The sequence below is a fragment of the Equus caballus genome, chromosome 11, assembly GCF_041296265.1.
Source record: "Equus caballus isolate H_3958 breed thoroughbred chromosome 11, TB-T2T, whole genome shotgun sequence".
In the NCBI taxonomy this organism is placed as follows: Eukaryota; Metazoa; Chordata; class Mammalia; order Perissodactyla; family Equidae; genus Equus; species Equus caballus.
The window spans coordinates 51,763,810-51,869,716 of NC_091694.1; the positions used below are offsets into that span (position 1 = coordinate 51,763,810).

General features: G+C 47.7%; 3 protein-coding genes across 25 annotated transcripts in view; all 3 read right to left on the reverse strand.

Annotated features, from left to right (window-relative positions):
• CCDC42 (coiled-coil domain containing 42) overlaps positions 1–18,208 on the reverse strand; it is a 19,637-nt gene extending 1,429 nt beyond the window's left edge. Inside the window, exons 1-7 of one of the 3 annotated variants that reach the window (XM_001504830.6) lie at positions 17,908–18,208; positions 16,964–17,297; positions 16,569–16,674; positions 16,165–16,269; positions 14,376–14,573; positions 9,883–10,104; positions 9,581–9,739 (exon numbers count right to left, since the gene is read on the reverse strand). In XM_001504830.6, the coding sequence (XP_001504880.2) occupies positions 9,581–9,739; positions 9,883–10,104; positions 14,376–14,573; positions 16,165–16,269; positions 16,569–16,674; positions 16,964–17,046 (873 nt within the window). In that variant the 5' untranslated portion in view covers positions 17,047–17,297; positions 17,908–18,208. Of the gene's footprint in view, positions 1–9,580; positions 9,740–9,882; positions 10,105–14,375; positions 14,574–16,164; positions 16,270–16,568; positions 16,675–16,963; positions 17,298–17,895 lie in introns of all 3 variants that reach the window. The other 2 variants (XM_070226528.1, XM_023653479.2) reach the window with 2 other exon arrangements.
• A 25,331-nt stretch (positions 18,209–43,539) lies between these two features.
• MFSD6L (major facilitator superfamily domain containing 6 like) lies at positions 43,540–45,877 on the reverse strand. The gene has a single exon (XM_005597985.4). It carries the CDS (start codon positions 45,592–45,594, stop codon positions 43,798–43,800), a length of 1,797 nt encoding a protein of 598 aa, XP_005598042.3. The 5' UTR covers positions 45,595–45,877; the 3' UTR covers positions 43,540–43,797.
• A 2,729-nt stretch (positions 45,878–48,606) lies between these two features.
• PIK3R6 (phosphoinositide-3-kinase regulatory subunit 6) lies at positions 48,607–101,906 on the reverse strand. Of its 21 annotated transcripts, none has more exons than XM_070228193.1 (22): positions 101,739–101,903; positions 99,942–100,051; positions 89,123–89,224; positions 88,981–89,055; positions 81,818–81,901; positions 81,115–81,206; positions 80,323–80,391; positions 79,310–79,442; positions 79,070–79,139; positions 77,851–78,034; positions 72,804–72,969; positions 70,555–70,644; positions 68,971–69,394; positions 68,534–68,612; positions 67,669–67,788; positions 64,925–65,035; positions 59,797–59,887; positions 59,440–59,510; positions 58,883–58,973; positions 58,212–58,327; positions 49,904–50,016; positions 48,607–49,312 (listed from the first exon to the last, which is right to left on the reverse strand). In XM_070228193.1, the coding sequence occupies exons 3-22, from the start codon at positions 89,133–89,135 to the stop codon at positions 49,156–49,158; spliced, it is 2,349 nt and encodes a 782-aa protein (XP_070084294.1). In that variant the 5' UTR covers positions 89,136–89,224; positions 99,942–100,051; positions 101,739–101,903; the 3' UTR covers positions 48,607–49,155. The 21 variants fall into 21 exon arrangements, with proteins under 21 accessions (XP_070084294.1, XP_023509249.1, XP_023509250.1 ...); XM_023653481.2 differs by having other exon boundaries at positions 67,669–67,791; XM_023653482.2 differs by having other exon boundaries at positions 67,669–67,791; positions 99,942–100,115; positions 101,739–101,898.
• Between the last annotated feature and the right edge of the window lie 4,001 nt (positions 101,907–105,907).

Here is a 105,907-nt window from a genome sequence, read left to right on the forward strand (position 1 = left end):
CAGTTTTTTTACTCCCCTTCTACCTAGCTGGCCGAGCCCTGGCAGGTGCCATTACTGACACTCTCTAACTTACTGGCACCATTCACCCTGCTCTGGCATTCCCCTGCAGACTCACCCCACACAACCTGCCTGCCTCAGCTGATGTCCCTCCAAAGTGGCTGCCGCCTTGGGGGGCCAGCCCCATTCACCAGCAGGCTTGCAGCAATCATGGCACAAGCACAAGGGGAGGATGCATGCAGCCTACACAGGACACACATCTGGAGCACCTCTGGTGACCAGGGCGAATTGTGCTCTGGGACTTACAGGACACCTTCTACATAAGGCCACCCCTTCAGGACCAGGAGATATAGCTTATCTACCTAATACATAGAAACAAACACAGAGATTTAGGCAAAATGAGGAGATAGAAGAATATGTTCTAAAAGAAGGAAGAAGACAAAAAAAAAAAACCCTCAGAAAAAGAACTAAACAAAATGGAGATAAGCAAGCTACAGATCTCTACCAAACTCAGGAGAAGAATGGATGAACAAAGTGAAAACTTCAACAAAGAGATAGAAAATATGAAAAGGAACCAATCACAGCTGAAGAATAGAATAACTGAAATGAAAAAGTATATTAGAGGGAATCAAAAGCAAATTAGATGATGCAGAAAAACAGATCAGCTATCTGGAAGGGTAGTGGAAATCACTCAATCAGAACAGCAAAAAGAAAAAGGAATAATAATAATAATAATAATAATAAAGGATAGCTTAAAGGACCTCTGGGACATCAGGTGCACTAACATTCACATTATAGGGACATTCACATGGCATTCACATCATAGAAGCAGAAGAGAGAGAGAAAGGGACAGAAGACCTATTTGAAGGAATAATGGCTGAAAACTTCCCCAAAATTGCAAAGGGAACAGATATACAAGTCTAGGAAGCACAAAGTCCCAAATAAGATGAATCCAAAGAGACCCACACCAAGATACATTATAATTAAAATGTCAAAAGTTAAAGATAAAGAAAGAATCTTAAAATCAGCAAGAGAAAAACAACCAGTTATGTACAAGAGAACTCCCATAAAACTACCAGCTGATCTTTCAGCAGAAACTTTACAGGCCAGAGGGAGTGGCACAATATATTCAAAGTGCTGAAAGGAAAAAAACTTACAACCAAGAATAGTCTACCTGGCAAAGTTATCATTCAGAATTGAAGGAAAGATCAAGAGTTTCCCAGACAGGCAAAAGCTAAAGGAGTTCATCACCACTAAACTGGCCCTACAAGAAATATTAAAGGGACTTCTTTAAGTGGAAAAGAAAAGGCCATAACTAGAAATAGGAAAATTATGAAAGAAAAAATCTCACTGGTAATGGCAAACGTACAGTAAAAGAAATGAATTAACCATCTATATAGCTAGTATTAAGGTTAAAAGACAAATGTAGTAAAATCATCTATATCTCAATAATTAGTTAAGGAATACACAAAATAAAAAAATGTAAAACATGTCGAAAACGTAAAACATGGAGGGAGGTAAAAATGTAGTGCTTTTAGAACACTCTCAAACTTAAGCAACCATCAACTTAAAATAGACTGCTATATACATAGGTTGTTATATGCAAACCTCATGGTAATCACAAACCAGAAACCTGTAATAGAGGCACAAAAAATAAAGAGAAAGGAATACAAACATAACACTAAAGAAAGTAATCAAATCACTTTGAGGGAAGAGAGCAAGAGAAGAAGAAAGGAACAGAGAAGAACTGCAAAACCAACGAGAAAACAATGAACAAAATGACAATAAGTATGTACCTATCAATCATTCTAAATGTAAATGGTCCAATCAAAAGACATAGAGCAACTGAATGGATTAAAGAACAAGACCCATATATATGCTGCCTACAAGAGACTCACTTCAGATCTAAACACACACACAGACTGAAGTGAAGGGATGGAAAAAAATATTCCCTGCAAATAGAAATGAAAAGAATACTGGGGTAGCAATACTTAGACAAAAAAAAAAGGGCTTTAAAACAAAGACTGTAACAAGAGACAAAGAAGGGCACTACATAATGATAAATAGGTCAATCCAACAAGAGGATATAATGCTTGTAAATATCTATGCATCCAACATAGGAGCACTTAAATACATAAAGCAAATATTAACAGACATAAAAGGAGAAATTGACAGTAATACAATAATAGTAGGGGACTTTAACACCCCACTTACATCAATGGATAGATCATCCAGACAGAAAATAAACAAGGAAAGATTCGTCTTAAATGACACATTAGATCAGAGAGACTTAAAAGATATATAAAGAACATTCCATCCAAAAACAGCAGACTATACATTCTTTTCATGTGCACATGGAACATTCTCCAGGATAGATCACATGTTAGGCCACAAAACAAGTCTCAATAAATTAAAGAAGACTGAAATCATATCAAACATCTTTTCTGACCACAATGGTACCAAACTGGAAATTAATTATAAGAAGAAAACTGGAAAACACACAAACATGTGTGGGGCTAAACACCATGCTACTAAACAACCAATGAGTCAGTGAAGAAATCAAGAGAAAATAAAAAAAAAATACCTTGAGACAAATGAAAATGGAAATACAATGTTCCAAAATCTATGGAACATAGCAAAAGCATTTCTAAGACGGAAGTTCATATTGATACAGGCCTACCTCAAGAAACAACAACAAAAAATCACAGCTAAACAATCTAACCTTACACCTAAAGGAACTAGAAAAGGAACAAAGTCTAAAGTTAGTAGAAGGAAGAAAATAATAAAAATCAGAGCAGAAATAAATAAAATGGAGACTAAAAAAACAGTAAAAGATCAAGGAAACTAAAAGCTGATTCTTTGAAAAGATAAACAAAATTGATAAACCTTTAGTCAGATTCATCAAGAACAGGGAGCCGGCCCCGTGGCCGAGTGGTTGCTCCACTTTGGCAGCCCAGGGTTTCGCTGGTTCGGATCCTGGGCGTGGACATGGCACTGCTCATCAAGCCACGCTGAGGCAGCGTCCCACATGCCACAACTAGAAGGACTCACAACTAAAAAAATACACAACTATGTACCAGGGGGCTTTGGGGAGAGAAAGGAAAAATAAAATCTTTAAAAAAAAAAAAGAGAGAGAGGGCTCAAACAAATAAAATAAAAAATGAAGAGGAGAAATTACAACTGACACCACAGAAACTTAAAAGATCATAAGAGATTACTATGAAGAATTATACATCAACAAACTGGACAATCTAGAAGAAACAGACAAATTCCTAGAACATAAAAATCTTCCAAGACTGAATCAAGAAGAAATAGAAAATCTGAACAGTCCAATTACTAGTAATGAAATTGAATTAGTAATCAAAAAACACCCAACAAACAAAAGTCCAAGATTAGATGGCTTCACAGGTGAATTCTACCAAACATATAAAGAGTAGTTAATACCTATCCTTCTCAAACTATTTGCCAAAAGTTCAATAGAAAGGAGTGCTTTCAAACTCATTCTATGAGACCAGCACTACCCTGATATCAAAAGCAGACAAAGACACTACAAAGAAAGAAAATTATAGGTCAATATCCCTGATGAACATAGATGCAAAAATCCTCAACAAAATATTAGCAAACTGAATTCAACAATACATTAAAAGGATCATACACCATGATCAAGTGGGGTTTATCCCAGGGATGCAAGGACGGTTCAATATCTGCAAATCAATCACTGTGATATACCACAATAACAAAATGAAGGATAAAAATCATATGATCATCTCAATACATGCTAGAAAAAAGCATTTGACAAAATTCAACATCATTTATGATAAAAACTCTCAAAGAAGTGAGTACAGAGGGAACACATCTCAACATAAAAAAGGCCATATATGACAAACCCACAGCTGATATCATACTCAATGATGAAAAGCTGAAAGCACTTCCTCCAAGATCAGGAACAAGACAATGATGCCCACTCTCACCACTTTTATTCAACACAGTATTGGAAGTCGTAGCCACAGCAATCAGATAAGAAAAAGAAAGGAAAGTCATCCAAATTGGAAAGGAAGAAGTAAAACTGTCACTATTTGCAGATGATGTGATATTATATATAGAAAACCCTAAAGACTCCACCCAAAAAATATCAGAATAGATGAATTCAGCAAAGTTGCAGGATACCAAATCAATATATAGAAATCTGTTGCATTTCTATACACTAATAATGACCAATCAGAAAGAGAAATTAAGAAAACAATCCTATTTACAACGGCATCAAAAAGAATAAAATACCTAGGAATAAATTTAACCAAAGAGGTGAAAGACGTACTCTGAAAACTATAAGACACTGATGAAAAAAACTGAAGACAACACAAATAAATGGAAAGATATAACGTGTTCATGGATTGGAAGAACTAATATCGTCAAAATGTCCATACTACCCAGGGCCATCTACAGATTTAATGTAATCTCTATCAAGATACCAATGGCATTTTTAATAGTACTAGAACAAAGAATCCTAACATTTGTGTGGAACCACAAAAAAAACCCTGAATAGCGAAAGCAATCTTGAGAAAGAAGAGCAAAGCTGGAGATATTACAGTCCCTGATTTCAAACTACACTACAAAGTGATAGTAATCAAAACTATATGGTACTGGTGCAAAAACAGACACATAGATCAATGGAACAGAATAGAGAGCCCAGGAAAAAAGCTATGTTTATATGGTCAATTAAACCACAACAAAGGAGGCAAGAATACACAATGAGGAAAAGACAGTCTCTTTAATAAATGATGTTGGGAAACAAGACAGCTACATGCAAAAGAATGAAACTGGTCCACTGTCTTACACCATATACAAACACAAACTCTAACGGATTAAAGACTTAAATGTAAGACCTGAAACCCTAAAACTCCTAGAAGAAAGCATAGCCAGTAAGCTCTTTGACGTGGGTCTTAGCAATATTTTTTTGGATCTGTCCCCTTAAGGCAAGGGCAACAAAAGTGAAAATAAGCAAATGGGACTACATCAAACTAAAAAGCTTTCGCATAGCTAAGGAAACCATCAACAAAATTAAAAGGCAACCTACTGAACTGGGAGAGGATATTTGCAAACAATATATCTGATAAGGGGTTAATATCCAAAATAAATAAAGAGCTTATACAACTCAAGATCAAAAAAATCCCAAACAATCTGATTAAAAAATGGGCAGAGGACCTGAATAGACATTTTTCCAAAGAAGACATACAGATGGCCAACAGACACACGAAAAGATGCTCAACATCACTAATCATCAGGGAAATGCAAATCAAAACTACAATGAGATATCACCTCACACACATTAGTCAGAATGGCTAACATCAAAAAGACAACAAATAACAAGTGTTGGCGAGGATGTGGAGAAAAGGGAACCCTTACGCATTGTTGGTGGAAATGTAAATCGGTGCAGCCAATATGGAAAACAGCATAGAAGTTCCTCAAAAAATTAAAGATAGAACTACCATATGATCCAGCAATTCCATTCTGGGTATTTATCTGAAGAAAACAAAAACACTTAATTCGAAAATATATATGCACCCCTATGTTCACTGCAGCGTTATTCAAGATAGCCAAGATATGGAAGCAACCTAAGTGCCCATGAATAGATAAATGGATAAAGAAGATGTGGTATATGTATACAATGGAGTACTACTCAACCATAAAAAAGAATGAAATCTTGCCATTTGCGACAACATGGATTGACCTAGAGGGTATTATGCTAAGTGAAATAAGTCAGAGAGAGAAAGACAAATAACATATTACCTCCCTCTTAGTGGAATCTAAAAAAACCCACGAACAAACAAAACAAAACAGAAACAAACTCATAGATACGAAGAACAAATTGTTGGTCACCAGAGGAGAGGGAAGTAGGAGGATGGGCAAAACAGGTGAAGGATATTAAGAGGTACACACTTCCAGTTATGAAATAAATAAGTCATGGGGATAGCAATGTACAGCATAGGGAATATAGTCAATAATACTGCAATAACTTTGTATGGTAACAGATGGTTTCTAGAGTTATTGTGGTAATAATTTCATAATGTATATGGATGTTGAATAACTTGGTTGTGCCCTGAAACTAATATAATATTGTATGTCTACAACACTTCAATTAAAAAAAAAAAGAAAGGATGGAAAAGTTTAATTAAACAAGGAGATCATTAGACTGATGTGGCTCTAATGTCACAGAGGCCTGTGTACACAAACCGAAACCTAAGCCTGTAAATGCCTCAAGGTTACGAAATCAAAAGGCTAAGGACAACCAATCACAGCCAGCTAGGCTCCAGGCTCCAGCCAATCAGATCATCTCCTTTCTTGGCTTCGTGCTTTCTCTGCGCAAGTCCACGCTGACTCCTGGCAGGGAGCACCCCTAATCGCTTCTGGTTTGGCGCTGTCCAATTCCAATCGATTTGTGCTCAAATAAACTCTTAAAATAAAAAAAAAAATTAAAAATAAAAAAATAAAAAGAGGAGAGGGAGAAAAGGCTGACCTAGATGGCTTCTAAGATCTCAGTTCTAAAATTTCTCCTTTTCAAGAATATTCTTAGAAATGGGGCTACATAGACTGTCCCAAACTGTCATCAACCCTCCCAGTTGCTAATATTGTTACTATTACTGATATGATCCCCATTTTTCAAAAGAGGAAACAAAGAATCAATGAATTAAAGCAACTTTCCCAAGGTTACGGAGAAGACAAGCTTCACATTTCCCAAACTACGTTCTTAGGATAAGCGATCACATACCCCTAAACAGGATTTTTGGTCAAGTTAAGTTTTAGAAACGCTATCTGCTTAGAGAGTCTCAGGGCAGGACCACAGCAAAGACTCTGCAAAGTGCTGTTTTTAAAAACAATCTAACTTTGTTTAACTTGGCGTTTTCTAAATTTATTAGTCCATGGAGTCCTCTTATTCTCCCACAGGAAACTTACTGACATCTTGGGATTCTAGGATTTGCCAAGCACAGTTTGGAAAATGCTGCTCCAGGCGGTGTGGGTTTTACTCAGGGATCAGGCTGGACCTTTCATGACACAGTATGTTGAATTCAAAGTGTCTCGGCCTTTTGCAGAATCATTTTTCCTAAGCCGTACAATAGCACCAGGCTCCTAGCTCTAGATGAGCGGCTGCCTTATGAAGGCCATGCTTGGACCTGTTGTAGGGATGCTGTTGAGAACACTACTCACTGGGTGTCTCCGGAGCCTCCTTGAGCAATTTCTGTTAGAGCTAAGTGCTTGGAAAAGGTTTGCTCTCTCTGAGGAAACCTTATGTTTTCTGATTTTGGTACAAGAACCATGTGTTGCTTTCCATCCGGTTACCAGGAAGTTCAGAGCCAACTACGGTCCCTCTTGGAGGCCCTTATAATCCAAGAATCCACAGTCTGTATTTCTCTCTCTTGCCTTGACCTCGGATTTTAACTCATATTTTCCCAGGTCCTTATTTTTAATTTTTCAGGCTACCTGATCATGTGTGTTTCTGTCAGTAGGCTCACATCCTATGGGAATGAAGTGGGATATTTAAAAATAACATTTGGGCAATATGCTGTATTCCTGTAGAGGCAAATCAAGTTGAGAGGGAGTCAGAAAGCTCAAAATTTGGAGTGGACCGACTGGAAGCTACGGTCTGAGCAGGGAATGCTCGGGCAGGGGCAAGGAGCCGGAGCTCACCACCTCCTGCCGCACCTTTCTTTATAACAGCTGAAGGAAAGGGGTCTGAGGACCTCTGGGAGTTCCTGAGACCCTACTGCTGGGGAGAGGGGTCTGCAAGGCCAAAACTCATTTTACAATAATACTAAGAGGTTCTTCATCTTTTTTGTTCTTATTCTCTCATGAATGTACAGTGGCTATTACAAGAGTGGGACGTTTCCACAACATAGGCTGACAACAGAATGAGTGCATAAGCAGATATGAGAATCCACCTGTCCTCTCTGAAGCCAGACTTTAAAGGGATTTGCAGGGCTGGTCCTGTGGCTGAGTGGTTAAGTTTGTGCGCTCTGCTTCAGCAGTCTGGGGTTTCGCTGGTTCGGATCCTGGGCACAGACCCAGCACCGCTCATCAAGCCGTGCTGAGGCGGCGTCCCACACAGCACAGCCAGAAAGACCTGCAGCTGGAATTTACAACTATGTACTGGGGGGCTTTGGGGAAAAGGAGAAAAAAAAAAAAAAGATTGGCAACAGATGTTGGCTCAGGGCCAATCTTTAAGAAAAAAAAGTCCACAAGTAACTGTAAAAAAAAAAAAGGTTTGCAAAAGTGTCAAATAACGCCACTTGTCCCACAAACACTTTTTGAAAATGTTTTCTCATTAAAAATGCCATTTTTGTTGACATACTTCTTATTGTCATTTTAAAATGAATGAAGTCTTTTTAATTTTCCTGTTTGAGTTTCTAATATGGTAAATATCAGTGGATATAACCCATATAAATGAAAGCTCTTTGGGGGGGTCTTCAATAAATTTTAAGAGTCTAAAGCTTTCCCAACACCCGCAAGTTTGAGAATTGCTGCTTCAGAACAAACTTTCTTACAAATTCCCTTATGGTTTTTGGACTGTCAATAATTCTGCTCTAACCAGCCTTAGTACACAGGCTGATCTCTGCTTTGGGGAAATCCTTCTTGCTGCCTTGTCAGTGGGGGAAATCCTTTACATTTCATGAGTTTGACTTTTTTTTTGTTCAATAGGGGAAGCGCCTCTCATGCAGTTGCTTTTATTGGCTTGTGTTTTATATTAATTCACCAAACACTTAATTGAGGGCCTACTATGTGCCGGGCATTGTTCTATTCGCTGCGGGTACAGCAGGGAACAGAACTAACAAAACTCCCAGCCTTCAGAGGCGGACTTCCTCCCATTTCACAGCAGAGCTAAAGGCTTTTGCCAAAGGAATCAATAATGAGCGGAGGTCCTCTGCATGTCACCAGAAGCAGGGCTAAGGCACCTGCTGGTGCCAAGTTTCCCAAATTGTGGGATGTGTGTGCCTTTGGTCAGAAGTGAGGTGATTTTAGATGGCACATGGACATGGCATCAGATAGCTTTGAATCATACAGAGAAAAAAGTTATTTCCTTTTCAGTTACCTTTCAATTACTTTGGAGAAAAAATACTAAGATGACTCTAACACTTCCCTAACCTTGCTGATCCCCCTGCCCCCAACCCCCGGCCCCAAATTTTCTCTTTTCCCAAACAGTGGGCCTTGGGCACAAGCGTTTAGGATCTCACTAGAATTTAATGACTGTTTTGCACAACTAATGAATTCAGCAGTGGGTTGCTGCTACTGCCCATGATCACTGGGGGCCAATCAAGTGGTAGCTGTAACGCAGTGGTTCTCAAAGTGTGGAACCCAGACCAGCACCATCACCTGGGAGTTTGTTGAAAATGGAAATCCATGGGTTCTCATCTCAGACCTACTGATTCAGACTCTGGGGGTGAGGTCCAGCAATACTCCCCTGCCCCCAGGTGATTCTGATCCTGTTAATATTCGAGAACCACTGCTCCATCGGGGTTATTCCTCCACGCAACCAATCAGAGCGATCTTGACTCTGCAGACCCAGCCAGCCGGCCCTGGCGCCTCATCTCACCATGTCCAGCTGTTTATGAGTGTCCTCCAGGGACACGTAGGTCGACTCCTTCAGCTGCTTGCTCACGATCTGGAAGAGGTTCAGCGTTGCCATCTTAATGGTGCCTAGCAAGAGGGTCTTCTTGGCGGCAGTGTTCTGGATGTGCGCCCAGCGAGATTCCTGGGAGAGGATGAAGGCGGGGCGTGAGCATAAAGGGAGAGTGTGTGTGTGTGTGTGTGTGTGTGTGTGTGTGTGTGTGCGCGCGCGCGCGTCCCTCACTCATCCAGCGCCCAGAAGCCCCTGCGCCGCCCTGGGCCGCTCACCCAGACGATGACATCGCTGCGGGCGCGGTCGAAGCGCATCTGCAGGCGCGCCAACTCGTTGTTGTGCTGCAGGATCTCGTCGTCCTTCTCCTCCATGTAGCGCGCCAGCCGTGCCTTGGCGCGCTCGATCTTCTCCTGGCCCTCCTGCGCCGACTGCATGAGGTCGTGGTGCATGCTTACCAGCGTCTTGTAGCGTGCGATCACCTCGTGGATCTCTTCGAACTGCAGGGGGGGCTCAGGTCACTGCACCGCGGCCCCCGGGGGCCTGACGCAGCCACCCTGCTAACCAGCCAACTCCCGGCCTTGACGCCTTGGCCTAGCATGGAGGCCCTGGGCCAAGGTCAAGACGCAGAGGATGTGAGGACATTGGAGTCCCGCTGCTTGCTCCTCCTGGATTGGTATGAGCCATGGGCCATGTGTTGGGGGCATGTGCAACTGGACCTGGGCTTCTCAATCTTGACTGCCTGTTAGAATTACCCTGGGAGCTTTAAAAAGGACACCTGCCAGGCTCCACCCCCAGGTATTCACATTAATAAACAGGACTGAGGGGTCCCTGACATCTGATCTTTGCAAAAGGTCCCCCAGCTGATTCTAAGGTTGAGAAATGCTGGCGTGGGTGGGGTGGGGGGATGAGGGGTGCATTTTGCAATGTCTCCCAAGGCAGTAATTATCCTATTCAACAAGAATGTACCAAGAACCGCTTATGAGCCAGGAACTGTGCTAAATACTTGAGACAGAGCAGGAGATAAGAAAGCCAGACCCTGCTCTCATGAAGCCTACAACTTGGGATGGTGTGGAGGGAGGACAGACAGAGGAGTAAATAGTCAGTTACAACACAGAGTGATAATCCCTATCTCTGACTGGGGGCTGGGGCTGGGGCTGGGCAGAGCCTGGGGGTAAGATCTTCAACACAGTGCTCTCTGGTGTTTGTCCACCATTTGCTGAGTTCTCCCTCCAGCAGGGACTGGAGAGGGTCCTGTGGGGCAGGTGGCCTGCCAGGCTCAGCCGACTCCTCCAGCATGGTGTGGAGCCATGCCACTGGCCCTCACTCACAGGCCCCACTCAGCAGAACAGAAGCCCTGCAACCCTCCCTCTTTAGAAGGCAGTGTGGGCTCCTGTTCCAGGATGTCAACTCACTTCTCCAGGGGTTTATCAAAGTGTGCCTGCCAGCCACCCAGGGGACACTCCCTGAGCACTATCTCCATCTCATGACATTTCCAGTGATAGACTGGTGTTCTGGGAACTGCCCTGCTGTCTTTTCCCCAAATATTCCTTTGTGGGGAAGGGCCACCCAACCCAGCATTAGGGGAGGTGGGAACAGCCAGAAAAGGTTTCCTGGAGGAAAGGATGGATGAAATGAGGCCAGCGGTATGAGTAGAAGACAGCCAGGCTAAGGCACATGGGGGAAGGTGAGGAAATATTACAGGTAGAGGGAGCAGCCTGGGTAAAGATGATGGGTGTGTGGCATGTTCAGGATGCTCAAGAGAGTTCAGCATGAATGGCCTGAGTTCAGTGTGGAGGCAGAGATCAACCTGGAGAAGTAAAAAAAGTGCCCAGTAAACCCTGAGAAGGAGTGTGGACTCCATCCACTTGAAGGATTTTAAGAAGCAGAGAGAGAACTCCGTAAGAAGTGTTTCTGAAAGTTCACTTGGCACGTGATGCAATGACATACAACAGTTAAAATGAATGGACTACATCAGAGCTACCAGGAGCACCTCCCCAAAACTTAATGCTGATGTCAAAAGGACTCAGGTGACAATTTGAAGAGAGTCTCACTGTCCAAAGATGGGACACGTTGCACATTAGTAAGAATAAGTGCAAAGAATTGAAACATATCAACTATGTTAAAACCCATGAGTTCGTAATGATACAACATTACAGGCCACTTTTGGAGGTTGCTGGAGAACCAACTCGTTATTCTGAAAACTGTAATAAGGAATCAAGCATTTAACAAGCTTTTTCTTTAAGATCCACATAGTAATCAAACAGTTGAGGAAGGGAAGATTCTCTTTATGGAGTCCTTTTCTTTATGGTAGTATTCTAGCCAACATGTGAGAAGGGAGGACTGAACATTTCCAGCACCCTAGAAAGGCCTTGTACCCCTGTTCAGTCCATGTCTGCCCCCCACTACCAAGGAAACCAGAATCGTGACTTCTGCCACCAAAGATTCATTTTGTCTGTTTTAAAACACATCAATAGAATTGTACAGTATGCCCTCTTCTATGTCTGGCTCCTTTTGTTCAGCATAACAATGTCTATGACACTCGAGAAACATATCAACCAAATGCAGTGTGGAGCCCTTGTTCAGATCCTGCTTAGAAGGAACCAACTGTACAAACAGCATTCGTGCAATAATTGGGGAAATTTTAATATTGACTGGACATTTGACATGAAGGAATTACTGTCAAATTTTTACTAGGTGTGACAATGGTATTTTGGCTAAGATAAGAGCTCTTATCTTTTAGAGTTATATACTGAAATACTTATGGACAAAAGAATGTCATTTGCTTCAAAATGGCGGAGGTAGGGAAGTATAGAGAATATGACCATGAGTTGATAATTGTTGGAATTAGGTGATGAGTAATGGCCACTCAATAGACTATTCTCTCTACTTTTGTATATGTTGGAAATTTTCCATGGTAAGTTTTTTTTTCTTTAAAGTCACTGATTGGGAAAAGCAAGTCACAAAAGGACATGTGCGATACTATCCATAGTTTGTGGATATGTAATATGTTGCCAAAATAATAAAAACAAGCATGAGAATGAAAACTTAAAAATCAGGATGCCGGTTACCTCTGAGGAGAGAGGAAGAAGAACGAGGTTTCGAAGGGGACACACAAGGGGTGTCAGTTACCAGCAGTGTTTTATTTAAGAAAAAAGAATCGGGGCCAAATAGGGAGAAATATTAAGACTTCACAAAGCTGTGATGAGTATTTGGGTGCTAATATATATTTCTCTATACTTTTCAGTATGCTTAAAATATTCTGAAAGAAATAAAAGAAGGAGGAAAGAGAGAGAAAGAAAGAGAGAGAGGGTGGGATCACACTGGCTGTAGAATGGCAGACAGGCTGGTGGCCAGGAATAACGCAAAGTTGAACTCCAGAAGAGGTACACTGGTGGTCTGGATGAGGAAGGGGCAGCAGCTGGATTCCAGAAATACTTAGGAGGCAGAATAGACCAGATCTGCTGATTGATGGCTGTGGGAGGTGAGGGAGGAGGAGGGGTCAAAGATGAGGCCCAAGTTCTGGAGAGCTGTGGGTGGGTGGCCATGCCATTTACCAGCACCAGACACAGCAGCAGCAGGGCTGGCCTAGGGATGGCAGAGGCAGATGAGATACAATTCAGTGAGATACAATCTCTTCAGTTCGAAGACACAGTTCTATATGGAAATTGCCAGCACTTTAAAAAACTGTGCATCCTTTGTCTCCCTGGGGCACCTCACAGGACATTGATCCACAAGCTGAGAGGGCATACTTCATACCTTACTCCACCCTGGGGAGGGGCTGTACCTGCTGCTGTCACATGGGGTGTGGGGGAAACAGGGTAGATAGCCACTGACATTGGCGGCATCCGTGAGAGGTCCAGGAAATTGCTCAGGGAGAGAAGTGGAGGGTCTGCGACAAAGACCCGAGGAACACTTAAGGAGATAGGAAGAGGAGGCCCCAGAGGAGCCTGAGGAGGAAGAACCAGAGGTAGGAAGAAAGCAGCTGAGAGAGGGAGGAGTCCCAGAGGAAAGGGCAAGGGTGTGTTTCAAGGAGGAGCATCAACCGTGTCCAATCCTGCAGGAGGCGTGCCTGGGAAGAGGGCCGAGAAGTTCCCTTAGCTCCGTCATCAAGGCGACTTTAGGAAGAGCAGCTGTCCATGGCACTGTGGGGCCCACAGAGGAGTGGTCAGAAGCAAGAGCAGTGCCACTTACAAGCTGTGAGACCCTGAGCAGACTCCCTAACCTCTCTGAGCCTCCATATCCTCCTCTGTCCAGGGTGATGTGATGGCTTTCCTCCAGGCGCTAGTGAGAGGACTGCTCACTCCCCGTGTGCCGCACCTAGCCCAGTGCCTAGCGCAGACGAAGCTCGCCAGCTCTGGGATGGGTGGGGTGTTCTTCCACTTCCTCTCCCTTCCTCTCCCCACTTACTCTCAAGTAAACAAGAGCCATCAGGGAGGTGGGGAAGCAGGGATCCATGTGGGCCACGTCCGGATGCGGGCAGCACTTACCGTTGGTGCTCCCAAACCAAACCTTGCCCCCCGCCCCCCAAATACACACACGTGGACATAAACACACCACCCATACCGAGACATTTTCACAGGTGTCACTCACACACACACACAAAGATCACCAGCAGGCCCCCAACCCTTGAGTCCAGCCTCAAAGGAGCCTTTTCCAGCTGCTCTCAGAGCAGGTGACCATCCTTGCAGATGGTCCCCAATCCTCCCATAGCCCCAGGCCCTGGGGAAGAGGAGGTGGGGCTGAGGAAGGCACGCCCCCCTCCACTCACCTCCGAGTTCTCCACCACCTTCTCCAGGAACTTGTTGAAGATGGAGTAGTTCTGTAGCTTGGCGCTCAGCCGCTGGTGCTCCAGCCGCAGGGCTGCCATCTCCTGCTTGGCCTTGGTCAGCTCGCGCAGGCGCTGCCTCTTGAGTTCTCGCTCCTTGTTGGCTTTCTTCAGGGCGCGGATCCGTTTCTGGTCGTTCTCCTGGGCCGGGGAGGTGGCGCCCATCAGGCACTCACCCTGCCCTCCCTGGAGCCCAGGCTGGTGGTGCCCCCACAAGGCCTCTGTCTGCTGAGCTTGGGCCATCCTGAGGATGGGATCCCTGGGCCACCCATCTGGGCCAGCAGGCCCGGATTTTCTCAACTTGGTAGTTGGTGCCTCAGTTTCTCCTCTCTTCCTTCCCAAACCTGGGGCAACAGTGCTCGAGCTACAGGGAGATGAGATAGGAGATGGACCTGGTCCAGAAGGCCAAGCGGGGCAAGGCCATTCTCCAGAGCATGTTCCTAGTAGCTCAGGCTGGAGCAGGAGGAGATGGTGCAGGCAATCAGATGTCCAGAGAGAAAGACACGAGGCTCAGCTGCTGCGATCTGCCTGACCCTTCTTCTCCTTCCTTCTGCAAAGCCCTCCTCCAAGATTAGGGGGCAAACCCACCCCTCGCAATGCATGTGTGTGGCTCCTTTTCCTCTTCAGGGCGCCTGTGATTCTCCACGGACAGGTGTGTGTGGTGGTGGCATTTGGAGGAGATTTTGAGGCCCCTGGGGAGGGCACACGGAAGCTTCGCACAGTGCCCCAGCCCAGGAGAGGAATGAGGGACCCTAAACCAGTGGTTTTCAAGTCCAACTGTGCATCACAATCCCCTGGGAAGCTTTTTAAAAATACAGTTGCCTGGGCCTGACCTCAGGCCTGCTGAAAGCAAGCAGAGAGGAGAGAGCCCGGGGGTCTGTATCTGTAACCAGCGCTCCAGGATTTCGATGCTGCTGCTCCTCTAGGAGCCATTCGTAGAACCCCTCACCCCCAAATCTCCTGCCACCCCAACCACTCCACAAGCTTTTCTCTGGCCAGGAAGGACTGGACCTCTGGAGAATATGCCCGATCCCTCAGCTTCCTTTCCCACCTGGCTTAGGCCCAGAGAGAGAGAGAAGAGACTTGAGAGCGGGACGCCCCTGTGGCAGAGGCCAGCAATTACCGCTGGAGCTGGGCCAGGCCCTCAGGGCTCCATCAGTGCTGTCCGGAGTGGGTCTGAGACGTCTGGATTTTAAAATGGTTAAATCACTCCCCTAAGGACCAGTTGAGAGGAGTTGTCTCAGAATGGACTCTGGTGCCTCGTCCTTCAGCCACTCGCTACCTGGACCCTCAGCGTGAGGATGGAAGAGTGGTGAGAGTTGGGGGGGACTTAAACCCTATTTAATTCGTCTCTGTATGCCCAAGTGCCTAGCCCTGAGTGTGGCAATTCATTCATTCATCATCATCATCCATCCATTCATTCATTCACTGGATAAACTGTATGTACCAGGTGTGGGCAAGGAAATGGTAAACAGCAGTGGAGAAGGGGCAGAGACTGACAGGTAAACAGGAAATTCAAACAGCAGTAAGTGGGGCATAAAGGGAGAAGCTCCAGGCATTGTTGAGCACTGAAGAGACTTCTAACCCAGGGGGAAGAGTCAGCCAAAGCAAGGAGGAGGAAGAGGAGGGGGAGGAACAAGAGGGAGAAGAGAAGGAGGAGGGGCAATTTGCCCAACCAAAGAGTGTGGGTGCTCCTGGCCTGCTCACATACCTGGATGTGACCCCCTCATACCTGGATGAATTGCTCAAACTTCTGGATGTGGGCCTTCAGCTGGGCCTCCTTGACGCCCAGTTCCTCCCAGCGCAGGTTCAAGGTTTCCATTCTGCGCTGAAATGTCTTGAGGTGGGGGGAGCAGAGAGGTCAGAAGAGCCCCTGACATGGGTATGGAGGGAGGCCCCGGTATCTCCCGCCCCAGTGCTTCTAGCCCCAGGCCTCCCACTCTCCACCCCATGCCTAGTTCCGAGCAGAGCATCCCAGGACACGGGTACCCCCATGACTCATCTCCGCAGAGGGAACACAAAATCACCACCCAGGACTCCTGGCCCTAGCCACTGCCACCGAGAAAATGGAAGGCTGCCTTCAGGCTCTCCCTGAGCCCTGTGGCCCTTCCTGCACCAACGCCCCGAGTCCCCCACCTTCTTCTTCTGCTCCATAGCCTGGTGCATGATCTTGGCCTCCTTCTTCTTCTCCAGTAGCTGGATGGATGGAGACTCCAACTGCTCCTCGATGTTGGGGAACTTCCTGCCCAAGACATGGGCAAGAGAGGCCCGTGGGTTCTGAGCACCCGGGGCAGGCTGAGACTGGGAGCCACCCACGGAGACAGATACCCATGGTGGGGAAGGGGGCTTATCCCCCGCCAGAGTGAAAGGACTGGTGTGGGGAGAGGGAAAGAGGGCAGTGCTGGCATCCGAGGAGCAAGCCAGGGTGATGGGACAGGGTGTTGGGGTGCTGGGTTATAGGAGTAGGAGGGGACAGGTTGAAAGGTGGGGCGTGGGTGGGTGTGGGAGGCCCCAGACCCTCAGACACTCACTGCAGCAGTTGCAGCAGCCGCTCCCCATACTGCAGCCGGAAGTACTCGGCCAGGTCTTCCTCCTCCATGATGCCCAGACTCATGGTGGTGGCGACCTGACGGCTGAGGCAGCCAAATCTTCACAGTGAAACCAGTGGGTGGTGGAGCCACAGGGGGTTCAGGGGTGGTGGCTGAGCTCTTGCTTCTCCCTTCCTCCTGCTCTTCAAAGTCCCACAGAGGGTGGGTGTCTGAGAGACTCAGGGGAAGATGGCTGCAGGCTGACGATCAGCAGCTCAGGATGAGGTGTTCAGGAGGTAACGGGAGATCTAGTTACCTAGCAACAGGTCGCCTGGTTCTGTGGACCACACATAGAACCCTGGCTTTGTCCGCTGACCTCTGTCCTCACTGATCCCATTTTTGCTGGGGTTCCACTCTCTGCACCTGCATTTACCCCCCAGGAACTCTGGGAAGAGGTTGAGCCTAATGAGATGTTGGGGTTCAGGGCTGGAAGGCAGGGGCTGGGTGTCCGCGGCTGAGAAGGGGGTTTTGGTAGAGGAGTGTCCTTGCGAGGGAGCCCTGCCCATGAGGGCCTCCTCCTGGGTTCAGGTGTGTGTGTCAGGGTGAGGGACAAGGCTGGGGCTGCGACAGATGGCCCAGAAGTAAAGGAGCCAAGGAAGGGGGGTGCCAAGCGGAGGAGGGGTGAGGGCGGGCAGGGAAGTGGAGCCTGAGGGAGGATGGGAAGAGGCCTGGAGTTGAGAACCGAGTGGTGGGTGAGGGATGTGTAGGGGTATGTGTGTGTGAAGACAGACAGGCCTGGGGACTCAGGAGGGCGCCCCTGGGATATGGAGGAGGGCCCAGGGCAAGGCCCAGCAGAGGGTAACAGACTGAGGGCCAGTGCCATCTTTTGAGGTTTTCAGAACATTAAAATATGGAGAAAAGCCAAAACCTGGTACCATAAATGTCACCTATTTTACACGATCACTTTATGATGCTGCCTCCTTTGATCCGTCAGAGCACTGGGCATAAGCTCACGTGGCCCGAGGTCCAGCGTCTAAACTCGAGACCGTGTGTGAGGCGGGCTCCCTGGTCCTGGCGGGAGGTAACGGCCGTGACGTCGAGCGCGCGGCTGCCGGGCACAGTCCCGGGCTCCCTCCGTCCTCCCTGTCCCCGGCCCACCGGCCCACGGCGCGCGCGGCCCCTCTCGCGGGGGAGGGCTGCCGGCGGGGTCTCTCGCCGGGGCGGTGTCCCGAGCCCGCACCCCACTCCCGAGACACTGCCGGTCCTCTGGCGCCCCCTGCTGGCCGCCCGCCCTCGCCCCCGGAGGAGGAGGAAGGGGGGATGGCTCTGCCGTTCTCACCCTGCTGCCTCCCCTCAGCGCCCGCCGTTTCCAGCCAGCCCAGTGGGCTCCGCACAGGCAGGATAGCCCCCACCCCACCCAGAACACAGCCACTCACCTACCCCCTCACCGTCCCCACCCGACCCTGAGCCCCTCAACCAAAGATGGCTCTCCCCTGGGAGCGCCCCAAAGAAGCACACCCAGCAGAGTGACAACAAGAACACCAAGAATGATTGCAAGCTCCTCAAAGGAGTGTGTTTCTCTGCTTGTTTATCTCTAGAATCTGATGCAGTCCCTTTGGGGTTTCCCTCCTTTTCCCCTGAGGGGGCTGTGTAATGCCAGCCCTCAGGGAAGAGGCTCTCTGTTTCTGGAATCACCTGTTTGCCCTGGTATACGGACACATCCTCGGTTGTATCTATGGAATCAAGTGGTCCAGGGCCAGGTTGGTGCACGTGGGTAGCTGCTAAGACATACTCTTCTCCTGCCCATGTACCCCTCCCGTCTGGGAACTCTTTCGGCTGCTTCCTTTGCGCCTTGCATGAGAGTCACGAGAATCTTTATCCCCATCACTCACCACCATCCCTCTCTCGGGTCTCACTGCCTTCCCAGAGGCTCTGAGGTGAGGTGCAGGGCTGTCTGGGATTCACAGAAGTCTGTGCTCTCCCCAACTCCCCTCCTCTTCCCTCCCTGGGTGAGCCCAGCTTTCTCCCCCCACACCCCTTTCCCATCTTAATATTTACCTCTGAGCCATATAGTAAAAGCTCCCGATGGATTTAGGTTGTTAGAAACCAATAGACATAATATTTTCTGTTTTCTGTCCTGTCCCATCCTCCCTCTGAGACAATTATTTGCTTAAAAAGGAGGAGGGGGTAAATATTAGCAGAAAAAAAGATGTAGGTTAATATCTCAAAAGTATTATCCTGCCATACATACACAGTAGAGACCAGTTTGCTGAATACTGCCTGAGTATTGGGTGTGAGGACACCACTTTTTGTCCATGTTGTATTCCATTCCATATATGTCTTATATTCCACTTCGATGGAATCAGGTAGATAAATTATATTAAGTATGTTTCAAAATGGATGCTGTGGAAAACTCTTTGTACTGGTCAAGCATGTTGATGTTAGTTGGTGTAACAAACAACCTCAAGTCCCAAGGGCTTCACAAGGTCCCATGTGGATTTTTGTAGCAGGGTGGCTCTCCTGGGAGATTCTCTTCCAAGCAGGGAGCAATGGTCTCAGCCCCTTCCATCTTGCAGCTCCCTGACCTCCAAGGTCACTGTGGAAGGGGAATGAGAGGAAGCACAGAAAAGGCTCTTCTGCTCTTAAGTTCATCACCAGTTCCATTCACTGACCTTTGGTGGGTCACATGGCCAGTTAGATTGCAAGGGGCTAATGACGTAGTTTAGCTGTGTTCCCAGGAAGAGGAAACTAATTTGATGAACATCAAACCCGTTTGTGCTGCACTCCTTTTGAGAATTAAAAGGATGTTTGGAAGTGAGCTGAAGGCAGAGCTTTATAAAGAAATCAATTGCAGACAAAGAGAGGGAAAAAAAAAGCAAAAAAAACCCCCCAGGCTGATCATAATCTCGTGTATGAAAATCTTAACGGAAACATCAAATTTAATTTAGTGCAATGTTAAGAGACTAATTCACCAGGACCATGAATACGACAATGGTTTAATATTAGGAAATCTGTTAATAAAATTAGTTCTATCACTATGTCTCAAGAGAAAAGACTTAAGATCATTGTGACAGATGCCAACATAGCACTGAAAAATCCAGCATCATCCTGATTTTAAAAAAACTATTAGTATACAAAGGCACTTTACTAACATGATAAAAATTATCTGAACCCAACAGATAACATTAAAACTTACACTAGAGATGTTCTTGTTAAAGTTAGGGACATGAAGGACTTTCTTCTGGCACTACAATCATTTAACATTGTTTTGGATGTTCTAGCAATTGCAAAAAACCAACAAAATTTTTCTTTCTTTCTTTTTTTTAACATCATGGCAAATGCTGTGATCCTGTACTGTGAAAATCCAAGAGAATGGTTAATTAATGAAAAATGATTCGAATTTAATGTAACACAGTGCAATTTATGAGGAGAGTGAAGTTGATTTATAGGTGTGGACGTGGAGAGGTATCTATGATAAATTGCCATGTGACAAAAGCAAGATGCAGAACAGTGTGTATAGTGTGATCTAGTTAGTGTCTGTGCACACATGTGTGTATTGTAAGTATAGAAAAAGCTCTAGAAGGATATTACCATATCTCTGGGGACAGAAATGGCATGGGGGAGTATTTTGAATGGTTCTTTCCTTTCACTTTTTATTCTTTACATTCCTGTATCGTTTATTTTTTTTTTTGCCAATGACTATATGTTACTTTCGTCATCTTGAAAAAATAATAGAAAAAGATATCCATTTGTATTGGCAGCATCAAAAGAAAATTCTTAGAAGTAAATTTAACAAGAAATATGTAGGACCTTTAAAAAGAAAACAAAATTTTTACTGAGGGATATAAGAGAAGAATAGAGACAAAATTTCTGAATGATGAGTCAATGTTGTCAAGATGCAAATTCCATCCAAATGAATTTAGGAATTTAATGTGATTGTAGTCAAAAATCCCAGAGAGGATTTTGTCTCCAGAAGCTGACAAAATAATGTAAAAGTTCATTTGGAGAATTAGAGTGCTTAAGGAAATATTGAAAAGGAAGAATAATGAGAGAAAATGTCCACTGCTCCATACTAAAAGGTGTTACAAAGATACAAATATTAAAACAACATGTTGCTAGTTTCTCTCCAGGCAGAAAAACCTCAGATGCCCTCAGGGCTCTGGCTAGTAACTTGGCCTAAGACACGGTTGACTCTGTGAACTGCCTGAAGTCATTAAAACTCACAGTTTAAAAATCACCTCTGGCCAAAAACAAAGCAAGTCAAAGCACACATCTGGAAGTCTGATTGGGCTCACATGGCTCCAGTTTGTGATCCTTGATACAATGTAACAGAATAGAAAAGCCCAGAAATAGACACATGTTTATGTAAGTAATATGCATTATATTGGGGCATTCAACCAGTAGAGAAAGTGTAGATTATTCAACAAATGGTGCTAGGGTAACTAGCTAATTATTTGGAAAAAAGAAAAATATGTACCAATTTATTCATTTTATTTTAAAAATAACTGTATATATTTAAGGAGTACAACATGATGACTTGGTATACATAGACATAGTGAAATGATCAAGCTAATCAACATATCATCACCTCACACAGTTACTATTTTTGTGTGTGGTGAGAGCACCTGAAATCTACTAGCAGCAAATTTCCAGCATTCAATACAGTATTATTAGCTATAGTCACCATGCTATACATTACATCTCTAGACTTATTCATCCTACATAATTGCAACTTTGTTTAGACCAATATTTCCCTATTTGCCCCACATCCGGCCTCTGGTACCACAGTTCTACTCTCTGCTTCTACATATTTGACTTTTTTAGGTTCCACATGTCAGTGAGATTATGCAGTTTGTGTCTGTCTGTGTCTGGCTTATTTCACATGGCATAATGTCCTCCAGGTTCATCCATGTTGTTGCAAATGGTAAGATCTCCTTTTTTAAGGCTGAGTAATATTCCATTGTCCGTATACATACCGCAATTTCTTTATCCATTCATCGGTTGATGGATACTTAGGTTGATTCCATATCTTGGCTACTGTGAATAATGCTGCAATGAGCATAGGAGAATAGATATCTCTTTGAGGTACTAATTTCATTTCCTTTGGATTGATTTCCAGGAGAGGGATTGCTGGATGGTATGGTAGTTCTATCTTCAATTTTTTGAGGAACTTCCATACCGTTTTCTGTAATGGCTGTACCAATTTACATTATCACCAACAGTGTACTAGGATTCTCTTTTCTCCACATCCTTGCCAACACTTATTTTTTATTTTTTTGATAATAACCATCTTAGCAGGTGTGAGGTGATAGCTCATGGTTTTGATTTGCATTTCCCTGATGATTAGAGATACCGAGCATCTTTTCATATACCTGTTGGCCATTTGTATGTCTTCTTTGGAAAAATGTTCAAGTCCTTTGCTCATTTTTTAATTGGGTTGTTTATGGTGTAAAGTAAGGATCCAATCTCCTTCTTTTGCATGTGGATATCCAGTTTTCTTAGCACCTTCTATTGAAGAGACTATCCTTTTCCCATTGTGTATCCTTGACACCCTTGCTGAAAATTAGTTGACCATATTATGCTTGGGTTTATGTCTGGACTTTCTATTCTGTTCCATTGGTGTATGTGTCTGCTTTTATGCTAGTATCATACTGTTTTGATGACTATAGTTTGTAATATAATTTGAAATCAGGAAGTGTAATACCTCCAACTCTGTTCTTCTTTCTCATGATTGCTTTGGCTATTCAGGATCTTTTGTGGTTCCATACGAATTTTAGAAATGTTTTTTCTATTTCTGTGAAAAATACCATTGGAATTTTGGTGAGGATTGTGTTGAATTTGTATATGGCTTTGGGTAGAATGGATATTTTACCGGTATTAATTCTTCCAATCCATGAACATGGAATTCCATTTATTTGTGTCTTCTACAATTTATTTCATTAACGTTGTATAGTTTTCAGTGTATAGATCTTTCACCTTCTTGGTTAAATTTATTCTCAAGTATTTTATTCTTTTTGATGCTATTGTAAATAGGATTTTTTTTTTTTTGAATTTCCTTTTCGGAGAGATCATTGTTGGTGTAAAGAAAATAAACCAATTTTTGTACCCTGCAACTTTACTGAATTCATCTATTAGTTCTAACATTTTTTTTTAATAGAGTCTTTAGGATTTTCTACATATAAGATCATGTCATCTGTAAACAGACAATTTTACTTCTTTTCTGATTTGGATGCCTTTTATTTCTTTTTATTGTCTGATTGCTCTCACTAGGACTTCCACTATGTCAAATAAAAGTGGTGAGAGTGGGCATCCTTGCCTTGTAATGGATTTACAAGAAAAGCTTTCAGTTTTCCCCTATTGATTATGACATTAGTTGGGGGCTTTTCATGAATTGCCTTCATTGTGTTGAGGAAATTTCCTTTTATACCTATTTTTTTGAGGGTTTTTATCATGCATGCATGTTAAACTTTGTTAAATGCTTTTTCTGCATTTATTGAGATGATCATGTCTTTATCTTTCATTCTGCACATAAGGTGTGTCACATTGATTGACTTTTGTATGTTAAACCAGGCTTGCTTCCCAGGGATCAATCCCAATTGGTCATAGTGTATAATCTTTCTGATGAGTTGTTGAATTCGGTTTGCTAGTGTTTTATTGAGGATTTTTGCATCTATGTTCATCAGAGATGTTGGCCTGTAGTTTGCTTTTCTTGTGGTGTCTTTGTCTGACTTTGGTATCAGGGTGATGCTGGCCTCATGAAATGAGTTGAAAGCATTCCCTCTTTTATTTTTGGAAGAGTTTAAGAAGGATTGGTGTTAACTCTTTGAATGTTTGGTAGAATTCAGCCATGGAGTCATCTGGTCCGGGGCTTTTCTGTGTTGGGAGCTTTTATTTTATTTTTTATTTTTTTTTTATTTTTTGAGGAAGATTAGCCCTGAGCTAACTACTGCCAATCCTCCTCTTCTCGCTGAGGAAGACTGGCCCTGAGCTAACATCCACACCCATCTTCCTCCACTTTTTTTAAATATGTGGGACGCCTACCACAGCATGGCTTGCTGAGCGGTGCGATGTCCTCACCTGGGATCCGAACCTGTGAACCCTGGGCTGCCAAAGTGGAATGTGTGCACTTACCTGCTGAGCCACCGGGCCGGCCTGTTGGGAGCTTTTAAATTACCACTTCAATTTCCTTATTTGTTATTGGTCTCTTCAGACTTTCTATTTCTTCTTAATTCAATCTTGGTAGGTTGTATGTTTCTGGGAAAGTATCCATTTCTTCAAGGTTATCCAATTTGTTTGCATATTATTGTTCGTAACAGTCCCTTATGATCTTTTTTATTTCCAAGATGTCTGTTTTAATGTCTCCCCTTTCATTTCTGATTTTATTTATTTGAGTCTTCTCTCTTTTTTTCTTAGTTAGTCTAGCTAAGGATTTGTTGATTTTATTTTTTCAAAAAATCAACTCAGTTTTATGATTTTTTTCTATTGTTCTCCTGTTCTCTATTAGATTTATTTCTGCTCAATCTTTATTATTTCCTTTCTTCTGCTAACTTTGGGTTTAGTTTGCTCTTCTTTTTCTAATTCCTTGAGGTGTAAAGTTAAGTTGCTTATTTGAGATCTTTCTTGTTTTTTAATGTAGGCATTTATTACTATAAACTTCCCTCTTAGTATTGTTTTTGCTACATTCCGTAAGTTTTGTTCTTGTTTTCATTTGTCTCGAGATATTTTTTAAGTTGCCTTTTGATTTTCCTCTTTGACCCAGTGGTTGTTTGAGAGTATACAAATTTAAATTACAGATTAGAGTTAAATGTAAAAATAAATTATGTAGCGGGATATCCAATGAAAATGACACTATTCTCTTTTCTGCCCTGGTGAGAGCTGCCGGAATATGACCTTGATGCAATGAGGTGCATAAGTCATATCTGAGTCTCTGAAGACTTTGCAAGTTTAAGTTCTGACCAAAAGCATATGGAATCTTTATTTCCCTGCATCCTCACCAACACTGTTTGTTACCAATCTTTAATTTCTTTTGCCAGTCTGATAGGTGAAAATGATACTTCATTGTTGTTTTAAATTAATTTCCCTAATTATTAGTGAAGCTATGAATCTTTTCATATACATAGCCATTTCTTCTGTGTTTCTTGTTCATATCCGATGCACATTAAAAATTGAGTTGTTTTGTATTTTTATTGATTTATAGGAGATCTTTATGTATTCTGGATAGTAATCCTACAATTTTGATGCTCTCTTCTATGCACCCTAATATTTTTGAGTGGATTGCCCTGCATTAGATGCAACAAGAGGCAGGGAAGCCAACCAAGGGCAAGGTGACCAATTCCTAGTACCCTAAGCCGACTCAGCACGTCACTAGGAGAATGAGCTTTACCTTCTTGAGAGCAGAGATAGCACCAAGCAGAAGAGGGGAGGCAACTTTGGTCTTTTTACCCTGTAGCCACATCACAGGAGATACAGCAGACCTGCAGTCCCCGAGAATGTTTTGAGCTCTCAGACTCAGTGCAGACTCTTATTAACAACCGAAGTCCACTTGTTTGTGGGCTCATTCTTTGACACTGCACGAACTCTTCCCAGACTCCTCTCAGACTTTACTTGCCTTATTTGCATGTGGTTTATGACATCAGTGACATAGGCGAGGTCCTGTGATGGAGCCAGCCTGGAGTGGTGCCTGCACAGTTCCATTTGCTTGAATAATTGTGTTCTCAGCTCAGTGACTTTTGTGATCACAAACACATCAACACTATGCAACCGCCTCCTCCTTGTCTTATTTGTTTCTCCTGGTGTCTCCTCTGAATTCATTGACTTTAGTAATTTGATTTCTACTAACTAAATCCAAGTCACTTCCCTCCTCCCATACAATAGTTTTCTCTTATGATCAATACTGCCCAATGTATATATGCAAATATTTTCTCCCAGCCTATTGTTTGTCTTTTATTTTGTTTATGATTTCTTTTATCATGGAAATTTGAAATATTTATCTAGCCAAATGTGTTGATCATTTGTTTATTTTGAGGGGACTTTTTTTGTTTTGTTTAAAAAAGTATTCTAAACTTAAAATTATAAGTGTATTCCGACCCATTTACTTTTAGAATTATGTTATTTTAAAATTTTGTTTATTTTTAATTGTGGTAAAATACACATATAAAATGTACCATCTTAACCATTTTTAAGTGTACTGTTCAGTTTTGTTAGATATATTCATATTGTCATACAACCAATCTCTGGAACATTTTCATCTTGCAAACCTGAAACTCTATACCTGTCAATCAACAACTCCCCATCCCCACCTCCCCCCAGCCCCTTGCAGCCACTATTCTATTTTCTGGTTCTATGATTCTGACTACTCTCAGTATCTCATTTAAGTGGAATCATACAGTATTTGTCCTTTTGTGACTGCCTCATTTCACTAAGGATGATGTCCTCAAGGTTCATCCATGTTGGAGAATGTGACAAGATTGCCTTCCTTTTTAAAGCAGAATAATATTTCGTTGCATATATGTACACCACATTTTGCTTATCTATTCATCTGTCTTTGGACATTTGAGTTGCATCCACCTTTTGCCTATTGTGAATGATGCTATAAACATGTAGGCCAAATATTTCTTCAGTTCTTTTGGGTATATAGCCAAAAGTGGGATTGCTGGATCATGTGGTAGTTCTATTTCAAGTTGAGGAAACTCCATACTGTTTTCCATAGCAGCCGCACCATTTTACATTCCCACCAGCAATGTGCAAGGGTTCCAATTTCTCCACATCCTCATCAACACCTGTTATTCCCGTTTTTTGATAGTTGCCATCCTGATGGGTGAGAGTTGATACCTCATTGTGCAATTATGTTATTTTTGAATTAGACGGATAATAAGTGAATGCATTCTCGTTATACATCATTCAAACAATCTAGACACAGCTGGAGCCTTATTTATCTACCATTCGATCCCATTTCCCAGAGGTAACTATGCGTGCAACAAATACTTACGTTGAGTACCTGCGATGTGCCTGGCGCTCTTCTAGACTGGAGGTGCAGCAGGGAACAAAACAAGGTCCCCACTGTTCCCTTGGTTGAGGGAGGAAGCAGGGAATCAACAAACTCTGGTGATCTGGGGATGTTGTCTTCAGGATACTGCCCTCACTACCACCTCAAGTGACCATGAGCGGGAAGGGGTGGGGAGTTGGGACAAAGGAGCCAGTCAGTGCCCACAGACCCAGGCACTTCTCATAACATCTCCTCAACTGGGTTGTTTATTCTCCAGGCTTTGTGGGCCCAGGGCCCAGGGCCTAGGGTCTATGAGCTTTTCAAGAACCTGCAACAATGTTTGAAGCCTGGAAATGATTACTGGTTCTAAAATACAGAATGGAAACCATAAAATAGAGAATGAATGTTTAATTAAATGCATACAAATGTAATATTCCAGCTTCATGAGTTGTTAACTTTAGCATTCAGACAGCATTTCACACATTTGAAAGTAATCTGTGGATTTGATTTCCTCACTTCTCAAGAATTCCCAGTTATGCACAGATTTTGGGGAAAAAATAAAAGCAAATTGAGAATTAAATGAGTTATTCATAGACAATTTCAAGAGCAAAATTGTAAAAATTCTCTTGCTTTTTCTCCCCAAATTACATTTAGTGCGGATGGGAGTGCATTTTAATCTGTTTGCTAACACTGATCCAGGGCTTAGTCATGTTCCCTGCAGATCAGACTTCTAAAGATGGCCCAGGTGGGTTTTCACTAATAGAATTGTGCAAGGCAGTGGCCTTGCTGAACCCGGTCATCTTTTCATGGAATGATTCTGTTATTTCATTTTGGTGGTTTGCTGAGGCTGAGGATGACAGGCCCCTCCAGAGGCAGTTTTAAGAGCCTCTTACAGGGAAAGGAAGAGGCAGAACTTTGTCTGTATTCATCTCACTGGCTCGTCATGGGCCAACTCTGATCTTGGAGCGTGGCCCCAAGCCTCAGCCTGCTCTGCGGCTTGTCCCTGAACTGGTAAATGACTCCCTGCTGTGTTTTGATGCCTGGTTTCCCAATGCTGGTGTTTCTGGGAAGAGAATTCCCACTGGTCCAAACGAACACTCTGCTGAACAGCACTGAAATGGTCTCTTTCCTTCTGACCTCGATGCTCCAGGAGCGTGGCCCTTTCCCACGTGGGTGGGAGCTTCTGCCAGTGACCTCGTCACCTATGAGAGACTCCAATGAGTAGGAAGATGCTTCTCATGCTCTGATCTGAGTTATTCCATCCATTTTATTGTTTTCCTAGCCTGGGACCCCTTCAGTAAGGACGCTTTGCTTTACCTCAAACAATAATCATACTATTTCAATAGTCATACTTTTCGGTCTTCAAACATCCTTAAAACCGCCTCAGAAGGGGCCTGTTGTCCTCAGCCTCAGCAAACTGCCAAAATAAAACAACAGAATCACTCTGTGAAAAGATGGCTGGGTTCAGTGAGGCCACTGCCTTGCACAAACATCAAAGCTGATTCTTTAAAGAAAAAATATTGCCTTTGCATTCATGCACATGTAGTAAAAGTGTGAATGACTACTGAGAATGATCAACAACAAATTCAGCATAATGGTTACTGCCTGTTGGTTGTGATGGAGGGAAAGTTTCTATAAATTGGTAATGAGTAATAATTTAGATCAGGCACTGGGGACACAAGTGTTCATTATATTATTCTGTGTATTTTTGTTATGTCAGAAATATTTATTAATAAGTTAAAAAGAGAATATTGCCTCTGCTCCCATGGTGGTTAATCATGTTAGTCATTCTCAACACTTACCGCTTCTCCTCCAAACCCCCCTTCAATCAGCGGTTTTCCCTTTCTCTTGTGAACCTCTGCCAACATCCTCCCTCTTCTCTGTGTTCCTTGAGACTTGATTGACATTCCATCCTCCAAAATTGACATCTATTCTTGCTAATAACTCTCTCTTGTTGGGTGTTCCCCATTATGTCTCTTTGTCTCCTTGGAAACTGTATGGTCTCAAAATATCTCAGCGTCTTTTACCTGCCGCCTCTTCATTCACCACATGGAATCACAGAATTTCAGAGCTAGAACAACTTGAGATCATCTTCTCCCAACTTCACATTATGTAAAAGAAAAAAAAAATAGAGACTTAGAGATGTAACTTCATTTTTAGCAACGGCAAAGCCAGGATTCCAAATGAGGCTAACTTCAGGTTTCCTGCAAGATTGCAAACCAGGAGAGGCTCTTTGCTCCTGTTCCTGGAGACGCTACAGAGGCGGGAGGAAGCTTGATGGATCCCTGAGCCAGACACAAAAGCTAGGAGGAAAGCCCTAGCGAGGCAGCAAGTGGTGGCATGCATCTCTCTGTCTTTCTCAAATGGCAGTCTAGAGCAGAAGAGGGCCAGATACCAAGATCAGGGTCCAGACCATGCCATTTCTCTCCTTCACGAGACAAGAAGTTTTCAAATTCTAGAAGTTTTTTAATGCATTTTAGCTATTATTAAATAGGACCATGAATTAAAAATATTGTCAGGCACATAAATCCTCAAAAAGTTTACCACATCAAAACCGTCTTTGAAACCATTTAACAAATTATTTTCTTAGTGGCTGCCCTTGGGATTACAATTAGCATTTTATTTTCAAACAATCTAGTTTGGATTGATACTAACTTAATTTCAATAGTCTACAAAACTTTTGCCCCAGTATACCTCCATTCCCTAACTCCTTCTTTGTGCTATTATTGTCATACAAATGACATCTTTATACATTATAAGCCCACCAATACAGGTTTATAATTATTGCTTTATGCAGTTGTTTTTAGATCAGATAGAAGAAAAGAGATATAACAAAAATATGTTTATACTGTCTTTTATATTTATCTATATAGTTATCTTTACTAGTGCTCTTTATTTCTTCGTGTGGGTTCAACTTGCTGTCTAATGTCCTTTCATCTCAGCTGGAAGGACTCCCTTTAGTATTTCTAGGAAGGCCTGCTAGTGATGAGTTCTCTGTTTTTGTTTACCTGTAAATATCTTAATTTCTCCTTCCTTTTTGAAGGAGACTTTTGCTGGGTATAGAATTCTTGATTGATGGTCTTTTTCTTTCAGCACTTTGAAGATGTCATTCCACTGTCTTCTGCCTCCATGGTTTCTGACCAGAAGTCATCTGTTAATCTTATTGAGGCTCCCTTGTACATGGTAAATGGCTTTTCTTTTACTGCTTTCAAGATTTTCTCTTTGTCTTTGACTTTCACTAGTTGGACTATGATGTGTCTAGATGTGGATCTCTTTAAATTATTCTACTTGGAGTTATTTCTATTTTTTTGTTGATATTCTCTATTTGGTGAGGCATTGTTGTTATACCTGCCTTTAATTCTTTAGACATGATATCCTTAAGTTCTTTAAATATATTTATTTATTTGAGGAAGATTAGCCCTGAGCTAACATCCATGCCCATCTTCCTCTACTTTATACATGGGACGCCTACCACAGCATGGCTTTTGCCACGCTGTGCCATGTCCACACCCAGGATCAAACCAGTGAACCCCAGGCTGCAGAGAAGTGGCATGTGTGAACTTAACCGCTGTGCCACCAGGCTGGCCCCTAAGCATATTTATAATAGCTGATGTAAAGTCTTTATCTACTAAATTAAGAATCTGTGCCCCCATGTTCTGTTGGCTGTTTATTTTACTGTGTATGTGACATGCTTTTCTATTTCTTCACATATTTTGTAAATTTTTGTCAAAAACTAGACATTTAAAATAATATGTTGTTAACAACTTGAAACCAGATTCCCTCTCCCCAAGTTTGTTGTTGTTGCTGGGTTTTTGTTATTGTTTTTCTTGTGGCTGCTTCTTTGTTTGGTGAATTTCCTGAGTTAATTTTGCAGACTCTATATTCCCTGCAGTGTGCGGCCCTTGAGTTCTCTGCTAGCCTTTTTAATTTTTTAAAAGTTTTTATTTTTAAGTCTGGTTTCCTAGGGCTCACTCCCAGTTCAGTATAATTTAGCAGTGAGCCAACGATTGGTCTGCAGATTTCCTTAACTGCCTTGTCTATATGTCTTCCACCCTTTGACAAGGGGATCTGTGTCTGAAGGCACACATTCAAACTTCAGGAAGTTTACAAAGCTACCTCAGCTTTCATGTCCTGAGTGCACAGGGCCTGAAGGTCAGCATGAGGTGAGCGACTGGGCTTTCTTCTTTCCAAGGTGTTTCCCAAGCATGTACATGTGCACATACCTCTAGATCCCCAGGAATACTTGGAGCTTTTCAAAGTTCCCTGTGGTTTTCTAGCTCTCCAGGGCTCACTTTTAAACGTTTGTTGTTGTTGGCTAGGCTCTTGTTGGCTCCAACCAAAATCACAGCCTTAGGCAGCTGAGATGTTGCCAGCAGATCGCGATTGTTTTTGATGCTGCCCTAGGGAGAGTTTTTATTTCCCCCTTGAGCTAAGCTGTGCGTCAAGTCAAATTGCCCCAACACCTTGGGAATGGAGATTTTCCAGGTACCTAGTGTGGACAAAATGTTGACTGTGACTAGAGACAGGGCTTTTAACAGAGATCTGAACGAAGTCAGTCTTCTCCATTAGCTCTGAGACGGCCGACTTTTCATGGCTTCTGGGCCACCAAACTGGGGAGAGAAAGAGGACGGGAAAAGCTCCAAGTTAAAGAGTGACAGACACCAGTGTCTTATTGAAGTTCAGTAGTTTCTCTTGGATAGGTGATTTTCAGTTCATCTGGTGGCTTTGGTACATTTCCAGAATTCTTAAATCATTGATTTTGCTAGTATTTTGGGTTTTTTTTGTGGGAGAGTGGTTCACCAAGGTCCTCACTTCACCATTCCAGAACTCTATCTCCCTTGAAAGCATTTTTAAGAGAAGTACCTCAGTAGGATGAGAAATGAGTCTGGGATGAAGCATTGAGGTATGCAAAGTCAAAGGGAGAATGTATTTTAGAAAAGTGTAATGTTACTTAAATTAGCAATGTTTCTTCCCTGAAAAAAAAAAATATCAGATAATTAAAAAATAAAGCCCCAGACTAGGAATATGGCTGAGGAAGGAATGTGGGGAACTTGCACAAGGAGGAAAGACTGGAGGTGATGGAAGTTTGCTAAGGTACTTGTCTTGCCTAAGGAAACATATAGATTTTTTTAAGCTTAAGAAATTGACGTGGGCAAGAATAAACATAAGTAAGGATCATAATAAGTCAGGGTTAACAATGAGAAGGGTATAAATGGAATGTATTATTTTTCTAAAGAATAATTTGATCCCACCAATGAAAAGTAGAAAATCCAAACTTTTCAATTGAAGGAAGAAAATTTTGAACAATTCCAAAGATGGAAAGAAGTAGAAAGAAAGTACAGTAAATAGAAAATACAAAATGAGGTAGCAGAAACACATCCTAAAATAGCTTTAATAAATATATATAAGTGTGAATTAAACTCACAAATCAAAATACAGAGACTCTGGTTGGATATAAAAAACAGGATGCAATAATATATTGATTGTTATCAAGAGATCACTTAAGCAAAATTGGAAAATAAAAGGTTAAAAAATCCTGGGACATTAAAAAAAGAAAGAACTCCAGGGTGGAAAAAACATTAGAAGAAAGAACGAATTTAGGGTGAAAAATTACATAAGAGTCAAATAGAGATGTTGTATACTAGTAAAGAATAATAAATCAAGGGGAAATAATAATCAGAAACATATATGCACCCAGCAAGGTAGCCTCAAAAATATATAAAGCAACAAATAGCTAAAATGGGGAAATAGATATGTCAACAATTATATTTGGAGATTTTAGCACAAGTCTTTCAGAATAAGCTACATAAAGCAGACCAAAACGAAGCAGGATAGAATATCTGACTAATACAATTAATAATCTTGAGCTAAAATATATGTACACACACACACACACACACACACACAACTCTATGCATAAGAAACAAAGTAAATATCCACAAATTGCAAATAATGATATTGGTTACATTTTCTAACCATAATGAAACAAAGTTAGAATTTAATAAAAAGAGAACATTTAAAAATCTCACATTTCTAGGAAAAAATCAAAATTACCCTTGGGTTAAAGAGGAAATGACAAGGGAAATTATGAAATACTTAGAACTAAATTACAATGCCAAAGTTTGTTCTGAATAGCACTGTCAAAAATTTTACTAAAGCAATACATAAGGGAAATTAAAATCTTTGACTATGTTTATTGGAAAACAAGAAATACTGAGAACAAAAGAGGTAATTGTGCAACTCGAGAAGAAAAAAAAAGCAACAGAGTGAACCCACAGAAATAAGAAGGAAGGAAACACAAAGATAATGGCAGAAATGAAAAGACAGAACAAAAACAGTGGATAAAATTAAGAAAACCAAAAACAGTTCCTTTGAAAACACTAAACACAAACCTTTGATAAGAGTAACTCAGCAAAAAGGACTGTGTTTCAGTTGAATATGACACTTTTTTCTCATGCTTGTCAGCTTATGGACAAGAAATGGTTGCAAGACAGCCGTTTCTCCTCTAAGGAGAGAGGAAGAGGAGGAGATGGAGCCTATATGGGAGGTGGAATCTATGTCTGGGAATGCAAAAGCTTGTCCAGACATCCCTCCCAGATTTCCACCTGCAAGGGAATCTGGAAAGGTAACCATTTTCCTTGAACACTATTGCTGCTAGGAACACAACTTGAGTAAAGAAGATAGAAGAATGGATATTAGGTAGGAAAGCAGCCATTTCTGCCTCAACAACTATACACCAATGCATTTGAAAATTTGGCTAAAAAGGATAAATCTCCAGAAATGTCATATGAATAAACAGAAACTGAGTAATACTATATAAACATTTGTATATAAAGTTTTCTTGTATACAAGAACACTTGTTCTACTGATCTCCAGTCTCAAACAGTTTTACCATTTGTTGAACAGATAAGCCTTATCTTATGCAAGTTGTTCCACAAAGTAGAAAATATAAAAGGGAGGGAAAGCTGCTTTACTTAGTTTATGAGGCTAGTATAACCGCAATGAAAAAGTGGTTAAGGGAAGTGAAAGGAAAGAAAACAAAGTGAACATTAATGCAAAAATTTCAAGTAAGATATTGGCCAGCCAAATCCAGTGTATTTTTGAAAACATAATTTATCAGGATCAAATAGAGGTTATCTAAGAATTCATGCTAGTTAAAAATCAAAAGCATATTAATGTAAAATTCACCACACAAATGGACGAGAGAAGAAAAATCACATGATCTGCTCAGTAGATGCAGGAAATTCCTGATAAAGTTTATGATGAAAAACTATGAAACCTGTGAAGAAAAGGGAACCTCTTTAACTTAATAAAACCTTCAGCAAATGTCATACTTAAAACTTAGATGCATTCTTTTTAAGGCCTGGAACAAAGCAAAAATGGTTACTTTACCATTACCATTTAATATGGTATTAGCAGTCCTTGTTAACACACCAAGACTGTGAACATTACCACCACCAATAACAACAAAAGGTTCAAGTGCCAACAGGATGAAGACAAAACTTTATTATTTGCAGATGATATGTTCATTTACATAGTAAATCCAACTGACTCAAGAGGCAGAACTAAAAAGAGGGTTCAGCAAGACAGCTGGAGATTGTGCTCAGCATCCAAAAACCAATAGGGCTTGTTTTGAATAGCAATAGTCAGTAACCAATTAGAAAAAATAAGAGAAAGTAAAATCAAAAGACATAAAATATTTAGGACCTTAAGTAATGAAAACTGTATAAGATCTTTTGGAGTAAAATTTAAAACTCTATTAAAGAACATAAAGAAGACCTGGATAAATGAATAGACAGGAAGACCTGGATAAATGGAGAGATATACCATATTCATGGATAAGGTGACAACATTGTAAAGATGCCAAATTTCTCCAAATGAATGTCCAAATTCAATGCCATTCCAAAAAAATTCCCAACTTTTTGGGGGGATACTGACAGACTTATTCTAAAATGTATAAGGGAAAATTTAGCTTGAAAAAGAAAAGCAAGGAGGAAGGACTCACCTTACCAAATACTGAGGCATATTACAAAGCCAAGTGCTAAAAACAGTGTGATATTAGGGCAGGAACAAATAGATTAATGAAACTAAAGAGAGAACTGAAAAGCAGGTCCAGGTATACAGGGGTAGGACCATAAATCAGTGGAGGAAAGAGTGGATTATTTAGTCTACGGTATTTTAAAAATTGGCTAAATGGAGACATATAAAGGTGGATCCCCGTCTTAGGCATATATGAAAGAAACCCCAAATGGATTGAAGACCCAAGTGTGAGAGATTAAAATTATTAAATATTGAAAAACGTAGGACATTACTCTTTATCCTTTTCTGAACAGGAATTCTTGATTTTGATATAATCAAACTTTTAAATTTTTCCTCTAACAATTTGTTTTGAGGATCTTATTTAAGCTTCTCACTGTTCTCCAACAGAAACCTAGAAAGGCAGCCAGTACGACCTCCAAGAAAAGAGGCTTTAAGCAAAAGCACGTGTTAGGTTCTCTTCTTCCTGGAAGTAGAGTCTCTTCTCTGGGAAAAGGGCACACAGAATTTTGATGCACCTTGCCTGGAACAATAGAAAGAGACACTGTTTGTTGATGTCGTCTGCTTCCAGGCAGAAAGGAAGACATTGCATCACGGTGATGTCAGAGGGTCTCCCATAACAAATCCTCTCATCTTTTTCCATTGGTAATGGGGGCCCAGTGAACACTCGGTGATATCAGACTTATTTGTAAAAGCTCGTGAGGCCCTCCCTGCAGGCCCCCAGATATAAATTGGTGAGACTCGTGCAGCTGGGGTTGGAAGGGGATGGGGGCTGAGGAGCAGGAGGTGAGGATCTGTGAAATGATGTTATCCTGTGGCCCTGACCCCATGTGGCCCCTTTTCAGCCCTAGGATACTCAAGTGGAACATGGTCATTTCTCCTTTCTTTCACACTTACACTGACTCCCACCCAACCCGATTAAGACTAAAGCAGCCTTACAGTAAGTAGCCTGTCTCCTCATGGAGAAATACGTGGGGTGCTCTGGGCTGGCGGGGCTGGTGGTACTTGTGTTTCCTACTGGTCGAGTCCCATGCTAACCCTGCAGCCGCCCCATTTCCCAGGCCCCTCTCCTGGAGGTGTCCTATCTTTCACTCAAAACCAGAACAGCAATGGCACTTGATCCTCGGGTTTTTCTGTAGTTCCAAGCTCCAAGAGCTCAAGGGTCTTCAGGGAGCTGGCCTCACCCTCAACTGGAGCTTTGGGAAGGGCACAGGACCAGGTTTGCCCAAGGAAGTCAGAAGGCAGTTTTCCCAGAGTGTTTGGTGCCCCCTGGTGGAAGGCTTCTGAACCGCTGGTTGAATCCCCTCCTCCCTCCCTTTCTGTCTTGGTTTGCTCTCAGGAGCCTTCTTCAGCCCCAGCTTATTGCTCTCCACCCCATGTGGAGGTAAAACATGGCTTCTCAAGCCTGAGCAATGCCCTCACCCCTTGCAAAGGTCAGAGAGGATGCAGGATCCTGTAATGGCTGACATGAGCAGAGCCACGTGGAAGGAGTGGAAAATTGGATGGCGTTCCTCATCTAGAAAGCAGTTCTCCTTCAGGAGCCTCCCCACGTGCTGCCCCAGGCCTCCCCTTCCATAACAGACCTCTGCACTGGAGCCCCCCCTCACCCCCCCCCACCACAGGCATCAATTCCATCCCCCACAGATTGTCCCTCTGGTTCATCCCACCACCCCGTGGGCCCTGGCTTTGAGGGCAGGCGGGTTAGCCCAGGGCTGGGACTTGGGGCTCAATGTGGCTACACTGCTCACCAGACCAGGAACTCAGTGCCAGGTTCAGGGAAGGAAATGAGCTGGCATCCCTTGGGTTCCAGAGCACCATGCTATTCTGCCAGGTAACATGGGCCAAGGCAGAGTGACCATGGCTCGAAGGAGAGAATCGTGTCACAGTCCAGTGCACACATTTGGAAGATCATGGGGGCCAAGGCCCTTGCTTTTCAGACTTGGAAGCTGAGACCCGGTGGGGTAAGTGATTTGCCCAAGGGGTCGTATCTTAAGCTTCGTTTCTGCGGCAGAAGACACCTCAGCACGTCACGTTCCCATCGCAGACACAGGCTCTCAGGATTGAAAAGAACTTCAGTTCAGTCCAATGGCAGTTCTCCAAGCTATTTCCCAACCAGACTTAAAAAGAGAGTACAGTTTCATAAACATGGCTGTGGAAAAGCCTCTGGCTATTGGGAATGTCTTCTGCTCTGCCCCACATCAAAAGTATCACCAACAGCGATGTCCCTGGGCCCAGTGACAGTCAGCAATTGTAGCAGGAAGCCAGCAGGATTAGCACTAATGTTTCTGCTGTATTGTCTTTAATTTTTTTAACCTATGCATTGTCTTCCTGTCACTCTGTCATTTCTACAGACTTTCTCCCTCAGCATATGGATTCAAAATTGCAAAGTCATCCGTGATCCTTGCTACCTCCTTCTTCCTTAACCCCCACCCCACCTCATTATCCAATCAATAACTGAGGGCTATATTACTCATTCCACTTCTGAAACTCTTTTGCATACTGTATTAGTCTTCTCTGGCTTCCATAACAAAATACCTCCACAAGCTGGGTTGTTTAAACACAGACATTTATTTTCTCACAGTTCTGGAGGCTAGAAGTTCATGATCAAGGTACCAGCAAGTTCGATTTCTGGTAAGACCTCTCTTCTGGCTTGTAGACAGCTGTCTTCTCACCGTGTCCTCACAGGGCCTTTCTTCTGTGCACTTGTTGGGGAAAGGGAGAGAGAAAGAGAGAGAGAAAGAGAGAGAGAGAGACCCCTCTCCAAGTCCCATCACACTGCGTGTTAGGGCTTCAATATATGAATTTGGAGGTAACGTGTTTCAGTCCATAGCACATACATTATCCGGTCATTAGACCTCTTTTGAGATGCAGCCCTTTCCTGCCTGGACAATTGCAATGGTCTCTCCAAAACAGACATCTCAGTCCCCAGAAGCTCCCCCAACTCAGACCCATTGTTCACAATGCAGCCATCAAGAGAGAATTGAAACCTTTCAGAGCCACTCCACTGACTGGTAAAATCTTCACGTCCTGGAAGCCGCATGCTATTCAGAGGAAGGACCGTGGGATTTGCAGTGGTCAGATCTGGGTTCAAGCCATGTTCCACCATCTAATAGTTGTGACCCTGGGCAACTAAATTAATCTTTCTGAGCCTCAGTTTCCCCTGCTGTAAATTGAGCATTGGTGGTGTTTTGAGAATTACGAGCGTTACCATATGCAGGTGTTAGGCCCAGAGAGGGCAGGCACTGTTCAACCAGTGTTTCCTTTCCCTCAGGCTGACATTTCGGGTGTCCACAAGCTGGTTCCAATCCACGTCTCCAACCTTATTTTCCATCACTCCTCATACAAAATCCCTATGCAAACTTATGTCTCACCCCGGCCATGCCCTCGCTCCCCTGCTAGGAATAATCTCTTAGGTTATCTGAATCAGTTTTAACACAGAGGTTGAGAGGATGGGCTCAAACAGGACTGGTTTTGAATTTCCACCTTTCTGAACCTTGCTTGGTTCACCTAACAAGTGAGTTGATGCTCTGACTTTAATGAGATAAGCTTTGTCAAGTTCTTAGCACAAACACCCAGGATGCTTGCCAGTCTGGGTGTAGGAGCCCAGATTAGTCACTGAGTGCTGACTGCTGAGTTGAAAAGGTGACACAGAAAACTACCAACATCGGTGTTTTCCAGACTATCCTCCAGGGAATACTAGTTCTGCAAGACAGGGGTTGGTGTTACCTAGAAGGAGGTTGTGATACCAGATGTATAAGGGGAACGACAGGTCCAACAGGGCCACACAAGTTTGTTGACTAAATGGCTTTCCAGAGTTTTTAATTACAATGTATATTGTAAGTTTCTAAGAGGTGACGATAATTTACATCATTTTCCAAATTGGTTAGCCACAGAATGCTTTTTTAATGTACCCCACCCCACCCCACCAGGATTAAGTGTTCTACAGACTCACTCGGGAAATAATGGCTTAAGGAAGACTGGGCATAAAGGTTAATGGCTCATTCAATATTTACTTTCCTCTTAGCTGGAACCAAGATATGTTAGAACTCACTATCTCTGATAGCCGTAAGGCTGAGAGCTAAGAATTTCATTGACATTTGATTTTATGAAGCTTACCTGACTTACTGGCTAATTAATAGAGTAGAAGTCACTACTTCAAGTCTAATCTTCAGGACCGGTCCTTCCTTCCGTTTGCTGGCCTGCTTCCGTCTCCAAGAGGGTTTCTTCTGAATGTTCCAGCACTCACCCATCACACCTGCCCCAGATTTCCTGAAATACTCACTGTTTGAACTTGTCACTTGACATTTCTTGTTCTGTTTGTTTCCACGTTTTCGGTTAGACCTTCTGGCTAGCTTTTGTTTCTGGTTCATGGGAGACAGCCTCTAAATCCTCAGAATTTTCTGAATTATGAGTGTCTTTGCTATTCATGGTGGGTTTCCCAGACCACACGTGTGTTTATGCTAATGAGGTGATTCAGGATGGGGGCTGGCTGGGCCAGAAAGACCAACCACTAAGTTAGAAGTTTGGGGCTTTGCGCCACGTGCTATCAGCCTGACGTCTGGGGAGGAGAAGGGGACTGAAGAGTGAGTCACAGGCCAGTGAGCCAATGAATCATACCTACATAATGAAGCCCCAGTAAAAAACACGGACACTGAAGCTTGGCGTGTCTCCCAGGTTGGCTTCACATATTGTCACACATCAATGTGCTGAGAGTGTGATGCGTGCTGACTCCACCGGGAGAGGAGGCGACACTTCACGTTTGTGGCCCTCCAGGACCTTGCCCTGTACATCTCTTGGCTGGTTCTGATTCGTATCCTTCGGCGCTAATAACACTGTAGTCATCAGTACAGCACTTCCCTGAGTTCTGCGAATCATTCTAGTGAATTATTGAACCTGAGGGGGGAGTAGGAACCTCCAAATTTGTAGCCAGTTGGTTAGAAGTGAGGGTGGCCTTGGGGGTCCGAAGTGAGGGGCTCTGAGTTGAGGGCAGTCAAGTGACCTTAATCCAGAGAATTTAGCCTAACTCTGGGTAGTTGGTGTCAGAAGTCATTGTGAAAGAAGTGGGACATAAAAGGGTACACACTATAGTCTTTAAAAATGCAAACTACTATATAGCTGCGGAAAGCAGGTCAGTGGCTGTCTGGGACCAGGGTTGGGCGGGGGGGGAGCAGAGATTACAAAGGGGCAGAAGAAAATTTGGGGGGTGATGGATATGTTCACCATCTTGATTGTGGTAATGGTTTCATAGGTGTATGTAATATATGTGTCAAAGCTTATCAAATTGTACCATTTAAACATGTGCAGTTTATTGTATGTCAATAATACTTCAATAAAGCTAATTACATTCTTAGAAAGTTCAGTGCAGTCCTCGCCTGACATGACCCTGTCCAGGACCTTCCATGGTTCACCCAGTCTGCAGAATCCAGGCCTTCAGTAATGTGGTCCTAAGCTATCTCTCCAGCCTTGCTTTTCAGCACTGTCCTACACAAATCCTTTGCTCCAGCCAAACTATATTTCTCGCTATTCTCCAAGTAGACTCCACGTTTCTCCCATTTCTGTAATTTTGCTCATGCTCTTCCCTTTGCCTAGAATGCCCTTCCCCGAGTTACCACCCTCTCTCTACCTGTTAGGTCTAGCTATCCTTCAAGCTTAGCTCAAATGTAATCTCTCTGAGACCTTCCCTGAGTTCTCGAGTCAGAAATGACCTGTCCCTTTCCTAAACTCCGGAAATGCTTTTCGTGTGGCATTTTTCACAGTGTCCCATGATTCCTTATGTGTGTATGTCTGTTTGTAAGTCCATGTCCCACGTGGACTATTAACTTCTTGAGGGTAGGGGCTGTGCATCTTATTCATCCTTGTATTCCTCATGACAAGCAGCATAATCCCTTACAAATAGAGGAGACTCAAATATTAACTAAATAGCCAAAACACAAACTCAGCATCCTGCCCATAAAACCTTTTAGATCCTTAAACCATTACATCGTGTGGTCCCCTCCGCTTGCTTCCACCTCTGCCTCCTCCTCCTCCTCCTCCTGCTCCTCGTTCTTCCTCTTCTTCAGGCCAAACCACAGGGACTAACTTAACTCTGTTTTAAGTTTTAACTAACAAAACTCTTCCTTTTGTTTATGTTGGGGGACACACACTTGTTTGTATTTTGGTATTATTTTGTATGCTCTGTCTACATAGTAAGTACTATTGACTATCTAGTAAATTTCAAGTGATAGCCTCCTTAATACTTAATATTTATTTTTTCCCCTCTTTTGTCCAATCTTTTAGCCATAGAGCGTAGTGATCAAAGTCTCAGGCTCCAGTGTCACTGGGCTGGATCTGAATCCCAACTCTGCCACCTACTGGCTGTGTGACCTCAGGCAATTTGCTCAGCTGTCAGGTTTGCCATCTGTAAGGTGGATGGGGTGGTCATGACTACATCCTAAGATTGCTATGAGGGTTAAGTGAGCTGGTCATGCAAAGTGTTTAGAACACTGCCTGGCATGTGGTAGCCACTCAATAGCTGTTTTCACCGTGTGCCAGAAGCATTCGGCAAAGATGTTGTGAGATGGGTAGGGCTGGAAAGGGTAACCAAGCGGACTAGTGCCCTATTAGCCCTATCGGAATCTCTTGGAGATTCTATTAAAAATACCGATTTCTGGGGGCTCACTCGGTGGCGTAGTGGTTAAGTTCGTGAGATCTGCTTCGGCAGCTCAGGGTTTGTGGGTTCAGATCCCAGGCGCAGAACTGGCACCACCTGTCAAGCCACACTGTGGCAGCATCCCACATAAAGTAGAGGAAGATTGACACAGATGTCAGCTCAGGGCCAATCTTCCTCACAAAACAAACAAACAAAAAAATGATTTCTGGGCCCCACCTGAGAGATTCTGATGGAACCTAGGAAGCTGTATTTTTGGGTATGCTCTCCAGGTGACTCGGATGGCCAGGCAGGTTTGGGAACTGCTGGCACAGCAGAAAATGCACGAAATTTGGGGTAAGGAGATCAGGGCTCTGGTGACGTTTCTGCCAGGGATCCAGTGAATGACTTTTCCAAGACTCTGTTTTCTCACTTGTAAAATGCAGTCAACAAATCAGACATATTCATAGGGTTGTTGTGGGGTCCAATGGCTAAGGTCATTTCTGTGGGGGAGCTGGCTCACTGTGCAGAAAGGAACACAGCCTTTGGAATCACACTGGCTGGATGTACATTCCACTTCTGATACTGTGCTGGACATTGCTAGGTGATGATCCAGCTTCCAGCCCCCTCTTCTTCCTAACAGACCCCTGATTTTGCTTGGGGTCTAAGTGTGCCCAGTGCAAAATATTCGACCCCCCAGACTCCTTTGCAGTTCAGGGTGGCCATGTGATGTGGTTCACTCAGAAGTCTGCTGAGGATTTCCTGGAAAGCTTTTGTTTTCCTGATATAGGCACTTATTCTTGTTTCTCCTTTTCCCCTCTTCTTCCTGCCTGGAACATGGCTGAGAGGCCTGGAGGTGCAGCAGCCACCTTGTTATTATGAGTGGACAAATATGGGAAGCAGGCCAACAAGCTGAGGATGATGGGGCAAAGAGATGAAAACATTTAGGTTCCCAGTGGCATCACTGAGCAGGTGTAACAGCTCTGGAGTGCCTACCCCTAGACTTCTTACATGAGACAAACGAATCTCTAATTATTTAAGGCAGAGGTATTTTTGTTGGTTATTTGTAACCCAAAGCTTCTCAGGGAGAATTAAAAAAGACTAAAGTTCCTAGAACCATGTCGGATCCAGTGGACATGCACGTGTGTGTTTCCTTCCTCCAGCTCTGAGACATCTTCTGCATTTGTAAAATGAGATACCCTTTAAATCCACTATCCTATACTTACCTGACTATAAAGTAGAAGAATTGGGCTCTGGGAGCTGGGCTCTGGAATAAAGGGCCCTTCCCAGGGGCAAAGGGAGGGTTCCAGAAGGCACCCCAGCAAGTGGCTAGGCACAGGTACAGGGTGGACTATCTATAGCATCCTAACCCTATGGGACTGCTCATCCTAATCAAGGCAGATGCAAAAAGTCTGCATGTCTGCTTGCTAGGTGGAGCATGCAAAGTGGGAGGGAGTCCAAAGGGCACGAAATTGCCCTTGCTCTGGCGTAAATATGGAAGAGGAGCCTAAAGATCCTTTCCCTGGCGACACACACAGTGGGGAGTAAGAATGAAAACCTACTAACCTCTGCCTCCTCTCCCCGCAACACAGATAACATTTCCCATAATTTTCTCTTGTTGGAAACTTAAGTCCCAGGTTGTGAGTGTGGGCCTGTGCAGCAGTGGGGGGACAGAAGAGTTTCGGTTTTCACTACCATCTTACCAGCCCACAGCACGGCTTTTATAGATCAGGCTCATGCCCCTAGGACCCATGGGAATGGACATGACTCATTGAAGCCAGCTGCCCCCTCCAGCGGCTGAATCCTGCCAGTCCCCACTGCCTTGCCGGCACTGCCACTCCAGCCAGGGCTGAAATCAACAGCACCAGAGTCAGTACAAGGAAAGCTATTGCAAACCTCATACACCAAAATATAGTGAAGACATAGGGAACGTTTTGTTGTTTTTTGGCAAATGTATTCTTCCTCCATTATTTAAAAAGGATTGAAGAGCAAAAAGTTAAGTCTCCTCTTACTATAAAAGTAAAGAAAATCATGCAATGAGATGATCCTGTGGGGCTTTGGCACAGACATGCTTTCTCTCTCCCGAGGCGCCTTGCAGCCCCAGGCAGGCCTCGAGAACTTCGTCCTCAGCGGGCTGAGCTCTGTCCAGTCCTTTGGCTCCTTCCCAGATCAGTGCATCTTGAGTTCCTCTCAGCCTTTCCAGTCTGAGTGTTCCTCCCTCATGGCCTTCACAAGCCAGTCCCGTTCAGTCTCCTGCTCAGAGTCACTCGTGTCACTCGCCTCCACGGCCAGCAGCTTCGAGTAGTTGATTTTCCGCTCTTGGGGCAGTCTCGGCTGGATGGACAGGAACAAGGCCAGCCAGAGCAGCAGGACCACGCAGCAGGCCTGGTAGAGCACAGCCAGGCTGAAGCGCATCACCACGAAGCCCCCCACAAAGCTGCCCAGGCTGGCCCCACCCCCATAAAAGTGGCCTCGGAACATGGCACTCAGAGGTCTCTCTGTTCTGGGAGTGGCCAGGTCCTCTACTGAGGCCCTGACTGCCCACCACAGAGCCCCGTTGCTGATGACACTCAAGACCTGAGCCGGGAGGACGGACCACCAGCTCCAGAGGAAAGAGTAGTAAAGCAGCTGCCCCGCGAGGCAGCCCAGCCCCAGCCCCACCGTGCCCACCCTGGACAGTTTCCGTAGCAACGCAGCTTCGAACGGATGAAGTAGAATTTCCCCCAGCCAGCCCAAGGCGACTGAGAGCCCCATGACCAGCTCACTGCTACCAAGGTCTTCCATGTGCCAGAACAGAAAGTTCTGCACCGTGCTGGTGGCGGCTCCTATCAGAAAGACAGTGAAGGCTAGGAGAACGAGCCGGGGGTCGCCCCCTACCAGAGACAGTGCTTTGACAGTTTTGTAGTCGGGCTCCTGCTGCCTGCAGACAGGGATGGGAAAGGCAGTGCTCACCAGTAAAGCCAGGATGCTGACCAGCGAGTAGCCGTAGAAGTGCACCACACCCTGGGCGCCATTTGTCATCAGGAGGCAGTCCAGCTGCCCCACCAAGGCTGTGATGCCACACACGCCTGCTGACATGCCCAGCAGCTTCCAGATCCACAGGCTTCTGTAACGGTCAGTGGCGTCCACAAAATCCAGGTATTCATAAAGGCTGTCGTCCGCCACCTGCTCCAGAGGGGCTGTCAGCAGCTCCCAGAACACCATGGACCCCAAGGAGAGGATGAAAGTCCACTGCAACCCTTGCAAGGAGAGGTCAAGGGCCCTGGCGTTCCCCTTGGCTGCCGACAAGTTGGCTGGACTTCCTAGCGCTGTGCTCCCAGCAAGCAAAGGGAGGGCAGCACTGACCGCCTTAAAAGAACCTTCCCAGGCAGTACTGTTCGCCCCTGACGTGACAGGATGGAGGAGAACTCCGGATGTGATCCTGGCTCCATCAACGGGGCCCACAGAGTAGCCAGGAAGATGACTGAGAGGTTCTTGGACACTTTCTCCAGGTCCTTTTCCGAAGCCAGAGGCTCCCACGATCCTGGTAGTACTCCTCTTGGCTGGGAGGCTGGGCGCTCCCGCTGGGTGGTTTGAGGCTGGCTCTTGGGCCGAGGTGATGGTCACAGTTAACGCGACCCCCGTCGGTGGGACTGTGGTGGTCACGCTGTGGCTTCCATTACAGGAGCGGCGCATCAGATCTTTGTCCAACGGCGGCACCAGGACCATCAACAGGCTGGCTCCCGCCGAGCCAAGCAGCGAGCCTATCAGAAGTGCCCTCCGTCTCTGGTAGCTTTTGGCCAGGAAGGCACAGAAGGGAGCCCAGACGGCTGCGATCAGGTGCTTGGCTCCCATTAGGAGGCCCACCCAGGGCGCGGTCAAGCCCAGCTGCCTCAGGTAGAGGGTCAGGAATGGGGTCACGCAGCCATCCCGGACCCCACACACCAGGTGGAAGAGCCTGGCCAGCCCTAGCGCCCTGCTGACGTCCCACTGGGGGTTGGCGCTCATGGCTGCCTCGCTCCGTCAGACTCGGGCCGGCGGAGGGCGGGGCTGCGCGCGCGGCGGGCGCGGCGGCGACGGCGGCGCGGGAGGGCGCGGGGCCATGTCCCCGGAGGGAGGCTCCGGGCGAGGAGCGAGTGGGACCGCGCCTCCAGCCTCGGACAGCGCCGCGGTCACCGGCTCAACGGCCGCCCCGCCCCCTCGTCCCCACGTCCGGCCGCCGGCCCGGAAGTGGCCCCGCCCGGAAGACCGGCGCACCTGCGCGGCGCACCTGCCACGTCCCTCGACCTCCTCCGCCCGGGGGCGGGGCGCGCTCGCAGCCGCACCGGCCGATGCGCGCAGGTGCGCGAGGGCCGCGGCTGCCTGTGGCCCGCAGGGCGCGCTCCAAGCTAGGCGCCTGGGGCCCTGCCGCCCATGCACCTGAATTATATCCCTGAACTGCTTCAGGCTCGTAAAACACTTGGGGGATGGGAGGAGCGAGACTGGAATGCCTAACATCCGCCAGGCTCCCTCCCTCATCTTCTTAAGGTTCTTACTCAAATGCCCCCTGATCAAGGACCACCCCGTTAACCTCAGGGACCGTTCCTGTCCACCCTAACTGAAATAGCAAACCCTACCCCCTCCCCAGACTCACACACTCCCTACCCTGCTTTATTTTTCTCCACAGCACGCATCGCCATTTCTAGTTCGCCTGTTTATCTTGTTCATGGTCTGTCTCCATCAGGATCAAAGCGCCAGGAAGGCAGCTATTTTTGTCCCCAGGGCCTAGAACTGTTTCATCGGAGGCGAGCTGCCCCTGGAAGAGGCATGACTTTGGGTGACAGAGTTTTCTTCAGCGGAGACGATCCCAGAGAGGGTCCAACAGCTGAGCGCTGTCTTGCAGCCACACTCCAGCAGCCATCCCGGCAGCCGCCCCAGCCCGGTAACAGTACGTATATATTGGATGGTTTTAATCCACACCTAAGAGTGCTCAGCTGTCCCACTGAGAACACACACTGCCGAGGTGGTTAGCCAACCTTTAATCAAAAGCCACACTCCAGGGGCAGCGAATAGGAGCATATCGACAATCTTAGATCAACTCAAGTGGTTTCGTTGATTAGCCTGATAGGTACTGGTGAAATTTCACTCGTGAAATTAGTGGTGTCCAAGTCACATGGGTTGGTTATAATTCTTTTGGACACATTTCTTCCCTTGGTGAGCAGGGTATAAGGATCTAGAGATTCCAGTAGTCCAAAGCCTTTGGAATGGTGCCGTAGGCTTTACTCCAAGATGGTCCAGTGTCCAGGCACTGATTCAGTGAACTTCATTGCAAGGTTTGTTCACAGCACCTAATTTGGCTGGAGGTGGGGGGTGAGGGAGGCCACTTGCCAACACGTGTCTGAATGTTGATGAAAGTAATAATGAGTTTTCATATATTGAGGCATATGGGGAAGCCATTCTGGTTTAAATCTGACTCGGCCTACAACTTGTTTTTCCCAGGGCAGCCTGACTTATGGCCCACCGAACATGCATTGTACATCAGCTTCAAACATTTTCCCAAAGCAAAGAATGCCCTCTTGAAAGATAGGGGTGCATGTTTCCCTTACTCTGACGCCAGTCCCAGTACTTCTTTGAAGATAAGCTTCTCTTCCCAGAGAACCAAGGTCAAGGTGACCTGCTGTGTATATGCTAAACTGTGGCAAAACATCTTGTGACTTTGGGAGAAAAAAATTGTATTCCTGTTATGCTTGATGTATGTTCTTTGTTCTAAAACGGTATATAGCCATGCTGTGAACTATGCTTCTCCGGAGTGCTTTCTTCCCTGGGGGAGAGAACACTTCCGGGCTAGTTCTCACATTTGCTCATTAAATATGCCTCTTATCTACAGATTGGTTATTGACTATTTGTGTCAACAGTGTGGAGCAAAATTTGGTCTATGACTTCCTTTCTTTGTAAGCTGGTAGGGAGACTGTTGGGGGAGGAGGCCCGGGGCCCTCACCTAACCCTAACAACTGGTAAACTCTGCAAATGTTTACTTAAAGACTCTAGTAATTGTGAATGCCCACCTTGTTATGAATCAGTTTACATCACCCTGACAGCAGAAAAAAAAATCTAGCCACGTTCAGGTAAACTCACTCAAATTCAGTGATATCAGTCATTTCTGGTTTAAAACCACCTCAGCCGCATTGGGTTCTGCAGGGGGCGACTTCAGTGGAGGATTTCACATCCATCCACCCCTTAGTCTTCACCAGTCCAGGGCTGCTCTCCACTGAGGAGCAGGCACTCTGCCATGCTGGTGTCGGTTGAAGTGTCCATGGTCCACATCTGGGCTTCAGGTCCTGTGATCCCAAAGCACCACACACAGCTGCACGTCTTCCCTTTTCTGTGAGACCCCTTGGGCTTGTTTGCTTTCAACTACCTGAGAAAACCCTACCTGCTTCCCATGGCCCATGGGGGCACAGGGACTCTCTCTCAGGCTGACCTTGGGCCCATGTGCCTAGACGCCCTGAGCAGCCCCTCTTACGTCATTCCCCAGGCATCGAGAATGTGCTCTGGGACTTGCAGGCCAAAAGTGAAGTGTCTGCCTCTCTACTTGGGATCCCCAAGTGTAGAAGGGATTCTTCCCCCACCGCACCCCATCACCCAGGACCTGGCCCAGATGACAGGGCTGGACTCAAGTCCAAGCCTTTGTGTTCTCTCTGTTGCTTTCCCCCCACCCCACCCCCAGTCCTGGGAGTCAGGGAACTGGTTCTGTGACACTAATCTTCCCTGTTTTACATCTGGATATAAACTTTTGAACTCTAAAGCCAAGACTTTTGAAGGCTTTAATCTCTGGTCCTCTGAAACTGCCTTGCATTCCCACTTCTGTCTGGGGACAGTGCTGGTCGGGAGCCCTGAGTCACTGTGAATGAGGAGGGGAGTGGCAGGTGGACAGAACCCCCCAGTCAATACTTCACAAAATGCTTGTGTGGCCTGAGCGGATTCATTAGGTTCGATTAAGTACTGCCCCGATCTCTATTAAAACGCAAATATTGCTGGGTATTAGAGGAAAGCAGAAACACTTTAGTGTGTATTTATTGAACTTGACATTTTCCTCTCCACTGGGAGAGATGCCTGCCTGGGAGTGGGGAGGAGGGCCGTGGCCCGAGAGAGGGAAGGGGACAGATTCGGGAGGGAAGAGCTGTAGTCCCCTTTGCCTTCCTCCCACCTTCCCCCAGGCCACAGAGCCCTGGCCAAAACAGCAGCTCTCACGTTGGTTTAAGGGCTGGGTGGGGAGCTTGAGTGGGAGAAGACGGTAGAAGAGGTGGGAATTGAAAATCAACGAAGGAGTGGTCACTGGTGCAGGGAGCTGGCCTTTGTGTGTGCACAGCTCTGCCCGCCCAGCCAGCCTTGGGCTTCATGTGGGCCCTGCTGCATCCCCTGCCCACAGCCAGTCTCCCTGTGTTTCGGCCACTCACCGGCTCCTAGACATGGCCAGAAGCTGCCCATGGGAGCCGCGCCTTGCTCCGGTCATTGGGGGCAGGTGGGGTAGTGTATCTTCCTCTTGGGCCCGCCATGCTCAGACTCAGTGCTTCCTCTGCCCCTTTGGGCTCACTGGACGATGCCCGAGAACGTGTTGATGGGCATTAGAAGGGGCTTGGGCATGGCCCTGGTCCTTTCCATCTCCTTCTGCTGGTGCGAACTGAGCCACAGTGCCTTGGATTTCTGAGTCCCAGAACATGGCTCAGGGCAAGGAGCAACCTCGAATCTGTGGGTGGAGAGAGGTGAGCTCAGGAGGCCCAGGTCAGGGGTCAAATCTGCTCGGGTGTTTTAAAGGTAGCCCTTTATCCTTGGGCACAGAGGAGGAGGCCTTGCAGAGGGAAGAGGATGGGTCAGGACAAGAAAGAGCACTCTGGATCTGGGGCGAACACGGGAGAGGAGGCCGTGCCTGGCTGGGTCACTCTGTATGCCTGGCTTACCCGACCACATCTCCCCGGGGGGACCAGTAAGAGTTGCATGAACTGGGGCACAGCTGGCACACAGCTGGGTCAGCCTGTGTTGGAGGGGCCAGTGGCAGCACAGGGGACTGGATCAGGAGTGCTGTCGGCTGAATGTATGTGGAGGAATCTCAGGAAACTGTACTATCGGCTGCTGCCCAGGGCCAGCCATTCATTTGCTCTTCTTCCTGGATTCAACTGCTTAAAGGACCTAAGTCCCCACCCACTAGGAACACTGCCTGGCCTCAGGATCTGCCTCTGAGAAGGTGTCCTGGGCAAGAGGCAGCAGATGGTAGGGACTGGCTGCTGCTTAGCTTGCCCCATGGGACGTGGAGCCCTAGAGGTGGCAGGCCTGGCCTCACCTGACGACGTCCCTGAAAGTGCGCCGACTGTCCTTGTCTAGCAACAGCGTCAGCAGTCTCTGGTCCTGGCTCTGGATCCGGATGTTGGCGGTTCGGAAGGTGTTTGTCACCACCTGCAACAGAGACAGCTTGTGTGAGTGTTGCCTTCATGACAGATGGCCCTGCCAGCATCTCCTACCCTGGACTCTGGTGTATTTCTTCAGTCCAGCACACGGGGTCCCCAGCTCTCTTCCTGCAAGTGACTCTGAGCAGTGACAACTCTGCAGAAACTGCTTCTAGGCTGCCCTTGCCCTTGGGTCTCTCATTGTTTCTGCAGTTCATTTCCTAGTCTGTTGTCCTCAGTTCCGAACACCACCTGGAATGCTGTGGCTAGGCCTTGCCAGGTTATCAAGTTACCCGAGCGCCTCCTACATGACAGGCATGTTGTTATGTGTGCAATTTGGGGATATGTCAGGGGTTTTATAAGTCCTGACCCCAGTTCTCGGTGTTGAATTACATACACATTACATATTTCCCTGGGGCAGAGACAGAGGGCAGAGACAGAGGGTCTAGAAAGTGGCCACATACCCCCATGACTCAGACCAGGCATGTATCAGTTTGTACCATGGAATCGCCTGGGGGCCAGATACAGGTGGAGGGAATCCATCCTCTGCACAGAGAACCTGGGGCAATGTGTTCCTCCCCTCCCCACCCCAAAGCCCTGTGTGGCTTCTCTAGAAAGTTCCCAGGACCAAAGGAAAGCGGCCCCCAGGCAGCCCTCTGACCCCCCAACTGAGGGGGTCACTCCTGAGAGGCCCCCTCCCACTGGGCAGAGAATTGGGAACATTCCAGGTGGGGCCTTCCGAGGGCCTTTGCAGGCTGCTGGCCCATACCACACACTTTGGGTGATCCAGCACCCCAGAGCTCAAGTTTCTAGCGCCTTGGAGTCCATCTCATTCAAGTTTTCTCAACCCTGGCCGCTCATAGGAATCATCTTTCCAAAACATAACATCAGAGGTTCTGATTTAAGCGTCTGGAGTGGAGCCCAGGCAGGGGCGTTTCTAATAAGCTCCCTATTGTAGGCAGGCCTTCGAACCACTGAGCTCATTCACCTTGTCACTGTCTTAGAGCAGAGCCACAAGCAGCAGCCCAAACCGGGGGTCAAGCATTTCTGCTAAACTTTTGTGGAGGTGGGGTAGGCCAGCCAGAAGCCTGTGGGCAGAGTGTGCAAGAACCTCCTGGGAGGAGGGTCAGAGCCCGGACTCCAAGGCGGGACCGCTCCGGTGCTAATCCTGATGCTGCCACTTATTAGCTGTGTGCCCTTGGATGTGTTAATCTCTCTGTGCTTTCGTTTCTCATCTATTTAGAAAAAAATATGGTAATAATAGCAACTGCCTTGTAGGACTGTTGTGAGGATGAAAAGAGACAGTGTGTGTTACGTGCCTGGGACATGGTACATGCTGTATTAGTACTGGCAATTTACTATTATTATGATTATTAACTATAATTTCCCAAGAAGGAGCCAAGCATGAGTAATGGCCTCAGCTGTCAGAGGGGAAGGGGAACCCCATATGGATTCTTTCACTCCTCAGTCTGTCTCCTACACCAAGCCTCCTCCTACCATCACTCCACTCATAGACTCATGTGAGTCTGAACAGGTGGGTTGTGAGTAAAGACAGAAAGATTTACCAAGATCTCAGTAAGACAGAGGGGAACACAAGGGGAGAGGGGACATCGTGGTGGGCAGTTGTGGCCGGGGATGTGGGGACAGCCAGTGGAACCTAGTGGACACTGACCAGACAGCTAGCTGGATGATTGTGAGCATAGGATGTCATCTGTGACCTTCCAGAAATACCTGGAGAGACTGCAGTGAGGCTGGGGGTTGGGGAAAAGCCAGATGCCTTCAGTTTACGATGGTTAATGGGACCCCAGCTGGTAAGGGAAACTCGATGGTCCCATAGAGGGGGGATTGAAGGGGACCCACTGAAGGTTTCACAGGGGTAGGCATGGGACCCAGCTCCCTGACTCCCGACTTGATGCTCTTTCTCCTGCATCAGGCCACTCTAGGTGTCTCCCGGCAGGATCTGGGCCTCCACGGCCCTGCCTTCTAGATAACCAGAGGCAGTCTCGGGGCCTCATCCACCTGCCCACAGTGCAGGCAGATGCCTTTGTTTCCCCTTTGTGGACTGCACGCCTAGACACACTTGACCTGCCTGGTTTTGGCCTGTGAGGACCACGGGAGTCTTGGATTTCAGTCTAGAAATGCAGCTGCGGAGGCCAGTTGAAAGGGCCAGGTGCAGAATCTGCAAAGGGCCCCAGTCTCAGCTCATGAGGAGATGAGCAGAATGCTGCCAGTTATTCTCTGTTGCTGGCTTCCTGCCTTCCCCACCCCAAAGCCCGGTTCTACCATTCCTCACTGCTTTTCTATATCAAACTTCCAGTCCAGCCCAAGGAATATCATTGCTGCCCCTTAATCTCACCAATCCAGCCACAATGCCCGTGGCCTGCAGTCCTGCAAGCCTGGGCAACCTTCGCTCTAGCTCACCATGAACTCCCCCTGCACTCAGTGTTTATCATTTTATCCATTGGGACAGAACCTGCAGACAGACATGCCTGGGTTCGAAGAGGAAAGCACTGGAATTTCCCCCAGCAAGTCAGTGCAGGGGTAAAAGAGAAGCTGCTGGGGCAATAAGTTTAGATTTTCAAATAGCCCACAACCAGGCTGTTTAAAGAGGTCGTTAAAAACGGAAACCATTGTAAGGAACTGATTTCGAAAGAGGAAATATGTAAGGGTAAGTGGGTCCACCTTGCAGCTTAAAGCTTAAATAGAGAGCTGTCCTCTAGGAAGGCAGAGTTCAGCTCAGTACAGGCAATCTCTCGGCCGGTCAGACCCCTCCTGCAGTGGATAGGCTGCCTCAGAACAAGTGAGCTCCCATTCTGGGATGAGATCCTGTGGAGGCAGAGGTTGGAGTAGATGACTCAGCAAACATCTGGCGCGCTCCTGGTGTGGGCCAGACACCACGCTGAGTGCTGGGGAGAACACGAAGACTCAGACGAGGGCCTGAGCCCTGGGAGCTCACAGTCCGTTGACACACAGAGATCATGTCATTTATCATCTTGCAAATGCTTCCATGGCTGCGTCCCCAGGGCTCTATGGGAGCACAGAGGTGGGGCAGCTAGCTCTCCAGGGAGTGGGGACAGGGTGAGGTGGAGGATGCGGGGGGAGGCGAAGGGCATCAGAAGGGTCCCCTGGGAGAGATGACACCTGAGTTTCATCTTGAAGGAGAAATAGAAGTTACACAAAGAAGATGGGGAAGGGAAGGGAGGAATGTGGTTTCAGGCCAAGCAAAGCGCATGAGCAAAGGCCCGGAGGTGTGACTGCCGGAACACTTCCAAAGGCCACGGTGTAAGGGCCTGTAGGGGGCGGCTGGAGCTGCGGACAGAGAGGAAGAGGAGCCAAGTTGTGCAACACTGAAGAGTTTTTCTGCCCTTCTGCCATGGAGAATGGGAAGTGACAGAGGGGTCTGAAGCACAGAATGACATGTCCAAGTTCTGTTTTAGACAGATCATTCAGGGAGAGATGTGGAGGGTGGACTTAAGAGATGCGGAGGGTCTCCCCGACATCGGGGACACCAGCTGGGAGATTACTGTGTTTGTCCAGGAATAGGGCATGGATGATGGTCTGGACCAATGGTGACCAACTTGTCCTGATTTGCCTGGGACTTTCCTGGTTTTAGCACAGATGGTCCCACGTCCTGGAAAACCCTCAGTCCTGGGCAAACTGGGACATGTGGTCAACCTAACTGGACCAGAAGAACTTCGGAGGATGAAGAGGAAGGGAACAGTTTGAGAGTGTTTGAGAGAGAAAACCAGCAGCACCCGGGGCAGGGAGGAAGAGGAGGCATCTGAGATGATTCCCAGGTTTCTGGCAGAGGTGACTAGTTGATGACGGTACCATTACATGAGAGACAGGACATAGGGGAGGAAGGGATGAAATAAAAACAACCGCCAACACAAACAGATCTCTGACTTGGCCAAGCACTCTTCTAAGAGCTTTATATGTCGCAATCATTTAATCCTCACAACAACTGGATAAGGTAGGGACCCTTGTTATCCCCATTTACAGATAATGAGACTGAGGCACAGAGAGCCTGAGTGACTTGCCTGAAGTCACGTAGTTGGTAAATGGCAGAGCCAAGATCTGGACCCAGGCAGTCTGGCTCTAGAGAGCTCTTAACTATTAGAGAGCACTGGCTTTGGTTTTGAATATCTCGAGCCTGGGGTGTTGTGGGATATCCAGCTCATGCTAACTTAGTTGAATGCAGGAGTTAGAAACTCAGGGGTGAATGTCAGAGCAGGGCCTGTAGATTTGGGTGTCCTTAACAAATTAGACCAAGACTGTGTCCAGGGATTTGATAGTCCAGGGAATAGGAAAAGAAGTGGGCCGTGGATAGAAGATGAGAACAGTAGCTATTTAAGGAATTATTTTAGGAAAAAGAGTCCAGGGAAAGGAGCTGAGAGTAACAATCAGATCTGTAGGAGACGGACTATGAAAAAATGGTGACTCAGAATTCACAGATTCAGGGAGCTGAAAGACTCAGAGAACAGGGCTACCGCTCTAGTGGTGGAACTCATTCACAACTGATCAAGGGAAGAGAAAACTAGGGGAAACATCTATGGCAGGGTCGCAAGCCAGCTTTATTGGAGTATTAACATATAAATATAGCTTCAAATATAAATATTTTCAGCTCAAAGGGAACCACTGATAGAAAAAGATAACTTCCAAATCATCAGAGGAGGAAAAATAAGCAAGCAAAACCCGAGCAAAAGAAACAAAAAATAGTAAAAAGCATTAAAAAAATTAAAAAGCACAACGTAAGATGGCAGAGTAAGATCCAACAGCATATAACGTTAGTGTCAATGGCAGAGTGTCTGTTTTCTCATTCCTTTCCCCTTGTAATTTGCCTCAAAACAAGGAAGGGCATCCTTGAGGAAACTAGAAGACACCTAAAGCCCTAAACCACAATATTTGAACACAGAGAGAGGAAGATCAAACATGAGGATCAAAACTCTGGAAAGACTTCGGAACTGGAGGCTACAGATTCACAGACGGCGGGAGGAGATGGAGCCTGGCAAAGGGGAATTGACTGACAGGTGGTCCAAGGGGCAGTTGGATGCTTCGGGTTCCCTCTCTCACCCTCAGCAGCCAAGCAATGAGCCCTCCCCGCCACGGAGATCAGAAAAACTGAGCCAGAGAGACTGTGGACCTGGGGACGCCACAGCTGGAGCAGGACGGAGTGAGGTGCTGTAGTCCACACAGGTGGATGACATGAGAGTTTGCTCGCTGAATGGCGAGAGCTCTAAACCCCTCGCCCAGCCCAGCTCCAGAGTACAGACACCAGCAGTCCTACACCCGCTCCTGCCCCCCTCATGCCCCAAGGCAGGAGCCTGTAGAACCCTTTTCTGGAAAACGAGACTACCCTAGCAAAGAGACTTGCAGATACTGACATTTGGATTTGCCCCATGGAAAGGACCATGGCCTTCTGACTGCCTCCTGAGCAACCCGACATTGACTCAGCTTTTTAGCGCCCTGCTCTTAGATGCGAATGGAAGGCCAAGGATCAGCAGATATTTGGAGACAGCCTCTAACATTAAAAAAAAAAGGTGGGGGGGAGATCTAATCAAGTGAACAGAAAATAGGAATTCAGAGGAAATAGATGCACTGCAGGGAGCAGAAGAAAATTCCCAATAAACCATAATTAATATCTTCAGAGAGATAAAAGAAGATGCTGGATCAATGAAGCAAGAACAGAATGCTATTAAAAATGAATAACCAGGAAACAAGAAAGAATTCTTGAAGTTTAAACATTCAATAAATGAATTTGGAGGAAAATCCCAAAACTTGAAGAAAAGAAAGGGAAGGACAGCAGGAGAGAAAAGACTAGAAAGTTAGAATCTCACCCTTGGAGGCCTAACGCCTGACTGTCTGTAGTTCCAGAAAGAGACGGCAGAGAAATAAAGGGAAGGAAATCGTTTTTAAAGTTATATTAAAAAAAATCTCAGAACCAAAGGATTGCATTTCCAGGCTGAGAATATCCTTCAAAGGTCCAAAATAGTGAATGAAAAAGTCACTAAGGCATATTCTTGTGACTTTTGAGAGCCCTCTGTGAAATTAAGTACGTATATGACAAATAAGGGTCTCGTGTTCTCATCAAATAGGGACACCACGACATTAATATAGGATGAGAATATAGACAGGAAATACACAAACGAAGAAATAGAAGTTATCAATAAATACAATAAATTCTTCAACTTCATTAATTGGTAATGAAATGAATACAAATTGAAATAATGAAAACTTTGACAATCCAATTTGCAAAGATGAAACAATTAGTCAATGTGCTAATTGTGCAGCGAAACTGGCACTTAAACACCACGGTGAGAGTGGAATTTGGTATAGACTTTCTGGAGGGCAATTTGACAAAACATATCAAAAATCCTAAAATATGGATGCATTTGACTGAGTGATATCACTTCTAGGCACTTTTTTAAAAAGGCATAACCATGATTTTTGGCACATATTTATCCCTAGGTATGTTCCTCACAGTATTGCTTATAGTAGTGAAAAATGAGAACTTACTTAAATGTATTATAAGAAATCAATTAAATAATTACACGGGCATATGCAGCCGTCATTTATTAAATATTGAATGAAATATATTTTGTGACATATACAAGGTCCTGCCAAGGCATATTCACAATGCCTTAGTATGTTTTTGAGTGCAAACATCAAGTTACAGATCAGTATGTATGTAGCTATCAATTAGGTAAAAATATTTAGAAAAAAGGCTGCCTGAAAATGTTAACAGTTGGGGCCGGCCCCATGGCTGAGTGGTTTAGTTCGCGTGCTCTGGTTTGGCGGCCTAGGGTTCGGATCCTGGGCGCAGACATGGCACCGCTTGTTAGGCCATGTTGAGGCGGCGTCCTACATGCCACAACTAGAAGGACCCACAACTAAAATATACAACTATGTACTGGGGGGGATTTGGGGAGAAAAAAGCAGAAAAAAAAAATGAAGGTTAGCAACAGTTGTTAGTTCAGGTGCCAATCTTTAAAAAAAGAAAACAAAAAAGTTAACAGTCATCCTCTCTGGGTGATGGGATTGCTAGTGGATTTACTTCTTCATGCTTTTTTGTAATTCCCAAAATAAATAACTAAACTTTTGTTTATAGGTTAAAACATTATTTTTAAAAGGGTGGATAAAGAAACATAAGGACTAAAAAGTGACCTTTGGTCTTAGTGACATGGAGGTGACTTTGCCACAGTGGGGTGGGCTGTGATGGTAGTGGGTAGGACAGTCATTGGCTACGGACTGGAAACTCTTCTAGAAGGGTTTTCAAGAAGCTTGACTGAGAAGGGAAAGAAGGAGATACAGTGGTGGCTAGAGGGGTAGCTGGGTCACGGTGGAGATTTTTCTTTCTAGGATGGAAAGGACCTGAGCATGTTTATAGGCTAAGAAGAAGGAGCAGTAAGGAAAGGGAGGGCAAAGCTGGAGAAAAGAGAACTGACAACAGCTGCAGAAGAGCCCAGAGGAGATGGAAGCGAAGAGGGTTGAGCGATGCCCACGATCTGGTTGAGGTGGGAGGTCATAGGTTTGCTGTGGCTCTAACTACATGGATGTAGTATTTATTCCAGAAGGTCTCAGCAACCTGAGCATACAGACAGAGTAGGTGGCTTGATCTGAAGTGAGTGTCTGCCTGGTGGGTGGTATGGGGGAGTTGAGGGTGTCTGAGTACAGGGTTCAGGTGTAACATGGGACCCAAGGACCAGCTGAGAAGAGAAGTGAAGTCTGGAGAGGCCATCAGATAGGGAGAAAATGGCTGGGCCCTATGTCTGTATCAGTAAGGGAATCTAGATCAATAGTTACCAATAAGGGCAAAGGGAAAGGGCAGCAGTGGGGGCCATGAGGCTGAAAGAGCTGGTTTGATTTGGTCAAAGGCTGGGCTGTTGTTTAGGGGTCTGGCTGCTCTGTAGAGCAGGGGGATGACAACATGCATGCATTTTGTAGTTAGCTGGGTGTCTTAGGTCCTCAGACGGCCAGTAAGTAGAGGGCAGAGCTTACTTCATAGTGCCTTACTTATGCCAGTTGGTGCTCCATATTTCAAACAGATTGATTGGAAAGCAGATTCTTCTTCAATCACAAAGGCCCACTTCAATAGCAAAGGCTCCGAACGGCTCTGAAATCCCTTTCTCTGAACACCCTCCCCGCTGGGCTCCCAGCCACCTGCCTGTTTGAATATCCTCAGTTGCCGTTCTACCCAGTACTTACAGAGAAGGACCTTCCTGCCAAGTTGGAGGTCTTGACAACCTCTGTCACGCTGACGTTCAGGCATGTGTGGTCTGGAAGGGGAGCAGCAGTTGGGGGGCAGTGGGTGGGCCCTGAAACTGGGAGGAATGAGATGGGGGGTGGGTGGCTGTGAATGGACCTCCAGGGAAGTAGAGGAATTGGAGATTCTAGGTCCTAAGAAGACCTCCATGGACCCACCCAATTTTAATCCCTGCCCATGCCTGTTCAGCCCCCACTTCCTGACTCCACCTTGGTCCTAGCCAAGTTCCCTCCTGATCATCTACCTCCCTTCCCTGGTGAATCCACAAAGTTTTTGCATCCTCAGGCATAGCAGCCATCACCAATCTCAATCCCTTTCTTCACTTCCTTCTGAACCCCTTTTTCAATGGAAGAAAGTTATGTTGAAGTTCCCCACAGCTACTAGGCATGCTAAGAATGGAAGGAACACCTGGCCCAGGAGGTTACCCAGGAGGTTATCTATAGCAGAGGCACCAAGGAGGTGTAGGAGGGCGCTGGTCCGAACAGGTTGAGAGCGTTTTCTTGACTTTCATGATAGTGCATAATGTGTCAAGAATCATTATTGTGTGACTGCTACCAAGCTTTCTTGTTCTTGTCCTTCTCTCTCTGTCTGCTCTGCTTTCCCAGCTCCTCACCTTCAGTGTCACTGCCTGGAAGGGCCTTCAGGACCAGCCCAGTGGCCCGCAGGGAAACGGTGACCTCTTGGGCCCGGTGGCTGAGCAGGGCCTGGAAAGGAGGATGCAGGCACAGAGGGGGGTCCTCAGGACTACCCTGTCCCCATGCATCCTCACGTCAACAGTCTCGCTTCCATCCCTGCCCCAAGAGTCTTGTCTGTGTCATTAATGTCCAACAAGGGGCTAGGGGACAAAGGCTTAGAGCATTAGCCCCAGGGGGTATGTTTAGCCTTCTAGACCCAAAGGACGACATCTCCAATGCATCTGGTCAGCTAGTGACGAAGGTATTTTTGAGCTGAGGGACAGCCCCTTTGTTCCTTAAATCAGATCCCCTCTTCATCTACATGTAAGGCCACGCATAACCCTCCCATCCCTGCAAAACTCTCCAAAGGCTGGGAAACTGGGGGCAGTGTCAAGAAAAGGGCAGAAGTTTCCTCTGGCTTTGTCTGCTTCCCCCGCCGAATGTCCCTGACACCTGCTTCCAGCTGTACCTCCTGACCACGCCCATGCCCACTGACCTTCTGGTAGCAGATGGAGAGCTCAGCCCCTGGGCCCTCAGCCACGCCTTTCCTCCTGGGTGAAAAACCATCTGGGGGATGACGAGAATTGGTGAAGGTGGGAGGTGCCCATCGCTCCCCACCCGGCTTCCCTACCTCACTGAGCTGGTAGCTAAGCTGAGGAATTTTCACAGCATCTCTCCCTGGATGGAAAGGCAGCACCCCTGAGGTGAGCCTGGAGGGAGCCAAGGGCACCCTGGTACTCAGCAGAGATGGGATGGAGGGATCATTAGATGAGAAGTGGGAGGATGTCCTGGAAATGGGGCTTGAGGAAGCTGAGTCAGGGTGAGCTTTGCAAAAGGGGGAGCAGATGCTCACCTTTGGGGAGTTTGGAGTCTTGGATCTTCACCGTCAGTTCAGTGAGGAAAATGTCCTCTGGAGGGTCTTGGCTCAGGTCACCGAAGAAGATCTGGAGGGAGGGGAGGACAAAGGAGGTTTGGAGAAAGCTGACTGTCTGCCAGAGGCAGCTCCCCCTCTGAACACCTGAGCCCAAGGATGAAGATGGTTGGGGAGCGTCCAGAAGCAGGGCAGGGCTCCTCCCATCCCTTCTGCTAAGGCTAGATTCTGAGCTGCATCCATTGATTATCTGGGTCTGACTTTGTCCATTTCTACAGAAATATAATATATGTATAAACAGTAGAATAAACTATTATTGAAACCCAAACTGCCTGTAACTACTACTGTCTAAATGGGGAGGGCAGGAGCAGGGCACAAAATTCACATGGAGGGGTAAAAAAATCTCTTGTAGACACCGGTAGGGGAGGATGAAAGGGTGAGGGCCAGAGAGGAGAACTTGACAGTCCTCGACAGGCACAGAGAAGCCTGGGGCCGGGGGAGGGAAGGGCTAGGGAGAGCTGACTGCTCTCGTGAGATCCAGGGGAAATTTGGGGGGAGGAATGGCTCCCGAAGGAAGAGGGGCAGAGAAACGGGGAGAGGCAAGGTGTGGGCAGGGTGGGGCGAGAGAGAGGATGTCGGAACAACAGGGAAGAGTGGCCACAGGATTTTTGAAAACAGGGATGGAGAAAGAGAAAAGTGGCCTCAGAAAGCCGGGTGCTGGCCTGGCACTCACAGCGAGGCCTTTGTGTTCTCCTGTTGCCTGTGAACAGTTTCACAGACGCCAACACTGTTAGGCAAGGTCACTTGGTGACCGAGATGGGTCAAGACAGAAACCTGACCACGCCACAGTTACATCCAAACACAGGCAAAAATGCGAACACCGTGCAGGCCACACCCTCTACTCTTCTATCCCCGCAAATACGAGCAACTGATGCTCCTCAGAATCAAAGGATTACGGTGAGAGTACTGAGATGCCCAGTTGTAGAACGACTTCTACTTCCTGACAGCATCTGATCCAGAGCGAAGTCCTGCTTTTTGGAACCATCCCCCAAATCACCCAACATAAGCCCAAATCCTATAACAGGTTCTTTCTAACAGCCTCTTGCTGAGATGCCTCATGGCGCTCCATGGTGTGCGCTCCCCTCACTGCAGCAAGTCGGCAAACCCAGCTCTGTCCAGACACAGGTGTGCTCTGGGGCCTTTGGCCAAAGGGCACCGATGGATGACGAATCTTCGATTTCAAGTTATTTGCATTGCTGAGATGTTTACTCCCTTCACCAGCCTCAGAGGTTTTTTCCATTTGTTTGTTTTGTGTTGCTTTGGTTTGTATTTTGGAAATCAAGAAAAAGGCCTAAATCCCTCATTTAGGTCAAAACAGGGAAGGCGATAAAGAAAAGACCTATCACAGGTGCAGAGTGAAGAACAAGAATTCAGTGAGACAGGAGGCTGGAGGCGAGGCGCCGTGAGGAACAGGCCCCCAGGCACTCACAGAAATCTCAGGGGGACTGGGTCTCCCCTACAACGTGGACTGGGGAGTCAAGCAAATATTCGTTAGACTTTTACTAGCAGGGCGACCCCAAGTGAATTCCGGGATCACTTATCTATGTCCAAGTCTATATCACAGAGGTTTGCTGCGGGAATATGAGTGGTTGGGTCTCTGGGTGAACAGGGGCACAAAGGCACGAAGGAACAAGGGTTGGAGACCTGGGGGGGCTCGAGTCCCTTTTGTTGAGACCTTATTCTGCACTGGACCCTCTGGCAGGCACTTGACACACACGATCTCATTTATCCCTCACAGAAACCCTCGGAGGTGGGATCTCAGCCTCATCTTAGGGATCTGGAAACTGAGGCTTGGGGTGTTAAGTAACTTGCCAAGGGTCACAGGCAGCAAAGCTGGGGCTTTAATGCGAGTTCTCAAGGACTGGAATCCTTCGTGGGCTCACCTCCTGGCCCTCGTCTCCCCCATCTCTTTACTATATCTTTCTACTCATCTGAATTCTCACAAAAACCCTAAGGAAGGTGAAGATTACTATTCCCATTTTAAAGACAGGGAAAATTAATTGGAGAGAGAGAGGTGGAGCCCATGATCACGCAGCCAGCAAGCAAAGCCATGCACTTTTTATAATCCCACATTGCCTCTAACTCCACACGCACTCCTCCTGGCCGGTCCTTCAGTACCACGTCGACTGGTCCTCCGATTTACACACACACTACTTATTGTGTTAATAGCAGGAGATTCAAAGATGAACAAAGTACAGTCCCTTATCTCAAGGGACTCACAGTTTTGGCGGGGAGCGACACATGTCTGCAGGTATATGACACAGTGGTAGACGAGATGCCAGAGCTGTGCCCAGAGCATCATGAAGTCACAGAGGAGAAGCACCACTCTGGGTGGGAGGTGAGAGGACCAGAGGTGAGGCAGTTTTGCTGGAGGATGTGAGGAGGTGAGGTGGGGGAAAGGTGGGCGTTCCAGGTTAGGGCACAGCATGAGCCAAGGCTTGGAGGTGGCAGCATCAGGGCATGTGTGGAAAACGAAGACAGAATGAAGGGGCAAAGAAGCATCTCTGAACGTGACAGAGAAGGGAGGGAGGTCAGAAAGGTGAGAGGAGAACCAGGAGAGAGGGTCACAGAAGAGAAGGGCAGGTGGGCTTCACGAAGCGGGAGATGCATGCCTTGATTCTTGTAAGTGTGACACAGACCTAGATGTTTTACATTTAATTGTATACACAAAGGAAAAAAGTGTAGTGGTCCACTGTGTCCAATGCAGTAGGGGGCCCAGTAAGAAAGGACAGAAGGACATCCTTCAGGCCTGGCAATTTGGAGGTCACTGGCAAGAATGGTTTTAGAAGAGCCAGACCGCCACGGTTTGGGGATCAAGTGAGACATAAGGAATGGCCATGGTGAATCAGACGGTCTGACCCCACACCTCCGGCTCCGGGTGGACGCGTGACCCATCTCCTTGGTCACAGTGATGGGTATAGGGCTAAGCACTTGCCTTAGTCCTGGGACTTTTGCTGCAACTATTGGAAAAGGGAAGGCCTCTTTTCACTGGGGTTGCTAAGCTAGAAAAATGTGGACCTGGAACTGCTGGGGTGGTCTTGTCACCAAGATGAGAGACAAAGCGAGCGAGAGAGGGGCGGTGCTGACGACACTGTTTGAGCTCTCAAATCCAAATTTTCTGAAGCCACATCAACCCTGCACTTCTCAGCAATGTGACCCAACAGATTTTCTCCTTTTCTTGAACCAATTTTTAAGATTTCTGTTACTTGCAACAAAAGAGTCTTCCCCAATACAAAACTGGAACTCGGAGTGGAACTTTGTAAGTGAAGAGGACAAAATGAGGAAGTGACCGAGTCCAAGCGGGTGAGGGCAGTGAGGATCCGTCCACCTCTGGCTGGACATTTGGGAGTCCCCACTGTACAGCCGCGCTGCCCGCCATCCCTCAGGACTCAGACCATGTGCCTGCTGAGGCCGGGGCTTCAAGGAGCTACATAGAATAAAGCCAGGATGTAGGTGTGTGTTGGCCACTTCCTGTGGTCTGCAGTAAGGGTCACTAAGAAAGCGACAATGGTCAGTAGAAGCCAAATTGCCAGGCCCGAAGGATGTCCTTCTGTCCTTTCTTACTGGGCCCCCTACTGCACTGGACACAGTGGACCACTACACTTTTTTCCTTTGTGTATACAATTAAATGTAAAACATCTAGGTCTGTGTCACAATTACAAGAATCAAGGCATGCATCTCCCCCTTCGTGAAGCCCACCTGCCCTTCACTTCTGTGACCCTTTCTCCTGGTTCTCCTCTCACCTTTCTCAGAGCAGAGAGGGGAGAAAGCCTTCCAGGAGCCGTCCTTTCTGCCTGTATCAGCTGACAAGAGCTGGCTAATCTTGGGAACTAAAGGATTTAAGGAGCCGAGTTCCCTGCCACCATTCAATGCCAGTAAAGGTATGGAGCTTGAAAACAGGTAGGAGACAAGACTGAGACCTGGAAAAAGTCTGCCCCTCGGGACCTCCCCTCCCAAGACCCATGACTATGCACACCCTCAAAAGGAAAATAAATGGAAGCCTCACCATCTGGGAAGGTTGTTTTGTTTGTTTTAGGTTATAAAGACAGAATGAAGGGGAAGAAGAAGGGGTGGGGGGAGGTCCAGGAGGAGGTGGTAGCAGATGGGCGAAGGGCACAGATGGAGGGGTTTCTCCTGAATGGAGGCAGTCCACATGCACTGGTGAAGAACGTGACAACCTGAATGGTTGTGGATGCATTTCTAGGTGTGGACGGAAGTCTGGGGAGACCAATGGCCGCCATTATTTTTTCAGTGGAGTGGGTGGAAAAGTCATGGGCTGAAAGTGAAGAACTTGAGGAAGGCAGTAAAGATTTTAACAGCCATTGTTCCAGGGGAAGAGGGAGCTTGCCAAGAGAGCGCTGTGGGCCGAGCTGAGGCTGGACACCATGAATGTGTAGGGACGTCAAGCCAAAGGGCTTTGGATTTTTTTCCAGGTGGTGCTCAGAAGCTTGTGTTTAGCACAAGGTAAGGTGCACTGCAGCACTGCTCTGGGTGTGGGTTTTGCTGGGAGGGGAGACAGCAGGGAAGGGATGCTGAGGAAGTGAGGGGTGAGGAGAGAGAGCGAGTCAGATTGGCAGGAAGGAGAGGGAGGCAGCAGGCAGCTGATGGGCACTGAGAAAATGGAAGGCCCTGCAGGTCTCTATGAGGTCAACCAGAGGTGTGGGGGGAGAGGTGAGGGAGCCTGGGAGGGATAGGAGTTTGTGATCAGAGACTAGAAAAGCAGAGATTAAGGTTTCTGAGGTAAAGCAATTCCTGGTGATAACGTCCATACCAGCCTATCTCCAATTCTCAATCCTCCGTAGGGATCAAAGACCAAGGAGAATCCTTCCCCAGGAAGACCTGCTTCTGCCTGGACTTGAGGTCTTGGAAGTCAATAATGATCTCACTCACCCAGACATTAAGAAGGTAAAGTTAACAACAAGAGCGTCGGGGTGATGACTTTATGACTTGCACCCTAGTAACTTGTGTCTCCCCAGGGTATTTAGGTTGTGGGGTCCTGGGCTCCAGTAGGCTGACACGGTATCCTTGGAGCTCCAGGTGGGGAGCTTACCTTGACCGTGTAGATCTGGAAATAGATGGGTTGGGTGCCCATGCGAACATAGTAGGTGATGACATCCAGGATGAAGGGGTCCACGGTCCGGGATGAGCCAAGGGAGGGAGGCTGTGAGGGAGACAGAGAATGTCTTCAGCCACCTTCCTCCATGTTGCTGTGGGAGGTACCACTTTCTCCATAGAGAAGCTCCCACTCCCCCACATACCCTCTGTGATGCACTAACCCAGCTGGTCCTTCAGCATCGTCCAAGCCTTTCCTATCACCCAACTGCCACTCCTAGTCAAATCCAAAACCTATCCAAAGCCCCATCTCCCCAGGCATTTCAAGTGCCCAAAGACATATTGGTCACTGCTATGTGTAAGGCACGTGCTGGGTGCTTGGAGTAGACAAGATGCTTGAGATTTAACTAATGATGAGAGAGTCTGGACTGGGTTCTGGGTTTGGTTTAGCTACTCACTAGCCAGGTAACCTTGGGCATGAGAGTTTGAACTAGATGATCTGATGTTCTCTTTCAGTTCTTATTGTATCTGAATATATTAATAAACTAATTAATGTTTACATCTTATTGGAAAAGGACTAGTGCCATGTCCTTTAGACTTCCCCATATGATTATAAAGCAAAATGATAGGGGTTTTTTAAGATAAATAGAACAGAACATCTACAAAGAATCTGATAGTATTCAGAGTCGGAAAGAAGCTCAGAGCTTATCTCATCCATCTCACATCTGATCCTATAATACCTCTTCTAATTCTCACGTCTGGCCTATTGAAATATTGTGCCCCTCAGAAAGGTCACACTGAGGAACTAGGAGCTTATTCTAATAATGCTGTCATTGCTTACACTATTTCCAGTCTCTTCATGTGGAAGCTGCTTGTAGAGTAAGTGTAAGGGCCATATGAATTGTTAAGTATAAGGGAAAAGTGAGCATGGAGAAACCAAAATCCTACATGTGTCCTGGCAGGGGAAAAAAGCTACTAATAAAGGATCATAAATGAGACCTGCATCCAATGTTCCTCCTGTGATATTGTCGAAGTCGGGGAAAAGGTTTTTTAATACCCAGCTAAACAGTCTTTCACATATATGCAAAGATACTTTCAGATAAGCAATAATTCAGAAAACATGCCTCCCTCCAATATCTTACTAGAATAAAAGATCTAAGAAGGCATCCCAATCAATCAGGCAATAAAGCAACGTGGAGATCTCAGTGAAGTGGCAAGTTAGAAAATAACAAGTGAAAATTGACAAGTTCCTTTTAAACTAGCAGCAACTACTACCCAAATATTATGGGAGAAAGACACCATCCACAACTGCAAGAAAAAACTATCAAACATGTGGAATAAATTTAGCAAGAAATGCATAAAAGCTTCATGATGAAAACTGTATGACTATCCTGAGGGATATACAAGAAGACGTTAATGAATGAAGAGCTACACTTGCTTCCAGAGGAGGTGCCTTAATACACTAAGGATGCTAATTCTTCTCCAAATTTCAATCAAAATCCCAATGGGATTTAAAAAAAAACTCGACAACGAAATTCTAAAGTTTATCTGGAAAGATAGATAAACAAGCATAGTCTGAAAAGTTTTGAAGAAGAAAAGTAATGGGGTAGGCTTACTCTGCCAGACATTAAAGTATAAAAGCACTCATTTGTACAGAAATGAATAGATAAATGAGAAAGAATAGGTATCCGGAAATAAATTCAAGCAGATGTAAGAATTTAGTAAATGATAAAAGTGGCAATTCAAATTGATGGGGTAAGACAGTTTGTGCAATAAATAGCTTTAGGACAACTGGCTAAACATTTGGAAAGAAATAAAATTCCATACTTCACACTAAACACTGAAATTAATTGCAGGTAGTTTCTTTAAGTATAAAAATTGAGACATTAAAAGGTTAGGTGAATTACTGGTGAAAATTTATTTAATCTTGGATATAATTTAATCAGTGGAGAAGGCTTTTCAAAGCATGAGTCCAAAGGCAGAAATGATACAGAATAAAAGTGCTATCCACGTATTGCTACATAAAAATATTAAACTTCTGTAAGTCAAAAAAACCTACTAAAAAACTGAAAGGCAAATAACGAAGTGGAGAAAAATATCTACAACACATATGACAGCGAAAAGGGTAAGATTCTCTTAATGTGTAAAGACCATTTCAAATCGTAAAAGATGACTTCCCTCCCCCACAGGCCGAGGTTGGGGGTGGTACTCTGGTTTGTGGTGAGGACGACGTGTCTGGAATCAAGCTGCCTGGTTCCAAGTGGGACTCCACTACCGATTTTGTTACTTTGGGCAAGTTCGTCCTCTCTTTGTGCCTCAGCTGCTGGATCTGTAAAATGGGTGTATGGCAACAGGTGCACCTGCCGACAAGGGGACCTCCTTGGTTGGGCGGCTGCACGTGAGTGCCTAGACAGTGCCTGGCACGTGGAAGTGCTCAGGAAGCATTAGCTATAACAATCACAGAGAAATTAGCACAGGTAACTCACAAAGGAAGGAATACAATTGGCCCACACACTTATGAAAGAATGTTCTGCTTCGTCTCTCCCATGGTGGTCCTGTCCAAAGTAGGCGCCCAGTAAGTGTTCCGAGTGAATTCCAACCACTAGCTGCTTAGGGCTCCTCTTCCTGCCTCACCCCACCTTGGGGCCCCCTGGGCTAACTCTTGAGGTCAGGGGTCAAGGGCAACATCTGGCATGGCCCCCTCCCACATCCCTCCCACCCTCCCTCCCTCGCTGCCCCTACCATCTCTGCCAGCTTGTGGATGGCCGGGCACAGGGTGTTGACGGTGTTCTGGTACCAGGGATCTGCACGGCCCAGGAATGCAGCCAGCTCTCCAAGCTCCGGCTGCCTGGATGCTGCGGGCTTCTGGGGACAAGGGGATGGGACAGAGCCGTCAGGCCCTCTCTCTGGCACTCTCCTCCTGGTTAGAGGGCCCCCAGGTACAAGTCCTAGGCAAACTAACTTTGGGAATGTGGTCCAATCACTTAGCCTCTCGAGGCCTCCATTTCGGCTCTGTGTGAAGGCTGTTCTGTTTTATACCTCAGATGAAGCTGGAATACCCCTCACTGAGGGCCACTTGGCAGGGACACTGAAAAATGGTCATCAGCCTTAAAAGGGGAGAGACAAGTATTGCTTTGAATTTAATGCTCCCCAGTGAGAAGCAGAGTGGGCAACAGAAACGAAAGCCAGCAAGTGTGGCTGCATCTCCCCCAACAGATCAATGGGCTCCCACCGCCTGAAGTGTCCTTTTATGTGACCCCAGGAAGCATGCTGTGTGTGCGTGTGTGTGAGCCCCTGTTTGAGGAGAGGCTTGCAATTAATTCCATTAGAAAAGCAAAACAAGAACCAGCCATGGGCAGGCTGCCACAGCGAGAGAACATCTCTCTGGCCGTGTTCAGCCCACAGCCCGTGTCCATGGCTTCCGGAACGGAAGACCTCTAAGGTTCCTCCTAGCTCCATGTCCTAGAGAAGGGTGATCCTGGAGCCAGGGGACACGAGGCTGCAGTGTGTCCCTGTCCAGCCCCTGACCCAGCCCCCTGCTCCTGACAGCCCCTCCAGGCGGTCCCCCAGTTCTCCCCCTCCCCCCGCCCCGCCCCTGTCCAGCCACCTTAGCCGCCAGCACCGGGATATAGTACAGCTGCAGGCTGAGTCTGGGGGTGAGGCAGAACTTCTGGGTCTCTCGTTTCCTGGCAAAGGGCAGCAGAGCATAGGGGTAAGGGCAGAAGTTTTGGCTTCAAGCACACTTGGTTCCACATCCCAGCTCTGCTATTTAGTATCTCTTGACTTTGGGCAAGTTACCCAGTCTCTCTGAGCCTCTGCTCTCTCGTCTCTCGAACGGGTGCAGTAAAGCAGTGAGGGCAGGGCTCCGTGAAGGCCAAGAACAGGGTGGGGGGCGGGGGACACTGTGCTCCATCCACCCCCAGCCGGCACTGGCCTCTGCCTCCTGACCCTCGCTGACCATTCCCTGATCCTTCACGAGTCCATGCCAGGCCCACCTGTGCCCCCGTCAGCCCCAGTCCCCAGCCGCCCCCCTCGGGGCCCTACCTGAGGCTGTGGTAGGCCTGGGCCAGGCGCCCCAGCATCCTGTCGTCCCCCAGCACCAGCACCCGGGCCGTGTGCAGCCGGGAGACCCCGGGCAGCAGTTCCCCGTCCCCGTCGGGCCTGCCTGTCCTCCGGTGCAGCCCTGGGGGCCCGTCCCAGCCGCCGAGCATTAAGAGGTCCAGGGGCCATGCCCGCTTCTTCATGCCCCCTTTGCGCTGCAGCCCCCCATGCTCCATCTCAGGGCTGCTGGGTGTGAGCAGCTCGTCAGCCCCCAAAGGAAGGTCCCGCTCGATGCCACTGTCAGTGGACAGTACCGACACCCGGGCCAACTCCCGGTCTGGCAGGAGGCCCTGCAGATCCAAAGCCTCCAGGTCAGCACTGAGGCGCATTTGGGATCGTGGGCGCAGGAAGAGCACCAGTTCCTTCCCTGGGATGCAGAGGACAAGGGGACCGTCAGCGTGCAGAGGGTACATGAGGCTGGCAGGGCCTCACTCAGAGATGTCTGTGGCTCCATGTTTCTCAAACGCTGTGTAGCTGAACAGAAGCCCCACAAGATGCTCCACAAAGGAACAGAGGTTCTGTGGCCAACAAAGATTGAGAAACCTGCACTCTCTTTCCACCTCTTGTTGAGTTCCATTAGTAAACATGTTAAAGGCTCTGAGAAGTCCTGCGGTAAAGAAGTCAGCTTAACCCAGTACGTCTGAGTTTAGCTGACCCTGGAGTCCTCTGGTTTGAATTTCCTCATTAGCATCCTCTATTCTCCTACTCCCCGTAGCTTCCAGTGGGACACAGATAACAGACCATCAGCTCCTGGAAAACTTCCAGGCTTTTCTAATCCACCTTCACTTCATTTCCCACCAGGACACTGAGGCCCAGAGAGAGAACTGAGTCCATCTAGGGTGGCCCAGCACATGAAAGGAACCACTTGAACAGGGTTCACCAATCCAGCACTTCCCACCACAACCTGCGCCTCTGTCTCCCCCTCCCTCGAGAAGAGCCGGGGGACAGTGGGACGGGAACATCAGTGTGGACGGCAAGCGTCAGGTGAGGGTGAGTGAGTCTCTCTGGAAGGACCTGTGCTCCATGAACTGTAACTTCTTGTGACTGCTTCCTTCTTGGGGACGTGAATTGTCACTTTAAAGACACGGGAGGCCAGTGGCTAAGGCACTGAGCTGCTCTGACACAGAGAATGTGTGTCCTTCTTCTAGATGTGCGAGCAACTCAGGAACAAATAGCACACACAGACACACACACATCAGATACACATGCACACAGAGACACACACATAGATACACAGAGACACACACACAGATACGCAAGCAGACACACACAGAGACACACACACAACAGATACACATGCCACACACACAGAGACACACACACATACATACACAGAACACAGACACACACAGATACATCCACATAGACAAACACACAGATGCACACACAGAGACACAAACAGACACAAACCTATATACACCCTACATAGACACACAGACACACAAAGACCCCCCAGAAACACACACACACACACGCCACTCTTTCCAGCCAGCTCCCCACGGAGGAAGTCAAAGTCATGTAACTTACAGAGCTGCTCCTCATCCGTCCACAGGTGGAAGGTGATGTAGGGACTGGGCAGAGGGATGCTTGGTGGCCGGTCTTGCAGGGCGTCATGACCTGGGGAAGGAGCAGGCTGTGGAGACCACGCAGGAGAGGGCTGTGGGATTCTCCTCTGCCCTCCCCACCCCCACCCCAGCTCTGGTACAGGGCCTAGAAGGTGTGGCAGAGACCGCCTCCCACCCCCATCAGCTCATCCAGGGCCTGACACTTCCTGACGCTTCAGCTGTCCCCTCCTGCCCAAGAATGCTTGGCAGCTCCCTGTTTCCTGCAAACGTCCCAGCTCAGCCTTCGGGGCCCTTCACAAGCCAGCTCACAGTGGCTTTCCCAACCTTTTGTCCCACTGTTGGTCCCTGTCCCCCAGCTTTGGGCTGCAGCCACGCTGCCTGTCGCATTGTTCTGAGATGCCCCGCCCACATCCAGCCTGGGAAAGGGCCTCTGTGTGTCTCAGGGCCTCGCCCAGCGGCTTGCACACAGCAGACACTCAGTTACCATTTGCTCCTGCGGGTAATGCTGAAGAGAGCTCGTGAGCTAGCCGCTAAAGGCAGCAGGAACCGTGCAGTCCGGGGAGAGACAAGGGCCAGCCCCTCCTGCTCTCCTCCTTCTGGAAGCCTTCCTGACCACTCCAGCCTACTGGCCGTTCCTCCCCACAGACCATCTTGGCTGCACAGTGGGCACATCTAACCTGTAGCCTTAGGATTTAACTTAAGGGAGAGCAACCAATGTTCACAGAACTTACTGCTGCCAGGCGCTAATCTCCTCCCCTTGCACACATTGCCATTGTCTCACCACATCCTGCCTGTGACCCTGGGCCACAGGTAATATTATTATCCTCACTTTACAGAGGAGGAGCCAGGGGCACAGACAGGTTAAGTAACTGGCCCAAGGTTACACAGTCAGTGGCTGAGCCAGAATTTGAGCCCAGGCCTCCTGGCTCCAGAGTCCATGCTCTAACCCATGACACTGTGGTCATAGGCATTGTCCCATGCTACCCCTTTAACAGCAGGGGCTCAGTGGGGGTGCTGGTTGGTCATTAAGATGCAGGAGGCAAGTGTCTGGATGTGGCTGGGATGGTGCAGGGGGCCCAGACCGGGTCGTGTCTCATCCATGCAGAGTTACTGCTGTGTTAGCAAGCGGTACCCAAAGGGAGTAAAGCCAGATTTGACCCTGGGGTTTGTCCCAGATTCAGGAGGAGGGAGGCTGCGTGGACAGACATCTCCAGATGTTAATCAGAGGCAGGACAACATACGAAAGCAAAGCGAAAGGATGGAAGACTGAGAAGATGGGGGGAATCTGGAGGCTGGGGCCATCCCACTGCCTCACCCTCCCTTTGGCAGCCTCCACCCTCCCTGGGCTGCCGAGGTCAAGCCCCAGGGCTGGCACCCTGACCTCTGCCCTGGTCTCCAGTCCTTAGGTGCTGTGTACCTATGGGTGACCTGTGTGTTCTGGGACATGCAGGCTGACAAATTCCACGGGTACTTTGGGCGACCACAGAACAGGACACAAATCAGAACAATCCTCCAACAGCCAGGAAATACATGTTCCAGACACTTCTCTGGGCTCTTTAGGGTTTCCCAATCCACACAGGCTTGTTTCCCATCAGTGCCTGGCACTGTCTTATGAAAACGCAAACAGAAAGCAAGCATGCGGAGTGAAAATCTATGACACCAGATATTAGTGATGTTGTCTCAGCTGCTATTTCAGATGTCCTGTAGAGGACCTGAGGACCATCACATCCTTTGGTTACTACAGGATAGTGCTCAAGGACTAGACAGCTTGAACCTTGAACCTTGGCTCTGCCACTGATGTGCTGGGTGGTCTTGTGCAAAATTTATAGTCTCTTTCTAGCTCAGTTTTCTCATCTGTAAAATGGGGATAAGACTTTCTATCTTGTAAGTCTGCTGTGAAGATTAACTGATTTAATATGTGTAATATATTCAAATGTATGTAAAGGGCTTAGTACAGCAACTGGGGTAGCGTAGGTGCCCTGTAGGTGTCAGTTACTATTAAGACCAAATTACCCACCTTCTTAGCCCAGGACCTTCCAAGTTCCTGGGCTGCCTTCAGTCCCCACGCTCCTAGGAGTGGCCCAGTTCCCATCCCGCCTCAGCCACGCACGCAGACTCGGGGCAGGCACCGCACTGCTTTCTGGAGCCCCTTGCGGGCCCATCGCAGGGTCCCCGGGCCGCAGACCCCGCGCCCGTCCGCCCGCCGCTTACCGCCGCAGCGCCCCCTGGCGGCCGCCGCCGGCCCCAGCAGCGAGCAGTAAATCTCCTCCAGCCTCTCCAGGTGTCCCTCCCGGCTCGGGCTGGGCTCGCTCGCCATCTGCTCCACCGCTGCCACCACGGCGTGGAAGATGCGCTCCAGGGCGTGGCGGGGGCTGGCCTGTCGGGGAGGGCCGCCAGAGCCTGAGTCCCGGCCCGGCCCCCACCCACCCACCCACCCACCCCAGAGCCGACGCCAAGTCCTCGGGGCGTGGACAGCCCAGCGTGGCTGCCCCTCTGCCCCTGGGACCGGGCGGAGCGTCTCCGCGAAGGCAGCTGCGCCGCACGTCCAGGCTCCTCTCCGCCCCGCCGCAGCTGATGCCCGATGCTGCCTGCAACTGGGGGTCCCCTCTGCCCCTCACCCTCTGGTGCCCTGCAACGTCGGAACCCAGAGGGGCAGGGATGGCCGCTGGCGCCAGCCTCCTTCGAGCGACACCAAGCACTTGGATCAACGTGCTTCCCCCAGTAGGATGTAAACTCCAGGAAGGCAGGGGTTTTGTCCGTTTTGTTCACAGCTGCATCCCACAGATGCACCTAGAACGTCTCGTGGCACATAGTGGGTGCTCGATGAATATTTGTTGAATATTTCCTAAACTTCTGTCCTTCCTACACCGCCCTGACCCACCACCTATACTATTATTTACTCATTATTTTTCTTTAAATCAGCTCACTATTTTGGTTCAAAATTATTCCAAAAGGAAATTTTGTATCCCTACTCTTAATAAAAAGGCTAGTGTCAGTTGTCATAAATAGAAAATAACTAAGAGGAATATAATGGTCACAAAGCATGATTAGGAAATTCTAGCCAGGTGCGGTGGCCGTCGGGGCTCTAGAGCTTGAAGCTTGCTTTCTCTTTTTAAAAAGGGAGATCAGTGAGCGTTAAAGCGGTTTGGGGCAAAGCACCAAGCTGAGCATTTCTCCGTAAGAGAAACGGGGTTTAAAAGAGTTTCTCACCCTGCAGTCCCCAGGCTCTTTAGCACCTCCAGGGGCACGGCCCTGACACCCTGGGAACTGCCCAGAGACGGTTCTCTTGCTGTCTTCCCTCAGCCTCACCTGCCACCAGCTGAGCCCATCTCCTAATGGAAGAGGCAGGGCCCACACGTGTGACATGGGCAGGCACGACAGGCTTGCTCTCGCCTCTCTTCTGCGCTAGGGGTCTGCTGAGCAGAGTCTTAGCTTCCTGGGCTGAGGGAGAGTGGGCCGTTCTGCCCAGCTAGGGCTCCAGTGACTATCCGCTCAACCATCAGCTGAGTGAACAGAAGCAATGAGAGGCAGATGGAATCAGAGGCAGAAGGGGCCACAGGGACCAGCTCATCTTGTTGCTTCATTTTATAAATTAATTATAAATAAATTAATTAAATATGTATTGAGCACCCACTTTGTGCCAGGCACTGCTCTAGGTGCTGAGGAACAGCACTGAACAAAACAGACCAAAATCCTGTCCTCATGGAGCTTATATTCTAGTCTCTGTGTGTGGGTGCATGGGAGGAGATAACAAACAAGAAAAATTTATAGGATGATAAATAATAAGTGCTGAAGAGAAAACAAAGAAGGGCAGGAAGATGTGCAATTTTGGGGTGGGGCTGAAATTTTAGATAGTATGACCAGGGGAGCCGCCCTGAATGGTGACTTTTGAGTAAAGACCTAAAGGAAGTGAAGGAGCAAATAATGTGCATATCTGAGAGAACATTCCAAGCATAGGGCACAGCAAGTGCAAAGGCCCTGGGGTGTAAATATGTCTGGCATGTTTCAAGAACAATAAGGAGGCCTGTGTAGCTGGAGCAGAGAGAAAGAGAGCAAGGGTACACGAGATGGATCAGCGATGGAAATGAGGAGGTGGGGGAAGGTCATGAGGGTCTTTGTAATGTAATGACTTTGTAATGACTTTGGCTTTGACTCTGAGGGAGATGATGTGGTAGGCGCCTTGGCGGCTCCCCAGATTCCCACTCTTGGGACTGAGGCTCTCATGAGCCCTGTTGCTGGGAGTGTTGGCAGTTGGCAGCTCTCAGGAGAGTCCCTCTCCAAAATTGCCCTGGGCTGAAGAAAGCCACCTCTCCAAGGTCATGCTCCCTTCCTGAGGACAGTCCACATCCAATAACTAGTAGACGTGGAGTTATAAAGGCCTGGCCCTCCCCCTAATTTGAGATGACTCTGAAAGGCCAGCTCAGCTCCAGCGCCTCCTACAGAGTCAGCTGTGGGCGAGCTCCTTCCGAACTCAGCAGAATGAAGAAATGAGGACAATTAGACCCTGAGAAGCTGGGGCTGGGTCGCAGTCCAGTTGCCGGCCACTGAGAGCTGCCTCTCAGAGCTGCGTCTCCAGACTCCTGCCTTGGCCTCGCTCCCATGGCCCTCCGGAAATGCCTGGCTTCAAGGCCTCGCCAAGAAGCCTCTCCTGACCACACATGGGGCCGCCCTACCTAGAGACACCCACCTCTAGCACCCACCTCCAGCAGAGGGTCAGAGAGGCAGGTTGTCCCAAGCTGAACCCCCCAGTCATGAGGCCTTGTCAGCTGGTTTCCACACATGGGGAGACCAATCTACTCCCCACCTGGGCCTTAGACCAGGCCCTCAGCAGACGGGATGTGGGTTAGTGGTCAGATAAGGCCGACCCACCAGACCTGTGACTGGCTGAGCCACCTTCCCCAGGCCCCACTTGTCCTCAAGCCAGCAGGTTATGACTGGGAATGGCATCTCTAAAGCTGCCTCAAGAGGCAGAATTCCAGATAAGGAGGCCAGGGGTCCCAGGGGGTGGGGAGTGGTGGTGGACATGCTCTGGAGAGCACCCGGCCAGGCCGATGTCTAGGAACCCCAGCACCTGGTGGGGGAGGATGGGAGCCTGGGGACGGTTAGGGACCCCTCAACTCTAAGCTTCCCAGGGTCTCTAACTTAAGATCAGTGATGGGTTCCCTCTGGTCTCTCCCTGCTTTCTTCAGCCCCTCCCCCGTGCTCTACACACAAAATGGAGACTCAGAGCAGCGGGCTCTGCATAAAGTGGGGGTGGGGGCATAACAGTTCGACTCTGCCTAAAAAACACAGCTTTTACTTTCAGCATTTCTTTTTGCTGTTGCAAAGTAGTGTATGTAACAAACCTGTTCATTCCAGCCCTGAACCGCCCTCTCCCTCCCCGCCATTCTTGACCTGGTGTCTCCCAATCCTACCCCATTCCTGACACCCTCAGATCCAGCCAGCCTCATTCCTAAGGGTACCCCTGAACCCCAGCTGCCTCCAACTCGGGGATGGAGTGAGGCTTGGGGTCTGTATTCCCCATATCACTGAGAAGCAAAAATCATTGTTCTTACGTGTTTGGCTTGGATGTGTCAAAATGGCACCTTCTGAGCCAGAAACAACTGCCAGAGCTGCTGGAGGGGTGGAGGGGGCTGCTGGGTCGGCAGACAAATCAACGTTGGACAGGAAAGCTGCTGCCTCCCCACCTTCCCGAGAGCCACGGCCATTGCGGGGGGGGGGGGGGAGCCCACATTAGGGGCCACAGGTGTCTGTACTAAAACCAAGATGGGGCTTAGGTATGAGGAGGGGGGAGCTTTCCTCCACCATGCGGCTGTGTGGTGTGAACTCCTCAAAGTGGGTGTTGTAGAAGGAGGGGCGTGCTGGACGGTGCAGGTGGGGGGTGGGGGGAGAGAGTCAAAATGCTTAGACAGGTGGGTGACCACAAAGGAATGGTAGTCTAAAGGTGTGAAGGGTGCTTTTAGAGGAAACGAATGACAGAAGACAATCAACACGGTTTAAAGAGGCACCCAGCATTGCATAAAAGACACCCATCAAAGGAAGGATGCAAGGTGTAGGGCTCCGGGTGTGGAGGATGCCAAATGGGGAAAGGACAGGTGAAGAGGGACCATCCGATGCGTTCTGAGGGCAAAGCAGGGTCTGAGACATGGACTGCCAGGAGGACTGACACCACTTCCTGGGGCAGAACAGGCAGGGGATAGCGGACCCCTCGAGGGCACCCTCCCTTCTGGCGCCCGCCCCCTCCTGCACGGCAGCCCCCCAGCCCTGAGTCAGAGCAGCTCCGAACCTTGGCCATCATCCAGCCCAGCATTCCCGGAGGACAGGGTCACCTTTCTCTGCTAAAGGGTCACCTCAGACAGTGCTGGACTCTGCCCTGGGCGGCATCCTCCCCTACCCGAGAAGCCCAGCACCTGGTGCAACCCTGGGCCAGGGAGCCTCCAGCCTGCAGGAGTCCTGGCTGTGGACAGGGGCCGAGGCTGAGCCAGAGAGAAAAACTAGGAAACCAGTGGATAAGTGCTGGAAATAAACTGACTCCCCACAACAGGAACAGGGGACAAGTTAAATAAGTAACAGCTAACTCACTAGAGAGAATAACGTGCAACCATTAGAAGTACGTATCTTCCAAGGAAAAGATTTCCGTGTGGTATGATCCCAAAGGCAAGGGAAAAATAAAGATGATATATATGCATATATCCATGCGGTATAGAAAGCCGTATGCAGAGTGTCATATCTCAGTTTGTTAAAAGGGAATGGCTGGGCAGTGGAGCTGGGAGGTGATTGAACACAGACTTGAAGTCAGATCTAGGTTCAAATTCTGACGCAGCCACTTTGTAGCTGTGTGACCCCCTGTAGGTTATCTGCGTCTCTGTGCCTTAGTTTTGGTAATTGTATCCATTTCACAATGTTGTGGTGAGAATTTTTAAACGTGATATATGTAAGGTGCTTAACACAGTGTCTGGAACCCAATGGACATTCAGTAAACAGTAGCTATTATGTTTAGTATCGTCATTATTAGTAAGGAAGTATACCAAAATGTTAATTGCTATTCTGTCTGGGTAGAGGAGTGAGTGATGTTTATTTTCTTTTTTGGCTTCTCTGCATTTTTTTCAGATTTTCCGTAGCGGATGTGTATTCACTTTTGATTTAGGGGAAAGAGGTGATATGGAACCAGGAGAAGGGGGAAGACGAGTCGGGTGAGCATCGCCGTGGGCGTGCAGGGCCCTGGGCTGGACAACCAGGGCCAGGGCAGGGCAATTACCTGCAGCTTCCTTTGCAGAGCGCCTGCGTGGCAGGCCTCCCCCAGAGCCGCCTGCAGGGCGTGGGAGACCACGTGGCGCATGCAGGCCTCTGGTGTCTGCTGCTCCTGGGCCGCCTGGATCTCCAGCAGCAGGGCACTGCACACGGAGGGAGATACCAGCTCAGGATCCACGAAGAGGAACACTCTGAGGACAGAGGTGGGGAGAGGGACTGATGAGAATGACTACGGGGAGGAGAGCCACTGGAGGGGCACCCTCAGAGCCTTGCAGCTCCCCAAGTTATTTAGTTCTTTGCAAAAACAGGAGACTCAAATGCAAAAGTCTCTAAAGGGGACACAATATGGACTGGTGGGGACTGTGGCAAATAAGAGCAGACATGGCCCTTCTAGAGGGGCAGCTGGTCCTTCTGGTCTCAGGTCTTGGTAAATTCCAAGCTAAGTCCGGCTCCCTCCCTCAGCGCCGTGGCCCAATGACCACATGCCTGTAGGAGGGACTCTAAATCCTTCCTGCCCAGCTGGGGCCCAGAGCCCTGAGTGAGTCCATCTTCTCTCATCACCCTTATCACACCAGAACACTGACCTCATCTACCCTCTCCTCCTTATTCAACTGTGTCATCCCAGCCTTTCCGATGCTAATTCCTCTGGACCCCTCCACTTCCCTGGACCCTCCGCGAGCACAGGGCCTCCATCAACACCTTTCAGTGCCAGGTCAACAGAGGTGCCTGCAGGGGAGGAGGCCACTCACCCCCAACACCATCAGCCCCTCTTCCCCACACTAACAGCGGGCATTTCCTTCATCTTATCTGAAGGGCTGGGCACCAGCAGCCGAAAGGCCCCAGACTTCCTGGTGTGAGTGTCACCTGGGATCCCTCCGCTATCGACACTCGGGAGCTGCCGCTGGCTGCCCGCTGGTGATGTGGCAGCACGGCCAAGGGCAGGGCGGAGATGGAACAAGAGAACTCCCGGGGGGCCCAGGGGCCACGTCCACCCTCTGCACGTGAGCGGCATAGCTCTGGATCCAGCCCAAGAGGAAAGACCGATCCTGCTTTCCACGATCTCGAGAGGACGCTCCCCGTCCACCGCTGGACACGTGTGGTGGATGGGAAGCTCCGCTGACCCCCCTGCCAATCCGGCCTCCTCTCACGCCCCTGTGTCGGGGAGCAGCCGCCCGGCCCAACACCTGGAGGGGGCGGAAGGCAGCGCCCTGTCTGGGGCCGCTCACCTCTCCTGGTAGGGGTACAGTTCACTCGGCAAGTTCTGTTCGGCGATGACCAGCCTTTGGTACAGCGTCCCTGCAAAGCAGACCCCTTCAGCCAGCCAGCCCGGCTCTCTGACCTCCACTCCCGACTTTCCCACAGTAGGTGCTGGGATTTTTGAGCTCCCTGGAACCCTGGAGGCGAGGCAAGACCTTGGGCGGAGCTGGGGTAGCAGCGTGGGAGATAAAGCCACCCGGAGCTCTTACCTGGGACTGCCGTCTCGGTCTTCAGCCTCACGGCGCAGTCCAGGGCGACCGTGCAGTAGGGGGCCGGCAGGGTCAGTAACCTCATGCAGAAGGCGTAGGTTCTCCGGTAGAGCTCCTCGGCGATGCCCGTGGCCTGGGTGAGGGGGGAGTTGGGGTGCCCAGAGCCCTAGGTCACGGAGGGTCCTGGGTGGGGTGGGGTGGGAGAGGAGGAAGGGCGGGCCTGACAGCCAGACCTGGGCTCACACTTCTGTCCCAAATCTACACCTTCAGCCTCTTCTCCCAGCATCCAGAAGACCTCCTCTTTGTCCGCCTCTCAGACTTACCCAGATGGAAATCCATCTCATCTTGTCCCGCCAGGGGATCCACTCCCTCCCAACCCTTCCGCTCTGCGGGGCGGCGCATTTCTGCCCTTCTCCAGGCTGGCAAGCTTGGAGTCACGTCTCGGCCTGCTTTGCTCCTCCTGGCATCCCGCAGGCATGAGATACCCCGCTGTGCCCCAGGGGCTCCCCTTCCCCCAAGCCCTCTGCGTTGGCCGGAGCCCAGCCCTATCCTGACCACGGATTCCAGCAACCCTGGAATTGCTCTCCCCCCTCCCGCCTACCCCCCCACCCCGTCTTCCTCACCACCACCCCCTCCCTGCCCCCTGTGACTATGCACAGCTCCTGGTTACTCTTCTCAAGACATTTTCTTGGTTTCATGTCCCTCTCTGTGTAGGGACCAGCGATGGCTCCTATTGCACATATGCGCAAACCTAAGCATCTCATTCTGGCATTCACGGCTCTCCATGCGTTCTGCACACGGCCCGACTTTCCCCATTTTCTCCCCAGTTTCGCTCCTCGTGTGCTAGGGAGAGGGCACAGCTAGTGCAGAGAAGTCAGTTTGGGGCGGGCTGCCCACGAGTTCTCCTAGGCTCGCCTTGGCAGAGAGTGGCTGTCCACTGAGGGGAGAGGACAGTGTCCAGCCCAGTCACGCGGGGGTCCCCATGACCACCCTGACCCTCAGGCCCAGCTCACCTTGGTAAGCACGTACATTAGAGTGTGCAGCAAGGGAATGATGACATGCCGGAGGTCCTCACTTTCTGCCTGGAAAATGGGATCACATGACATTAATGGCCTGGGGGTTAGGGGGGCTCAACACGTCCTAGCAGGAGGCAGTTTGGGGGTGGGCAGGAGATGGGGTGGAAGTTCCACCATGCCAGGGGGAGTGGAGAGGGGCACAGTCTGCACTGGTAGAATGGGAGAGGGGTGGGGTGGGGAGGGCGCACAGGTGTGGAAGCCGGCTGTGAGGGTGTGGGGGAGGAGGGGTGCGGGGAGCTCCGTCGGGGAGGGGCAGCGTCCACTCAGGCAGGAGCTGGCAAGCCTGTTGCCAACTTGAGGCTCTCTGGAGGGCAGTGTTTCCCAAACAGTTGCACACAGAGCATTGGGTGGCATGGAGGATGGTTTTAGGTGGTACAGGATAATTTTGAACATTTTTAATAGTTACACATTTATGTTTATAGGTGTTTTCTGTTTCTGCAGGTGATATTGGTTTTCCATTTATGATCATGTTATAGGATTTCTTTGAAAATATAACTCCAGTAAAACAATGGGAGTCAATGTAAAGAAAATATTGCTTATAGAAATATTTATAAGTATTTTCCATACTTATAGAAAAGTATAAGAGGGAGAGAAATATGGTAAAAATCCTGCAGGCGGTCCAAAATGACCAAAGTTTGGGGGACACAGCACTGATGGGACCGAGTCCCCGGCTGGATCAGCCTCTCTTCCTCTCCTCCCTGTCTGCCTCCCCGAAGCCCGAACACCCACCTTCTCCAGTTCTCTGAGCAGAATGCGGACCAGTGCCGGACTCTTGCTGGGATCTCGCTCGACCTTCTTGTGCAGGGACCATCTCCACATGCCTGGGCCGGGAGAAAGGCGAGCCCGCACAACCAGGCGGGGTTGGGGCTCTTAGAGGAGACCCCTCTGAGCAGGCCCCTGAGCCCTGGAGTCCCAGACTATGACTTTGACCAGGCGCAGGTCTGACCCCTCAGCTGGGCGCTTGGCTCCAGGTGCACATGGGTGGGCTTCCTAGGTGTGGGAGTTCTGACCTGCTTCCCTTTGTGGACAGTGAATTCCCAGGGCAGAGAGGAGCAGAGGTGGGGCAGTAGTGGGAACGGGTGTGTGCGTACGGCTGTGGAGCAGCATTGTTGACAGGTCAGCGCCCCAGCCACATTTCTGGAAGTCTGGCAGCCTGGGGTTTTGTTTGCAAGGGGAGTCAGGGAACGCGGTTAAGAAGGAGGGCGGCTTATCCCCAGTGCGCTCTGCCCCAGGTGCTGGTGTCGGGGGCTGGCGGCAGAGAAGTCTTCTTGGTCCTTCAGGCTTCAGGTGTTTCTAGCAGAAAGAGGACTTGGCTAGAAGCCCCTCACCCTGTGAGCTCTAGGCTGGGGTGTTTTCTGAGGACGTATGGGCAGAGATGGCTGGACTGGTGGGGTCGGTGGGAGGAGCAGATAGCCTGCCTGCTGGCTCTTACCTTGGTTGCTCTGCAGGGCTGGGGCCTGGGCGCTGAGCTCCCGGAGCACGGCCTGCACGCTCCGCTCCAGGTCCAGCTCCACATCTGGGCAGCAGGGGTAGGGGTGGGGGGCTTTGAGGCCAGGAACTTTGGAGCTCAGCCTCCCTGGCCTTACCCTCGCCCCTGCCTTCACTTTCCCTGAGAACGTCTTTAGCCCATTCTATGAGCCTCAAGAGGGGCCCCAAAGAAATCAACGTGGAGCCGGCAGCCAGCACGTGGGCCGGGGCGGGAACATGGCTTTCCGCTCAGCACTTCTGTGCTCTGTGGAAGACCAGCATTCCCCAAAAAGCAGCATGTAAACCAGTGGTGGCCAGCAGGACAACTTTAGGTGTACACAAATGACCGTAAAATTGGAATAATTATGCACTTATTTTAATGTATATTAGAAAAAATATATATATAACTAGCTCTTCAACTTACACATAAAGCTGAAGTTTAAAGACACATATCAGATAAATACTAGGACAGGAGGTGACAACTCTCTCCCTGACTGAACTTTACTAGGCTCCCCGTAGCTCTCTTCTCCACTGGGCCCTGACCTTGGCCCCTGTCCTGCCTTTGGCCTGCCTAGCCCAGTTTTAGCAAGAATCCTGCTAAGTCAGTTTATGGAGGATCTCCCACCCTTGATATCTGATCAGGTTCTTCCACCTTTGATGTTCAAGCCCTTGGCCACCTCTAGCAAGAATCCTATTAGGTCCCGTTAGCAAGAACCCCCGCCCCGATGTCCCCTCTGAGCCGTTTTCCATCCACTGGCCCTCACTCTCTTGTTTGGCTGCAATCCCCAGCTGTCTTTGCCTTATTTGGAGTTGAGTCCACTCTCTCTCCCCTATTGCAGTAGTCTTAAATGAAGTCTTCCTTACTGTTTTTAACAAGTGTCAGAGTAATAATTTCTTTAACAGTGGTATGCTGATATGGCAAAATGATGAAAGTGACACAAGAACAATTGACATTTGGAAAATGTGGTAGCCGTGAGAATGCACCTCCCTGATGTCCCACTACAGGGAGTTGAATTGGCCAAGGTGGGGGAGCATTGTGCTGCTGTGCTGTAGAATACATCACTTTGTGCAAGGCCATGCTTCGAGGCCACTGACCGCCTGTTAGTCTAAGACATTTCCACCCACCCCCCCGCTTCTCTTTCTCCTTCATTCCAAGTCAGATTCGCATCACGGTCTGACAGCTGGCTCTCCCAGCCTTTACCAGCTCCCTCTCCGTTTTCTGTCCTACAGGTGTTTCCCCACATAAAGCCTTGCACGTCTAATCCTGTCTGGCTGTCTGCTTTTTGGAGGATCTGGGCTAACACAGGATGTGTGGGAGACACTCTCCACACTATAAATTCTTGTTTACGATGAACTCCAATCAAGAGTTTCTCGTTGTAGGCAAGTGTGCATTCTCTGATTGCCAGGCAACACAAACCACATGCCTCAGGGGTTCCCCTTTCACCTTAGCTGTCAGGAAACTTCCAGCCGAACTGGGGCCCTGCCTCAAAACTCAGCTCATCTCAAATGATGGGAACCTCCCTTCTCTGCTCCTCTTCGGAGCCCCTGATGGATGTTCTACTTAACATCTTTCTTGATTGTCTCAGTTGTCTTCGGAAGTAGGCAGGATAGAGATGACAAATTAAAAAAAATCAGCAGGTTGCTGTCCAGGAGTCAAAATGTATTTAGAACAAGGCACCCCATGCACTGGTGCTCACAGACTGGCCCCTCCACGGCTCTGGCGTGGGCCTGTGCAAAGTCCGCCGGGGCCACTCGGCGTCTCTGAAACCCCTACTTTCCTCCTGCCTCTCACTTGTCCCCCTGGACCACGTCAAGGCCCGATCCTGAGTCTCCTCCAGGCTGAGAGTGGGCTGTCACAGTGCACGTTTGCCCACCTGGCCACTCTGCTGGGCAGGGCAGCATCTCCCTGAACTGACAAGGAGATCATTTAGCCTCGGGTGAAGGCCGGTCCCAAGCTGTCCTTCCATCTACCCGTCTCCACCTTGCATGAGGACTTAATGAGTTACTACAGGGTGAGTTATTAAAAATTTAATTGACGTTATATCTTCCTTCCTCCCTCCCTCCCTCCCTCCCTCCTTCGCTCTCTCTCTCTTTCTTACTGTGGATTGCACATAAAGACTTCAAACTGTGACAACTGTGATTTCCTCCTGGCCTCATTGCTAGAAGTGCAGCCAAGCTTTTGTCTTCTGAGCCCTAGTTTCCCCCGCTTTGCAAACAGAGTTAAGTTTTTATGTTTCAGAGAAAAATAGAGAAGTTGGCAGTAGCCCTGGGAGACAACCCCAAATAAACTTTGTTTTCGAAAGTCTGGGCAGCCGGAACAAACTCTCAGGCTTTGGTCCACATCTGGCTTGCAGACGTGTTTTGTTTGGGCTTGTAGATGTCTTGAAAAAAAAAAATTGAATTAGCTGCCAACATTTGCAAATCAGGAGATTTTGCAGAAAAGTTTGGGTTTCTGGAATCTCTTGAAAGTCTGTTGACACTAGGCATGCATGTTTGTCACATGCGACAAGCTTCTCCCTTGAGATGGGACACAGCCACCATTGTTATTCACAGTCCCTGCTCTCCTTGTTTCACTCCTTTATATCCTCTACCTGCCCTTGAGTCTGAGCCCCCTGGCTAGCTGACTGAGACAGTCAAGCTGGATTGTCTGAGAGGGATGTGGAGGAAGGCTGCTGCTTTTAGTTACAGAGGAGACTGCAATACAAGGGTGGGAGGGTGGATTCCCCAAGACCGCGAGGGCACACAGGGTGTGTGGACCCAGGGGATGAGGAAGACCAGGCTGGCTGGAGCATAGCTTACCAGTGGTGGCAAAGATCTCAGACGAGGGCAGCTACGCACTAAACTCTATGCCCTTGAGTGTACAGCAAAAGTCTCCCGGGTCACTCTCACCAGAGCACAAGAATGTCCCCAAAGGAGCCCCCTCTCTTACAAGCCTGACCAAGCTGTTCTGGGGGCTGCAGCCACAGTAGACTGAAGCCCACAGACTTTCCCCACCATCCAGACTTTGTAAGCTCTGGACTTCTCACAAGATCCCAGGGAGCGGGGAGGTGCCCCAAGCAAATGACATCGGAATTTGTATTGACCTTGGAAAGTGATAACCTGAAGCTGGATTTTATTTGATTACGCAAAAGAAACAAACAGGATATTTCCTGTGCCTCAAGTGTCTTTGTTGTTCATATATGATATGCATGTCTAACATCATTCTTGACTCAGAACAGGCAATAAATAGATGACATCCATTATTATCCTCCCCTCCATCCAGGCATGTGGGACATTGCTAGCTGGTATCCAGATTACTACTAATATTTAACATTTAAATAGCACTTGAAAGGCATACGCACAGTCTTACATAGGTGTGGCAAGACGAGGTTACATGTTCATCAAACCAATCCATTTTTGTCGCAGGTAGATGGGAAGACTACATTCCCAGACACCCCTGAAGTTCTACAGGAGCCGTGTGACTGAGTTCTGGCCAATGGAATGTGGTGGAAGTGACGTATGTCACTCTCGGGCTTGGCTATACATCTCTGCACTACCCTCCACGCTCTCTCTTCCCACTCAAGGGGCCTGTGGGAGACTTGTGTTGAAGAAGATGGTGCCACGAGAGCGAAGAAGACTCATCCCCAAAAGAATGTATGGAGCCCAGATTGGATGGGGGTGTGAGTGGGAAACAAGGACTTGTGTTCATCCGTTGACATTGGGGCCATTAGTTATAGCAGCTGACATTCTCTGACTGACTCCTGGATATGCAAATTGTTTCGAATATATTATCTCATTGGATTCCGAGCAGAGCCCTGTGAGTTTGTTGGGACAAATACCGTTCTCTCTGTTTCATAGATTCAAGGTCAAGAACCTTTTCCCAGGCGTCATATTGCCCCTCCAACCACAGGAGGTCAGACCCAGAGGGACCTCAGACGCTCTCTTCCCATTTTACAGTTGGGGAAATGAGGCTCAGAGGGGAGAGGCAATTTACACCAGGCCACAGAGCTGTTGGCACAGAGCTTTCTCCTTGTCAAGTGCTGTTCTCTAAAGCTGCACTCTTCAGTGTGACCATTCATCTGCTTACCGGGAAAAGAGAGAAGAGGGTACACCCAGGTGGGCCCATGACTGTATGTCCATCTATGTGTTCCTGGGGTCTGAATGCAGATAAATGCCCCTGATAAAGTTGCTTGTAAAAAGGTTCCCAACTCTCAAACCAGGGTAGGTGTTATTATAGCTAAAGAGATAATAGAGAAGGAAGGACAAGACAGGCTGACAGCGTCCTGACCACGGTAGGACCCCCATAGCTCAGGGCATGCTCCTCAACTTCAGACATTCACATCTGTCCTAGGACCTGGCAATGCCAGGTGTCCATTGCCCTCTCTAGACAGAGTTGAATCTCTCCCCACCCCCTTCTTAGGATATTTGCCTTTCTCCTAGTTTCCGACCTTAGCTGCACATTAGAATCACCTGGAAAGCTTTAAAAAATACCAATGCACATCCCACCCCAAACCAATTAAATCATATCTGTGAGGGTGGGGTCTAATAGTCTTTTTGTTTGTTTGTTTCCTGAGGAAGACTTGCCCTGAGCTAACATCCATTGCCACTCCTCCTCTTTTTTTGCTTGAGGAAGATTAGCCCTGAGCTAACATCTGTGCCACTCTTCCTCCATTTTTTTTTTGGTATGTGAGACACCTCCATGGTGTGGTTGGTGAGTGGAGTAGGTCCATGCCCAGGATACAAACCCACAAACCTGGCCGCCAAAGTGGAGTGTGTGAACTTTAATCACTTGGCCACGGGGCCAGGCCCAATCAATGTCTTTAATAGCTCCCCAGGAGAGTCTACTGTACAGCTGGAGTGAGAATTACTGTCTTAAGTGATAAGCTTGGAGTTCTAGATAATCGATCTGATAGTCAAGGAACGAGTATAGTGACAAGATGCTCCGAGTTCCCAGAGGACAATCATCCCAGAATTAGGGATGAGGTCACAGTGTCAGGATGGCCCCTCCCTGGCAATGCTCCTGGCTGTTATAGTGCTGGGAGGAGATTTAAAAGAATACAATCGGAGAAGGTTAATTTTTGTTGTTGTTCGTTAGCTTGTTTTGCAAAAGGCATAACCTTTGTTCAGAAATGTAACTCTTGGAGACACCAGTGCTCGAACTCTCTGGGGGTCCAGCCGTGACTTGAATAAAATCTTCTAAGATTTTTTCAAGCGGACCATTCCTCGTCTTCTCGGAGTTACCCCATACCCTCTTGTGATGGTTAATTTTATGTGTCAACTTGACTGGGCCAGAGGGCACCCAGATACTTGGTCAGACATTTTTCTGGGTGTGTCTGTAAGGGTATTTAGATGAGTTTAAGATCTAAATTGATAGATGGAGTAAAGCAGGTTGCCCTCCCTAATGTGAGGTGGCCTCATCCAGTTAGTGGAAGGCCTGAAAAGAACAAAAGGCTGACCTTCACCCAAGTAAGAGGGAATTTCTCCTGCTTGAGTGCCTGCCTTCCAGCTGGGACATGGGTTGTTTCCTGCCTTGGACGTGAACTGAAAGATGGGCTCTTCCTCCATCTTGAGCCTGCCAGCCTTCGGACTGGAGCCACACCATCGGCTCTCCTGGGTCTCCAGCTTGCTGACTGCGAATCTTGGAACTTGTCGGTCTCCACAGTCACGTGAGCCAATAATAAATTTCATTCCGTATATGTATGCACATCCTACTGGTTCTGTTTCTCTGGAGAACCCTGACTAAGATGCCCACAGAGGACCGTGGCATCAGGATGGGGAAAGCTGGCGGAATAACCGAACTTAATATCTCCTCAGCCTTCTCCAGCTGAGGGGTGGAGAGTGGGAGGGTGGACATGTCCGCCCAGGTGAAAGGGCTACAGGGAACCTCGTGTCACTTGGTACACACAAAATTATTACCAAAGGGATTGAATTCATAATTCCCAAGGGATGTTTCCCTCAAACTAGGGTGTTGAGGTGAATTGTCCTTTTCCACTCTCTGGATGTCAGCTGTCAGAATCAGCACCCCCTTCCTGGAATGGAAATGCAGAGGCACCAACGAACTCTTTCTGGTCCACTCCCTTTTAAAAAAATCACTATAAAATCACTAACCCAGGTCACATTACCTCGTGCCAGGTAAGCCGTAGTACAACTGAAAGGAAAATGGTTTGTTTACGTGTATTCCAATTCAGACTTGGAGCTCCTGGGGTAGGTGAGTTCTCTACAGGTGAATGTCTTTTGGTACATGTTGTGTTTACTTGTTTCCACTTCAGAGGGTGACCTTTTCCCAACCCTGACCTCTGAGTCAGGGTCCATCCTCCTGGAGCCCTTGGGTCCCCTCACATTGACCACTAGGAGCTCACTCACTGCCCTTCCAACCAGAGATGAGGACTTGTCTGAGAATTCCTTGGTGTGTAGACAGCTCCGTCTCGCCCTCTCGGCTGCTCATTGAAATCATGGGATCTGCACCCAGATGCACCGTTGGCTGGAATAACATTGCTCATGCTTTGCTTCCATCCCATCCCTTATCCTCTCTTACCCCCATACGGAATAAAGGCTCAGATTGTTCTAAAAACGTTTGCAGGAATGGCAAAATAACAATAGCTTTGGTGCCCTTGAAACGTTGCTCTTTTGTATCCCTCAAAATAAATATCTTACTTCTCAGGTGCCCCTCTTCTTAGCTCTAGGATGAGAGGACTCCAAGGGCTGTAGGAAGGTTGGGGAAAGCTCAAAACACTGATAATTTGGGAAGACAGCCAGGACAGGTAGGGTCCTGGTCCTGATGGGAAAACTCCCTTCAGAGCTGAAGCTAGATTTCTGGGTTCAAATGCTGATTTGGCCATACAAGATCTATGTGACTTTGGAAACAACACCTGTCCTCTCTGTGCCTCAGTTTCCCCTTCTGTAAAATGACTGCAATAATAATATTATCTTCTGGGGTTGTTATGAAGACTGAATGAGCTATATTGTCAAGTGCTTTTTTCACTACTTGATTTATTGTAAGTGCTATATAGGCTTTTGTCAAATAAATCCAAGTGTTTGGTAATAAATCTTGGATATTATTGTCATTATTCCCAATGTCCAGCTCAGTGACCTGTAAGCAGCTGGGGCTTACACAAAGGTCTGGTTGTCCATCCCTTGAGATGTTCTCACCTTTGGGCAGCCGAACTGGGGTCTCACAGCCTGGCTGGGTGGAGTTGGCCCTGCCAGTCCTGGGGGCATTCTCACCTGCAAGAGGGGGTTTCCCCACTATGCAGCCAGGTGCGCCAGACCCCTCTCCCCCAACCATACTGACCTGAGCTCTCCATGGGAGCCTGGGGAGTGTGTGAGGAGGATGTGGTTGTCTCAGGCGGCAGAATGGAAAGTAACGTGGTTGTTTTTCTGCACAGAAGTGGTTCTGCAAAATAAGAGGCAGTTAGCATAAGTGGTGGGGAGGTACAGAAAGTACATTTGGGGAGTGAGAGGCTCCTGGGTGACCTCGGCTTCTAGTACGCTGAAGGGAAGCCCAGATTTATTTAAGAAATACTTATATGGTGCTTGCCATGTGCCAGACACTCTTCTAAGCACTTAAAAACTATCAACTCTTTAATATGAATATTAGCCTTATGAGGCAGCTACTATTTTCTTCCCACTCTACAGATGGGGAAACTTACACAGAGAAGTTACAAATCTATTCAAGGTCCAGTAGCTAGTAAGTAAAGGAATGAGTATTTGAACTCAGACCATCTGGGTGTAGAGCTCACACCCTCAACCATGACCCCAGGCTGCCCCACTGTGACCCCAGCAGGAGGGACTCCCGAAGTCTGCTTCCCAGAGCAACAAAGCCCACAACTGAAAAGCAGAGGAATTCTGAACAAATCCAAGAGCTTGCTCTTTGAAGAAAAAAAGAAACATACCTGGGAAAGCTGATCCAGAGAGAGAGAGAAACAGAGATAATCTTGGGAATGACAAATGCTTGTAGCAAAAAGAAAATCTGAACCCTCTATATCATTCATGGTTTTCTAGGAAAATAAAAATGACTTGAAAGGCTATAGAAGAGTTAGAAAAACTGCTCTATTAGAAACCAGGGAGGAAACAGAAAGCTATCAAAGAGCTAGGTCTAAAAAAGGGTGTTGTCTGACTCAGATGGTTCCACTGATAAGTTCTTTCAAACCTGCAGAGTAAAGAAAACTTCTATGTTATTTAACCTGTTCCAAAGCATAGAGAACAAAGGAAAGAGTCTCTGAAGAAGCCAGTTTACCCTTGATACCAAAATCTAATAAAGAGAGTTTTAGAAAAAATAGATGAAGCACTTCACATCCGTTGGGATGGCTATTTTAGAAAGAAAAACAGCAGAAAATAACAATTGTTGGCAAAGATGTAGAGAAACCAGAGCCCTGGTGCGTTGCTGGTTGGAATGCAAAACGGTGCAGCTCCTGTGGGATACAGTCTGGCAATTCCCCAAAAGGGTGAACATGGAATCACCATATGACCCAGTGATTTCACTTCCAGGTAAACACCCAAAAGAATTGAAAATAAGGACTCTAATAGATACTTGCACACCAATGTTGATAACAGCATTATTCAAAATAGCCAAAAGGTAAAAACACTTCAAATGTCCACCAACAGACGAATGGATAAACAAAATGTGGCATATACATACAATGGAAAATTATTCAGCCTTAAAAAGGAATGGAATTCTGATACCTGCTACAACGTTGATGAACCTTGGAAACATCGTGCTAAGTGAAATAAGTCAGACACTAAAGGAGAAATATTATATGATTCCACTTTGATGAGGTAGCTAAAATAGGCAAATTCACAGAGACAGAAAGTGTAGAGAGGTTACTAGAGGCTGGGGAGATGGAGGAATAGGAAGTTATTTTTTAACAGGTAGAGAGTTTCTGTTTGGGACGATGAAAAAGTTCTGAAAACAGATAGGGGTGATGATTGCACAACATTGTGAAAGTACTTAGTGCCACTGAATTTATACTTTTAAATGGTTAAACTAGTCAATTTTATGGTATGTATATTTTACCACAATAAAAAAAAAATAGGTCAGGTTCACCTATAAATATAGACGTACAATAGTAAAATAAATATCAACTAATCGAATTCAATGTGTTAAAATTATAATGTACTGTGAATAGTTTTAGCCTTTTATAATCATAGAAATGAATATTAAAATCTAAGATACCATTGGAAAAGATTAGAAAAGATAATAACATCAACTATTGGTGAGGATATGAGAAAATTTGCTGTCTTACTCAGCTCGTAAGAATGGAAATTGGCATAGCTTTTCTGGAGCACAGTTGGGCAATAAGTATGAAAATTCAAAATGTGCATACTTTTTGTCCAAGTAATTCCACTTTTAGGAATATATCTCAAGGAAATAATTGGACCAGTTAATAAGGAGCGTGTACAACAATGTTCATTGAAACATTGTTTATAATGGAGAAAAACCAGGAGAAACTTAAAGACCCAATTATAGAGTGTCAATTAAATGAATTAGAGTAATCTATGCAGTGGAATACTATGCAGTCACAAAAATGATGGTGTATATCTGATTTACTAAATTGAAAATAAATATTTCAGAAGTATTAATTTTAAACGGTAGGTAACAAAACAGTTAACACATTTCTAACACATTAATTTTAAAAAGGATATTTCTAAATTTGTATGTACACGTTGAAAAAAGTCAGGAAAAACTGAACATCAAAATGTGACACTGGAGGTTCTAGATCTGGTTAAGATGGAATAAGTACTCTCCACTGTAACTCTCTCACTGAATGCAACTAAAAACTCTGGATAGTGTGTAGGCAACAGCTGTCCAAGGATTCTGAGAAGCAAATGATAGCAGGCAGAGTGGGAAAGGAAACCAGAACTTGAAGCAAGAACAATCTGGCAATGAGTTTTCTGCGTTTCCCCCTCTGTTATACCCTGGCCTGGATACAAAGGAAGCCTGAAACTCAGAAGTGCACACAGAGGGCCGACAAAAAGAGCTAGAAGAAAAGCCTTTTTCTGGTCTGAGGAGCAGAAAACGGGCCCCTAAATATTAGCGAGATGGGAGAATTCCTTCTTTCTTTTCACAGGCAATCCTGTGACAGCAGCAGCAGTGACAGCGGCTGTGCAGGTGCCTAAAGCTCTGAGGAGGGGCAATTCTTCTTTCTAACTAGAGGAACTGTGGTCCCAAGGGCATGGGAAGAAGCCTTATTGCTTGTTTCCCTCTATCAGAGGAACAAAACCCAGAAATAACAAACAGAAAATGCCTAAGAAAATAGTAGACCTAAATAAAAACATATCAATAATTACATTAAATGTGAATGGTCTAAACACACCAATTAAAAGACAGATTGTCAGCATAGATTTCTTTTAAAAAAGTAAAACAAACCAACTCTATGCTGTCTACAATAAATTCACTTCAAATTTAATGCCGTAAATAATTTAAAGGAAAAGGACAAAAAAAATACTATGCAAATACTAATTAAAAGAATGCTGAAGTGGCGATATTAATATGAGACAAAGTAGATTTCAGAGTAAGGAAAATTACCAGGAATGAAGAGGGACGTTACATAATGACAAAAGTGTCAATTCATGAAGAAGATATAACAATTGTAGACATGTATGCACCTAACAACAGGGTTTGCAAATATATAAAGGAAAAACTAATAGAACCAAACACGAGTAGACAAATCTGCAATTGTAGCTGTTGATTTTAGCAGTCCTCTCTCAGCAAGTGATAGAACATGCAGGTGGAAAATCAGCAAGGATATATAAAAACTGAATGATGTATCAACTAACTGAATTTAATTGGTGCTTATGTTCATACAAAAATCTGTTCACAGATATGTACAGCAGCTCTATTCATCATGGCCCCAAACTGGAAACAACCCACTGCCTTCAACAAGTGAATGGATAAGCAAACTGTGATACAGCCAAAAATGGAACACTCAGCAATAAAAAGAGACAAACTACTGATATTATAATGACAAGTGTGAATCTCAGAGACATTATGCTGAGTAAAAGAAGCCAGGCTCAAGAGGTTACTGGCTGTGTGCTTCCATTTACATGACATTCTAGAATAGGAAAAACTATAGCGTCAGAATATAGATGAGTGATTGTAAGGGGTTGGGGGTAGGGAGAAGGATTGACTAAAGACGAGCAAGAGGGAAATTTTGGGGGCGATGAAACTGCTCTGGATCTGATAGTGGTGATGGTCACAATAATCTACACATACATTAAAATGTATAGAACTGTATAGCAAAAATAGTCAATTTTACTGTAAAAAAAACCCAAAAACCCACATCTTAATTTCTGGTGACATCAAGTGCTTATATGCTTATATAGTTTTTACCAAATCCTAGAATTTACCAAAAAAAGGAATGCCCTTTGTATCTTCAACATTACAAGAATATTTTAGTATGTTCAGTGGTGCTCTCACAGCTTTATGAAAGCAGACCATTTACAGACAAGACACCAGCACCGGTGAGGAAGACGCCTGGGGAACCGCGGCGGAAGGCGATAGACATTTCAATATACACCCTTTTTTTTTTTTTTTTTTTACCATTTTAATTTTTTTTAACTTGTGCATGTTTTTAGATATCTTAAAAGCAAATAAGCCTCTATATCCAGCTACCAGCTAATAGGAAATACAGAACACGCTGATGCATACTATCAGGATGAAAAATCCAGACTCCGAGAAACTCTACGGAACAAATGCTCTGTTTCCTTTAACAAATAAATTGCCGGGAAGGTGGGGCGGTGGTGGGGAGGACAGACAGGAGGATAAACGGGAGGGGGACCTATAGACTAAAAGGAACTTACAGGACGTTATCAACCAAGTAAATGTGTGAACTTTGGATCCCTGTTCAAAGTATTACAAAAAACTGTTACATTAAAGGCAATCGGGAATTTGAACACTACAGAAGTTTGGGGGGAGGGAGATAAGAGCACTGCAGTTATGTTTAAAAAAAGAGCAGTCTTTTAAAAAAATTAGACTTTAACTTTTGAGATAATCGTAGATTCACATGCAGTTATAAGAAATAAAACAGGGACATCCTTTACCCAGTTCCCCGGATGGTAACATCTTGTGACACCATATCATAAGATACGCAGTATCATAACCAGGATATTGACATTGAAGCAATTTCGTTTAGATTTCCCCGGTTTTACTTGTATTTATTTGTGTGTGTGAGTCTCTTATCTTTTAATGAGACACATTAAACTACAAAAAAAAAAGCGACATCACTTACCCACAGGCAGTGGGGTTACAGGTAATTTTTACTTTAATACATTTCTTGCATTTAATACATCTTCTGATTTCTTAATATTAAGTATGTTTGACTTTATTAAGTGACAGATGGCACACAAAAGAGAGCGATAACATCTAAGTTGTGAAGCATAATAATAAAATGGACACCTGTGAGCCCACCACTCAACTTAAGAACATTGTCATTGCATTGTACTGTTGTTTCACTTAAAATCAGGGGCAGAAAAGGATAAAACTATTAAAAGAATTGCTCTCCTCTCCCTTCTTCGGCTCCCAGGACTGCTGAGCTGCAAGGTGGACTCACGCTGTGCTGTGGGGGTCACCCGCTGGAGTTTGAAGAATTGGGTTTGAGTCTCGGCTCTTCCACCCCCCACCTGTGGGACCCATCGCTGGCCTCTCTGAACCGCAGCCTCTTCCTTTGTGGGATGTGCCCCCAAAGGCGCCAGGTACCACAAGAGACTAGTTCATGGCACCATTTTCATAAAGGGCTGAGTATGGAGATCAGGGACCCAGCTAAAGACAGGACTGTGTCAAACATTCACGCCTATTCCTTCTCTCTGAAAATGCTCCAGTGTGTGTTTTTGTGGGTAAGAGTAGACATCGAAATCTGAATGAACCATGAAAATTTAAACATGAAAATTTGACCCTGAATGAAAGACTGGCTGACCTTGGGGCCTTCCCAGTGTAGGAGGAGGAGCTGGAAAATGGCAACATGGGGTGGTCAGAGCCACAGCACAGGGTGGACAAGCAGTGGGGGCAGGGCAGATCTGGGTCCTGACCCCAAATCCAGCGGTAGGGGGAAGCCAAGAGAAGCTTCCCAAATGGGACCTAGGGAGTCAGGTTCCCAGGTCCTCCTCTATTAGCTGTGTTGTTGTAGAGAATGATCCTAATAAGCTCTGCTCCAACCCCACTGCCTCCATGGGATCCCAGACGCCATAATCTTTCTCAGATTCTGGCAGTGCCCCAATGGATCTACGGCTTTCCCTCTTTCCCCCTACAATTCAGTTCCAGGTTCAAGCCCTCCAATGGCTCCTCTTGGATCTTGTGGTAAACTCCACACTCCTCATCCTGCCTAAATCTCGCCTGGTCTGACCCCTGCCCACCCCTCCAGCTTCATCTCTTCCCGCTCTCCCTGTGGCTCACCAGGATCTCATCTCATGGCTCTTTGTGTTGCTCTCACTTGCCAAGTTCAGTCCTACCTCAGGGCCTTCACACGCCTCTGCCTGGACCACCTTCCCCCCTAGCGGGCTCCTTCTCAACATTCAGGTCTCATTTTAAGTGTCACCACCTTCAAGAGGCCTTTCCTGACCATGCTATCCAACACAGCCCTCCCATTCAAGCACTAGCACACTCTTATTTTCTTCATAGCTTTTATCAGCATCGGAAATTGTCCTGTGTAATGATGAGTTTTCTTGGCTACTGTTTACATGGGAGATCCACATACCCTGGGTCCTGGTGTGTCTTATTCACTGCAGCGCGTCCAGCACCTAGCGCACTGTTGGCACCTAGTAGACAGTGAATAAATATTTTGGAGAAGTATTTGACGAATGAACGAAGGTGAAGTATCTTGCCAAAAGTCACGTGGCCAGAGAATGATGAAACTGGGGCTAGAGCTCAGAAACCTCAACCTGGGGTGTGGGGTTGTGGCCACCTCCCTTGCCCCTTGCACCCCTTCTCCTCCTGCTCCGAACCTCACAGAGCACCGTCTGCCCTAGTAAAATAAAGTGAACGCACAGGCAGACTTCTGTCCAGGTGGGTTCAGCCAGTAATGAACATCAAGCAGCCTCGAAGGAAAAGAAATCACAAAGATGTAGATTAAAAGAGGAGTACATTGGGGCTGGCCCCGTGGCCGAGTGGTTAAGTTCACGCGCTCCGCTCCAGGCGGCCCAGTGTTTAGTTGGTTCGAATCCTGGGCGGGGACATGACACTGCTCATCAGACCACGCTGAGGCAGCATCCCACACACGCCACAACTAGAAGGACCCACAATGAGGAGTATACACTATGTACCAGGGGGCTTTGGGGAGAAAAAGGAAAAAAAAAAAAAAAAAAAAAGAGGAGTGCGTCTCTCAGGGCTTACTGTATAAAGCTAAGGGTGTTCTGGGCTTATTTTTCATTGAAAGTAAAATTCTAAAAAAATTTAGAAACTTCCTCATTCATTCATTCATTCTTCGATTCATTCATTTGCTCACTCATTCATTCATCAATCATTAATTCAGTGCTTAGATATATATTTGCGCAGGCACTGGATGGCTTCATGCTGCCCCCTTGCTCCTCTGCCAGGGACCTTTATAATCTACTTCCTGTCCTTTGGGGCTGCTGACCACACCAGCGTGGGGGAGAGCCCTCAGGGGACACGCTTGCACTGAGACAGGAAATGGAAACAAGTAGAACCTAGGTCATTCTCAAAATGTGTCACCTCTCATTTGCCTTCAGGAATGACATGAATTTCTTAGGAAAACAAAGCTTGCCCGGCTAAGCCCCAAACACGCCTCTGAGGTTGTGCTCGACGGGAGCTGAGTGCACGTACCACACACGAGCACGTGGTGAAGATCTCAGGAGCTGCTGGCAGGTGAAGGGAGCCTCCATCCTACACAGCCGGGGGCCGGGCTGGGGGAAACAAAGCCTGAGGAATGGACTATGAAAAGAGTGTGAAACTTCCATCCACGGACTTGGAACATCCATTCGGGCTGCTCAGAGGCCCTCTGGCTCTCTTCCTCGTTCCTGGCAGTGTTTTGAGCAGCTGAGGTTGCTGAGTAGATCAAAGAGCATCTATAGAACATCATCCATGTGGTAGAAATTGTGCAAGGCCTGAGAGTTTAGACACTGTCTTTGCCCTTACGATCTGGGGGTCTACCAGCCTGTGACTTCTTAATGACCCCAGAGTGGCCCTACTTGCCACACTCCTGGTCCATGTCAGCACACTGGCCCTCTCACGGACCCCGTGCTCACAACACGCTTGACAACACACCCGTTTCACAGATTCACATGGGCGATCTGGAGATGTGCACTGCCTAGTATGTTGCTAAAATTCAATTTTCACCTTAAAAACCACACCTACCGTAAACACCTAAAAGGTACACATGGCTATACAGTGAAAGGCAAGCCATCTCACCCGCCCGCTGGTCCATCAGTTCTCTTCCCCAGAAGAAGCCACAGTTCTAGAAAATTTGAATCTTTGGCCAACATTGAAAAGTCAGGTTTCACATTAAAATCAAGATTCCCAGCTTTTGTTTAAAAGGAATAACTGGAAGGTCTGGCAATAGCGGGCCGACAGTTCCGTGTGGCAGCAACCAGTGGGTCCTGAGCCTCAGCTGCTCCTGTAGGAGGGCCATGTGCCCCCTGGGGCCTTGTGCCCACCCTCCCAACTGTGGCCACCACTGTCAGGTGGCCACCGTGTCATGTACGCTCCCTGCTGGGCTCTTGGAGGCAGACAGGTCGGCAATCCACGAGCCACACTGTAGCTCAAGGCCTGGTTCTCAAAGAGAAGCGCTAAGTGCAGAATGCCTGACGTGAGCTGGGCGTTGGGGTCGCCCCACGGTGCCCAGGTGAGTCATTCGATAAACATTCATGGTGCGTCTCCCTCTACTTCTCCATAACACCCGATATATTGTATCATGACTGTCAGGCCCTCGGGTGAAGACAAGCCAGGGTCACTGCCCCAAGCCATTCTCAGGCTAGAGAATAGAAACAAGTCTGTTGGGCACAGCTGGTATGACAAATGGCACAGGAAACAGAGATTATGTTGATGCTCAGAACACTGGCAAAGGAGACAGCAGTCCCATGGGAAGGGGGGACACAGACACAGGGGCGAGAAGGACATTGTGCTCTGCCACAATCACACGGCAGGCACCTCTGCCACCTGCACAGAGAGGGGATCTGTGACAGATCTGTGGGGATGTGTCTCAGGTCCCATCTTGGACAACCTGGGCTGCAATGTCCGACTGCATCTTTTGTGCCACTGAGCAAGCAAACAGCATGTCAGAGCTCAGCTCACATGCCCCTGCCCTCTCCCAGCTCCCCCAGTCAAACAGCAAGAATGTGACATCACAGGAAAGAAATACACCAGTCTCGGCTGCAAGTGGGGAAGTTCCCAGCAATTGGCGTAGGCAGCATGGAAAGTAGCTGGGGGGCAACTCCCAACAACCTGGGAGGAGCCCCACGGTCACCTCACTGCAGCCTCTCACCCTACACTGCCTGCAGCGTTCGCTCATCATTTCATTTGCTCCATAGCTGTTGAGCTTTACTACATGCTGACACTGTCCTACAGACACAAGGTAGGAAAACTGGGTCTTCGATTGAAGACCTAATAAACGGATTTCATCCACCCACCCATTCACTCATTCATTCAAGGAATATTTATTGAGCCCTTTCTATATATTGGACACCACTCCAGGTCCTGGGGATGCGGCAATAATCTAAAATAGACAAAAACACCTGCTCTCACAAAGGTTGCACTGTAGTGGGTATGTCATGATGGTGAAGGGGCAGACAATAAACTCAGTAATTAAACGGTGTATTAGATGATGATCAGTACCATAAGAATAAGGCTGGGAAGGGGAATGTGGGGGTCCAGGGCGGGGGGGGGGGGTGCCATGTTTAAAAGGGCAATCAGGGAGGTCTCACTGAGGAGGTGACATCTGAGTAGAAACCTGCAGGAAGCATGGGACCAAGCCAGGCGATATCTGCAGGAAACACATTCCCAGCAAAGGCAGCAGTGAGCTGAGCACTGAAGTGGGAGGGGTCTGAGGTTTTCAAGGGACAGTGCAGCTGGGGGGCAATAAGCGAGGGGACAGTAGGAGGGTGTTGGCAGACAGTTCTCCACGGGTTTGTGCCTGCCTTATGAGCTTTTGTTCCAGATCATCTCTTCAAGGTTTGTATGGTGAACGCCTTGGAAGAGAGAGCTGGTGTCTCCCTCCAGGGCAGAGGAGAGACCCACTTGCTCTCCAGTATAAGAGAGACAACGTCTGCTTCCAAGGCAAAGGTGGGCAGCTTGGCTTGCAACCCACTGTGAAAACTGGGGTGCCTAAGCTCAGGGCTCCTTGGCTGTGATGCACAGCGCCCACGTGACTCCGCCTCTGTGCTGCCCCCATGGGACCTGGGGGACAAGGGGAACCAATCAACATGATACTCAGGATGCTTTTGTGCTGTGACTGATGAAGTCCTTTGTCTCTGACTCTAGAGTCTCGTGTCTTCGCCAGTGTCCCTGAAACTGTGGCAGGCTAACTTAGTTACAAGTAGGGTGAAATCTTAGACCCTTCTCAGTTCTTGACAGAGGAACAAGATCAGAGACAAGGAATGAATGGATGAACACACGTGTGAGTGAGTGAATTGGGATTCAGAGGGCATTCCTCCCTAAACACAGAACATTAGCAAGGAGCAGTCTTCAGGGCGGGTGCAAACACACAGCTGGTCACTGCCTTGGGGTAAAATAGGCCCCAGGACTGGCCACAGGACCATGGAGGTGGCTCTAGGGGATGCTGCAGAAAGAAGCCAAAGGGAGCTCATTTGCAGCTGCTGCTACCCATAGTTGGTGCAAGATAAGGGGGAAGATCTCCCTGCCAAAGGAAGGGCTGAGGAAAGGATGTAGAGGAGGCTCTGAAGAGGCCTGGCTCACAGTGTTTCTCAGTGAGAATCCCAGGTTCTGACAATCCCCTGCCCACCCCAGCACCCCAACCCCCCACTGTGGGCTCTGAGGGCAGGCCATTCAGACAGAAGGACGCATCACTGGCACTCCTTATGGTCTCCTCTTCCAGACTCAAACTCAAACCTGGGAAGAAAGACATGGAGTCTCCCAGGACCTCTGCCTCCCTCCTGTCGTCCCAGCCCCACTCTGGTGCAGAGAGAAGGGACCTCCCGACGCTCACCCGCCGCTCTGCTGCTCCCTGCGTTGATCCACTTCGCTCTCGTCCCACTGGTGCTGCCTCAAGGCTGCAGGGTTCAGGGGCAGAGGCTATCTCCAGGACGCTGAGCTTTCCTGCCCGTGGAGACAGGCATTCTTGCCAGACAAGACTGGTTCTTTGGTTTAGAGCATGTGGTCGCTGGACTCACAGGGAGGGGTGAAGGGAGTAGAAAGGCAGAGCTCAGAGTTCCGAGGGGGCCCCTCAACCCTCAACCCACATCCCATGAGGCTCACTTGGGCTTTCCAGGTTCCCGAGGGGCTGGGGAGGTGAGGGCCCTGCTTCCCTGTGGACAGGGCAGGCCTGTTTCCTCAGCTGTGTCTGCCACTGGCTGGGAAGGAAACACCTGGATGCGAGAGAGCCAGTCTGGCAGGGGGAGCATTGTTCCCAGGGGCAGGGGGCCTGGGAGGAATCTGATGGGGCCTGGACGCAGGCTAGGAAGCCCCGGGGACAGATGACAATGATTGCAGCCTGGTCTTCATGTCCCCTGTGTCGGCAAGGAGCCCTCTAGGAGATAAGAGAGGTGAGCAGCAGGCCCTGGAGAGAGGCCGTGTGGCAGTGTGGCTGGGCAGGTAGCATACGGTGCTGCACTGCCTGGGTTCCGAGTCTCTGTTGCTACGGCAACCTGGCCTAGGTTCTTAAACCCTTCTTGCCTCAGTTTCCCCATCTTTGAAGGGGACCAAACAATAGCACCTACCTTCTAGGGTTATTGTGAGGACTAAGTGAAATGATACTCAAAAACCACTTAGAGCTAAACAAAAAAACGGAACAGGCCCACGCCTGTAAGTCTCCCCAGACTCCACGCTCGAGCAGCCAACCGGAGTCGCTCGCTGTCCTTTCCTTTAATCCCGATGTTCACACCCTCTTTTCTGCTCTGTGGGTTTCACGCTTTGTTCCCCTCGCTGGGATACCTGTTGCCTCGTCTCTGCATGCAAACCCTCCCTCTCAAGGCTCAGACGCCACCTTCCATGAAGTCCTCCCTGATTTGCACCCGGAGGTCTCTCTCCGCCTGCACAGGCCACCTTGCCTCGATGCGGGCCCTGGTGCCTTCTACTTTCTATGTTAGTCACTCATAGCCTCAACCCCCACACCAGATGGTCAGCTGCTCGAGGACGGAGACCTCGCCTTGGTCAGACCCTGGTGCCGGCTGCACACGTGGAAGATGCTCGATCCATGCGTGTGGAGAGAACTGGCCTAACCAGCATGAGTGTCACCAAATTCCCCAGAAGAGGGATGGACAGATGATGTCCAAGAAGGGGTGCAGATGGGGACCCAGAAGATTCACTCTGAGTCCTGCACCTTGCTCACCCACACTGCAATTTTGGCAAGTTGCTTCATCTCTGTGGGCCTCAGTCTCCTGAGCTATGAAGTGGGCGTAAAGCACGTATCCAGCCTACCTCCAATTGCTCGTGAGGATCCAGTATTGGCGAGAGTACTCTACAGCACCAGACATGTATAATTAGGCCTATTACTATTGGCATTTACAGGATTTGTAGAAGAAAGGAGAGTCTTCTCACAGAGTCCCATGTCCTTTCTTGTGAAAATGAATTGAGCAACCTTCACTTGCAGAGTGGTCCTAGTAGCTACCGTGTCTGGGTAGCCCTTGTCAGGAAGGCTGGGCCTTGTGTTCGCGAGATCCAGGGGCGTCTCAGCCCCTCACGGGCTCCCCTTCCAGCATCCCTCCTCCCAGCCCCGCCATCTGCTCTGCTCAGATCTGCCTCTCCCCGGTCCCTCCCTGGACACCCTACTCCAGCCAGCACCCACCTTGGCTCAGCTGGGCTCCCTGAGTCCTTCTGCCGATCAGATCCCCTCTGTCCTGCCCAAGGAGGCTGCCAGCCCCTGACGCCTCGGTATCTTGGAGGAGCCCCAACGGGTGTCTTCAGTCTCGCCTGCAGCCTCCAGACCTGCAAAGAGCCCCAGCCTGGCTCTGTCCCCGCCTCTTCCTTCCCCTTCCCATGGCCCTCAGAGCTCCTCCCAGAACACATCCTGCTGTGAGGTCGCTTCTAGAGAAGCGTCTGTGGTCACCCACGGTCCCTGGAGCTTCTGCATTCTGATCCCGTGGGCGGGGGGCACCTCCATAGTGCCCTTCTCTGCTGCTAACTGAGCGGTGTTGCAGGGTGCCCTGACCGCTCTCCCCAGCTCCAGACACACCAACCACCCCCACACCCCGACACTGTCACCAGATGGCCCTCAAGCTCCTCCAACTCGTCACGAACAAACCAAGCTCGCCACTTCCCCCTCTAAACCCACTTCTCTGCTCCTCACCTCAGATGAGAAACCTGGGCATCATCCTTAACACCCCTCTCCCTTACCTGTTACATCTAAATGGCACAAGACCTGTTACTACTTCATGAATTGTCCCCTTCTTCCCATCCCCATGGCTGTCCCTGCTTCATCAGGCCACCGTTGTCTTTCTCCTGAATTACTGCAACAGCCTGACGTCTCCCACCAATCCTGCTTCCACCTCACAGTCAAAGGTCTCTTCCTGTTAGTGAAACACAAATCTGATCACACTGCACCCTGTTACAACCTTCAATGGCTCCCTATTACCTTCTAGAGAACAGCCAAACTCCTTAGCGTGACTTGCAAGGCCCTTGATGTGGTCCTTCCTTAATTCCCAGCCTCAGGCTTTATCCCCTCACTCTGACCCCTCCCAGAAATCCTGAATGATGGCGGTTCCTTAATGATCCAGGCCGCCTCGCATCTCCAGGCCTTCACATGTGTTGTGGGAGTCTTCTCCCAGCCCTCCTCCCGGCTCACTGCTAGTCATCCTTCATTCAGCAGAGAAGAGCGAAAAATGAGCCGGAGAGGCAGGAGCCGTGGAGTGCCACGAAACCTGGGGGAGGAGCTAGCGTCAAGGAGATGCTGGTTAATGGTGTCAAAGACTGCAGAGAATGAAGAGAATGAAAAAGCATCAGCCGACCTTAGCAATCAGGAGAGAGCAGCGCCAGGGAGCAGATCACCTCCAAGGTGACGTGTTTGCTAGTTTGTCATATTCTTCCCTTTCCTCACATTTTGAAGATAAGCAATATTTTGAGGAGTCTCCATTCACATTTCTAGACTTTTGAAAAGCTCACAGACTCTCTGCTATCATCCAATTTGGCCTAATGGATAAATGGCTCTGGAGAGAGACAGATTGCTGACAGCATTGTTTGAACACCTGGATTTAGCTATGCCTGAGACCCTGCTGCCTAGATCTACTCTTAATATGATCCAATAAATTCCCCCGTTTTTAAAGTAAGACTGTTTGAATTGGGTTTCTGTCACTTGGGTTTCTCCCTTGCAAACAAAGGGATCTTTTTCTGCAAGGGCTTGAATGGATTCTGTTCCATCCCCTCCTTTGCAGAAGAGGCCATTTGAAAAAAAAAAAAAATCCAGAAATTTAAATCATTTGCTCTATGGCTCAGCCTCCCTCCCATATCAGCTTCTCTTCTGTCCCCCTCGTGTGGCTGGAATCACCTTCTACCTTGCGTCTTTGTTCTTGAGTTCTTAGGCCACATGTCTGCCTCATCCCTCCCCTCCCCTTCAATAAGTTCTGGGACAGCAGAGCCTAGGTCCATTTATCCATTTTTCTATCCATCATGGGAGAAGAGAACGTTTGGCTCATTAAATAAAACAAATGGATGAACGGATGAATGAAGGAGAGCATGAATTAACAAGGGAACTAATGAGTTAAATGAATAAGTCCAGGACAGGATAAAGAACCAAGAACTCAGCCCCTGCGGGTTCATGACTCAGCAGTGGCTGGGCAGTGTGGCCATCGCGGGCAGCCTCTCTCCTTATCGGCTTTGGCCTAACTGAATCGGAAATCACAAGCTGATGTTGGCCTCTTGTGGCTGCACGACTCCTCTTATCATCAGCTGCCGTCTCTGCAACTGCATTGGGTGTGGTAGCCATGGAAGGGGTTGCTTGGTGAGGGTGGACAGCCCCAGAGCTGTCCCCTGCAAGGAGGAGCTGAGGCGCCTTCATTTTTGAGGGCACACAGCTGACAGCCAGCCAGGGACAAAGAGAGAGTGAATAGAGGTGGACGGAGGAAGGGCCGAGGCCCCCAGACCTGCTCCCAGCACTCCATCCTACCGTCACCGAGGTGGGGTGACACTGCCCTTTTGCTCCCAGGGATGCCTTTCCTCTCCACATGCTCTTCTTAGGGTTTGTTTAATCTGGGTTTTCCAGGCTAGGCTGTTGCCAGATTTCCCATCTGCACCAAGCCCCTAGGAGCAGCCCCAACAAGGCCACTTGATCCATCTGCCGGGAACTGAGCGAGTTGGGGTTCCCTGCACTTACTGCTCTAGTTCCCAGATCACCTGGCCAGCTAGGGGAAGCAAAGCCGCTCTGCAGCCATCAATGCCCCGGACACAGACGCAGAAGGCTCCCCATCTATCGCCACTCCTCTCCCTCCCTCTGTCACCGTCCACCAAGTGAGCTGGCTCGCCCCTCTGGGCACAGCTGGGACGGCTTCTCAGGTTCCTCCATCTCAGCCTCAGGGTTCAGAACACCTCAGGGCTACCAAGGGTCTTATCTTTCCTGCAGACACTCGACCCTTCTGTTCCATCCTCATTCCTCCTCTCAGAAGAGCCCCTCCAGTCCCTTCTATTCAGAAAAATACTTTTTATTTATTTTCCTGTCTATTACAAAGCAGCTGAGAGCTTTAAACAAATTAAATTAAAAATTCAATTTTTAAACAAATTAAATCCTCTTGTTACTGTGGTGGCAGGGGGACCAATGCTGGGACTGGGGTGCACTGGGGACCAGGGTATGGGAGTCAGGCAAGGGTGATTTACTTTGAATACAGGAAACCCAGGGTGCCCTGTGCCCCTGCCCCTGCTCCCCCTTCTGTGGGAGTTATCTCTGGGATCAGTCAGCAGCAGACGCAGAATTCATTCTCTCTTCGAGTTTTCTAAGGAATCCACTCACAGAAAATCCTAATAAGCAACGGAGATTTTATTGAAGATAACATTGAGAGGGTGTAAAAGAAGTGTACGTTACACGTCTCTTAGCCAGCTGTTTATAGATCCTCCATGGATCTGTCCGTCATCGGCCTGGTAGGCTGGGGTATGGCAGGGTTTCCCTTTTCTTTCCCCTTTTCTCTCCAAGAGACCCCAACTCGCTAACTCCTGTTTTCTCCCATCCAGACTGTTTTCACAAACATATCAAAGTCCTCTTTGAAGCGCCTTCAGGGCACTTCAGCTCCATTGTCTCCCAGTTTTTACACCCCAAACTCATTAACGACACCCAAAAAACAGATGGTTCTCTGGTTGGTAGGACCCATTCTTAGGAAGCCGTGAGAGGTAATAAACCAGAAAATAGGTGTTATAGAAACACATTTTACTTCATCTAAACAATCACCTCATGAGTTAGGACAATCATGGACATGGGTCGACTGGAGCTTAAAGGCTCACGTAACTGGTGGCTGTGGGACTTGAGGGAGGGAGTGCCTGGTCCCGGGGTGTCCCACAGCACCCCAGGGAGGACCTGCAGGCTGAACCCCTTGTCTCTAAACTCCACTCCAGGAAGACCAGGGCAGTCGCATGGCTGGTACCCAGCTGATAGGGACCCCTGCTTCCAGTGAATTCCCTCCAGTCCTCACACCCAAGGCCCAGGGAAGCAGGGGCAGCAGGACCACGCCATGCTCTCAATCAGGGCTCCACCATGTGTGCTCTCTGGACCAGCAGCATCAGCATCACCTGGGAGTTTGTTAGCAACTAGTACTGTCTGCTGTGGTTGTGGAAAGGGAGAACAGTACAGGTGTTGGGAATTTCCCATCCTTTACCTGCGGGAGCGTTGTTCTGTGGGGTGTGTACGTGCGCAGAGTTAGGACTAATGGGGTGATGGCTATAAGAGGCAGATTTAGGCTTAATATCCATCCACTCACTCTTTCAGCCATTTTTCTTATTTTGGGCAGGAGAAGGAGTTTTGATTTTAAATACCATCAA

Coding starts and splice junctions, on each gene's coding strand:
- MFSD6L (XM_005597985.4), bottom strand. CDS start 45,594: ATGAGCGCCAACCCCCAGTGGGACGTCAGCAGGGCGCTAGGGCTGGCC.
- PIK3R6 (XM_023653480.2), bottom strand. Junction 72,970..77,850: donor CTCTGCAAAGGAAGCTGCAG/GTAATTGCCCTG, acceptor CCTCCCCGACAG/GCCAGCCCCCGCCACGCCCT. Junction 59,511..59,796: donor AGACTCCAAACTCCCCAAAG/GTGAGCATCTGC, acceptor GTCATCCCCCAG/ATGGTTTTTCACCCAGGAGG.